Raw genomic sequence first — 129,603 nt, forward strand, 5'->3', positions numbered from 1 at the left:
ATAACAATAATTCTAGACACATACCATAATTATTTTGTTTTATCAAAACTAACAGATAAAGGGACGAAATTAATTGCACCAAGAGACATAATAACCCGACAACAGAAATAAGTGTACCACATAGAAGAAAATAAATCTGCGTCAGTTACAAATCATAATATGAGCTGTGTGTCAGAATATGAGCTATTGCCACTAAGTTAAAAAGTAGACTTTCGCAGACCACGTCATTAGGACAGCTAACTCGTGGTCAATAAGGTCGACTAAATGGATTCGAAGAGATGGGACGTGCGGCCGAGGACTGCGAAAGGTTTGGTGAATGTCTGCGAAATTAAGAAATCTGCAGTCATGAGATTACACCAGCTTGCGCAGGACTCGGAGTGTTGGAATTCATCCTCCATATGACACTGCACGTGAAGAAGAAGAAGAAGATTATGATGATATTTTTTCTATTAGATGTCACTTATAAGAAGGGTATCCAGAATGACCAGTTGGTACATGATATTGAGGGGTAAACAGAGCAAAAACGGGACGATTAAAGATTGACCACATATCAAGAAGTGTGGAAACGTGTGCGTCAGTAAGTCTTCACTCGCCTTCCTGGAAAAGGAGAATTTGTTTTTGAGCTGTTAATTTGGGACATTTCGACTCGTGGCAGATTCGTTTTGCATTTCATTTTTATACGCTCGTGATGGTTTTACTCTTGTTTCCGCTTTCAGCTATATATTTCGCGGTGCAGTAAGCTTACGCATATTTGTTCGTCAGTGCTTGTACGTGTTGTGTTGTCATTCTTTCTTCGTCCCGTGTTTTAGCTGTTTCCCCCTCAGCACTCTCTGTCTAGCCTCGCACGACACCGGATGACTCTTTGTTGTGCAATAATAATAATAATAATAATAATAATAATAATAATTATTATTATTATTATTATTATTATTATTATTATTATTATTATTATTATTATTATTATTATTATTATTATTATTATTATTATTATTATTATTATTATTATTATTATAAGGAGCTGTGAAGCAATGAAACACATTTTTCAGTCTATTGGAGTTTCTTTCCGAGTGCATTTGCACTTATAAGTAAACAACACCTGCCGGGGGCACTACATTCTCTATATTAATTTATTTACTGATGGCGAACTAACATAATTTTAGTAGGTGTTCACGTTAGATACCTTTTGTGATATCACATTTTCTGAAATCTTTGCGACAGCTGCCGCCATCTATGATCAGTAAACAAAACTACGTCAGTCCATTTCAAGATTCGCAATGTTAGTCCATCCAACGAGGATGTGCTGCTCTCTATCGTTACAAGAGGGGAAAAAATCAGATCTTCACAAAGGCGGGATGTTCAAAAACACGTGTCATTGAAAATTGTTTAAAGGATCACCAAATCAGCAAACAACAACACTACATTCCGACCGGGTTGGCAAGAAATCTGGAGCTCACTAAGACTTACCCAAGAAATCTGTTTTACTTAGAGGGCTCATTCGGCCTCGGATTCACCAAAATTCTTCTCAGCTGGACTCACTCGGAGTCCGACTTGCGGTGTGACCTGAGAAACTAGACTCATGGGTACGTTTGCGTTAAACTAGTGTTTCCGATCTTATTATTCAATGCCTTTAACACCAATCGATGCTGTACGATACGACTTTTGATATTTTGCCTTCAAATACGAGTGACCAGTAGTTTCCACGTGTAGAGTAAGGACATTTTCATAAAGAACTTTCCATTCCCGTAAGAATTGGAGGAAGTAGGTGATAGCAATTTCTTCCCTTTTCTTCTAACTTCCACCTCAAATCAATAAATATTAACGTAAATATTGAGGTGGCGCATGAACCATATAGTGCGCTGAGATATGTATAGATAAGCTCTAATATACAAGTAAGCTGACGTAAAGCTGATAGTACTGCATCAGGGAAGAGGCCAACTGACGGAACCTTAAAATGAAACGATAATCACTAGAAATTATTAGTCTGCAAGATAAAGCACACCTTGTTAGGCGCATTTGAACGTTATAAAACAAGTCATATTTTATGTTAACTTTCAATAATTAAATTGTTCATTTAATGTATGCCTTGCGCGAACACTTATAACTGAAATTCCGATCATTAAAATAAAAAAAAATTCGTTTTTGCAGGCACACATAAAATGCGTTGGCCTGTGTAGTGAACCGAAACAAATTAGATCTGATGATTAGTAAAAACACAATAATAACCACAGAAGTATGTCTGACACTAGAAGCACTGACACTAGGTGGTCATGTTAAATATTGTGGCATGATTTTACTCGTTGAGGTTCATTTCAATAATGTGATGAGAAAGTGTGCCAAGTTTGAATAAAAATTCATATAGCAAAACAGGTACGGCTGTTCGCGTACGAAAAAATATCAGAAATATAAGTTTTGAGAAAATCGACAAAAAGTATTTGAAACTGGTGCAGTGCTAACACAAGGTACTCGGGAGGGCTGAAATTCACCATACTTGTAGCCAGTTCCAGCACGGACTTAACTGTTGTGTACTTCTTCGCTAGTGGCAACACTATTTTTTTAGCTTGTTTTGCAGCAACAGTAACATGACCAGGTACTCTCAAGTGACGGTGCTGATCGTTTGTGAGGCACGCTTTTCTGGTGTAGAAGGTCAGGCTCGATACCAATTTGCTTTAAAAATGTGTTCCTGTTGTGTTGTAAAATGTCTTCCGTCAAATGTGTTCCTGTTGCCATTACTGAAATCACGCACATCGTCAGACAAAGCCAATCTGATAGTTTACAGGGAAACATAAGTGTATTTGACCTTGAAAAATGTCATAGCTTTGCCACATAGGCGAAGCAATGAATGCGATAGCAACAAATTGGAACGTCACGCGAAGAACGAAAAGCAGATCAAAACGTGCCCCGCGTCGCTCACGCACAAATGACGCACGAAACGTACTCACAGGTACAGATGAACACAAATAAGCGTCTCAGTTGTCACTTCGCTGTGTTTGAAAAGCGCGCCCTTTTCGCAAACGGAGACTGTGCAGCGAGTGCAGTAGCCTTTTGCGCCCGGTAACTACAACAGAATCGTCCCGGTGAAAGCCCAAGGCGTACGATACTCCCCACCGCAAGATAAGCCTGCTCGCTCGTGCGCTCACGCGGAAATTAATTTACATTAATCACCGCGCGTGCGCTCACGGTGCATTAATAGTTTATTTCTTACGGGAAATTCATTCATGGCAAGAGCTTATCAGCTTACAACTATATATTAATTGGGTAGCAATAACGCCAAAGTGGTAGTTTCCACATCAAAACAATTTTGCTCCAATCTCTCTGTTTGAGCTAAAATGATTAACCATCAACTAAGAAAACAAAAAAATGTGCATTTGTTGATTAGAAATACATAATTATGATGTAATAATGAAAACAGGTGGTATTTGTTCAACTATGAAAACGCTCTCCATCGCTTTTCCGCAGCCTCATTCACGTTGAAGGTGACCTTGCTAACCGATTTGTACGCCTGTGAGCAGCGTGAAAACACTCAGTCGAGCGCGACGCTTGTTTCACATTTTGCTGGCTTTCTTTACAACACAGAAAAACTAAATACATTAGACGTATTATCAGCAAAAAATTTAGTCAGTGGTTTCTGAAGATTACATACAACTCGTGCTTATACTTAAGTCTTCAGCCAGCTGTGTAATTAAAATTATTAAGTAATAGAAAATTAAGAAAATCAAATAAAAATAAGATCATTTTCACACTAGTGGGGCCAAGCCTATAGGAAGTGTGATGCTGGGTGGCCTTTCTTTTTTTCTAATATATGTTTTTCTGTTCCTCTATTCTCTGCACTCCTGCTTTTCTATATATACATTTTTTTCAATTTCGTACTCCTATATTTCTCTACTTTTTGCATCCTCTTTCTGTCCTTCATTCTCTTTCCAATTTTATTCCTGCTCTTTCATTCTATGCTGTACTCACTCCCATCCTCGCTTCTTTCTTCTGTTAAAGTCAAGGCTATCTTGTGCAAGGCTATGTTGTACAAGGCTATGTTCTATTGCACTAAAGTGCCTGTACAGTCAAGTGATTGTGATGCTCCACTTGGGATCGTGGGTACACGGGTTTACATCCTGCCTTGTCAAGAATTTCTGTGTACTCGTTTCTGACCCATCAGAGCTATTCCATTCCACGCCAGACAAATTGGTTCATGTGTTTTGGGAGCGAAGCCTAAGTTAATGACGACGATAAACATAGAGAGGGCACCGGTTTATGATCATGATTGCTTTCTGTTTGCAGATCACAGCTAATGGCTGGCATGCTCCACCAGTAAGTGTAGGCCAGCGCTAATAGTATGCATTGTGTTCCATTAACTTCCGTTGCGTCAATTCCGAAGCACAACGGAAGAGAACGGTCGCTATGAAGAATTATCTGAATGCGAAAAAAAAAGTACTCTTCTGCAGCAGTAGTATACCTGTATCGTCTAGGGCAAGGCTCAGCACCTCCACATTAATCAGAATTGCGTATCACACAACAGTGCGTGTTAAGCCACATGATTTGAGAGCATACTTCCCTGAGAAAACGATTTCACAAACTTATTTAGAGCATAATACGTTTAGAAATCATACAGGTGCACATGCAACAGGTAGGCATTTTATAATGTAAAGGGCCAGTGCAAGTCAGCACTGTAACTTAGCATCACGAATTGAGAGTCCTCAATGTAGGAAATACTGAACATAAAAATGTAGGAAGTGCAGAAAAGACAGAAGCTTTCCACGGCAAAAAAGTGTCAACTTGAGCGGACGCATGCTCGAGCGAAATTCGATCAAGGAAATTGGCAAGTTATTTGACGTGCACAACCCGACCGCTTACTTTTTGCGTACGATGACTGATGTTTATACAGAGCACCAGCTGCATGCCTTTCACACTACGTTTAAGCCAAGTCCTCCTTATGGCTGCCCATGAAATTTCTCACTCTAACGATGTTTCCATTTGCCAGAAGCATTGACTGGAAAGAAAGGTGAATATGGCATTTTGGGTGCACACAGTGTGAAAGAAAAGGTTGAGCACCAAACACAACACAAAGATATCGGCTTGTGAAAGACACTACTTGCTTGTGTCTCCAGTATTATGCAGCGATGTACCTCGATTCATAAAAATTTCGTTGAGACGCATTCTATTCTGAAAAAACAGAGCAACCGCTTTTTCTGCAATCCTGGTGAATTTAAGGACTTCAAATGATGAATAGATGAAATGATGTGCCACTTTTTTTAATGTCAAAAGAAATTGAATACTGTCCGTTGGGAAGCTCTTCAACTTGTACACATAAACAACTTCCATCAAAATCATAACATGTTCATCAACAAGTATTGTTCGTTTATAACATAGCAACAGCGAGGAATCTCTGTTGCTCTTAAAGGTCTGCAAACGGGTAAAGTAAAACAAAAATGGCATGTGTATTGTTTATACAGCCTAGTAGCCAACAAATTTTCAATGTATGCACCACACGAAAATGTACATAACATAAAATGCCTGAGAAACATCTTACTGGCTCTGAGGCTAAGCAGGAAAATCAAAACAGTAACGTCACTCAGTGTGACCAAGATTGCATTTGCAACAACAATTAAGAGGGCTTGGATACCTTTGCACTGTCGCCAGAGGCGTTGTCAATGTGAGTTTTGTACTGTTCTGAGATCGATAAGTCACATGCACACATGTAGAGTTCGAAGTCTTTGGGTGGTGAGCAGGGTGTTCGCCTTCAAAACCAGCAAAATCAAGTCGATGCATCATCACACTCCACTAGCAGAGGGGAGACTGGATAGCATTGTCACCAGCGGTTTTGCGCTGTCCTGCTATCAACTAGTAACATGCACAAGTGTAGAGTGACAAGGCTTCGGGAGGCGAGCCATGCATTTGCCTTCAATATCAGCTACATTAATTCGACACATCAAGCTCTACCAAATTGACTTTGCCTCAATTTCGGGCAAAGTCCGCTGGTGCACGCCAATTCAAGCTCTGTTCGACAGAAATCTGATTCTCAGCCAAGTACAGGGGTGCATTACATATGCATTATAAACCGATTCGGGTAACATTACTGCTACACGATTATAAATAGGTGTCTAAACATATCCGAATATGCTTCTAATAAAGTTTGCCATTCCATTGAATTAGTGCTGGAATTTTATAACTTTCAAGATCCTGTTCGATTAACGGCGGCCCATTCAGATTTTAAGTATGCTTCACCCCACCACACTTATATTTCGGCAAAGCTGCCTTTTAGGCTCTGCTACGGTTGTAAATGTATTGACTCACTTTGAAGTTTCTTCCAACATGTAGATGAAAGGTGTGGAAAAGAGGTGGACTCTGTTATTGGTGTTTGGGCCTGAAATTTGGGCAGGAAGTAAAAAATCGGACATCGAAGCTTTTTGGCATCCAAAGTTTCAGATGTTCTTTTATTATTGACATCTAAGAGACAGATGTAGAACTGTAAACTCGGAGGGAGTACACCCTCGTTCACCACGCAAGTTGGCATTCCACAGAAGTTGGACGAGGAGTCGCTGAGGAAAGTGCCTTTCAAGTGTCAAGTGTAGTTGGCGATACTGATTGCCCAAAGTCATGTACACTCGCGCTCAATGACTTCCAGCATGGGGCCGCATGGCTTCACGAGTCCAAACACTGCGCATAGATTCAACTTGTTTTTATTTGAACTAAATATTATTTCCTTATCTAGAATCATACCAAAGTGAGAAAACCGCTTAAGTAATGAAAATAAGGGCTAGTGGAAGCCACACACAATGTTTGAACTTGAGGCCACACACTGCCGTGTTGAAAGTCATATTGAGCCTTGTACATAAATGCAATACATAGTTCTCGTTGCCTCATTTTTGATAAGAAGACTATAAAACACCACCCCTCCAGGATTTGGTCAACCTAGCCCAAAGAAACTCTTTCATGTTGCTGTGTGGTAAGAAGCAGATTAGGAAGCTCCTCCAATCTTTTTTTCGGCAATTTTGTTTGAAAAAATATTTTTAAAATATTCAAGAAATATTATAGTCAATTTGCACTGGCACTTCAAGTTCGAATTCGTTTCACACCAAAATTTTGAAAATCACAAAGCTCTTATCGTAAAAACTCCTTACATATTTTAGCAAACAAACCAATGATGGCATGGCAATCTGTACCTGTCAGCATTTCCTATAGCAGCATTGAAACATTATGAAAGAACGTCGAAAAAAAGTGAATGCTTTATTTCCGAAAAAAAAAAATGAGGAATCTTGCAATTTCATGTGCAGTAAAGTTCATAACAACCCAAGTACATCGAACCAATGTGCCAGAACTTGCACTGTTTTCCAAAGGAAGAAGAATAAGCTCATAACTTTTCATTTGGTTTAAAATAGCCTCAAGTGACAAGCGCAACTGAAACTACATTGCAGTTAACCTCTGCAACATTAACTAACAGTCCAGTAAGCTGGGCTGTATATCATTGCTTCCAAATATAATGTGGTCATAAAACTGAGTTTAAAAAAAATTCCACTTGCTTCTTACTAAGAGCACACAATAACAATAAATCAACATGTTTTATTTTGCTCCACTGTCTCGAAGTATGACAAGGCTCATAAAAGCATCAAATAATAATTTAATGCAGCACAAGCTTCATGTATGTACAACATTTAAAAACAAAAGCTATACATAGTTTAACTCCGATATCCATGCCAGACAGCGGAGAAGGCAAAGCACATAACATATACTCAAACTTCATTATAACGAAGTCGCATCTTAGAAGCAAATACATAGGTTCGTTATAACCGAAAATTCGTTATAAAAGAATATTCTTAACATTTTATTTATAGCAAGAATGTTTTTCATTTGCTTCGTTATAACTGATATTTCGCTATATCCAGGTTTGTTATATCGATGTTTGAGTTTATGAACATGGTGCTTGGTGAAAGATTCCCCTCTTGCCCCATATGCTACTGACTACAATATGTTGACTTTTTGTCAACGGAAGCTGGTAATTTCGTTGACGAAAATTCCGAAGGTATTCAAGTGCCTATATAAGAAATGCGTATTTTAGTGCCCTGAAACAGTCTTTTTCAAATATATGAGGGGAATATTTCAGATCAAAATAATGCCTTTTAGCACCACCCAAGACGGGATAGTTAAGACAATGTTAATATATGCTGTAGTATTCATTCTTGTCTGTGTAAATGCAACATTGGCAATAAAGGGCCAAAGGCGTCTTGACGAGGATATAGATAACACTTCCAGATAGCAGCGGCATAAAAAATGCAGGAGAAGAACCTCTAATTGATCAGCAAGATGACAAATACAAAGAACATAACGTACAATTTTCATAGCCAGTACTATTAATTTAAATAACGACAGCTAATGGCTAAGTAACGGAGAAACATCAGGAGCCCTTGTCATCCCCGTCACTGCTGTCTCGATTGCGAAATCTCTGGAAGAGATTGTAGGTGACGCCGAGCATCAGGCATCCAATCACAGTTCCCTGCGCACTGACGCGGAGTTGCATCAAGAATAGGGAAGGGTCGAGCTTCTTGCGCCTTCGGAACAAGAAGGCACCGTACGTGCAGACGAAGACACAACCGGTAAGACCTGGACACAGAAAAATAAAACAATCGCAGTCAGCTGCAAAAAATACCTGATACAATCTCTGCCAAACATAAAAAGAAAAGTATTAGAAATGAATAGTGCAAAAAAAAAGTCGTACAAAAAATTTTATATCGCAACAACCATAAACTTGAAGAAACAATGTAAAGACCCGGCAAAGCAAGGCAATAAAGGACAGGCCCTCAATGCCAACTGAAGTTTTTATTGATGAAATCAAGAATAAAAGGAGGACACAAAAGATTAAAAAATGATAAGATCACAGTTTTTAGTCAAATGCGTGGCATGAACTAGCAGATTTCTTTTTCAAACAGATAAAGTGACAGAGCCCTTGCGCATCGATCACCCCTTTTGTGGACCGCAAAAGCCTTGAATACCTCCCGTGCATGCTTTTGACACTAGCATTCCATAGCGTTCATCCGTTTCCAAAAAAAATTGGGTATTTCACAACATGCATGCGACCGAAAATTGTAACCTTATTGTTTTTCATTATTTTGTGTATTGACGTATCCTTAGTTGCATCAATAAACACTTCAGTTGGCAGTCAGTGACCGTCCTTGTGTCACCTTCCTTCACCCAGTCTTTCGGCTGCTTTTTATTCAAGTTGAAAGCCCATCTTTTGCCGCTTCTCCAGTAACAACTGATTAGAAAGTACTGGTTCCAGTGTACTCCCTTATACTTTGTCTCACTCTTCAATCACAGCATCATCTGTGATAATCAAAACGTCTCCTCTTATCTCCTCACCCTGCCTGCACTGTTCATCATGGAAGCATTGCGACAGGAAACGCTATTAGTAACAAGTAACAGCGAGATCTGTCCTCACACACTTGTGTAGGGGTGAGACAATGCTATTTTCGGTACAAGTGTCTAGCACCAGGTCCTAACGCAACAAAACATACTGTGTAGGCTGCGGTAAACACATACAACCTGTGGGATGCTTCTTCGATTTGCAGTGCACGGAGCTAGCATAGACTTTACTACACTCGAGACTGCAATGGCTTTAGCTAGAATCGCGCACTTTTAATATAGAGGCCCTGGAACACTTTTCCCGGCTATGGTGTAATAGTCTCGCTATTACCATACGACTTTCCTAGGCACACATGCTGGAAAGATTCGTAGAATCCCTCAAATAGAAGTCTTGTACTTTAGTACCTTCGTCTCTATATTTTACTCCCTGCAACATCCTTTTATGACATGATAATAAACTGATTGATTGATTGATTGATTGGAATTGCAGAGATTTGTCGCACGCTTCAAGCCCTTTCTCCCTTATATACCAGTGAGCCCTCCGAGGGTGAGCTACGTAGGGAGGGGAGGGATGACAAGAGGGCCACAAGGTGGGTTCCTTCATCAGTGTGCTGATAACCTTGAGCAGCTCCTGGTCTTTTTTTTTTTTACCGCGACCACGTGCACAGGGTAACTATGCAGCCCGAGATGCTCGCTCTTATCAACCGATGGTAGGGGACTTGAGTATATTGGCATATGGCATCATTTGTAGAGAGACAGGAGGGTGCGGGAGGGATGACAAGAGGGCCACAAGGTGGGTTCCTTCATCAGTGTGCTGATGACCTTGAGCAGCTCCTGGTCTTTTTTTTTTTTTTACCGCGACCACGTGCACAGGGTAACTACGCAGCCCTGGATGCTCGCTCATATCAACCGATGGTAGGGGACTTGAGTATATTGGCATATGGCATCATTTGTAGAGAGACAGGAGGGTGCGGGAGGGATGACAAGAGGGCCACAAGGTGGGTTCCTTCATCAGTGTGCTGATGACCTTGAGCAGCTCCTGGTCTTTTTTTTTTTTTACTGCGACCACGTGCACAGGGTAACTACGCAGCCCGGGATGCTCGCTCATATCAACCGATGGTAGGGGACTTGAGTATATTGGCATATGACATCATTTGTAGAGAGACAGGAGGGTGCGGGAGGGATGACAAGAGGGCCACAAGGTGGGTTCCTTCATCAGTGTGCTGATGACCTTGAGCAGCTCCTGGTCTTTTTTTTTTTACTGCGACCACGTGCACAGGGTAACTACGCAGCCCGGGATGCTCGCTCATATCAACCGATGGTAGGGGACTTGAGTATATTGGCATATGGCATCATTTGTAGAGAGACAGGAGGGTGCGGGAGGGATGACAAGAGGGCCACAAGGTGGATTCCTTCATCAGTGTGCTGATGACCTTGAGCAGCTCCTGGTCTTTTTTTTTTTTGACCACGACCACGTGCACAGGGTAACTACGCAGCCCGGTATGCTCGCTCATATCAACCGATGGTAGGGGACTTGAGTATATTGGCATATGGCATCATTTGTAGAGAGACAGGAGGGTGCGGGAGGGATGACAAGAGGGCCACAAGGTGGGTTCCTTCATCAGTGTGCTGATGACCTTGAGCAGCTCCTGGTCTTTTTTTTTTTTTTTACCGCGACCACGTGCACAGGGTAACTACGCAGCCCGGGATGCTCGCTCATATCAACCGATGGTAGGGGACTTGAGTATATTGGCATATGGCATCATTTGTAGAGAGACAGGAGGGTGCAATTTCCAGCAGACTGAAAATTACAGGCCGCCTCCATGACATTTAGCCCGGGTGTTGTTGGGAGACTTTACTAATCAGCAGCGTTTACGGACTATGCTCAGTGTTGCAGGGTCCCTTTAACAAAAAAGGACACTATTGCAGCTTTCAAAATATTACAGCCTCGAAAAAAATTTCCTTTAGAGAAAGGAATGATGCTAGTATTGGTGACGGGTGTGCGAGCAGTTGTCTCCAAATATCCAGGCTCTGGGACTAGTGACGCTGAAAATGTTGTGATAGTGCCAAAGGCATACTATACTTTGAAGCTGCAAACATATGATACTGTGCCTTAAGACACAAGCTAACCAATGACAGAAGAATAGCGTAAGCAAAAGGTGCACAGCGAAGGAACATGCTGAATGGAACATAAAACTTCAAGCCCAATTTATTTAGTAAGTAGGTGTCTATAGAAGTATTTATATTGATCACTAATAAAACTACAAAGCTCACTTCAGGCTAGTTGTCTGATATGTTATGAGTGCAACAAAGCAAATAATGTTTCCCCAAGTTATCATGTATGTCTTTCCGCATGTCTCATTTTCATGCATGTCTTGTGCGGCGACTGGTTTTGGCTATATGCCAGCACGGCAAAACAGGCACAGTAGCCTTGAAAATATTCGAATATGCTTCAAAGTTCCATGCATGCATTCCCATTATAAGCATGGTTTCGTTGACTAGCATCATTGAAGGTCGCAAGTTCAGTCCCTGCCTTCAGCCAGTTATCATTTCGTCCACATTTCTTTCTTCACATTTACATTACAATTACTCCTAACAGCATCTGCTACACTTTACTTGGCATTATTGTCCATCAGTTTTCACTAACAATGTGCCTAACAAAAATAAACCAGCCTTTAAATTTACACTTTCCTTCGATCATATGTTGCAAGTCATCTGTGGGTCAAACAGTTAACACAGCTACAGGCAATGTGTCCATCTGTACATAATCTGTTCTTTGAGCAACCCTTGCGTCTTTCATATTCAGTCACAACAGTAGATCTCTTACTTCTCTACTAAAATACTTCTTCTGCTACTATGACAACCTCATAGGTACCAAAAGTGCTTACTGAGGATGAAAATGCTTTGAGATAAGTTTTGTCACACTACTGAAAGAACTTCTGTAATCAAGGTCACCCAGTTTTCGTTTGCTCAGTACAGTACGACTGTCATTTATTGAATTATTCAATTCAAACAACCATAACAATATAAGTGGAAATGTATGGTGTAAAAAAAGCAATATTTATAAAGTACACTTTTTTCAAGATTCCTACAAGCGACGACCAAACAGCCTCGCACGATTAAAAATGTGTGAGTGGAAACATATGGCAGAGAAAGGGATGTAATCCACAAACGATTACTTTCTGGGTTTTAATTAGCAAGCATGACCGAATTTTTGAGACGTATAATGTAGTGCAGGGGGCTGCGCTTAAATCTTGACTACCTGGTGTTCTGCAAGTGTACCAAAACCCAAATACATGGGTCTATTCCTCCAATAGCTCTACTCCTGCAGGTACAAACAGGAAAAACACCTCATTCCTTGAACCTGGCCACCAGGCTCGGCCAACGCCCTTTCAGTTCTATGCACCTGGCCTGTCATAGCAACGTAGACCACAAAGCTTAAGCTACTATATATGCTAGTTTGGTGTGTTCACAAAATTAACTATTGAAGGTATGCCTATTGTGCCACAACCACCAGAGGCACTTGATGTATCTATGTTTACTGCGTTTTCACACCAAGAGCACCAAAGGCATGGTCCAGCATGCGTGTACTGTCTGAGGTGCGGCTGTAGAAATGGCAGTCACTGCTAGAAAAGCAGCTCAATAACAGCCGTATTCATGAACAGACCTTATCTCATCGCGGTAAGGCTATTTATGAAAAGACGAGAAAAGTATGAGAAAAGTACAAGGTGAGTTTCAGAAACCTCTCTTAGATTAGATGTGTGGGGTTTAATGTCCCAAAACCACCATATGATTATGAGAGACGCCGTAGTGGAGGGCTCCGGAAATTTTGACCACCTGGGGTTCTTCAACGTGCACCCAAATCTGAGTACACAGGCCTACAACATTTCCGCCTCCATCGGAAATGCAGCCGCCGCAGCCGGGATTTGAACCCGCGACCTGCGGGTCAGCAGCCGAGTACCTTAGCCACTAGAACACCGCGGCGGGGCCAGAAACCTCTCTTGTCCTGTCATAAAGGCACCTTATGAAAGGCGTCCTTAACTCGTCAAGTGCAAGGGTAGGTAAATTTTTGCTACAAAATCACTACCTTGGGCAGTATTAATATTAAATTAGTTTTACTGCAAGAAACCAACAACAGTATGCGCAGAAGCAGCCAAACTTAAACAGCAGAAATGTTTGTTCACGCACCAGCCGTTTATGGTGAAATACACATTTTTTGTCTAGCCACTCTTCTGCAAACCCTGTCAACGCAGGTGGGTGGTCAGGTCACTTTTGTTCTTTCAACGTTTTGTATGTTTTTGCTGTGTTCGGTGGTTAATCGTGCTCACTACAGCGTTTGCCGTTTCCTATCACTTTTGTAGAGATTTCATTAGTTTTGTTTGGTAGTTTAAGTAGTTATACATTTTTTGTTTTTTTTTCACGAACTTAGATTTATTGTGGAACAGTGTACTGAAATGAACTTTACCAACGGAGTGGCTACATCCAGACGGATTTTGTGAACAAGTACCAAGACAGACGCCGTGTGCTTTCAGAAAAACCGAAAAACGTGAGCGCAGCTCGCCATAGAATTCAACAGCCAACACACGGTGCAACCATGTACGGCCAACCAAACAACCGGAAAAGTGTTTGCGCCACTTCGGGAAGTCTTACCGGTACGGGAAAAAGTCTTTTTGCAACCATAGCAGCTATCCGCTGGACTCTATAGTCGTGACACGGTCGGCTAAGAGACCTTCACAAGGCCGTCGCTCTGAATTTGAAACGCACTAACTCCATAAAAGCGCGACACGAAGAGCAGCTGCACGAGATGGGACATAATGAACCCGTGACCATGAATATTTTCCTGGAGAAACAGCACAGTGAGCAGATTCTTCATGGCGCTTTTTGAGAGGCAGGGGCGGCACGAAAATTCCTGCTTGTTGTAGGTCTCAAGCAGTTTACGTTGATTGTTGAAGACTTGCTGCAGTGATGTGTATGCACACGCTCTGCCATTCAATATTTCTTCTCTGCGGTCCACATAATGAAATACACAGAGTTGCCGTCCTCCGCCATTGTGTTCAAGGAAGTCTTGAGGTAGGTCTTAGGCTACCTTAACTGAGCCTTACTTAAGTACCAGGGAAATTCTGCGATAAGGACAAGGCATTAAGAATGGACTTATGGTTAAGGTCCACCTTATTCATAAGGATAAGCTTAAGTTAGGTTTGTGAATAGGGGGAACCAGGCATGGATGGTGGAGGGGCCGTCGAGCAGTGGGTCTCAAATGCTACTGCTTGGCAAACATAGTTTACCATGTTCAACAATAGTAACTCTTCGCACCTCTATTGTGAGAATGCTTTTAAACTCTCTGCAAGGAAAAGAAAAAGCAGCAAGAGAGACACAACCCATAACTTCTGTGCACTGGAGGCATGCGTATACAATGGCAGAAACGGAGGAAATCTATTTTTCGACAGCATCTCATCATGCAAAGGGGTACCTTGAATATGAGCAGGCTGACCTTGTGAAGCAGGTCCAAGTGACCCACATGAATAATACTACCAAGGTGCTGAAGGTACTACCAAGGTACAACCAAAGTGCTGCTGCCAAGACCAGCACGTTATGGACAGACATGCAACTTGACATAAAGAGCTTAAGGGTAATAACAGGTGGCACGACACGCACGTGGCAGCAGCCAAAAAATTCAATAAGGCTGACGGACATACTGCAGCATAAAATTCATGCACCGATATAAAAACTGGTTCACAAAATTATTGTTACAGTAAATAACTGACAGCAGCCTCACACATCAGTTTCTTGATTGGGGTTAAGAGCACTTGAAGACTAAGATAAACCACATATCTACACCAAGTCGAACCTACAATGTCATTTCTTCTTGTTAAATACTTTAACGAAACATGTACAGCGTTTGCTTGTCTTCTTTGGTATTTCGTTCCTCTTCGTGCTGTTTCGCAAAGATTCTCTACCATTGTAGAACGTTTTCAGTGATAATGAAGACACAAGGAAACCTCACATTTACTCCATTTAAATTTTCATGTAAAAACTCATGTCACCGTTTAAAAAAGAGAAACACATGGGTGTTTCGTTGACAGTATTACAGTGCCAAAGAACCATCATGATGTATTACATTCTCTACGGGGGTTGTTCCACGACTTTAAATCGTACTTTCCAAATGAGAGCTATAAACATACCAATGACCATGAATGGGGACTCTCTCGCCTTTCGCTTGAATTTCTCGATCCCAGTTTCTTCTTTATATGATGACTCAACCGTGGCCAGTGGTGAAGCCATATTTTTGCTGCTATCAGTCATCAATGCCTAGAGTGAAAAAAATATATGTATATATATATGTGTGTGAGATATCTATATCTGCAGTATGATTGTGAGACACACTGTAGATAGTAATTGTAGTAATTGTTATGGTTTAATGTCCCAAAACCACCGATTATGAGAAATGGCATAGTGAGGGGTCTCAAAAAATTTCGACTATTTGGTGTTCTTTAATGACCTAAATATACACACACAAACTTCAAGCACTTTGACCTCTACCGAAAATGCGGCTACAGCAGCTAAGACACTGAAGACAAGGATGCTATTATATTACCCAACTTCCAAATGCATTCCTAAGCATGCTAGCACAATATAGCTACAAGACAAATAGATATAGAGTTAATCATCACTACTTATCTGGCCCCTCTTCCACGTGACTGCCAACGACTTGCTCGTGGTTTCATCTACAGAGAAAGTATTGCTACAGTTTACAATACTCTTTTTTGTAGTTTGCATTTACCTTACATGTGTTGCATTGTCATTATATCAAGGTTGTAAAGATGCACATTTGTTACCAGTCTATTATAAAAGACCACTTGTATATGAACTTGATATCTCCGTCCATATTATCTGTTGATGTGTAGCCATGAACACCCGCCTTTTCGACATCTGGCAATTGATGCCATACTAAAGATTTCAGAGGATCAAGTGTGCCACTCTACGACAAGTTGGCCACAGTCTACATTGCATACTGATTGATTGATATGTGGGGTTTAACGTCCCAAAACCACCATATGATTATGAGAGACGCCGTAGTGGAGGGCTCCGGAAATTTCGACCACCTGGGGTTCTTTAACGTGCACCCAAATCTGAGCACACGGGCCTAGACCATTTCCACCTCTATCGGAAATGCAGCCGCCGCAGCCGGGATTCGAACCCGCGACCTGCGGGTCAGCAGCCGAGTACCTTAGCCACTAGACCACCGCGGCGGGGCTACATTGCATACTCAAGGTTACAGGTATTGGCTTTCATCACTACTCTGCAGTGCCATCAGCTTGGGCTAACACAGAAAGCATTCAAATAAAAGGTGATGAGTAGCACGAGCGTTATATGATATTAAGTTATCTTGCATGAAAAGTCTGACTCATCTACAGCACATAAGGTGTATCAAGAGCACGACCGGCTTTATAAATTATAAAGCCGGTCGTGATCAAGAGCAACTGTTTGTCATCCTTGCCTACAAGTCTAGTTAAAAGAAAATGTGGCGGTTGAGCACTCCATATTCCCTAGGCTAGATAGGATTGAGCTAGGATAGAGCACATGTTGATATTCCCTAGGCTGTGCCACAAAAAGACCCTGCTGTACTGCAGCTGTTCCATGCATATGCAATATGCACAAACAATGTCTAAAGGCTGCCTTGGCACATAAGATGCTTAAACACCGACATCACGATCATTTTAGTGCGAGCACTCTTTAGCCTAACATCACCGTTACTGTAAAAGCCGTCTCTAAATATATACACAAAACAAGAAGGAGCGTTTGCACGTCAATGCACACCATTTTGTTGACTATTTAGCAAATTCCACAGTGCTTATGAATACAGATAACAGACTGAGATAAAAGGAACCATTTTGCTGTGCTGTCTGTACAACAAAAGAGCAGGCTCGGTGACATCCACGCACAAATGCATTGTTACAGAAAAAGGAATCTGGCAAAAATATCAGATATAGTATCAAGGTCATAGGGTAAAATTTACTTATATTGGAAGAAACGTACTCGTTCATCTTTGGAACACTACATTAACCATTGCCAAATAATAACCGCTCACTGTTAGCAGCCCAAGACCGTGATAGGTTTGAGGTAATCTTGGCAGGAGGTCACAGCAACAAGAAATAAAAACAAATAGTTGAAAAAGCAAAGCCTGCGAAAATTGAGGGACGTTCACGATTCTCGCTGTTCAAATATGTGGTTCAATCTGAAAGCTAGCGACAAAGGTCTGCTGGCACCAAATGCCTTCGCTTCCTGTAGATGCTTTAAAACAACACCACACTGACATGAATGAAGACATTTTAGATCTTGTTTCCTGGATAGAACAACTGACACAAATAAGTGACAAATAGTGTAAAATGATCTCAAATCTACACATGTCGGGCAGTAGCAGCGATACTTTTTCAGCTCTCAGTGAGGTTTCTAAAAAAAAAAACTGTTAGGAGAGAGAGAGAGAAACATTTATTAAGGAATTTAAAAATAGCAATATATTTTGGCTCAGACTTCTAAGAGTTCGAGAAACTAGCGATTTCGTACATTTTTGGGCTCTCATCGGTACTGGGGTTAGCAAGTGGATCTCAACTCGACAAGTTTGCAGCTAGTTATCTGGAACTCGGTGAGGCAATGTAGCGAAATTAGCCTGAAGAGCAACAGCTGTAGAAAGTCATGACTTGATGCCGAGAAGAACAGACGATATGTAAAACCCTCTCAGCTTCACATCTTTTCGATTTGCGACGTTTGCTAGATGTGTTGGAAGCAGCAGGTAATGCGACATCTGTTGCCAGCTAAATAAATGTTACATAGAGTCTCATTCAGCCAACTTACATTAGTGAGCTACAATGGGGAGTGCTTGACCTCTTCCACACTTCCAAGTAAGCTTGTGTAGGAGTCGTCGCGTTTTAAACAAAAAGTAATGGAGTAACTATTAATATTTCATCACTAAGTGCCCAAGTTCCGATACGATCGAGATAACGTTGAAGAATACTGAAGAAATGCAAACGCGTTTCCGGTAGTGCATATCATCTGCACGAGCGGCGCGTGCAGCAAATACTTGCCGGCTTTAGATCCTACGGCGAACGAAGGCGCAGCTGAAACGAATGTAGCACGCGCCACGATCAATTCTTCGCTTGGGTGAACGATTAAAGCATCGCGCAGAAGACGAGAGGCCGCGCGAACAGAGACATTTTGTACGGGTGCATACGTTGCATCATACCTAACAGAAATTTGCAATGGTCGACAGCCGTCAAGGTCGTAGGCAAGTACACTAAACCAACACTTAACGGGAAGCCGTGCCACCCTACAATACCGGCAGGCAACGAAATAGGAAAGCGAAGATGAGGGCCTTTACATGCATTCCTGCAAAACGCCTGTGTTTGGTTAAATGCCGGTACGACCGGGATTACGGCCCATTCATTCATTTTGATTACGCTTTCAAGGTGCAATTGAGGTCGGCGAATCAAGCAGAGAAGCTAGTTCATACCATCTGCGCGAAGCTGGGGATACTGCGGCTTCCAAGGCAAGAGTCTCTCTCGAGGCACAAGTACGGGAACTTACCGACTGGACCACTGAGCGGAAATTCACGTCGCCAAGGCAAGACCTTCGTGTTGCGCGAGAGCGGGGCAAGAGCGATCGCGCCCCGTATGTCACCTGTCCTGACGTCACTTGCAACGTCAGGAAACGTCACTAAAGAAAGCCATAAATGACAGTAATAACCTTAATGTCTAATACTAGAGTGTACTAGAATGGGGGAGTGGGTCCACTGTGGCCGGCGGCAAGCGGTGCGGGTGAAGCAAAAACGGCGGAAAATTTGGTGGCGCTGCAGTAGCCTTCTCCTGAAGTGACGTCAGTTTCGGCGGGAGCGTGCGAGTCGTGCGGCGGTTCGGGCCGCACGACGCGCTGGCGGGGACGCTGAGCGCTCGATGTTGTCGTCTGCTCGACGCGCCGTCGTCTGCTTTAATTCTCGTGATAACAGCTGGTAACTTTAGTCTTGCATCATATTCAATTTGCTGCCGTGAGTCTAAATTTGCACCAAACGCAAACTTACTTATATATCCCAGTTATATTGACATTTTTAAAAGCATCGCAGTTAATGCTCATATTACACTTTCGATGCGTACGTTTTCGCAAAAGCCAAATTCAACTTACGCTCTTGATTGTAAACAATTACCGTGGAAATCACGGTACTTGCGTGCGTGACTACCTATACGAGCAGGGCGTTTCGCAATATAAACATTTAGATTTTGTTGAACTGGCGCGGAAGCACGGTGCGACGCCGTTCACGGCCACGCACGCACGAACGAAGCAACAACGCTGCGAGACTGCGCCAGACGCGCGAGCAGCACGCGAACCGCGCGAACTATCAGACTACCCACCCGTCGCGAACCGCGTGGCAAAGGGGACTTGTAACCATGGCAACCACGGCTAAGTCTTCAGGTGAAGGCGATGGTAGCGCCACCTGGATTTTCCGAAAAAAACGCCTCAGCGTGGAGCCTTCAGTGGACCCACTCCCCCATTCTAGTACACTCTACTAATACTAAGTCACACAAACTGTTACAAACGTTTTAATTTAATTATTTTATGGTGAGCTTGGTTTATATTTTATTATTGTAACGTTGCTTGTTTCAATGCTCGGAGGCTCTAAATAGAAGTCTCAAAGGCTGTGCTTTTATAACCAACAATTGTTCCGCTTTTTTTCTCCAACTTTTTCTTCAAAGAAAGGTTTATAGTTAATATAGAGTCAATATATTAGCTCTATGAAGAAAGCACGTCAAGGCCGCCATGTTTGTGGTATTGTTCAGGTAGCTTTATTTCATGTGTTTATTTTGTCGTCGCCGGTGAAGCGGTTGGCGCGGTGGGTTTTGCGAAGTACACGTGTAATAAGCGTTCTAAGCACTTTTTGTTTCCCCGATCGCTACGCGCACTTCAACTTATAGCTTCGAAATGCAGTACCTCAGTGCTCTCTCCGTACAAGTTCTGGTTCTTTTCACACTTTGCTGTGTAGCGTTTTGTGAGCCGACTGTGCAGGAGCTAAAGTGTCAGGGTGAGTGTTTCCTCGCCGGATGAATGAACTTAATGCTCCCGATCCGTGCTTCGCGCAGCACTGCTGCTTGTTCTCGTGAGACAAAAAGCTAATCCGTTATGCTGTGTAGCGAGCTGCTCATCGTCGACGCTCGTGGAAACTGGCGCGTTTATTTGATTGTAACTCGCGCTAGTTTTTAGTAATGAAGAACTTGTGCTGTTTCTCTTTCAACTTGGCTGACGTTTTTTTTTTTTTCCTGTTGTTCTTTCAGTGTGCAAAGCGTTGGTGACAGAATCGGTTGCAGCTATTTCAAAGGTTGACCCAAAAAAGAAGATACCTGTCGGAAGCTTTAGGCTGCAAGCCGATGGAACTCAGAAGCAAAAAACGGTACGGGCTTTTTGAGCACTTCATGCATGAACGAAGCCGAGCGAGATGCATTTCATCTACATGCTGATCAGGAAGGCGCTTCTTTTCTCGCAAAACTTAGTCGCTAGTCGGGACATTAATCGTCCCTTTTCGTTCCAGGTTTCTGTATCGAAATTCTGTGCTCTTTTTTCGCTGCTTTGCGCAAACGAGCCTTCCGGGAAATAACACTGCGGTCGAAAGTTTTGACTGTGCAGAACCCATTGACGCGACCGGTTTCGTGAAGAACTGTGGTGGAAATAGCACACGCTGTTATGGTGGACGGTTTGTGCTCTTATACGTTTGAGGATTTTCAGAACTGCACCGAGGGGGTGGGGGGGGGGGGGGAGTGGCGTAAACCAGATCAATATTTGGAACTTTGTTTAGATATCCAAATAAGCATCAACTTTGGGCGCTAGAAATGTGCTCTTGATTTAAGGTTGCTTGAAAAATAATAGGTAGATTATAAACCTTTAAAATACACTATGGTGAGGAGTTTCTTGGAATTGGAAATTTATCATGCGAATATTCAGAACAGGAACCTGATCGTGAATATCAGATATTTGTACTGTGGTGTGGCAATGTTATATGTTAATATTATGGTGTTTTAAACTTAATTTTATCGTTTGAGAAACTAAGCTCCATTCACAACTTATTGTTTGGGCAATTAAGTACCAGTACATGAGAAGAAAAAGGAAAGGCAATCATTGACCGTGCCTTGTATAACCGCAAGTGAAAGTTGGTAGAAAAACAATAACAGTCAAATGCACCTTAAGAAGTACGAAGAAGCCCTGTCCTGACAACCAAAAAGTGAGAGCGGATTGCTTCGGCGACGAAAGAAATAGTCCCGCTCATGCACTTGGCAGTGTTCACCAAAGGCACTGACCGTGCAGCTCATGACGTCGGGATGGTGTCTGCACCCATTGGTGCAGACTTGTGCGAATCTCCCTTTGTGGTGGAAATGCCGTGGACTTCTGAAGTTGTATCTGACAATAGCACACACCAACACGTGCACTGAGAAAATTCGATTACCATACATCACATATGTGATCCCATCAGGAGCGCAAAATCTTGCTTTGATAAAAGTTGACTTATTGGTAATCGGTTGTGGGCCTAAAGTGTGGATTGGCTTAAGGATGGTGTTGCCATGTAGAGGGTTGGTCACTCCTCATGTGTTTGTCCACGGGAGCGATGGTGTAATAGCATCTTGAACACTGTATGAGAGACAGACAGCAGAAATGGCCGAGTGCTATCATTTGCTGAATCTGCTTAGCGCAGACATTTAATGCCACCAGCGCCTTTACCACCAGAAGCCTTCTATCACAGCCAATGTACTGCATGTGTAGGACATGTACTGCCGTAACAATTATTCTTAATTTTGTGGTGTTAGTGTGTATTCATTGAGCACTTGAAATTTATGTTTACCTGCTCTTAATTAGATCCACCTTTTAATAAATACATAGTGGGAAAAAGTCTCTCAATGCAGTAAAAAGTTTGCATGCATTGGCTAAACTCATTGCCACACCACATTGAATGCTTCACAAACTTTTTTCATACACACACAATCGACATGTGCAACCAGCACATCCATTCGCGTTACCAGGCTAGTTCTGGGTGCCCGCTGTCTCGTCATGCTTTTTCACAATTACTGAGCAAAGTTAACTGTCACACTACACAAACATCTTTACCTGAGTTGAAAGAATGCAAGCGAATTGTCTGACTTAAAATAAGCAACAGCAAGCAGCAAGTGCTGTTGCTGTCCAGCTACGTGGTGGTCATTTATATTGAAGCTTTAGTAGACTTGTAGGACACCTGGTGTTGTGACTCTGCAACACTTTGCTAAGTGCACTATTCGTTTCAACTCATTTTGATTGGACATAGCATGAGAATCGGCAAACAAATCACAGTCGTCGCCACCAGCCATGCAGCCCTATTCAATCAACGTGCACTGCAGTAAGTTGTGTGATTATTAAATAGTGACAGAATTAAGGTAGCATTGGCGATCAGGCGGGAATTGAAAGAAAGTTGACATTTTTTGTACGACCTCTCGAAACTGCAGCCAAATACTCCATTGTTTGTAACATGAAATAAAGAAACATGGAAAATAAAAAAATTGAGAACAAATTACTCCAGAGATAAGTTATCCTACATATGAAGCGTGGAAGCTTGGGCAAGTTGGCTGCATTCAGTTATATCCTACATAGTTCCTACGTTACTTAATGAATATGTGAAAGCTGGCATAGATTTCTTACACTGCACACAAACTCAATTGCACAATGTACACATGTTTGGTTTTTAATATTTATTTGCAGTTGCTATATTGTTATCAGTGTTGCTATTTTTTTTTGGAATTAGGACTTGATTTCTTTTGTTGCTTTTTTTCATATTGCTGACTGTTTGTCATTGCTGTCATGCTAAAAGGTGGCTGTGGGCCTTTGTCAAGCTGTCTCTTTCGGAGAGCAGCTATTGATGAAAAATAAACATTATTATTATTATTATTATTATTATTATTATTATTATTATTATTATTATTAACCCCCCTGGTATGTGCTCCTTAAGCTGGGAGTCCCTCCCTACTTGTATATTTTCATGTTTTATCCTTAAAAATGCCAGAAAGGTATCAACTTGCACACTAGATTGCCACTCTGGAAAGCCTTCTTATCGTACTCATAGCACATGTAACAACACAGAGAATACATTCTAAGTAGCCTCATGATGTGACGGTGAAGACAGCAGCAGCCAAGGCATCAAATACAAATTGAACTCCTTGTTTAGTGAGTTTCTAGTCGGCAAAGCAAGTGACACTCGCAGCACAGTCATTGGTCCCTGAAAATCTCCCGTGTGCTCAGATTTGGGTGCACGTTAAAGAACCCCAGGTGGTCGAAATTTCCGGAGCCCTCCACTACGGCGTCTCTCATAATCATATGGTGGTTTTGGGACGTTAAACCCCACATATCAATCAAATCCCTGAAAATCTGATCTGCATATCTAACACGTCAGCATTGTACAAGCACTTTGATCGTAACATTCAAATGGGTTCTGACAGTTCTAGCACAACAAGACTAAGCATGTATGAAGCAGTAACATGTGTAACAGTTAGCCGGTGAAACCCATTCACCACAAAGAAATTACCTTGTGCCCATGTCAGCACTTTCGGTAGTACTTTAGCCGTAGCAAAAGCTGTTGCTTAGTTGTCAGAGTGCTATCATTTTAGTGTGTCGGAAAATGACTGAATGCTAAGTGCAGCAGGGTATGATACAATAGTTTAGGGTCATGAGGTGGAGTGGCAAGCCCTGACCAGGCCTCAGAGGCATGAAATGTAAAGTGCATCTCTAATTGTCTTGCCAGTATATCTTGCAAACTCTGCCTGTCACCTCTCACTGTTGCTCATGTTGTGTTCTTCATCCAACGCTTGCACTTTATTCATTCTTGCTTCCGGCATACTGAGATTGCTCAGGGCGTTGTGCTGCTAAACTAGAGGGTGTGGGTTACTGAACTATAGTACACAAATGCTCAAACGATGGTCAAAATAAATCTGGAGTCTTGCTACTGCACATGTTATCAACCTGCGGTTCTGACTCGTAACACCCCCGAGTTTTGATGAAATTTTTTAATTTCAGATTCCTTACGCTGGCTCCGAGGCACACATGCACGATGTCCTCGACGAAGTGTGCAGCCAGATGGACAACTACGCACAGGCGACACACAAGGAGAACGGAGAGCTTATTCTTGTGAACCTCAGTAAGGACGTTGACAAGCTGAGCACTTACCAAGTTGTCCCTGACCCCACTGCTAATGGAAAAATTCGGCAGCTTGTAAGTTTACCCTTCGATTTTAGTTTTGACATAGACAACCTCTGCTGCTCACACATTTGCTAACTCATACGTTTTTACGACCTGTATGCAGATGGTGTCCAGATCATGTGCTTAAAGGACACTAAAGGCAACTATTAAGTCGGCATTAATTGTTGAAACAGCGGTCCAGAAACCTCGTAGTGTTGCTTTTGGGCCAAGGAAGGGCCTATTTTGATATAAAACAGCGTATTAGAGGTTCCCATCGGGTTAGCATACTTAAAATTACTTGCCTCAAGAAGCGGACCGAGCAGATTGACTCGCGTCACTGTTGCCTGCACAACGTTGTCTGGTGTTACTGCGCAAGTAGCAGCAGACCGAAAGCAGCGGGAGCCACAGCAGCAACAACGGTTATTGATCAGTTTCCCACCATTGACTTCGAGATTGCAGACGGTTTTGTATTCAACTTCGCCCTGCTAGATGACACCACCTGTTCAGTGTAACAACACGAAAATTGAATTTTCGAACCACTCGTCTTATTCTCTATAGTAACGTCCGGCGATTCTTTTTTCCATGAATCAAGGATAAACGAACAGGCAGCATTTTATTGCGCTTCTCGATGCTTGGACGGTTCTTTATTTAGCGCAGCTAGATCGATTATTAGGGAATTATTGTAGGCGGTCCATCTGAGGTCATTGGGATCACTTTGAATATGTCCTACTGCGGCGCATGTGTTCTTGTGGATTTACCTTAATTTCTCGGTAAATAGGGCACTGTTGTTGGTAATGTTGTTGTTTTAGATGTCATACATTGAGCTTTCACTCTGACATAAGTTGTTATTTGACTTAATTGACTATTTGACTTTTAACTAAAGTGGGTGCTTGGTGTATGCTGCAGAGAAGCACAACGAGCAAACAATGCTTACTGGACACAGAAGTTGCAAAAAAGCTGCTTAGCTGTCAGTTAGCCAGGAAAAGTGGTCTTTACTTTAAATGTTTCAAGCTTAAGTTTTGGCAACCCACAGTTATTCGTTTTAAAGAGCCAGTCAACAGGCTCCGACTTTGACACCCCTAAAAGAGGCTTGGCAATTTGTACAGGAGACTGCGGCGATCACGTTTTTCGAATATTACAGCGCTGCGCGCCATGCAGGGCCTTCATTTTGAAAAACGATTCCCGCACTCCTTTCCTACGCCTGACCAATCCTCCTTTCGCATGCAGTAACGCAAAGTCGCTGATCGGCGACTTGACGGGGCATGCAGCTTATCGATAGGTCCAAATCAGTCACGATGGCGGGCTACGCCTTCATCTTCCTGTGAGGGAGAAGGGTGGCGAGGCCGCGCGAAAATTTGAAACCAGCTGAAAGTGATGTTCTAACTCTTGTAACTTTATTTATGGCACGTGTTCGCAATATTCTTGGGGCAGCATGTTTACAAAGCAAAATTGGACATATTTCTCTTTATAACAATTTTTGGATTTCACAGTTATTTATGAAACTTTAAATGTTCTATGCATTTAAACAGCAAAATTTCACACTTGCTGTCAAGTCCATGTTCTGTAAACGTTTGTCGCTGGGTGTACACTGTGAAGACAGCCGAAAATTCCAACGAGTGCCAGCGATCTTTTTTTCCTCGATGAAGCCAGTTCAACTGCCCCCAAATGTCATGTGCCTAATGTGTTCATGTGTCTGCATGCATTTGGCATGAAGAGTTCCTCTGAAACACAGTAAATCATCTGGAAGTTATCTCATAGATTGAAAGAAAAAAGAGAGAGAGAGAAGCAAGAAAAGGCTTGTACAGATACAGTTCTTGATTAAAAATAAGGGCTGGTTTTCGGTTTTTGGCTTAAATGTAAGTTTGTGCACAAAAATGTCGCTTGCATCTGCTAGTTGATGTAAGGGGCAGCCTCTTTGAAAGAGAAGTTACTCCAATTCTCAAAATGAACAGCTAATTTGCTTTTATCTCACCTGCCCCCAGCCATAGTTAATAGACTGTGGTAACAGACAGCTTCCTTGACGATGCTTTTCCGTTTTTAATGTATAGTGCTCACGGATCGAAACACGAAAATTTTTCATGGTCATTATAAAAGGACACGTAATGTCGGTGCAAAATGCTAGTGACAGGCTATCCCGTCGAGCTCCTATCAAGCTCTCGCTTCGCCTTTCTTGTCCTGCAGAACTGTTTTATCCAGCCTTACCGAATAGCTCTAGGAAACCAAGACATCTCAATGGACCCCTGATATCAAATTTAGAAACCTGAGATGCTTGCATTAATTGATAGTCCTGCGTGAGGGGCCACTTCTGACCAATGATTAGGGACTAGCATTTCCTAAAGAGAATGATTGAAAGTAAGGGTGTGTGTTAATCTGAATATCCAGGTTCAATCGACATTTTCCATGGTTTAACATAGGCAAAGATCCCCGCATAACGTTGCAGAGGTCAAGCAAGTATTGTCGGGGTCGGAGAACATGAACGGTGTGTGCACAATCTCACGATTGGCACCCGGCAAAGACTATCTCCCGATTAGCTCTCGGCGAAGACTATTGTTCGTTATTAGCTGCTCTCTAGGTGGTTTTGGCTGCTCACGCCTGGAGTGCTTTTCTTTTTTCGAAGGGGCACACACTCAAACCGCCCACATAGTTTCATAATTCAACGCTCGCAGGTCCCCCCCTATTTGAAAACAGCCCGCTCGGCATTGCCGATGCTTGAGAGCACGTACTCTCAGCTTCTGCCTCGTTGGGAGGCGCTAGTCTTGTGGTATTTAGGTGGACATTTCATGCTGATGTAAAATCATTCTGAAGTAATGATGCTAGCATTAATTATATGATGTGTTAGAGCGTTGACGAATCAATTTTGTCATTTTAAGACAAAAAGCTACAAATTACAGTAAAAAAACGTCACTCAAAAAACTTTCGCTGTCAGGGGTCCTTTAAGCTTTGTCAGTTGTCTTGCGAGGTTTTCATCCATCTTGTGTGTAGATAGCTTCTTGGTGCACAACAATTTAGACAAGAAGTGCACAGTAGCAGAAAGAGATGTGAAATGTGTAGTGCCAGCCATAGGCTCAGAGTCAAGTGCCAGAAAGAAGAGGTGGAATGCACTGGATGGGTAGCTTATGACGGTGCTTTATTGAGCAAATTTGTGTTGAAACAATGATGTTAGATCGTTTGGCTACATTAAAAGGGCAGCCACGTTCCAACTTCTGTATTATATCAACGTTTTACTTGCACTGTATTGTACTGAATAAAGAGCTTTATCTAACGCTGAAAAAAACCCATGTTTTCTGTGTTAGGAATGTGGGCGTGCAACATAGTTTGCTGACACCAAAGTGCTATCCTTGTTTAATAATAACGTAACTCATTGAATAGAACACTTTTTCACTAAGGAGTGTCAGCACAAAAATTTTACATATTGTTTTTTCTGTTGCAGTAAGTACCTAACGACCCACTTATTATGGCTTGACAGCTCGTATCCTTGAGGGGGCGATATTGAATTATTGGGGGCGGTCCTGATGAGCCCTGTTACATTTTTAAACATAGCTGGCTGGGTGAGCACACAAAGCGGTGTGCACATTAACACCGCATTGACAACTGTTCTTAGAGAAGACTCTCTGGTCCATCTGAGTGCTCCGAGATGTAGTAATATGTGCGACTCGCCGAAAGTGCGCTGCCAAGGAAAGTATGTTAGCCTTCGTGCTCACATGCCAGTCTGCCTCCTATTTCCATTGAAATGGTTTGTTATGAGAGAGCGCTCACAGCGATCGTGGCAGCCAAGGCAGACTCGTGACACAGGTGGCGATAGGTTGTTTTTACATCTCCCCTGCGGCGTCTCTCATAATCATATGGTGGTTTTGGGACGTTAAACCCCACATATCTATCAGTGGTTGTTTATTCATAAGCCAGAGGCACATTTCACATACAGTCGTGCAACACACTAAAATTTTAAATGCAGTCAAAGCTCATTAAAGCAAAGTTGCATCTTACGAGAAATTGAGTTTGTTATATCCGAAAATTTGTCATAAAAGGTATCTCTTAGTACGTATCTATTCCAAGACTATATTTATTAACTTTGCTATATCCAATATTTTGGTATATCCATGTTTGTTATATTGACATTTGAGTGTATGTTCCTGGCTGTATTTTTTGTTGCTACTTCAAGATGATGCGTATGTTTCCGCACACATCTATTTCACAAGTTATTCCTTCAAAATTAATTGTCAGTACTCCTTTATTAAAGCACAAAAGACATGTATTACGAAGCTTTCCGTGACATTACTTTCCGCCGGGTTTAAGAGAACATAGATATAAGTGTGTGCGAATATCCAAAATTTCGAATATTTTGCAAATACTGCTTGCTATTCTCGCACTGGAATTTCACAATTCGAATTACACTATACACTCAGTAAACAGAAATCTGGGAAATGGAACTGCTGCTTAAAATTGAACAAGTGCTTGTTTCGTTGTTGCATTTTGCACCCCTGGTCATCTTTTGTAAACAGAACTCCTGTTAAACGGAAAATATTTTTTTGGTCCCTTCAGGTTCCATTCAATGAGTGCATACTGCATTTGAACTTTCCGAGGGCAAAAACAGTCGAACGTTCGATTTACAGTGGTCTCTTCAGAATTTCAATAAGCTTCACCCTAATAGAATATTGTAGTGTGGCGAAGCCGCCTTTCAGGCTCTGCTACGGTCGCAAATGTACTATTAAAAAAATATAACGCTGGTTCTAACATGGGTAGGATATATATTGCAGGAGTGGGGACTGAATTAATGCTGTTTTGGTACTGAAATGTGGGCAGGAAGTTGGAAAAGTTGAGGCCAAATGATTTTTAGCATCCAAAATTTTGGATTATCTTATATATTGATGTCTATGTGGCGGATTTGGAATTCCAGACTCGAAGGGAGTGCACACACTTGACTGCCACATAAGTTGAGCAGGAGGTGAAAGAGGTGGACATGCTGAATAAATAGCATCTTTGCCTTTCACTCGCTAAAGTGTTGTCGGCAACACTTTGGCTGCACCAAATCATGTACATACATATGATTCAGCCTCCGCATTACTTTATTCTTGATGAAACAACTGTGAAACGCCACCCTGCCAGTGTTTCATCAATATAGTCAAAAGAAACACTTTCATGTTTCTTTTTCATAAGTATATGCTTAAGAAGCCTCTACCACTTTGAAGCTTGAAAAATATTCTAGAAATATTCGAAAAAATATTAGAAAAATATTTTATTTCATTCACACTCACACTTCAATACTATCCAAATTCGGTTCACAACCAAAATATTGCTATTCACACAGCTCTACATAAAATCTATCTATATTTATTTCTGTGAGGATCCACTTTATTATGATTTACCAATCTGCCCAACAATTCAGTTGAAGGTCTGGTGTTGAATAAGTTCATCTACACAGTAGTTAGTATTGTTGGAAAATGTTCTCTTGGAAATCAAGTGTGAACAGTAATTTTGATTCCTAAAGGCTTGCTCACATTTCTTGTGTCTAAACGTAGTGGCAATTGAGTAGGTGACATGTGGGGATTAGCTAGTGCTCTGCAGGTAATTAATTTGTAGAATAGGGAGCACTGCATGGAATCACCGAATGAGAAATTTACACTCAGTTGGAAATTGTCGGGTGCAGGCGTGCCACACTGCTGGTGCTTATCTCTATGTTTTATTGAAAATAGTCCGTATCTCTATTTTCGTGTACCTTCTTTCCAACATTTTGTTTTTCCGTTTGCAGTGTGAAGATATGATTGGAGAGTACGAAGATGATTACATGCGAGTTTTCTCAAAGCACAAGATAAGGGTGGAGCCCCAAGCCTTTAGGTTGCTTTGTGAAAACAACAAAGGTAAAGAGAGGCCATTGGCATTTTACATTTCGTATGCATACATATTGCCAATAATTATTGTTCTTGAAAATGCAACACCACACTTGTGCTGCATTGTCCTGCCGAACATTCACTGTGTATGATGAACCAACGTTTATGTGACGAAAAGGAGCCTTTTGGAGAGATAGTCAGTTGTTACAAAAGCAGAAGACATTTGGTGTTTGGATGCTGTAATGAAATACATCTTACTTACTGCCAGATTGGTTGGCATGGGACGCTGTTTGGAAAGTGAATAAACATTCGTGTTTTGTTCATGTTTCATACTTAAAGCTGATTGAAAACACACTGTCGGATCTCTTTCTTTCTCGGGTCTACAAAATAACAGAGCTTTGCTGCTGTTTTCAAAGCGAAAGCCTTAAAGGAACACGAAAGGCAAATGTTAAGGAGATCTTTATTGTTGAAATAGTGTTCCAGAAAACCCGTAGCGCTTGTTTTATTCCAAGAGAACGCTTATTTTGAATGAAAGTGCATTTTAGTGGTCGGCACATTGTTATTGAAGTTCATATGTTAGGCCTTGTTGAGGTGACATGCGGGTTCTTTTGCACGGGCCAAAATTGGCGGATGTGCGTGAAGTCATTACATCGAGAAAGTAACTTAGAAAAACTAATTTATTAACATGGAGAAAACGTCCTGCAGCTTTGACACCCTCTTTCTCGGGCCACTGCTGTATGTCTTCTACCTTGACCCCGCTTTTTCTCTTCTCTCTCTTGTCCCGGTGCATTCACCAAAGAAATTGTAGCCTGCAAGCGTAAATGTCCAATGCGCCAGAGCAGCTTCTTGGTCATCCGTCTAGATCGGCTCTGCCATTGTGTCTAGGCACCCGCACTGCGCCATTGCAGAGACGACCAGTCCAGTCGCTTTTCACGGGGTTTCTTAGTGATGCCAAGAACCGCCGCATTCTATCGGTCAGGAAGTCATATTGTCCTCCAACACCAGAACCCCCGTGTTCTGCTGCACCCACCATTGTCTAGGCAAACAGAACGCAACAGCTTGAAAAGGCCTCCTGATGTACCATTTGCCTCGCCAAATCTTGCCTGCCTCTACTGCCTGGTAGCTGATGCTAGGGTTCTTGCTATGGAGGGCACTTTACACAATGTCACATGGGCGTGACATTCTTTTGAACTGTTTGTTTGAGCAACTTTCAAATGCGTGTAAGGCACCCGCAACAGCATGCGATAACGAAGCTACAGTAGAATCTCAGTAAATTGAAATCTGTTAAACGGAAGTGCTGCTTAAATGAAACAAGTGTTGCTCACAAGATTGGTTTCTTTCTCGCATTCTCCACCCCTGGTCATTTCTCAGTAATTGAAACTATTTTAAATGGAACATATTATGTTGGTCCCTTCAAGTTTTATTTAAGGAGTCGACTGTACCACTGAGATGCATCCGTGCAAACGCAGTGCAGCCCTACAAAAATAGAACTTTTGCACAATCCACGCCATTCTCTATTGTAACGTCAAGTTTTTTTCACCATCAATCAAGCAGAAATGCACAAGTAGAAATTTCTTGCATCTTGCAATGCACTGAATGTTCTCATTTTATTACTGGTAATATAATTTGTACTTTGGTCTCTTGACGTCATCGGGCACGTTCAGATAGATCTCACTGGTTGCGAATCTAGTATCCTACATTTACCTTAATCTGTCGATTACTACAGCAGTGATAATGGTAATATTGCTACATAGCTAGCACATCAACGGTGAGACATTCGACAATCTGCGTACAGAAGACGACAGAGGACTGCCCTGTCTGCTGTATGTGCTGTTCCCCATCTTGATCGATCCCTAGAATACACTCACAAATAGTCACGTTTTGCCTCATTTTACGTGACATACTATGATGCAGCTGCTACTTCGTCCTTGTACCCATCATGAAGTTCCGCGAGGGCAGTATCCTCACGGGTCTGACCACGCCACAGGTTAAAAGAACATCGTTTTCACCACCTGCACCTCTCGTGACTTCTATCTACGTATTCCTACTTGCGACTTGAGATTCTACTTGCAACTTGAGATTCTACGTATTCCTACTTGCAACTTGAAGTTCTTTAGACAGGACAACCAATGCACCAACCTGTATGAACGGATTATTTTTTTATTTAAAAAAAAATAATCCGTCCCATCTATAGCACTGGCTATAAGTGGGATGTGACCCTTATTCTTGCCAACGTGCTTTTCAACTTGATGGCCCACCGCGTGTATAGTTTGAGACGCACGAAGCCAACATAACAAGCTGGTACTCTTTCAAAGAAAAGCTCCACAACTTTTTTAGCAACACCGCTGGATGGCAGGTGGCTGCGGAGAATCAACTGGCAACTTGAGCACAGACATCTATCGAATCATATGTCGTGTATATTCACAATGTCATCAACATTGCCGCCTGGTTAATGAGCACACGCTCGAGTCTCGGAAAGTATTGCATGTTCTGAAAGGCAATCGCTGGCAAGGCCTTCAACGTCTATAACAACGTTGCCACCGTCAATGGAGTCATCAAAGAGTGTCGGTGGTTTGAAAAAGCGAAGAGCCGCTGTATAGCTCATACATTCGCACGGCTGCCCAAGACAACTTTGTCATGTGAAGCTGCTCACCAGTCACCCACCTATGACGTCACCAATAGTGTTCGTCAGGAGATTGAAGCTGCCTGTACACTCCTATTGAACTGTTCATTTTCACAACATGCCACTGAGCCATAAGAGCCAACAGTAGCCTTAATTCAAGCTTTGGTCAGGCAACAGTTTGCAAACATTGGTCTTCGATCAGCGTGTCCCCTGACCTTGCCTTGAAGTACAGCCTTACTTCTCAAAAACCCTTGTTGATCCTGTTCTGCATTGCCCTTCTGGAACCATACGGAATGGAGAACCCCCGACGACCAGCCTGTCTGCTTTACCTTTCATCCTGGCACATTTCTCACTATCGCCGTTGGTGTTGGTCATACCCGCCATGCCAGACCTAACCAGCACCTCCCATCAGTAGGTTGCAACCAAACAGCCTTCCTTCGGAATATCATGTTTTCAGTGCTTTTACAGCCTCATGCCATGTAGCTCCATGCAGCCTCATGCCATGGTAATGCCATGTAGCTAGCAGAACTGCGGACCACAGCAGGAGCCTAGATCAAGCCCAGGTTACACACCAGCCCGCTGTCAGATTAGGCGTCGCAGGTTGTGGCAGGGAAGGGCACCAGCAGGCTAGGGTTCTGCTTTGGCCAGGCTCAACGTCGTGACCGAGGACCCGCCTATTTTCAACATGTGGCACATAGGCTTTGTCCCGTCATCTGTGCGGCCGTAAATACTGACCGTTGCAGTTTACGAATGCCCGAACGCCCCATTTCCACGCAACTGGACATGGGGGCCAGCGTGTCAATCATGGCTGGCAAACTTTTCAAAAGGACCTTCCCCGGAGTGGCCGTCGAGGCTTCAGGCGTCATGCTGCATGCAGAGTTATTTGGGATGGCTTTCCCAAGTCTAAGGCCAGGCCCAGGTCAGCGTTCGTTTTGGCTACAGGGAAGCAATCCTTCCTCTGTATTATTTGACCACGGGGTCGTCACCGACGCTGCTCGGGAGGAATTGGATTTGCGCACGGTGTGTTCGGCTGCCAGAAGGCCAGGAAGCAGCCCTATGTGGCGTACAAGACGTCCCGAGCCTCCTAACAGAGTTCCAGTCACTGTTCAAGCCAGGGGTGGGCACATTTGACGGTGAGAATGCTGGCATCCGTGTACCCGAGGGAGTCCGGCCTCAGTTTTTCAAGCCTCGACCGCTGCCGTTCGCACTTAAGGACGGAGTGACCCAGGAGCTGCAACGGTTGCAGCGAGAAGGCATCCTGGTACCAGTCAAGACTGCGGAGTGAGCCGCTCCCATCGTTCCAGTTCCCGAGTGGGACGGTAGTGTCAGAATCTGTTGGAATTTTCAAGGGTACCATCAATCCCGTCGCTACCGCCGAAAAAGTACCTCCTGCCTCTGATTGAACTTCTCTGGTCGGATTTGTCTGGTGGTCAGAAATTCACGAAGCTCGGCCTCAGAGATGCATACCAGCAGTTGGGGCTCCAAGAGGCCTCACAGAAGTACGTCAGGATATCGATAACTATGGGGCTTTTTCAGCATATATGTTTACCATGCGGGGGTGGCCTCGGCACCAGCCATCTTTCAGAGAGATGGACAACCTCTTCAGGGTGGGAAGGGGGGGGGGCATGAGGAACGTGGCAGTGTACTTGGACGATATGCTCGTCACCGATATTGACTACGGAGACTACATGCAGAATCTGCTCAACGTTCTGGCCCGACTTCAGGATGCTGGTCTCAAGCTCAAGCGTGAAAAGTGCATGTTCATGGTTCTGAGTGTAGAATACCTGGGAATACGTCATCTCCCAGGTTGGCCTGACTCTGACTCCCCGCAAAGCTGAGGCTGTTCTGAAGGCGCCGAAGCCCCGAAACAAGAAAGAGCTGCAAAGTTACCTTGGCCTCATCAATTTCTACACGAGGTTCCTGCCGAATCTGTCTGCGCATCTGCAGCCACTGCACATTCTGCTTCAAGATGGCCAGCATTAGGCGTGAAAGAAGTAGCAGGGTGTGGACTTTGAGTATAGTAAACAGCTAATCACCAAGGCACCGGTGCTGGTGGACTTCGATCCAGCCAAGCCTGTTGTCCTTACTGTAGGTGTATGACCAGTTGTGGTGCCGTCCTGGGGCACTGCCCGAGCCTAGAATGCTAGTATTCGCCAAAAATTTTCGTTTTGGCCCACTTTGGTCTGCTGGACAAGTGGTCTCGCCTGCTAGCTCCTCCTCTTTGCTCGTACGATAGCAGGCTGGAACCACATGGCAACGACGTGCTGACCATGTGAGGGCTAACTGCGGGACCGGGCTTGCATCCATGGCAGCACCTGTTGCGGCTAGTGAGCCAACCATTGCGCAAGGAACAGGCGCCTCCAGTTGTGCGCCTGTAGTTGGGCTGCCGGCAAGTTCAGTGCTATCTCTGACAACCACGGTAGAATCTCGGGAGGAATCAAGAGCAGCTCATGCAGCACCTAGTGCTGCTGCACCTAGTCCCTCAACACCTGTACCCAGGCGGAGCAATTGACAACGAAGGGCCCAGACTGCTTTTCTTCTACCTAAACCAACGTTGAACCGGCTGGGACTTGTACTTTTTATTTTGTGTACAATAACGGGGGTGAGGGGTGTAACAAGCTTTGGTGCCCTGCCTAGCCTAGTATCATTACCTCGCCAAGTTCGGCAGGCAACCTTGGTCGTGCTTAAATAATAAACACTGAGAGCGCTGTTCAGCAGTCAGTAGTAGCTGTTACTCCACCACGCGTGTAGGGTTGTCCTTGTTAGAGAGCGGTGCCTCGGCGCTCCCTCTCGTCCACGGTCTTCGCGGCAGATCGTGAAGACAAAGAGGGCTGGCCTGTCTGCTGTGCCTGGTGTCTTCTGTCTTGATCGATCAGTGTAAACACACTCACAAATAGTCTTGTCTCATTTTGTGTATCAATATTGACATTTTAGACGTTCTCAAATATTGTTCCTTGGCACTGACATAAATTTTAGGGGCGAAGAGCCTTATAGCATAGCCCGAATGTCCCCGTCGTAACCACCGTTGACCGCCCCTCCTTAATTCTTGAGCCGGCCATAGAGGGCAGTTGTACTATACGCTAAAAAATGCTAATGGTATGGCACTAGACGGGGTTACTCGTTACTTTAAAGAAGAATCGACGTCACACGTATGGGATTAGAGAGAGGCGATTGCGTGTTTTTCGGCGGCGGCGTACGCCAGGGGGCACTTATAGTACAATAAAAGCGCCGTTCTGGCGCACATGCGCATTAAGAGGCTCGGCAATGGAGAACGGACAAGGCTGCTGAGCAGCGTGTGCGCAGGGCGGCGGCAGTTCGCACTCGAAAAAGGCACCCCGACGTGCGGACGCATGAAGCAGAAGCGCACCATTAGGACTCTGCAGTACGACAACGGGAGGCCGAAGGAGCGAGGCAGGGGCGTGCGGACCCAGCTTCGCCCCACTCCCCATCATTCACTCCGTAGATATGCTGTCATTTTTTAATTAGTCTTTTGTGTCCTTTTACCTGTTTGTCTGTCAAAGTTGCGTTCCTGAAAATATGGCTCAAGAAAAGAGAGAGCCCATACTGCAAGTGTACTGTGGCCATTTTGTCTTTGTGGCATCGCACAAGTAAAAACATGAAGAAGGCACATCAGTGTGCCTACTGTGCATTTGCTTTGTGCACGCAGTCATTGCACTGTTTGCGTGAGCAGTAGTATACAGGGGACATGAAAAAAGGCGAGACGCATGCTCCACACCAGTCCTGCGGTGATAGCCCTTCCGAGCATACATGCTCTAGAAGTAGGGTGGAGAGGAGAGGTGCATTCGCTTCTAGTCAGCGCTGGTCCCAATGTGGCTCCCCTTCTGCTCGTTAGGCAGTGTCCTTGTGCTGTTGTCGAATTTCAAAAGCTCAATTTTCCACTGCTATAGGCCCAACTTAGATTTTGCCTCCTTTTTGGAAAGTTCGAAGCACTCTTTGTAATGTTGTTTTCAGCCGGTACCGTCTGCTTCTCATACTGAAATATAATTAGAGTATTCATTTTTAGACCAACTGTTCATTGCAGATTATTATGAAATGATTGAACAGCTGTGTACTTATGAAAACTGCCATCATACTCCGTACTTTTGCAGCTGTGGCGAGCACGTTGTCAGGTGCCCGCATTGGAAATCGAAATTTTTTTTTCGACTGTACTTTCATACATTAGCCTTTCAGTAGTGTATACTACACCTGTGTCATGGGTAGCAGCATTTTTCTTTCGTGTTTTACTTCGGTGCCTGAAGAATGTCACTATTGTTTTCAGAGCAATTGAAATTCTGCTGCATCTAAAGTTGTTTGGGAAGTTGTGCAAAAATATAGAACTTGAGCTCCCTAAACTATTTCATCATCAAAAATGTTGTGCGTTGATGTTAAACCAGACTAATCAGCATAAGCTCCACGCTCCTCATTAGTTTATCATCAAAGGGGCTTTGGAAACTTCTTCAAGTAATCATCGTTTATTGCTTCACAAATAAATGGCCACAAAAGATTTCTGAATGCGAAAAGTTCAACTGGAGTTATACTGATTTGTCACATGCTTTAAGTGCTTTTCTTCCTTCTTTCCTTCAACATGTATGATTCAAGCTACTTGGTGGAATGGCCAAGGGGCAAGATGCTGTCAGCATGCATCATCACCCTTTAGCCCATCTTTTTTTCAACATGTTTGCTCACTTTCGTGAACATGCTTGTGTATAGAGTGTAGTTCTAGCTTTACAAAGTGCGGTGCAGGTACACCGTAGCCACGGTTCCTATGCAGCATGCAAATGCGCAAATCAATCGGTGGCCATGACCCTCAGATTTAGGTAGTTGGGCCACTTACAAAAGTTGCTGTGAGATGATGGAAAGATTTCAAGCTGTCTTTGAAACACAACTTAATTGTAAGTTCTTCGCTGCTATCAGTACTATAATTTTTGGCTCGCATGTTCACGGTAGTCTTCGCTACGGATCTGCACAATTTTCTCACCATGTTGATAAAGTGCCGCAGGGCCTTTTCAAAGACACGAGCTGTGCTTTGTAGCACCTGACTGTTTTGTTTTTTTTTTCATTTTTCAGAAATCTGTGGGGAAAAGGCGAAGGAAGAGCTGTAGATACCATCCTATGCTTCACTGTCACTACCGTGTGTGCAGGTCCACGTGATGGTAGAACTTTTTAAAAACTTTAAGAACTGTTCTTTTTTTTTTTGCCAATAGGCACAGCCAAGTCTGCAGTGCTGACGTTGCATTCCTATTTATTCGGCACCATGTGCCAGCATTCATTATTTTCTCTCATATTATGTTACGATGATTTCGAGGCAGCCTTATGTAATTCCTAATGATTAAACCATGCAGTCCTGCTGAGGGCCAGAAAACCAAGATGGAAAAACACTTCAAAATTTTTTTTCAATAGTTGTAGTCACTGAATTAGAATTTGTGCATACTACATGCAATACTACATGCATACTAATGTGCGATAGTTTTAAAGCGTATGTTTGCTCAAATATATGTTACTGGTCTATGCAATAAAAAATACACTTGTGAAAAAAAAATGAATTTACTTAGTGCTTGTTTACATGCTTTGATTGAATAAAATAAAAGTTCCCGGGTTTATGTACTTGGTAGCAGAACTTCACTTTTTGTTGACTGCAGATGTTACAAGTGTTCAGAACTTGTAATTATCAATTCAATGGTCTTTGCTGCTTGGCTCGCATAACATAATATTTGAAGTGCCCAAATAAATGGAATGGTGTAGCTTAACTGTAGTTTTAGTGCACTGAAAAAAAGAAACTAAAACAGTCATTTAAGCTAATATGTCCAAGCATTACTGGACTCTAAATCATAGTAGATTCAAGAGACTTTCGTGCATCGATCAAACAAGAAAAAAGAGTTATTTACACTATGTAGTTGCTCAAGATATAGCTACAGATAGCTAAGCTGATATGAAATCCAGTGTTTATAAATATAAAAACGATTGAACGTGCCACGGGTTTTCAGCACCACTTTTCAAGTTGGATGCCAGCGGCACCACAAACAAATCTTCGACATATGTCTGTAGATGCATCCTATGCATAAGCATATCAGCCAGGGGGGGGGAGGGGCAAGGGGGGCTCAAGCCTCCCACTGAGAAAAGTTGGGGGGCTGAGCCCCACCACTCTGACAGCTAGTGGTCACAGTCGGGTCCACGCTGCAGAAAACAACCAAAGCGAAATTTTTCTTCATTGCTAGTAATCACTCAATTATATTGTTAGGAGAAAAAAAGTATTACAAGGCAAAGGTACATTGTAGTGATAATTTTTCAACGTTTCAGCAGTGACGATTTTCCTTGGAGGCTTTTTGCGACGCTTTCCATACTGTATAGTAGCACTGCAGAGCAGGCTAGCGCTGGACAGGTGCCCTATTAATTACATCACTTCTTCATGTTTTTATACTACTGTAACTCGCCGATGCAGTTATAGATGGGAACGAACATACTCTTTACAGACTGGTCAAAGCATTTGTTGCTTCATCAAAAAGAATTATCATCACCGCTGCTGTGAGCACACGTCTGCAACTAATCTTTCTAAATATTTTAATGTTACCGTACTGGAAGTGCCAAGAAAAGTTTCCACTTTAACATTGATATGTCTGGTCAGCCTTGCTTATGGCAACTCTGAGTGATGGAGGCAGCTTGCAAAGTGGCGACGAATAAAGCAGTGGACTAGAGCTCAGTGAGAAGCTAAAATAAGTAGATATAAGTGCTCAAAATACCTTTGGTTCCTGAAGGAGTGCTTTGCATTTGAAAACTGAATTCTTTGTGAGCTGTTTAAGTCATAAAAATTTCATTCAATGTTAAAATATTTACTGTTGAGGAGGCTGCCATCAACATAATTGTAGTCATGTGGAAAGTTGTGAGGGAAAGTGTAAAAAGTGTTGCGTGTAATATTGTCACAATGCAGAAACACCAGCAGTTAAATACAGGAAACCCACTTTAATTGTACCAGAACACTGGCAAACTGATCGGAAGAGAACCTCCTCTTTTTTCTCCTGCTGCTCGTGTTCTTCGTTGTTCTCTTGGTGCTGCATATTCAATGTGGCAATATGATTTCATGCATCATACATAACAAACATATACGTGTTGTCCAAGTGCATGCTGGTTAGAACTGACTGCCCTTTTTTTGTGCTGTTGAACAAGTACTGTGTGTATGAAAATGAAAAATGACATGAAAGTGTGAGCGCGTCGAAGATGTCTGTCTCCTAATATATATATATATATATATATATATATATATATATATATATATATACTGGCTGACAAGTGTGGTAGGCTATTTAGCCCCATCATTGCAGAAGACAGACGGAAAAGGGCCCACACACATGAGTGTGGTAGGGTTCCTCCCTGTCTTCTTGCGCTCTTTTCCTTTACAATGCTTAAAACCAGCTAGTCCACAAACAAGCATTAGCTCCGGGTGAACTTCTTCGCAAAGCCTCATAATAAAGTGCACTGCACGGATTTAGTAGAATATAAATATTGTTGCCCTTTGCACAAACCCTTTCAACTTGCAATTTCATCTGCTACTATACTGCAGCGCTCTGAACTGTGCTTAGTGAAAAACAACTATGATATGCCTGCCAATCTACCTCCTATTAGGGACGACAGCACATCACTACCATTCGTCGCTGTCAAAAATGCTGATGCATGTGGAAACCAATGTCTAGAGCTTTGACTGCTTATTTCACCACGCTTGACACACCGTTTGTTTAGCTGGAAAAGTCCTTCCTAGTACTGCAGTGAGGCAGCATATGAGCGCAGCGTCATGGTTTTATTTCATATTTTGTGGGCTCTCCCAAAAAGCCTTTGAAAAATTGGCTCACAGGATTCAAGATATGAGTAGGTATTATATTCAACGAAGATCACATAAGCTCCATGCTTGGTAAACAAAAACATGTAAGAATGTTTTCACAACTAGCATTGCAGTATGCTAAGAAAGGGAAAAAAAGGCAACCACCTGTATGTATGTAGCATGAAACCACAAGAAAATCCGCACGAATTTCTCCGAAAGAAAAGCTGCTTAGTTGCCCAAAAATTTGTCCTGGTCTGGTGTTTGAACCCGGGACAAACGCCTTTCCAGTTAGGTCGCTCTGCCAATTGAGCTACGTAATAGGGAAGCTAGCGATTGGTAGTGTGAGGGCGAATGCATCGACAAGTCGAAGCACATAGACACAAGTATTGCAAATGAGGCGGTGGAAGGGTTAAGGAAAAGGTGGTTGTCTTCTTTTCCTTTCTTAACTCTTCCACCACCTCGCGGGTTTCCACAGAACTAATTTGCTTATTATGTTGTTTCACTGAAAAAGAAATTGTGATGGGGGATAGGTCAGCTTTTGCCATGCTTTTCAAGATAACACACCACCTTCAAGAGCAGAGATTGTGGCTAAATTTCTTGTTCATGTGAGAAAAGTGGCTTGTCAGGGATAATAGGACCTCTCAACGTAGAATGACCAGTAGACAATGTTGAAAAACCCAAACATGATGGGAAACATGTATCGGGCCACCCTTTCAAAAGCTTGAGACATTTTGACACTGCGGTGCAATTCCAGCTTGTGATCCTTGTCCATGGTCAGCAGGAACGGGTCTGTGCGGCGTCCATAAATCAGCCTCTGTAAGAATGAGCCATTGTGAATGAGACTTTGGCGTCAATTGTCGCTTTTGGGTTATAGTATCAAAACTTCATTTCCATGTTACTCAATTCAATTTGTGTGATGTGGTCTACATGTTAATCGCAGCAAACCTTTCCAGATTTGTTATGTGGTCTGATAATGGCTGTGTTGTCAATCGGCAAACAAAGACTGAATAGACACTCTATCGTACTTTTTTTTTTGCATGATCCAAGCATTTCAAGAAGGTTCACATAGGTGTCCTGTGATAGCGGTATCCATAAGGTGGCGACACGCCCAGCCCAGGTGGTCGAAGTTTCTAAAGCCCTCCACTACGGCATCTCTCATAATCATATAGTGGTTTTGGGACGTTAAACTCCACATATCAATCATAAATTTGCGATTTGGCGTGGGATTCCCCATACATGGTGTTTAGGTATATGCTTAAAACTTCAGCTTCTGCAAATATTAAATTGAGATCATAGGTGTTAGTTGTCAGGGTGGAGATGCGCTGCTAAACGTCAACGTGGCTTGGTCCACATCAAGCAAGGCTGCATGGGGGAAACTACACAAGGGTTAACGCACTATAAGCAATCAACTGCGTCTGTGAAAACGTTTCACTTTAGTCTTATGCAGATTCCTATGATAGAGGTACCAGCCATGTCTCTTTTTTTTATTATTATCTATCTTTCTATCTCTTCCTGTTTCTTTTACCTCATTGCTGTATCGCTTTCTTTTATTTCTTCCTCTCTCTTTGTCTTCCGTGCTCTTTCTTTCTCTCTATCGTTTCCTTATTCTATCCCATTATTTCTTCTTATTTTCTCTTTCTGTCTTGCTCTGTTTGTTTTTTCTCATTTTTTGGTGTGCTTTGTTCCTCAATTTTTCTACGTCTTCTTTTGTCTCTGTACTTTTTATCTATTCGCTTTATTTTTCTGTATATTTCTCTTTCTCTCTATACACGTGCTTTTGATCCCCTTCGCCGAGCAGCTTTTTCGTTAACGCTTCATGGTGCGCATGGTAGTGGTGCTCGCCCAATCTCTGTTATTCATATACAATTGAGGAGTTTTGCACATTGGAGCACAAGCTACCCACAGCTTTGCTGTTAATTTTTTTAATTGTGAGCCATTCCACTTTGCAACCAAAGAACCTGTTTAGCTCACAGCACAGAAATGACCTTGTGGAGGCCAGTTTGGTATGTAAGTCATTGCTGTGAATGACCAGGCTGTTAGCGTTCAATATGTCTAAATTTTAGGGGCGAAGCTCCTTGAGCTGTGGGTTGTGCGTCCACGATGTATGTAGTAGTAGTAGTCGTCATCGTAACAGTAGGTAGCCACCTCTTGTTTAGTCTTTGGAATGTCTGCTGGATGGCGGTAACTTGTGTACAATCAATACATGGTGAAAATATGCGACACGGCGGTACTTGGAGTGTTCACTAGATGGACAGACGCATGGACGGACATTCTTTATTGTGAGGTAAGGAAAAACAATCCTCGAGCCGCACCATAAGCATATACTGACGGACGGAAGCACTCACGGACGGATGGACACATGAATGTATGCACAGACGGACGCTTAACCTTACTCATCAATCACTCCGTAAATATGCTGTGATTTTTTTGCCTGCTCCCTAGAGAGAACCAGGGGTTTTTGGCACGAAAACGTCGATGTGTCCACCATGTCCACTTCGGCGTAGTGCGTGATGGGGCCAAGCAGGATTAAAAGATTCTTGGATGACGCTCTTGACCACTTCGACGCACCGAACCCGCCAGCACGTTTCCAGTGTAATGAGAAATAAAGTGGACGAAATGTTTAGTACCAGGACCATTAAACAAACTTGACAGGTATCAACTTACGTATTAAAGTGTTGGGATGTTTGGAAAATGATGCAAGAATTGTATACCAACTTTCTAGGTTCGTCAGGCGGGCAGCCACATTAAACCTGATTCAAGGGCTGAAGAGATTAGAGATCGTGAATGGACTCCGAAATGTGCATTCAAAAGTGGAGCTCTGGGGACAGCATTCGCTGCGACGGAACGCATTTTGTTCATCTCATTTGTGTTCCTAGTTGCCAAAGCTTCGTGACGTTAAAACTACGTTGCGGGAGAATTACCTGAAACATGAGGCACCCAGCTCGCCGACCTCCAGCCTGTCAGTCGAGGCCGAAGTGGACAGTTCACAAGGTGGACACATCGAGAATCGCGCCCCAGCTTTGCTTTAAAAGGAAAGCGAAGTTTCTTGTCTCATCCATGTAATCCCTCGTTGAATGCGTAAGAAATGACCTACAAGGACTGCAGGAATGCTCTTGCTACAGCACAGAGATGCCTCAGAGGGAGCGAAAGGCGTGTAGAACGAACTTTGCGTTCTCAGCCTAGCTGAGGGATGTCAAGTTGCGCCTTGTATTACAATTGATCGAAAAAAAAAAACCCACGATTCTGGCTTTTGCCTTTCAGTTGACTTAAAGGTATTAGCTACATTGTGACTCTGCACTGAGACACTGCTGTATGTTGCGGCGTTCGTCTAACGCTTCTGCTAAACACATTAATTTGTTCCCAGTGTTATTTCTATAAGTAAGATTTTCAGTATCCAGCAGTTTGGTTATTGGTTACTTTAGAAAAATATTGCTGACGAGGTTATTTCAGGACACTCAACTAAGTGCATGACGCTTTTATTTTTGCAATATTGAGTGAATTATATAATGCTTCTGAGATGATTTTCTTGATGAGATTTGCAAAGAATCTAAATATTTCTAACTCTACATAAAAGCGGAATCATTATTCAGGTGCCTGAATGTAAATGCAACCTTCTCTATAAATTGTACTCAAGGTATGCAATTAGCGGCTCCAAAGTGCTCTAATATGCAAAATTACATGTTCTGAAAGTTCTCCAAACCAAAGTCTTCGGGAGCATCACTGCTTTCGTTATTCTCCTTTCTTCCCATCCGAGTGAGCGTTCAACAACGCTCGTCATCTTCAACCCCTCCGTCCGAGCCTTTCTCTCGCCATTATCGGTGAAGCGCAGCCCTTTCCGCCGAGCCTCACCCTCGCTCCTCAGGTCACGTGACGGCGGCCGCTACTGCTATAGAATGGTAACACTGGGCGTAGATAGTTACGCGGTAAAATGTCGACCTTGCCGCCAATGACATTAGTTCTTCAGAAGACCGTTTTGGAGACGTGCTACCCAACAGACGCCCTCAATGGCGACTGCTGGAAAACGAACGTGACATTTGTAAACGTTATTGACGTCGTTGTCACTTCGCGCCTCATTTATCCGATGCAGGTGAAGTTGATTTCACGGAGTTGTGATTCATAGGTGAGCTCCAGTAAGCCGATGTGTTCTTTATGTGATCGTGCGTAGATCGGCTAATTAATGAGTATAACGAATGGACCCGTCCAGCAAGAAGTGTTGCAGCTTTTACTAGTTTGGCACTTATTTCGAAAAACACGTTAAAAAACGGCGACGTGTTTTTTCACGCATTTTCAGCGCAAAGCCAGCTGCACGCGTAACTCAAACGTGTTCAGTACTTTTCTTTGTATTGTCATCCTGAGCGATAAACCGCCGCAGAGCGTTATCGGCTTGCGCTGGATGATATCTGAATCAATCTTGCTCGTTTCGTGGCCGGCGTAACTATAGCGACGATTGACCGAGCCAAGTGAATTCAAGACCGACTGCTTAACACACGGCGATGACGCTGCCCCTTGGTTCAACGTTTTCTAGATAAGGCACGATGTGCGCAGGCTAACTCGCGACACGAAGCATGCCGCGAAATTCCGGCAACCTAACCGGCGCTGTTGAAAGCAGCATTGTAGCGCTGTTCACGCATGGGTGGCTTGGAAAATGCCTCAGCCGTGTGCACGGCGCCGAGCCGCGTCTGGTGTGCTCCAAGTGAAGAGTGTCGAAATATTGCAACTTGCGCGCGTACAAGATAGGTGGCTCAGCTCAGGGGTAAAGAAGAGCGTCACTGCGTGCAGAAGTGTGCTACGATGGTGCAAGTGACACTAGTGCATTCCACAAGATGAGCCACCACAAAAATGACATCGCAAGCCTTCATCGCTTCGTACTCCGCATGCTTCAAAAAAACGTAGTGCGCGTGGAAGAACTCGGTGCTTGTTCGCTTCTTCTGGAGCAGCAACCATGCACGATGTGTGTACAAGGGTGACATCTACGTTTGAGAGTCCCGGTGTCTTGAGTGTTATTCTTTCGGAAGAAGGAACTGATGCACGAGATGAGTCAACGCACTATCATGCACGACGAAGTTCAAGGATATGCTAAGCCCGAGCATGCAGGTCATGCGGTGAGCATCTTTTTCTGGATCGTTATTATTCGCATTAAAACACAACGTCTTATCTAAACGCCAGGCTCATTTCCGCTGCTTCTGTCTCAATAGCTTTACGCATGTGGTTCTTGCCGATCGAAGTAGTGTATATATTTTGAACGAATTGAAACGCGACCATTTAGGGCTTGTTAATGCACGTATATTTTCGCTTGGACCGTATTCACTGCCTACCATATCTCTGCAATTTTGACTCGAATATTTACATTAGAGCAGACATTAACTTTGGGGTCGACATTGGTAGCGACGTGCCCTGGTTATCTCAAGGTAAATGGCGTAAGAGTTTTCATAATGAAGTGTTGATGTCATGTTTCAATAGGTGAATACTGTAGAACATATTTTATTTGCAGTTTATGTTTAGGTCAGTCAAAACAGGGGATTACTCGAAATGTTTTTTTCATATACTATGGTGGCGAGCCACCATGATTATGGAGTACGCATGTTTATGTTTGGTTAGGGCATGTTTCCATTTCGAAATATGTTTTCCATGTTGTGCAAAGAATAAAATACACGCACGTGTGGACGCAAACACAGAGAGCTTTTGAGAGCGAGGTTGAGTCCATGGAGCTCGCTATTCAGAGCCGTTGTGCCACGTTCGTTCTCATAATGCCTTTCTCGTCTTCGCTTTCAAGCCAACATCATCCGGTCATGAAGGCGACACTTCTTAACTTGTCTATTTTCATTTCGTTTACTCTGATTGAGCAGCCTGCGTTCGCATTTTGCTTCTACGTCCGACACATTGCCGCAGTCGCACAGGAGAATGAATGAGGTCACTCCATGGTATATTCGCATTTATCGTGGCTTTCTGCTATTGTATTCGAAGCTATGACTGGTATGGCCTGACCAGAGGAGACCAGACGGGACCTCTGTTTTACAGTGTGGGCAGTTCGGCTCATTTAGATATTGAATTGTTCTTTGATTACGCGCTTTGTCAAACCTTTTCAGGTTTCTCCCGCGATTTCAACTAATGGGGCATACTATTCAATTTAATAATTTCTCGGAAAAATTTATGCCCCCAAATATGATGAAGATAGACGTCGTAGTTCATGGTTACAAAAATTTCGTTCTTTACGTTCTCCTAAATCTTACCGAAGGGACCTCAATAACAATTTTAATTTATCAAAATGCGGTCCTCGCGGCCGGGATTTCATGCCGCGACCTTCTTTCCGGTGAGTGGTCAAGTACTGCATGCCATTAGAACACTGGGTCGAGGAAATATTGTGGTTCGCTCCATCGCCGCATTAGCGTATGCCAGTCTCTTGCGTAAGAAACGTTTAGTACTTTCACATGAACGAGTCATAAACGATTATTAAGCAGCTGGCTAGGGCACAAGCTATCTTGGCGGCTTGGGCTTGCTGGAAACTCAAGGCAGCATACTTGCTGTGCTAGGACAGCTCAGTGGAAGCATTTCCATAAATAAATAAAGCGTCGTACTTATCACAGTTCATTGTGCATACCTGATAGATGTCGACGACCCAGTGGTCCACGCGTCGCACGCAGAGCGGCCTGAGGCGCACCCGTACGAGGTAGTGTGTGCAGGTGGCCACGCTAAGCAAGGCGAAGACAAACATGATGCAGGTGGCGTACCACACGTCGATGGCCTTCACGTACGCCACCCGCGGTATGGTGGTGCGAACGCTGCTCGCCAGAGACACGAGCGTCAGCATCGTCACCGCTCCCAGGGCCACTCGGGCTTGAGGTATCTCCACCTGTGCGTTAGGGCACATTGTATGAAGGTGCATCACGGCATTACGAATTACGCCACCCAGAGGTGGGTGTCCGGTCCCGTTCGAAGACAGTTGGAAGTTTTCGATATAAGGGCTCGGAAGCGCACAGTTTCTTACGGAAACTCTTAAAGGAAACCGCGGCGTTGTGATCGTTTAGTTGTCATATAAATCATGGTTAGTACATGCATTCTTCAAGGAATTGCGCTTCAGGATTTTCGCTATTCTACAAAATCAAAACAAAAACAGAAAAAAACGCGTAGGGCTTTACCCAGTTGGGTGCACAAATTGAAATATTCGTGCAATATTGAGTGCTTTGAAGACGGTCATTAAACTAACCGCTTATTTAGCCTGACCCGCCAAGTTATGGTGTGGGTAATGCAAAAACGTGCAAATGCAAAGACAGTACTTTGCGCCAGGAGCCTTGTTTCAGTTTTTTTTTCCTATAAAGGCTGCTGCTATCGCCTGGCGTAGTGAAGTAGTACGAGGGTGATTCTGGATTTTCTCAACCCACATGCAATCATTATAAACTGCAGTTCAAATGTTTTGATCTGGGCCAAAACTTGCAGCTTGCAACATATTAATGCCAGTTATTCTGACGGTGCATGTCAATGTTTTGCGTCATAAGAGTAACAAGTCTGAGCGCTTTGTACTTTATGTGTTTAGCTTCACGATCACCTTGTGCACAAATCACGGGGCTGTTGACAATATGGTAATATAGGCGTGACACTTCCGCAGGATGTGCAATCAAACCAGCTTCAGAAATAGTGACATAGAGCCCTGCTCATGGAAGCGCTTGTTCACGCGGAAGGTTTCTTTCTCACTCACCTTTAGCCAGAGGCAAATCCACGACGCGCAAACAATCAGACTGCTGGGAAGGTACACGTAAATGAGGTGGTATCCACGCAGACGTCGTAGCACAAACGTGTACTGGAGAACCGTGAAGTTCCCTGAAAGTTGCAGAGGCTTTAATTTGCTGTAATTCGGCGATATATTATGCACGAATGCGCGTTGCGAAAGTCATCATCTCGAACGCTGGTGCAACGTTTTGGAATCGTTGCATGCTCAGCGCGACACGAAGGGTGAAAAGGCAAAAAATAATTGAAGCTGACCCTAATCATGAATTCCCTGAAAATTGTTTGAAAGTATCCTCTTTTAAGTTTTGCCGCGCTGCAGCGTCCTCCTCTCCCGGCTTGCGCTTCGCGGGCCGTGTTGCTTTCTTCCGCACATTTAGCTCGCGTACATTCGTCGCGTGATTGATCACCTTGCTTCAGGCTCTTCCCGGTCACAAACGTCATGCGCTTTATCATCGTGACATAGCATTTTTGATATTGTTACGCCAATTGAATGACGCGGCACTTGCACCGTAGACAATTCACGAGGTACATTTACAACCGCGGTCGTTCAGCTGACCGGTTCAGCTCGGAGAGCGAGTAGCGGGAGGTGTTCGTTCTCTTCGTCGCCCCGCCGCGGTGGTCTAGTAGCTCGGCTGCTGACCCGCAGGTCACGGGATGTAATACCGGCTGCGGCGGCTGCATTTCCGATGGAGGCGGACATGCCGTAGGTCCGTGTGCTCCGATTTGGGTGCACGTTAATGAACACCAGGTGGTCGAAATTTCCGGGGCCCTACACTACGGCGTCTCTTATAATCATATGGTGGTTTTGGGACGCTGATGCTGATGCTGATGACCTCTGATGGATGGCGCTTACCCACAAAGGGGGATGGGCCAAGAACCGGGCGGCAGGATACTTAAATGAAACTAAACTGAAAATGAAGCCAATCTGAAAAAGAAGCTTAAAATAATACTACCAAAAAACAAAAATGTGTGCTGAGCAAGCGGTCAAACCATCTTTTGTTTTTGAAAGACATAACTACGAATTATAAACTAAAGATCTGAAAAGGTAGTGGTTCACTAGCATGGTAATCTTTTAGTTGCGTTGATGTAATCAAACACAGCGGAGCATACATCCCTGTGGCAGTAACCAAATGAAGTTCCGCCAAATGATAAAATTACTGGTAAATTTACTTGTATTCCTAGCTTTTGTAATGGGGCTACTAAAAATCTTTTTCTCTGATAAGAATAACGATGACAGAATAAAAAGAAATGTTCAATTGTTTCAATTTCGTTGCACCAAATGCATAATGGTGACGCCTTGAGCTGAGCTTTATTAAGGTAATAATTTAGTTGTGGAACTGCACAGCGCAATCTGGTATAAGTGACCTCTAACTGGCGAGATACACACCACTGTTTATTCCAGCAATAGCTCAAATGCTCGAAATCTTTGAATTTATCCAAATTACCTTTTCCCCATTGCAGGCAAGCATTTCGGAACCTTAGCGCGGTTACGTAAGCCGTATCTGGCAAAACTGGGATGGTGGGCCCACCCAGGGATACTGCTGCTAAAGAGTCCGCCATTTCGTTCAAATATAATCCGCGGTGGCCTGGTACCCATAGCAAATGCAGTTTTTTTACGTTTTTCGGTACTAAATGCCGAAACGTATTCGTGAGCTCTGAATTTACAGCCGCAGAAAGTGCATTACAAACTGATAATGAATCTGTAATGATAACTGCTAATGATTCGCTTGAGGGTAATTTGCGTAGGGCAAGAACAATGGCCAATAATTCTGCCATGAATACCGGGGTATAATCTGGGAGTCGAATCGAAAAGGACCAGTCCAAAGAAGGAGAGAAGATGCCAACCCCAGCCTTTTCTTTTGACACAGATGCATCAGTCGCTATGATATTGCTTATCTCTAGGTGGGCTAGATAATCTGCTAACTGGTCATTTAAATACCTATATGCCAATTGTTTCGCGTTATGCGGAAATATATCATCGAATTGTATGCTAAGCATTGACTTTAGGTTGTGTATTAAACCAATATGTCTAATTTTTACATTCAGTTGGTTTAGTAGCGCTTGTGCAAATACTATTTGCGGGGTGTGTAGTCGCGACCAATGGGTTTCGAAAAATAAAGTCGGTTCTTGAATGAAAGCGTAAAATGAGAGTCTTTGGTGCGAACTGTATATCTTTAAGAATGCTTGCACAGTAAGAATTTTAAACCTATTTAGCAGAGAAGGTAGGCGAGCTTCCATATACAACACGTTATTTGCAACAAACTTTGGTAGACCCAGACACAAACGCAACGCTTCTCTTTCCAGCAGTATTAGGGGTCTCATTTTATAGGCTGGGACGCTAAACCCCACAAATCATCCTCGTTCTCTTCGTCGGGCACACACGCGCATGGTTCAGGAGGCTGGTATTATACATGCAGCAATACGAATGTGGGGGAGACTCGGGCTACGGGGCCGGCGGCGGATCAAACAGCACGGCAGCCGTTTGATAGAGGATACTAAGGACGCTCGGCCTGTAGGGAGAGGAGGCTCAGCCTGTTGGATAAAAGCGCCGGAGAGGAAAAGAGTTTCATTACTTTCTACATGAAGGGGGCTTACGTAATCCATGACTTAGGTGCCTAGTATAGCTGCCTTCGTGCTTTGGCGTTCGGTTGCCCGGCTGTATTGTTTGGTGTTAACTTTGATATGTCGTCGCCCTGCCGAAGCGAATCTGAGGCCACGCAGAAAGGTGTGGTTGCGATATGCGCCGCTAGATGCCGCAATAATCCCAGCTCCCATAGGGAGCCTACATGAACGGCCGTTTTTAGGGTGATGTCAGCCTTTGACCCACTACATGCCGCCAACGCACCGCCGCCCGCCAAAACACAATGTTGCCAGACAGCAACGCCGCGCTGTCGCCCCATCTTGGTGCCCGCACTGCGCCTACGCCCGGTTGCGTTTAGTTCTCAATAATACGGCGTCGAACGTTGCGGTACCGTGTTAAACGCTGCCGGTGAAGCCTTACCCTATCGGAAAAAAACGAATGGTGGGCATGGTGGAAACCACCACCCACCATTATAGTGGATTAATGTAGTGGGTGAATGGTGGGAAACGCCCACCATGGCGCGTGGTGGGCATGGTGGGTGCTGCAGCGCCGTCAACACTTGAGCGCGAAATGACGTCAGAATCACCGTGACGAGCTGCCACAAAAAATAAAAAACAATTCTATAAAAACGACATAAAAAACACCCGTCCCGTAAAAAAACAAAAACAAGGTGCCACAGAGGATCAAACCTGCACCTGCGGATTCTAAGTCGAAGACGCTAACCACTGCGCCACACCAACAAGACGTTGAGTGTGTGTTAAATACTTAGTTGCCATACAAACTTAAGGTTCAACTTAAGCTATGTTTGTCGTGTACACAACATAGACAAGATCTACACCTGCTACTAAAAATTGCACATTTATTAAACACAAGCAACTGCGGCCTGTAACGATTGCCACTATGTTAATGGCACTAGTGCTATTTTTTTTTTACAATTCACAACTTCAAGAAAAAAAAACCAAGTGGACTGGGGAGTAGCAACAGTTTACCGGCGGGGTCTGCCAAGTTTAATATCCGTTTCGCGCTCGTTCTAAAGGGCGACATCTGCTCACGCTTTATGACGCTTCTAGGCTCATTCCATAGATACGCCCGCCTAACTTATTTGATTGAGTATTGGGATGCTTTTCGCGCAATGTAGAGGGCGGTCGCGCCAGCGCAATGCTGTAGCTCTTTCGCTAAAGCAACAACTACATAACGGCTTGGCCAAAACAAATGCAGTGTGCCGGAAACATTACGCTATCATATTGGTTCACCAAGCACACGAATTACCACGTCTGAGTTCTCGTACAAAAGCTAGAGAAGTGCCGGCGAGTGCGACCGGCGGCTGTCGGTGAGAAGACACTTAATTACGTTCTCTGGGAGTGCTTTAATTGCGTCGCATCGATGTTTGTTGCTTCTTGAGCGGACACCATACACAATGAAAAATGCTTCATTTAGGGTAATTGATGCCATATGGCTGCGCTGTATTGTCATACTTAATCGTCGTAATCGTGTATTCTGAAACCCGGAAGCACGGATAACACAATTGTACGGGCTCGGTCAGAAGGCCTAACCTTTGGTGGAAATCATGGTGGTAGAACATGTAGTGTACAGATCCCAGCTTGGTACACTATATAAATTGCCCACCATTTTAAGTTCACCCATCATCTGCTTACTGCTTCTTAGCATTATCGCGATCTGGGCAGAGCTTCTCAGCTCGGTACACCATGTGGCCCACCATAAAAAGCAGCACCCATCATCTGCTTAGTGCTTCCCAGCATTATCGCAATGGTGGGAAGAGTTTCACAGCTTGGTACACCATGTAGCCCACCATATTAAGCACCACCCACCATATGCTTAGGGCTTCCCAGCATTATCGCAATGGTGGGCAGAGTGTCCCATTATTGCCCACTATCTAGCTTCTGCTTTCCACCATCATTTCCACTTTACCCATCATCTGTACACCATACCACCCAGTATGTCCCGGCATAACCACCATATTTTCCACTACGTCCCACCATAGCCATCATATTTTCCACCATGCCCACTAATATTTCCACCATGCCCACTATTATTTCCACTACGCCCACCATGTTTTCCAGTATCCACCATGGCAATTTTTCCGATAGGGTTAGAATGCCTGGATGCTGCGTACCGCTCTGCACTAACCACAACAGAAAGGGGGTGCGAATGTTCCGCTTCCCAGCGAGCCGTGGCCGACGACAACTATGGCTGGCCCAAGTGAAGCGAGACGGCTGGGAGCCCACCAGTGCGTCTCGTATTTGCTCTGTGAGTACTGCGTGTTTCGTTCACTGTTTTTTCCTGCGGCACACGTATATGTGTTTCGCGGTGTTCGCGAATGAGTAGATAACCGAAGTTGTCGTTGCTGCGTCCACGCATTGCGAGTAGGAAGCCCACAAACGGGACGCGTCCGCGCGTTCGTACGGAGACGCGCTCGCTAGTCTGAGCTGTTGCCACGCTTGCGTTCGTGTCAGCGTAACCTCAGCATTATGTCGCAAGTGTTTGTGTGTGGGCTGCGAATTTTTTCGTGCGCTCACTTTGAGAACTGGGTCGCTTACACGACCCTGAGAACCGCCGCTGTCAAAAGCCCAGGTGTTGTGTATTGTTACAAGGGCTTGGAACCGACGCCGTACGTAGGTATACATGCTCGGTCGCCTCCCTACAATAATGCTGAATAGTCCAGCTGAATTAAATTCTAGCTGTTTGTCGCAAATGCATCTGCAGTCAGATGCCAGATGAGTGGTCGACACGATGTTGACGTGCCGATAGAACGTTGTAGGTCGGCTCCTTTTTGTTGCGCCGTACTTCGCGTAGCTGGAGGAAGCGGCGGCTGCTCCAAAATGGCGGCACACAGAAAACTATGCTGAATTTGGTGGAAGCTGGCAACAGCGTGCCCCGTTGCCCTCTAGTTTTGGCTGAGTTTCTTGAAGGCACTTATTAAGATGTCTCCTCCCTAAAAACGGCCGTTCATGTAGGCTCCCTAAGCTCCCAGCAATAAAACCATCTGTTGCTACAATAAACCAATTCAATTAGTTTGATCAGTTATCCTGACAGTTCTTTGGTCCATATCTTAACTAACGCTCCACTATCTATGTATTCAATATAGTTTAACCTGAACCAGAACAACATATAATGAACCGGTTTTGTTTCAACAACCCCCCTCCCTCTTTTTTTTTAAAAGAAAGCTGGAGGTGCTTGAAAGAAACACAACACTGATACTTGGTGCTATAGTTTTACTGAAGAGTAAGAGAAAAGTGGTCTAACCTGTTGGCAGCTGTTGGATGAATGTGGTGTTGTAGCTGTCGACAAGCATGAACTCGGAGAGAGTGAGTGGGTGCGTGAGTGTCGCCGGGTTGTCCTCCTTCCAAATCAGGGCGATCTCGTTCTCTGTGTACGCGTCTGCGTTTGCAAAGAGAAATGGCCTCAAAGGGCCACCAAAGTGAACGAAACGATTGGCTTAGATTGATAAGTTGTACTCTTAGAGCTCTAATATCGCTAATTTTGCTACCAAAAATTTATAATGGGAGACAAAATGATCAGAGTTTCATTTTTTAATATTCGCGCTGAAATGCCGCGCGTGACGTCACGAACTTGAATGTGTAGCTTTCGTATTTTGGCGGCAATGTTTACGAAATTACGCGGAACTTTGTGTGTTAAGCCTATGTCTAATTCTTGCAACAGTGTTCCTCACTTTTATTGACTAAGAGCTACGTAGGGCCTAGCATCACCACCATCGTCATAATCATCACCATCATCGTCACTCAGCCGGGCTACGCCCACTACAGAGCAAAAGCCTCTCCCATGTTCCGCCAATCGACCCGGGTATGTGCTTTCTGTTGCCACGTTATGCCCGTAAACTTCTTGATCCCATTTACACAACTAATTGTCTGTCTCCCCCTAGGGGGTTTGCCTTCTCTCAGAACCTAGTCAGCTACCAGCGGTGGTCCTGCCTACGTGTTACACTCCCGGCCCATATTCATTTCTTTTTCTCTGTTTCAACTATGATATACTTATTCCCAGTGGCGTAACTAGATAGGACGGCGCCCAGGGCAAATATATTTCCGCGCCCCTCATTATCCCCCCCCCCCCCCATTAAAAGCGCTAATGTAGGCTTCCGCGATTGCCTACTGGCGCGCGGCGGGCCATTTCGGAGGCCAAGGGCCACCAGTTCTGATTTCGATGAGCTACGCCCGCGTTTTTGTATAGTATTTTTCTTTTTTTATTCAAACTTCCGGAAGTCCCTTACCCGTCATTGTTCTCTTCCAGTCCACACTGCAAAAAGCTTGACGGCACGGGCGCTTCCCAGGCCCAAGTTTCTCGTACCTAAGCTTTCGCGCTATTTGTGCATCCCAAGGAATGCAGGGTGAGTACAAAACAAAGCAACCAGCTAGACACCGCGCCCTCGGGTCTGGTATGGGGGTTAAACTGGTCGGAGTGTTCTGCCGTTTCGCTCCGTTCGCTGTTCCATTGATGGAGGTCATCCTTGTGCGGCCGCATTCTTTCAGGGAAGTTCTTGGTTTCTCCAACGTACGAAGCGGGGCAGTCGGCACATGCTGTCGGGTACACTACGCTCTGCGCTTTTTTCGCAGGTGCGTGTTCTTTGGGCCAAAGGATGAACCTGCCCATGGCGGTGGATGGCATGTGGGAAACGTTGACCCCCGCCCTTCTATTGCTTTGCTGGCGCCCGCGATGCAGGGAATCAACAAACGTCGCCGTCGTGTCACGCTTTCTCCGTCTTTCCTCCAGAGAACTCTGCGAATAAACGCCTTTGTTTAGCCTTTGGTGCCGAGGTCACGGATTATATTCGCCCTTCCTTCCGCCGCTGCGTGGACGATTAGTCGTTGGACGATCGGCTATTTCGTTGGAGTTTTCTGTTCTTACTCAAAAAAGGTGCATTCGAACTTTTTTATTTTATTTTGTTTACGTACGTGGTTGGTTTCAGGGAAGCTTTCAGTAAGTGGTTTGGGAGGCTGGTGGGGTTCGCTGAAACTCATCTAACCCAGTGCTGCGGAGCACAAAACAAAGCTTAGCCGAGGGTCATGGGAAGGCACGGAGGTAGCGCAGCAAAATGAAAATAGAGGATCCTTTTCCCGATGCAAAAGCCATTGCGGCAACCCTTTCCTTCACCACCATCCCCACTTCCAGTCGTACATTACAACCTCGCCCCTCCCCCCTTCCAGGCGGTTTTACGGAAAAAAACATTGACAACCTTTCCAGGGGGCGCCAACCCGAGGACTCGGCTTGGCGCCCCCTCCCTAGTGGCGCCCGGGGCACTTGTACCCCCTTGCCCCCCCCTAGTTACGCCACTGCTTATTCCCCGTTTGTTTCTTGCCACACTCTGCTCTCTTCCTGTCTGTTTACCTATCGCTTTCTTTTCCATTGCTCGCTGCGTGGTGTTCAATTTAAGCCGAAACCTCTTTGCAAACCTTCTGCTTCTTATGTAAGTACCGGCAAGATGCAGCTGTTCTATAACTTGCTTTTGAGGGATAGTGGTTAACTGCCATTCATCATTTCAGAAGGCTTCCCATATGTGCTCCACCCCATCCCTATTCTTTGTTGTTATTTCACCCACGTGGTTCGGCTATGGTGGTTGCTACCTGTCCAAGTAGGTGTATTCCTTTAATATTGCACTGTCTCGTAATCTACCGCAATGCGTTGTTCTCTGCCGAGTCAGTGTGGTGTCAGAGCACGTCAACGATCGCCAGACCATCTAAATTTCTTTAGCATTTTCTGCGGCGTGTCTCATAGTCAGATCGTCGGTTTCTCATGTTATACCAATAAGTGAATGAATGAATGAGTAATGTTAGAAGAGTCAGAGAGAGATAAATTAGGGAAAAGATGAAAGATAACCAGATTTGAACCATCTGGTTTGCTTAACTATACTAGGGGCAGGGGGAAGTGTAAAGGAAAATGGATGATGAGCGAGGTGCAGCCATACAAAAACAAACAAACAAGCGAACAAAATAGAGGAGTGAATGTTCTAGAACCTTACTAATAGGACACTGCCACGTCACAAACAGAAAATTATAGGTGGTATAGCAGCCTTTTAAGCAGTCTATAGGGCAGTATTTTAACAACGCCTTTTGAACACGCACTCGAGGACCTTCATTGTTCGCGAAAAATTTCGTCTGTCAGAATAATCCTGCGGCAGCTCATTTCGCACCGTGAGCAAGACGTCTTTGTTAAAGCTAGTTAATTTACTCGTACGATTACATATGCTCAGTAAATAAAAGAAAGAAAAAACGCACTCACATGGTCGCATAATGATGTGACATTTCTGCGTGTCGAAGGGGTAAAGCTGGAAGTCCAATGTGCACGACAGTCGAAGGTCCAGCCTAGGGGGAACACAGAAAGCATGATGAGGTGGGACAACACCCACGTATATGTTTCGGTTACAAAAATAACGTCAAGAAATTTAGCGATAAGATGGCAAAGAAAAAAAAAGGCTGTTAAAAAGTAGCGTACACAACGTTGCTCCGTCCAAAATTAAAATACGCATTTGCCATCTAGAAGCCCTGCCGAACCATGCTGTGTGATTGTTTTTTTATAATTATTTCCACTACAGTCGCGTGACCTCGTTAAAGAAAGCTGAGTTCGAGAATTCGCACTTCGCCGAAAAATTTCTAGTCTATCACCGTTCCATAAACTGTATCATCATTATTCTCTCTACGATGAATTCTTTCAGTCACCGCTAGCTATCTGTCCCCATGGTAGTGATCATACTTATAAAGTAAAACGTACAAACTGCCAGTCTTCACATTATGCTCATTCATTTTTGCCATGCACAACTGCCGCGTGGGACACATTAGAATCGCACATCGCCATGGAACACAATCTTGGTAAAGTACAGAATCTTCTTTATGCTCAACTTACCACATAATTATAGTATGTTAATTTTGCTTTTTATTGTCATCTGAGGTTACTTTCTGATAAATGGGGTTGCTGTTTCATGATGTTTGTGTTTGGAAATGATTACTGTACATTGCTTCTCTTCATTTACTTTCAGAATTTTTTTTCGCAAGGTTTGAATTGCTTAACAAAGCGGTGTCTGTCCCCCATGTAAAAGGGTCGTCATGAGGGCTTTTGGTGGTTTTTCTAAAAAAAAAGGAGTCGTGCCCATAACCACTCTATCGCAAAACACGTGCCGGCCATGCTATCCACTGCGTTTCGATCACCTAATCGGGTGGCCTTACGAATACGCCTTTTACATCTTTCACTTTCTTCTCACAGTGCTCCTATTTGGCGGGGTCGCCTTCTGCAAGCAAAAAGAAGTAACGCATCATGACCATGGCCTGTGTGACTGGCTCCTATAACACGTGGTGGCTACACATTGGGCGCAATTTCGTAAACATCCTAACCCACAGTGAGGTGGTGACCTCCTAAGCATGTGCGTGGGTCATGCTTAGGAGGTCATACCACGGTTCGTGCTTCCCCGATGTATGCAGTAGCAGCAGGTAGTCACTTCCTGGTTAGTCCTCGGAATGAACGCTGGATGGTGGTACTTGTATATGATGAATATATAAGAAGATGCGAGATGGTGGTACTTGGAGTGTTCACAGGATCAATGGACAGACAGACATACAGACGGGCGTATGAACCGACAGACATACATACAGACAATTTAATTATACTGCATGTGTGTTCGTGCGTGTGTGCGAGTATATATTGTGGGGCCTCGCTGTGGTGAGCGCCACGCTCTTGGAGTGAACGGACACAGTAGACGCGGTCGGAACTAACCAAAACAACAGACACATTCCGTTAACTACTTTTATAACGACGATATGGTCAGCCGGATTAATATACATCAATTGTGATCTACACGCTAACATTGCCTTACACAATATTACGCAACACTCAAAAACATAACAAACAAAAGAACACACACAAGGCGGCTTCGCCAACGCTTGACTCGCCACGGCCCTCACTGCGCAACCCGCGGTATTGCGCACCGGGGATCCACCGCTAGAGACAACCGTTCGCGCCAACAGCCACCTGTCAAAGAGAACCGCTTCTCTCTCCTCTGCCACAAACAAGGCTTACTGCCAGGCGTCACCGCTGACGTTACCGTTCTAACAACCATGATGATGATGGTGGTGGTGGTGATAAATGGTCGCGAGTACAACGCCACCTAGCACTCGATAGTCGTAAACCCGAAATGCGGCCTATGTGCGAAATGCGTGCGCCGCGAGGCACAAACAACTTTACACGGGTGATAGCACTCCCGCAACATAGATGGATTCAATATTGCAAGCTTTGTGCCCCACGAAGACTTCCAGTCGCGAATTTGGAATTGCTGGCCGCGCATCGCAAGAAAGAGGGAAAAGAAAGAGTGCGAGGAGGACGCCAGCGCCAGCGGCATGATTGCTCACGCGATATTGGTTCCTCTCTGTAGGTCACGTGCACGCCTGTAGGTGACGTGCTGGTGACGCATGCACGCGCCCGCGATGGAATGTGCGGAGTTTTTCTGGCTGTTTCATCGTACGGAAGCACCCACAACTTGTCGCAACACTTTCTCTACCTTTCCCTTCTGCCTTTCTGTGTCCCTCTTTCCCTCTCCGTGTAGGAGCTGAGCTGAACAGTGCTACCCGCAGAGTTGCAAAGGAGAGGCTGTTTTTTTGTTTTGTTTTCTTCAATGAACGCCCTTCGCCATACGCGAACTTAATACGGGAACTTTGATTCATGCATACTAAAGTTCGATTGATTGATTGATTTGTGCTGTTTAACGTCCCAAAACCACCATTTCATTATGAGAGACGCCGTAGTGGAGTGTTCCGGAAATTTTGACCACCTGGGGTTCTTCAACGTGCACCCAAATCTGAGCACACGGGCCTACAACATTTCCGCCTCCATCGGAAATGCAGCCGCCACAGCCGGGATTCGATCCCGCGACATGCGGGTCAGCAGCCCAGTACCTTAACCACTAGACCACCGTGGCGGGGCACTAAAGTTCAAAATTACTATCTAACGTTCGGTAACGTGCATCGCGCTTCTGTCCCATACCAGGCCACTAGCAACTACCCTTGTAGAAACGCGATTCCATCATGGCAGCCACCTAGACGCTCACGTCTGAATTAGACGCGAGCACATCAAACGTGAAGCGCGTTTCGGTCAACGACGCGGTACCGAATGACATGGCAGCCACGCGCAAATTTACGTGCGAAATAGACGCCAGTTCGGCAGGCCCATCTGACGTGAAGTGTCTCCGCGTCGACCTTTGCACAAACGGTGATGCGCACGAGTGGCTCGCCAGCTACAGCAAGGCAACTAATACGACGTGGATCGTGGATAAGGAAATCAGAAATCCAAAGAGGTAAGTTTGCAAAGTTCTCATGTTGTCTGTTTCTTGTACAAGTGGCTAGTAGATTGGTTTGAAACGCATGTGGGCTTATTTACTTACCGGACAGATATGCTGCATGCTCGCACATTGTATCGAAAGGCAAGACGCTGTGTTTTACATTGAAATCTACCATAGTAGTGTACACAACTTCGCGAAAGTTGCTTTTTTTCATCAGCCGAAGGATTGCGGCTGATTGTTCTGGAGAAACATACCTGTATTCTTCAAGGCCGCCACTGCTGCTGTTTGATAGGATAGTTATGTGCTGAGCTGTGAAGCATTGATCTGACGAGTTCGTTTCCAGCACTTTTATAAGTTGCTGCCATGTTTCATACGGCAAGGAATTCAAAGTTAATGTATGAATTATCACGAGGACTCTGGTAAACACTAAAAAGTCCCGCACGCCGTACAAGTGTCTCGTTCCTTTTGTGTTTACCTTTGTAATATGAGAGCTTTATGCCTGCAAGCCTTGCATTTGTGTTCAAGATGCTCGTTCCAAACACGGCGTGTAGCCAGCTTCAGGTTGTTGTCTTATGTGCGTAATAGCATCCATAGATGTCACATTGGTGCTTAGACACAGAGACAAGTCAGAACACTGCTACGTTTCAAACCAGCCTATTAGCCACTTGTAAAGCAAACATACAACAGGCAAACTTTGCAAACTTACCTCTTTGAATTTCTGTTTTCTCTATCGATGATACACATCGTATTAGTTGCCTTGCTGCCGTCTGTGCTGAAGGCGTCGCGGAGGCACTGCGTTGGCAGTCGCAACCTCATCGCTTTTTGAAACAATCATCGTATCGCCATCCTATCAAAACCCACTCGCTCGCGCCCTCGCCGCACGGTAGCGACCCATTCACCGAAGGAGGCGAGGGTGCTACCGCACGATGGAACAGCCGTAAACACTTCTCTGTACAGCAACCGCGTCACTTTCACGTCACCTCCAGAGGCGAACCAATAGCGCGTAAGAAATCCTGCCGCTGGCGCTGGCGACCTCCTCGCACTCTTTCTTTTCTCTCTTTCGTGCGATGCGGAGCCAGCAATGCCAAATACGCCTTCCGGTCACCTCATTTACCAGCTCGCAACGTCAAAACTGAAAGAACGTTTTCACGTTTCTTTAGGGGTAAGGAAAGTCTATTATTAGTTTTTAGATAAAAAGAGCGTGCGTAGTGTCAGAGCAATCACTTGTAGTTTTTTTGTATAAGTTCAAAAACATTTATTTGAATATATTTTTCCAAATGTTGGAAGGAAAGTGTAGAAAATCAGCGGACTGTTTTCTGACGCTCTTCTTCCCACACATCGATGACACCGTACGTCAGCAAACAGTGAAATACGTGGTAGCAGATTTCTGTGTATCGGGACGGCTCAGTGCTCTCCCATAGTTGAGTACGAAGTACTCGAAATCGTTAAACATTTTAGGGGCGAAACTTCTTATGGCGGCTCTTGTTCATCCCTCGTAGCCGTTGTAGTATGTAACAAGTATAACATTTTGACCTCCAAAGTGGTGCCGGTGAGAGATTTTTTCTGTGCGTTGTTAAAAAAAATGCAGCATATCCACAGAGTGAATGATGGAGAGTGGGGCGAAGAATTCGTCCGTCCATTCGTTCTTGCTTCCGTTCGTCCATGCGTCCGTCAGTGTGACCATCCATGCATCGATCAGCCCGTCCGTGCGTGCGTCTGTTCGTGCGTCCGTCCCTGCGTTCGTCCATGCAGCCGCCCCTGCGTCCATTCATGCGTCCATCCATGCATCTGTCTATGTGTCCGTTCGTCCATCTATTCAACACTTCAAGTACCACCATCTCGCATCTTTTCATCATATATTCCCCATATAGAAGCACCGCCATCCAGCGGACATTCCAAGGACTAAACGAGAGGTGGCACATGCACACTTTCTTACGGCTTGCGCTTCGGGTCCACTTTCCACCTTTAACCACCTCGAGTTCATGGTATATACTACTTCACTGTATTCATGGCACTGTGGCCGAACGCTCGCTAAACCTTTCGAAAACCAAGGAGGTTACGCCCAGCGAGTATGACGTAGCAAACTTTTTCAGTGAGATAGTACTCAATGTACATGCCAATGGCTGCTAATGGGAAATGAGAGGCGGAACATTCGGCTTTTACTTTCTTACGGCTTGCGCTTCGTATCTACTTCCCATTTTTAACCACCTCGAGTTCATTCGTGGTATATACAAGTTCATTGTATTCATGGCACTGCGGCTCAACACTCGCTAAAGCTTTCTAAAGCTAAGGAGGTTACACCCAGCGAGTATAATGTAGCAACCCTTTCTTGTCAGATAGTGCTCAATGTACATGCCAATGGCTGCTAATGGTGATCGCAGCCTGCGCCTTAACTAAAAGCCGAATGCTCCTGTCTCTCGTTCCCCATTAGCAGCCATTGACATGTACATTGCGCATCATTTTTTATTGTTCAACACCGCACAGAAGAAGTCTCTCACCGGCATCACCTTGGAGGTCAAAATGTTATACTTGTTACAGTCTACGAGGGACGAACGGGTGCCTCTATATGGAGCTTCGCCCCTAAAAAAAAAAAAAGCAGCTTTCGATATCGCGTCATCGTAGGTGAATGCAATATGAGATCCTTCCACCTTTTTTTTTTGTTAGGAGAGAACAGTAGAGGTTGTGATGTAAGCTTGCGTGATCTCACCGTACGCTGTAGAGAATGTGGCCATCGGGGAATATCCGAACGAGGCTGGTGGGCACGGTGATCTCTTGCACCCGGGCCGCCTTCACGTTGACAAATATGAGATCGGGCTTCCACAGCTGGCCGGCGATGTCTCCACCGTTGATAACGAACGTTTCGTTAACGCCGTGACGAAGCAGGCTCAGCCTTGGATCAAGCCATCTCTCGCGCAGGTACAGATTCACGGGGTAGTCCTGTGACATGCGCACACGGCGAAACAGCCTCGACGATATACAGGCAGCTAGGATAGAACGCTTTGCTAAAGCGAGCAGCTTTGAAGCATTATCGGTGTAGCCGGACTTTCACAGCGTCTGCATAGAGTTTATGACGAAAGAACGTGGACTCGTTCAAATAATTGCGGGGTGCATTCGGTGCTAGACGCCAACACTGTTTAAAAAACCTCCCTCTAAAATGGTCACACCATTTGGCTTTGTTATAAAAATTAACTTGTTATATTTACTTACTTACTTAGCATTTATTTGTTTATAAAGTACTGCAGGCCCATTCAGGACCCAAGCAGGCGTGGATACAAACATTGGTAATAATACTAAATGTCATGCAATGATACAATGTGTCATGCTTGACACATCGACAACAATGAATGCTTAAACGCCAACCATGGTTACAGCTGCATTTCGCTCATACCGAAATGCAGCTTCCGTGAACAGTGAGCGGAAATGAAACTGAAACAGCCGAGTTTAGCAGCGCGACAACTTACGTGCAACAGCTGCTTACGGAAGTGATGCAGTATGGGTGAAAAAGAGAAATAACTCATTTTCAGTGACGAATAGAGCAGCGATATATCCAGAGTCAGTAATTTTTTGTGGTATTGAAACAGGGGCTCAAGTATGTGTACCACCATGGTACGCATACTGGAAACCTCTGTAAGGGTAATTAGCTGCAATCACTTCGCTATATCGAATAACTATATCGTTATAAACTATTTCGTTACATCGAGGTTTGTTTGTAGTTCGCTGAAGCACATATGTGTCATTTCAAGCGATACGTTTCAGCTATCTTAGCGACAATGTCAATTGTATTCGATACAAAGATGTACTGATTTATTCCACTGAAAATACTAAATCGCTAAAATATTTTGGAGATGTTTTCGGTCCCATGGGAACCCTCCGCATTTCCGAAATGTCGTCCGAGTGTTGGTTTCCAGAAAAGTTATTATGAGAGTGCTGTTTTTCTTGTCAATACCACATTTGGTTTGCATGTTAAAAAAGGGCGTTTGTGTAAGGCGCGCGAAGATGAATAATATTACCGCAACTTTTATGCTATATTCACCTCCAGAAAGTTCGCCACAGCGTTCTATGTTTCATAATTCGCTATGTATGACTGGCTTAGTAATGAATACTTATTACACGAAAGATATATATTGCGTTAAATATGCTTTCAGACCTCTGAATTTTCTCATATTTACAATAAACATGAGAAACTTGAGAAAATCATTATTTTTCGTCACATTGAGACGTAACTTTGTGTTCTATAAAAATAAAAATCACTTTAGAAGTTCCCAATTGACGCTAACAGGGAACTTGAATGAAGAGGCTGCCATATTAGAAATATCGAAAGATTGCTGTCGACGGTAAACTTGAAAAAATAGTTTGCTTCCTTAAAATAAAAAAAAATAACGTGTGCTCAAACAACTACAGTAAGTGTCGCTTGAAAATGGTGGCATAATGGTGACATGCGAGTTTAATACTTGGATGTCGGGCGTCTTATAGCTTGACGTTTTAATAATTAACTCAGTGGTTACAACATTATTCTGATAGTAAACGGATCACGTCGTGTTACGCAATACGTACCTTGAGGAGCTCTACCTACCATGTTGGAATTGTCGAGGGGGCCGAAACTGTTCACCCAGATCTCAACCTCCACCATCGTTGGCTCGTCTGTAACCCAAGCGATGCGTTTTAATATCCCCTTCAGTCACGGTGTACACAAATGTACACGCGAACTTCGATGGCTTGTCACACACTGTGTGCTTCTTCAAATCGCTTGAAACTAGGTGTGCACATTACTGCAGGCATCCTTAGTGGATAAATATTAATCATTTAATTTCATTTTGCTGCATATTACTGGAGATGATTACTTTGCTGGATACACTGCCATGTAGGACGATTGTTCGACGGGCCGCGTTCCAGGACCTACGTCAAAAGTTTTTCTTTGCTGCGTTCGCATTCAGTACAACCAAAAAAGAAACTCTGCATGCATTTCGGGTGAAATAGTTGATTATTTTTATGCAAATACTGAACCTGATTGTTGGAAGAGAAGTAAGATAATTAGTTACACACTAATGAGCTTTTAATACTGAAACTCGTACAACACAACACATTGCTTCATATTTTTTCTTGGAATGTAATGCTCAGTGCTTTGAAATTATGCGACGCGAATTTCGCGCGTTTCTGACAATCCAGCTGAATTCGTGACAATTTCGAAGAACTGTAACTGCACGTGCAATATACTCAGGAAGCTTCCTGTAAAGGCGGCTGCTGCTACGGGCAAGTGAATTTAGTAATGGAACTGAATCCATACGTATTATGGGCTCACTTATGATGAGTTGTAGATTAGCAGATATTCAGCAGGCTGAAAACGTTTCGCACAACGCTTAAAACGTCCAGAGCCCTGGCCACATTCGCATGCAACTGTCTAAGTCGGATTGAGTAGGCTCGTGAACCAGGCGTGACTTTTCTCGTTTCCCCGTTGATGATATTAGTGGCTGAAGAAAAGCGAGAACTGAAGCGATTTTGGTGAAGCTGCTCGTGAGTGTTGAATCGATTCGCTCCACCGGGTAACGCTGTAGTCATAGTGTATGTAAATTATAGACACTGTCGAGTATTTCTCAGTCGTCTCGACTTCTGACTCGCGAAGCTTACGTCAAGTTCATGTAAAAGAATCTATATGCATCAAATAATCAGATCATGGCACCAGCTATAGTTTAAAACAATATGAATGAAGTGCATGAACATTGTTACAGTTGTTAACTATGAGGTCAGGCTGATAGATGCAAAGAATTGTGTAGTGATTCATGCATATTGAAAAATTACGGGAAAATTGTGCTTCAGTGGATGCGTGGGAAGGCATAGTTTTGGAAAACCTTATACTTGGGGAATTAGCTAAAAGCAAACCTGCATAAAACAGTGATGTCCAAATGCGTGTGTGGCCAAGTTTAAACAGTTGCCCCGCTGTGGTGGTCTAGTGGCTAAGGGCTGCTGACCCGCAGGTCGCAGGATTGAATCCCGGCTACAGCGGCTGCATTTTCGACGGAGGCGAAAATGCTGTAGGCCCGTGTGCTCAGATTTGGGTGCATGGTAAAGAACCCCAGGTGGCCGAAATTTCCGGAACCCTCCACTACGGCGTCTCTGATAATCATATGGTGGTTTTGAGACGCTAAACCCCACATATCAATCAATGTTTAAACAGTCCAGTAAGATCTGCCTAAAGAAAATTCTAAGCACTTCGTAAAGCAGAAAGATTTCCCTAGCCAAAGCACACATACCGGTTCCGTACGTCGGCCACAGTCGTTTATCGTAGTCGGCCAGCATGTCGTCAATAAAACTCATGTTCTTGCTTGGAACTTGCTCTGGTATCAATAAAATCTCTGCAATAACATTGCTGAAAAGAAAATCGTGAGTGACACGACCCGAATTTCTTGCGTTTCGCGTGGGCACTGCTAGGGCAGTAAAGGCTAACCATCGCCTTCTTTCTATGCTTGCTTCGTAGTTAGTTAACAACGGGAATTTCTGCCAGTAACTTTATGGGGTTCATTACTGGAGGCATCCTCTCTTTCAAAAATAAGTTACGAATCTTTACACACAACGTCACTATGTCGCTCAGCGTACTAACACTCCTGTTTAGTTTGGTTACGTTAGTACATATATTACGGTCTTTCATCATGAAAAAAAAAGGACGATTATTCGCTTACTCTCCAAGGCCTGCGTTGGATGGTCTTGGGGCTGCTAATGCAAGCAATGTTGCCAGTAGATTGCTTGCAACTCTGCTTCGGTGTTCCATGACTTCTATAGGTAGACTTCGGTGCGTGGCTTAAAGTCACCTTTTGTCACCACTTCATTCTCTAATGCACTGCGGCAACTCTCTCCTTGTCTCTCTATACGTATACGGTTCTGGAATGTTATAAATAAAAAAACAACAACTGCAAACAAGAGCTGCCTCGCTGTGGCAAGGTTGTCAGTGAATGCGCTCGCACAAACGACGGAAGAAGGCGTCGACATCAGTCGTTATAAGTGTTTCAAGGATGTCAGAGAGGCGACTCGGGCGAGTGTCTATGTTTGTTTGTTTCTGTACGTATTGGAGGCAGAAAAATGGGTGGGCAGATGAGCTCAAGAGCTTCGCACGAATAAAGCCGCTGCAGAAAACACAGGGCCTTCTTAACTGGTGAAAAGCGGGAGAGGTCGCTGACCTGCAGTTGGGCTCATCGCGATGCGAGGTAGAAGAATGCTAATATTTTAACTTTCAAGGACGCTTCCTTAGCTACAGCGGTGGTCTTCAAATGGGCGGTATGTCCAGTTGGTGATTTCACCCGGACACACAACTGCAATCATACGCCAGTGATGTCATCCGACAATGTTCTACCTTTAACAATAAGTTGATGCATGTCTGGAGAAGTAAGGAAATACTGCTGTAGCTATGCCTTATACAAAACTTCTCATGGTATTGTCACCACATGGTAAGTGGTGACCATTCACCATAATCATATCAAGTCAAATCAACTAATAATCATGATCAAATATTCACTATATGATTATGAGGGAAACAATAATGAAGTGAGTACTGGCTATTGTTTACCACCTGAGGTTTTTTTACATTTACCTGTGTATAGTGTGACTTGCCGATCAGAAGGTCAAGGGTTTGAATACCGTCCGCGGCGGCCGCGTTTTCGATGAAGGCAAAAATGCTAAGTCCCATGTTACTTATTTTAGGCGCGTGTTCAAAAACTGCAGTTGGAAGGAATTTTCAGAGGCCTTCACTAGGGCAGGGCAAGGGCGTAGGCAGAATTTTTTTTTTGGGGGGGGGGGAGACACCTATTTGATTTCAGGGAGGGGTACCTCCTTCAAATGGTCATATTTAGATGATTTCAGGTGGGATATGGACGTGGCAGACCTGCTGTTGACTACGCCACTGTGTCACGGACATAAAAATGTTTACTGATCATTTATGGTACAGCAGCGAAGAAGCAAAGAAACGAATTTCGAGCATTAGGGTTGGGCTTCAAGGCCAGTAAAAATACTTCGAAGGCTTTGAGTTTGCATAGTTCTGACACAGACACTGTACCAGTGCTTGTTTGTAGTGAGACGGTATTTTAGATTTTTTTTGCTGGCTTACACGTTGTGCTGACCTCCAGGGGCCTTTACCAACACGCTATATGCGCACGCACCGGTAATCACCTTCGAGTCTAGAATAGAAATTTAGTGAAGGTTGATGGCAGTGATTTATTACGAAGTTTTATCAGAAAATGTGGGGAAATCTTTAAAGGCTCTTATACAGTGCCCATTAGAGGAAGCACATTGGACAGACTACAGAGCGGAGCTGTTTGTGTCAACCAGGTGTGCTGGGAGACCGATTTTGGTGTCAAGGCATCGCAAAGGTTGTCAGGTGCAGCCATGTTTTGATTGGCTTGCTGTGGAGAGGTTAAATTTACGATTACCTCGGCTACTCCATCTTTAGAAGTTCTACAGCGAAAGGTGAAAAAAAGGGAAAAATTATCCTGACAATATAATGTCTTGTGATGAACAGCTATACAGGACGTCCCAACTATCAAACAACACGATTAAAAAAAAGAAGGAACAGCGTTATCCGAAGCAAATCTAGTGCATATCGATAGCAGTACACTGAAGTATGCGCTACAAATTACAATTTTTCGTTAATAAATATTAGATAGTCTAATTATATTTGTAACTTAAAGTACTTGCCTACTTATGAAAATGCCAATGAGGGAGATGTGAACAAATTGAAATAACTTGAATAAACATCTGCCTGCGCTACTTTCAACACCCAACAATGTAATAATTGCGTCCAGAAAAAGCCCGCAAAATATGAAAATAACCGCATTGATTTGCACACACACACACACACACACACACACACACACATATATATATATATATATATATATATATATATATATATATATATATATATATATATATATATATATATATATATATATATATATATATATATATATATATATATATATGTGTGTGTGTGTGTGTGTGTGTGTGTGTGTGTGTGTGTGTGTGTTATGCGTTGTCAGAGTTTCAGAGTTAAAAAAAACCGAAATAGGTTGAACACCGACTTATAGCGTGCGAGGGAAACTTATTATGAAAATTTATGTACGAAAATGAAAAGAATGACTCTAGGAAGGTGTGGGACGAGGTTAAGAATATAATGTCAGAGAAAAAAGAGCCACCACCGCTATGTTTTTATACTAATGCAGGTATATTATCTGATAATGACGCAGCGATGGAGGCGGAATTGTCGTAGGCCCGTGTGCTCAGATTTGGGTGCACATTAAAGAACCCCAGGTGGTCAAAATTTCCGGAGTCCTCCACTACGGCGTCTCTCATAATCATATGGTGGTTTTGGGACGTTAAACCCCACAAATAAATCAATGACACAGCGAATAAGATGAATGATTACTTTGTCACCAGTGCAGAATACAAAAACGATAGTAATATAGCTCCCTGTGTTACATTAAAAGAGTGTGGGCTTATAAACTCCGTGTCACTATCCCCAGTGACATCAGAGGAAGTAATATAAGTAATCAACCAGATTAGAAATAACGTAGCCGCTGGCTTTGATGAGATCAAGGCAACTCCGCTAAAATACGTAGCTAATATTATAGCTCCAGTGATTGTTTATAGAATAAATAGAATGTTCGGAACTGGCATTTTCCCAGACAGCCTAAAAATAGCGAGAGTATGCCCAGTTTTCAAGGGTGGTGATAAACGTCAATTCACAAACTACAGGCCAATATCCGTTCTTCCTGTTTTATCTAAGATGTTTGAGAATGCAATAAACGTACGCTTGTACAAATTTTTTGACAAGTATGATGTGATCAGTGAGGCTGAGTATGGTTTTCAAAAAAATAAATCTTGTGAAGCAGCTTCGCCTAATATTAAACATGAACTGATCACAAACATCGAACATAGACTGTACTCACTAGGTTTGTTCATAAACTTTATAAAGGCGTTTAATGCGGTGTGTCATGAAGTACTAACGGCTAAACTTAGCAAGTATGGTGTACGTGGTGTGGTTCGTGAGGTAATAAAAGACTATATAACAAACCGCCATCAATATGTTTGCATAAACAAAAGGGCGCCCACTTAAACATAAGAAGAGGAGTACCACAAGGGTCAATTCTTGGTCCTCTATTGTTCATAATTTATATAAACGACCTGATTGATATTCTATGTTCTCCCAAGTTAATAACGTATGCAAATGACACTAACACATTCTTTAGCGGCACATTCATTCTAAAGCTTGAACACCAGGTTAATAACTACCTAAGAAAGTTGTCCGCGTACCCTAGTTTGAATAAACTGCAACTAAATGTTAGTAAAAGGAAATACATTGTCTTTGCCCCACCTAATAAGCCGCGTAACTATAGTTCAAATGTTTTATGTGAGGGCAAAGAAATAGATCAAGTCACCAGCGAGAAGTTCCTAGGTGTATGGTTTTCTGAAGGCTTGACATGAAACACACATATATAAAAACTAACGGTAGAACTCTGTAAAACCGCTAGATGTTTATATAAGCTCAGCCCAGTCTTACCTAAATGGTTACAAATAGAATTATATTATGCCCTTTTCTACTCTAAAATGACATACGGTATCTTGGCATGGGGTACTACTACACAAACAAACTATCAAAAATTAATAGTTCTTCAAAAAATAGTTTTGCGAGCATTCGAGCAATACCATGGTATTATCAGGGACTTGAAAACCAAACCACTCTTTGAAAAATACGCATTACTAACGGTAACAAAACTGTATCAATTCAAACTTCTGCAGTGAAATAAACAAAACAAGCCACAGTGTCTTCAGAACCCGACTGACAACACTCATTATACCATGCGTCAGCAACGCCGAAAAATCCCAGCAATAAGGACAAGTTATAGCAAGCAACACGTTCAGTATCAAATGCCCACAATGTTAAATCGTTCACACGGTCTCATAGATTTCAATTCCGTACCTTCGAACACCATTATCAAGTCCATCCTAAGGAACCATGATATTGAGTATGCATATTAAAGTTTCTGTACTTGATTTGTTACATCCTATCTGTCAATTTGAGTTATGTGTTGTAGTTTGTTTTCTTATGCTTTATTTTACACTCTGTATTGATGAAGTTTCTTTTCAGATGACGCTTTTGTGATGAAGTGATTTTCTAATGTTTTCCCTGAAATTGTGTAACAAGATCATGCTAAATTTTGTTGTGTTATCGTTTATTTGTTGTGTTATTTATTTATTTCTGTGTGGTATTTGTTGTATTATATATTTTTTTCTGAAAGTATATGCGACAGATTGAGCGGCCTGCGTGCCAAACTGTATTTAGGAGCATAGGCCCCATGTCAAGCTATATAGCCTTTAGCCTCTGCTCCCGATCCTGTAAGAATTTCAGATATATATATATATATATATATATATATATGTGTATGTGTGTGTGTGTGTGTGAATAAATTAAAGCTGCTACCATGCTAATATGACAAGTACATACTTATTGCTGGTTTTCTTCATAAATTTTATAAAGTTATTTCGTGTATTTGTTACTCAAATTTTTTCAATATTTTCATATTTTTCGTTTGTAACAATCTATAATAGACTGTTAGCACAACTAATCTCTTCGTTTACTGAAAAAAAGGCTTCTTAGGCCTCCCCTCCCCTTTTCTTTTTTTTTCCGAAATTCCCCTACCGCACGATTCATGGCCGATCTCCGTGGTGGCTTGAGCCACTCCTCTTGAGCCCATCCAACTATTCATAATAGACTGTCGGACTTTTTTCCTGTGTAAATACCTTAGATACGATGCTAACAGTGTCATGGAAGTGCTGGGTCAGGTATTGCTTTTTTATGTAATACTGTGGGCAGAGCTAGAAATATATAGTCTACATAGTTTGTATATTAGAAATGTGTGAATGTAGACGTTTTATTGCAATGTGAACTTCTGCAAAAACAACTGTACATTACATTGTTACCTTAACTTGTTTCAGTGTGCTTTATGCTTTGCTTTTTTTTCTCTATTTGCTTTCAAGTTCATCATATACAAAAATCAGTGAACTCACAGACTCCAGCGCTTAGAGAACAGTGCCAGCCGCCATGCCTAAAGTTTAAATCGCATTGCACTTACGTTTCTCGCACTGTTACGGTGAATGTCGTATTGCGTTTCATCAGGTGCCTCTTCCTATGACTCATGCTGCTCTCTCGGGACAAATCGTGCTGATGCAGGCGAAATATTGAGCGAGACTTACAATTGGAGAGACACATTTTATTGAGAGGAACATTTCTTTGGAATATGTTCAAAAGAAAGTCTTTCGCCCTTAGAAGTATGCGTAGGCCCGTAGCATGTAGAAGGGCCAGTAGACGATGTTGAAGAAGAGGAAGCAGGCGGGAAAGAGGTAGCGAGCGTGCCTTTCGACCGCCTCGGACCTTTTCACGTTCCTGTGGTGCTCCTGCTTGTTGGCGTGGTTCATCTTCAGCAAGAAGTCGTCCGAAGGCGTTCCGTGCTTGATCACCTGCGAAGTTGCAGATAACGAGCGATTGACAAAAATGTGCGCGCAATGACGTGTTTGCGATGGGAAAGTATCACGCAGTTATCGCATATACTGATTTTTTTTGCCACTTGTGCAGCAGCACAAAAATCAATTTTCAGGGTTTATTATATAACTGCCAAGGACGACTTGAAAAGTGAAGGCCACCAGCTTTTTTTTTTTTCAGTCGGTGTAATGCTTAGGCCCCACCCCTGTCTGAAAGAATTCTGCGTCTAACCTGGTTTTGCATTGTCTTCGTGATAGGCCCACCTTTAACCCCGTGAAAATGTCATGTCATGAGGTCATCCCATGACCTCACGTCTTGTGACTTCATATGATTTTGATGAGGCATGCCGTAATAAAGCGCTCAGGAAAGTTTGACTACCTGAGCCTCTCAATAGAATTCGAGAGATAAAAAAAAAACCTTTAGTATGGTCTGTCACGGTCCTCACTACAGTGATCAGAAGAAGCAGAACTCACTCAATCACTAAATCACTCACTCACTCACTCACTCACTCACTCACTCACTCACTCGCTGTTCTATTTGTTTGTCCATATGTCCACGTTATGTGCTAGGGTCTCCGTTATACGTTGGTGACGCTACCTAGTCGCGCCACATTGAACCCTGTAGGATTATTTAAACCTATAATGACGTTTGAATCTGATGTTATGCATATTCATAAGCTACAGGCGAACAACATGCTGTCATCACAGAAATGACTATACGTGTCCCTGCGAAATGGTACAAAAGAAATGTATCTTCGGTATCGCTACAAGCGTGACGGACTTACGCAGCCGAATTGAGCTTACGTGGCAAACGTCGGCAAAGGCTTGGTCTGCCTTTCTGAGCCATAGCGACCGCAGCTTGAGTCTGGCCATGTAGTTGACCATGGTGGAGATTAAGATGGTGCCGTACACGAACAGTATGCACGCGGTGATCCAGACGTCAGCGGCTTTCAGGTATGACACCCGCGGTACCAGTGCGCGTGCACCGTTGGACACGGTCACGATAGTGAGCAGACACTGGATTGTGAGCACCATACGGGCCTGCGGGATCTCGACCTTGAGCCAAAGCGCGTGCCATGACATGAGCACGGTCAACGTGAGGGGCAGGTACAGGTGGACGAGGTAGAAGCCCGGGTCCCGCTCCAGCAGGAACTCCATCTTGAGGCTGCTGAAGTTGCCTGCGCGTGTTCGATTTCAGTAAAAAAAACGTGGGCGTCTTGCGCTAGGGATGCAAGACTGGGGTAACAGCAGAGGTTATGGACGACGTACATACATTCATGTCCTGTCTCATCCGACTATCTATTCAGTGCTTTTTTGCTGCTTAAAATAAATTTAAAATTATTTTTAGTGTACTTTGAACAAATGTTCGGCCAGTTAAACTACGATGTACTCTAGAACCGGAGAGCTGCAAGCTCTCCTATTGGTTAGAATCAGGGGTGAACAATTTAGAGTACTTGGTACTCTACTATGGGATGCCATAAAGCCGTCCCGTAGGCCTCACACTGTGAACAAGCCTTGTAGTTAAAAGAAATTTATTCTCACGAACAGTGAACATATATTACAATCCAACAGAACATCGCGACAGAGCACAACATTCACAGAGACACCAAAAAATTTTAGAAAAAGATATGTGCACATATGTACACTGAATACAACATACACAGACACGTCGAAAATTGTTACAAAAAGTTATGTTTAAGTATGCACATTTCATGGTAAACGAAGAACAGACAAATGAAACGTAAAGATCTATATGTTAGGTATTTACATGGTATATACAAGGTACTTGTGCGAGTACTAAGCAAACATTAACTTACCGAAACCAAGCAGGCCTGATAACAAGCTTTACACGTCTCTCGTAGACGAACACAAAAGGGCAGAAATCGCGCCGAAGGAATTCCTCCTCACCGAGAAAAAAAAGTTTGTCTGACAAAAGAGGTAGTAGTTCTTTGTACAGTCGCTCCAAAATCGGAAAAAGAGCGCGACGGCGATGACCTGCAGCAACTACCTGACAGCGATTGCTTCAAAGACAGTAGGTACCAGCAACAATGAGAATGCAGGTGATGTGGCCTCGATAACAACGCCAAGAAGAAACAAAGTGATTTACTCCGATGCCACGAAAACATGAGCAACGACACATTGTCTCAAAACATGCTTATTTGTTTCCCGTAGAAAGCAGTTCGGGCATGTTGCTGACTGGACCATTTTCCACCTTTCGAGGTGATTTAAGGGTAGGAAGAACACACCCTCCCAGCCACCACATGAGGTCCCGGAGGTGGCCAGGCAGAAATGATGCCATCAACGTGCTCCAAGACACACGACTAGAGCGGGTGCGGCGTGCCGGAGGAACTAACGGGAGCAACAAAGTGGCTCTCTTGTCAACAATAGTGTTGTCCAACACATTTGCCCCAGGACAAGTCGACTGGATATGACGAAAAAATGGGACAGCTGTTTGATAAAATGAAGGACGTGTTGCTTATTGTGGGGTCCGATTAAGCTACACATAAGGCATACCGAAAATGAGTGCCTATAAAATAATATGCCAGAATTCGCACGGGGGATTCCTCTCCTTGTACGAGGCGCAACAAGAAGCGCAGGGCAAGTAGCTGGCGGCGAATTTATACCGAAGGAAAAGCAAAGCCTTTCTGGAAATGATGTCCCAACGCCACACAAGAAACCAACTCGGTGCCACCGGCCCAAAAGAAGGAACACAAGGCAGACTGAAATGACCTCACAATGCGTAAAGACGGCTGCTCCACGTGAGAAATGTACCAAATGCGACCTTGCGCTTCTTGAGCGCAAGGTTTTCCGCTCAAGAAGCGGGAAGTCGAAATATTGTGCGTTCTCAATTTTTTGTTTTACTTCGTTAAGGGCGTTTGACCCAACGGAGGTACAAACGCCGTAGTGGTTGTATAAAATTCCTAAAATTTGAAGAGACGCAGCCGGCTGAAGAAGAGATGCAGAGCTAAGTCTGGAGTTTGGATAGCCGATGATTAAATACTGGGATTTAGAACACTTTAGCGCGGCACCTGGAATGTAGCAACACTGAAATAATAAACGCAGGCTATCTGAAAGATTATCTTCATCTGAAAGGTACAGGGTTATGTCGTCAGCAAACGTTTTGACTTCTATGGCGCTGCTGCCCGGAAGCGCAAGACCCCGCACACGTAAATCCGCATCTAGAGCATAGAAAATAGCTCAAGGCTGAGGAGAAAGAGAACAGGAGACAATGGACATCCCTTACGGACCCCACATGTAATAGAAAAGGGTGCACTTCCCAACCATCTAGAACTAGTGTGCTTCTTATACCAGAGTAGGTATTTCTAATTATTTCCACAAAAGAACCAGGAAAACCAACGGCTGTGAGCACTTTAAAGATATACGAGTGCTTTAGTCGGTCAAATGCTTTCTCTTAGTCCAAAGACACCACGCGCAAGAAGACCACGCGTAGATCGCGACAGGGTATAGGCGAAGATATCCTTGGTGGTAAAAGACAAGCTGTGTATTTCTCGTCCAGGCATTGATGAAGCCTGGTGATGACCCACCAGGGTGTTCAAGAGAACCCTCAAACGTTGAATGATCACCGTCTCTAATATCTTATAGTCAACGTTAAAAAGCATGATAGGTCTCCAATCTTCATGACTAACATAGGAAGCGTCAGCTTTTGGGATTAGTACAATTCTGCCATCTCGAAAACCTATTGGAAAGGCACCATCCTCGAAACATCGCCGGATAACCGCGGTTAAGGCAGTACCAAGCTCATTGCAAAATGACAAGTAAAACTCAACTGGAAAACCGTCTTACATGATTCTTAAAAGAGATAAGAAGATAAAAGTGAGCCCCGTAACTGTCTGCATCAGAGTGCGACACCTCAACAGTAGCTCATAAGGGATGGGGGTAAGGAGGGATTAAAAGGATAGGATTAAAGGTATAGAGATAGAGAGGGGGAAGGAGAGAGCGTGGCGCAGGGACAGCAACACCCAGAAGACAGGAGAAAATATGAAAGATGGACACTGTCGCAGGAAATCGAGGACGCGGCACCACTCAGCGAGAGCTCTTGTCGGCGGCAGGAGATGGCGTAGGGCGAGCCAGTCAGTTAGAGATGCACTTTCGTTGGAAATCGCGGGGGCACAACCGGTCAGCACGAAATCCAGAGAGTGAGTCCTGGAAAACCGTGTGGCCCAGGGGCCGTCCCCAATTTCATAGTTGGTAGTGCTGTCTTTAGCTCTTCGAGGAATGAAGGGACGTGCAGACAATCATCAGCTTGTTGAGGAATTCGAAGGAAACCTCTAAGCATAGGTGGTATTATATCACAGTTTATACGCATGGCTGAACATGACATTTCTTCGAAATGCGCGAAAAAAATTTGGCAGATCCCACGTACAGTGGGAATCGATGATATGCGAAGCAGCAACGAGAAATATTGATATGTCACTTTCAAATCGGCACAACGTTACGAGATGGAGGTGAATGATGCCTTACATGACTTCCGTGACATGATTATCATGTTTGGAAGTGTCGTTTACCTTCGTCATCTATTAACGTCACGTGATATCGAATTTAGTATATGTGGAGCTAACGAAACGGCCATGAGCACGCTATGAGCGTAGTATGTTGTCATGTTTTTACATGAAACGCGTGTAAGGATTATCATGTTTGCACCAGTCGTATATTTCGTCATTCATTGACGTCAATTGATTGATATGTGGGGTTAAACGTCCCAAAACCACTATATGATTATGAGAGACGCCGTAGTGGAGGGCTCCGGAAATTTAGACCACCCGGGGTTCTTTAACGTGCACCGAAATCTGAGTACACGGGCCTACAACATTTCCGCCTCCATCGGAAATGCAGCCGCCGCAGCCGGGATTCGAACCCGCGCCCTGCGGGTCAGCAGCCGAGTACTTTAGCCACTAGACCACTGCGGTGGGGCTCATTGACGTCAAGTAACACCAAATTTGGTATATGTGGGGCTAGCGAAACGGCCGTGAGCACATCAAGAAGGGCCCAATATACTCCATTGAAGCGTTGACGCGCGCGCACGCTAGGCAAAGCGACGCTACGTTAGAAAAACGCCTGCACTCTATAGTCTGACGCCAGGCGTAACCAGCGTCAGCCGGCACAACTCGACGGCGACCGGCGCGAAAGGCGACATGCTGCATTTAGCGCCTATGCGTTACCCAGACAACACTGCATCTCTCTCTTTTCGTGACTGAGGGACGCCGGACGCCCTGAAACACGCATGCGTCGCTGCAACGCAGCGCGGCGCGTGTCTGATAGTATATGGTAGGACCGGCGCCTGGCATGGCAACGCCGGCGTGAAGCGACGAGATGAACGCCGGCGAGCACGCGCACCGGGTCACGTCGAAATGTATTGGCGCCTTGACTGTGGTATGTAGTCATGTTTTCACATGTCACGCATCTCATGATTATCATGTTTGCAACAGTCACATACCTTCGTCATTCATTGACGTCACGTAATACCACATTTGGCCTATGTAAAGCTAGCGAAACGGCCGCAGGCGCATCATCAGTGTGGCATGTAGTCATAATGTTACATGACACGCATGTCATGATTATCATGTTTGAATGTGTCATTTACCTATGTCATTCATTCGCATCGCGTAATATCGAGTTTGGTACATTTGAAACTAGCGAAACGGCCGCGAGCGCGTCATGAGCGTAGCATGTAGTCATGTTGTTACATGACACGCATCTCATGTTTATCATGTTTGCACCAGTATCATGCCTTCGTCATCCATTCGCGTCCCGTAATACCAAATTTGGTATAAGTGAAGCTAGCGAAACGGCCGCGAATACATCATGAGCGTAGCATGTAGTCATGTTTTTACATGACACGCACCTCATGTTTATCGTGTTTGCACCACTATCATATCTTCGTCATCCCCTCACCATATACTTCACTTATACCAAATTTGGTATAAGTGAAGCTAGCGAAACGTTCGCTAGCGCATCATGAGCGTGGCATGTTGTCATGTTGTCACATGACGCGCATATCATTATTTTCGTGTTAGGGTCTGTCACTTGTGTTCACAATGCAACCATGCCATACGTTACCAGTTTTGCAAAATGCGATGTTAATGAAAGAGTCGCAAGAGCTCTAGGACCATGAAATGTAAATCATTACATTCATGACATAGATTTCATGATTTCGACGTTATCACTAGTCAAATATGTTCTTCATACAGTCTTGGCAAGCCATACCAAGTTGGGTATTGATATCATTATAGAAACGGCCAGGAGAGCTAAAAGTCGTAGGCGGCCAGATAGATAGATAGATAGATAGATAGATAGATAGATAGATAGATAGATAGATAGATAGATAGATAGATAGATAGATAGATAGATAGATAGATAGATAGATAGATAGATAGATACGCTGAAAGTCGCCGAAGTTCGCTAAGGAATGCTTCGCATTTAAAAAGGACATATTGCGATTAGTTGAACCACAAGAGGCTAGTGTATTGTTTTAATCCCATGTGTTAACATCGGGAATAAAATCCCCGCCCATGATTTCAGTGCACAACCACGTATAGGGGGTGGAGCGAAATGCATTATACTATGAAAAGTGAATAAAGTACCCGAGCACCACGCTTTTCTGGCAGATTGTTTATTTAGCAATAGCTAATGTGGCTTGATTAAAAAATTTACATTGCTTATACACAGCAACTGTCGGAGTGCTTTGTTGTCTTACTCATGAGTGAAATTACGCCGATACAGGATTAAAAGTCCCAGAATAACTTGCGCCAATAAATTCGTCTGCGGATCAAAAAGTGCTTCCCTGCTGGTAGAGAGACTGATTGCGGCATTTCGTCGTGCCCAAATAAAAACTGTTCGGTGCACACTGAACCATGCCTGTGTATTCAGGCATGTGGGACGGCTTTAAGCTCTCCCCTGGTAGAGTACCCTGTGCTCTAAATCGTTACCCCCTTTTTCTAACCCCCCCCCCCCGGTGCACACTGAACCATGCCTGTGTATTCAGGCATGTGTCTAACCATGCCTGTGTATTCAGGCGTGTGTCGGTGCACACTGAACCATGCCTGTGTATTCAGGCATGTGGGACGGCTTTAAGCTCTCCCCTAGTAGAGTACCCTGTGCTCTAAATCGTTACCCCCTTTTTCTAACCCCCTCCAACTTTGTGCTCTTTGCGTGTCTTTTTTTTCATTTCCCCCCTTGAGTGATTCCTGACCTGTGAGAATATTGATGTTCTGTGTGTTACATCCTGTCTATGTTCTCTTGTTTGTACACGCCACTGCAGTGATTTTGTTACACCAGACAGTTGTACTCACCTGAAATGTTGTTACCAGTTTGCAATAAACTTCACTAATTTAATGACGTGTCCCACATCGTGCATAGTATGAAGCCCCAGGGATGGCTCTCCCATGGTAGAGTACCGAATACTCTGAGTCGTTAACCCCTTTTTCTAAACACACAACTGAGATGATCATCGTCGTGTGCCAGTCTGACGACTCAATATTGGGACGGCTTTATGCTGTCCCCATAGTAGAGTACTATGCACTCTAATTCGTTAAACACATTTTCTAAACGCATTTAGGTTGGTGTGCGCGAGCGTGTATATACGCGCGTACATGTTGCCTGCGCATCAATTCATGTTTTGATCCCGTGTAACTGAACTCTGTTTATACTTGAACGTAGGAATTATTGAACTCAGTACTAAGTTTTGTCATTGACACTATATGTCACTTTGTCGCTCAGTGTAGATTATATGAGACAACGTTGAGGCCTCTTCTGCTACAACCGCTTGGCTTTTGGCATTGCCTCAGCGCCTGCGCTGTTTCAGCGGCGCATAGAAGCCGTGCTGCAGGGTATACTAGGGGTGAAAGTGTACCTGGACGACATTATTGTAGCAGAAAAAGAGTATGACACAACGATACTGCGGCAAGTGTTCGAACGACTTCGGGCGAACGGCCTAACACTGAACAAGGAGAAGTGCCACTTCCGGGACAAAGAAGTGGTATTTCTAGGGCACCGAATCGATGCAAAAGGCCTCCACCCACTGCAGGACAATTTGGAAGCAGTGCTAGCGGCACCACCACCGACTTCGGTAAGCCAGCTTAAATCATTCTTAGGACTGGTCACATACTATTCCAAATTTCTACCGAACTTGTCGTCCACTTTGGCCCCGTTACACCGACTCTTGTCTAAAGGAGCACTGTGGTGTTGGGGGCCCGCACAGAGAACAGCATTCCAAGAAACCAAGCGCGCCATGAGAAGGGCGAACTTTCTTGTGCATTACGACCCCCAAAGACCCTTGCGGCTTGAGTGTGATGCGTCGGCCGAGGGTATAGGCGCAGTTTTGTCGCACCGCATACAAGGAGTGGATCATCCCATAGCGTTCCGCTCGAGAACTCTAACGTCGGCGGAACGTAATTATTCACAATTGGAAAAGGAGGCACTAGCGCTTGTCTTCGGCGTTGTAAAATTTCGAGATTATTTGTTTGGCAACAAGTTCACTCTGGTGACCGATCACAAGCCTCTGACTGGTTTGCTAAGTCCAGATAAACCCATTCCGCAAATGGCAGCGGCCCGCATTCAACGTTGGGCGCTGCTCTTAGCAGCTTATCAATACGACTTGGAATACAGAAAAGGAGAGCTAAATGGAAATGCCGACGCTCTAAGCCGGTTGCCATTACCAGTTCGCGATAAGGGCTGGGAAAATGAACTAGCCGAATATGTCCTGTATGCGCAGGCTATGGATGATTTTGTTTTGTCTGCGCAGAGTATTTCAGACCACACCAGCAAAGATGACGTACTTCAGCAAGTGAAGACTTGGATCTTGCAAGGCTGGCCAAGGTCACTCACGGTTACTTCATCATAGGAGACGGAGTGCATCCTTGCTTTTAAAAGCCCTCCCCCCCTCCCCCCCCCCCGCCCCCCACCCTCACTCTGCAGACCATGCGACCCACGTGTTCTCCATTCTTACGGAGCTTGTGAAGTGCTGTCTCAACCCTGCGGTGTTTGTGAATGTGGAGTCCAAGGAAGGACACAGGTCTCCTGTGCGTCGTTAAAAGGTACAGTGGGCAAGGAAAGGTTAATAGACTGAGTGCATTTACACATAGGCCGAAGGTGCACGAATTCAGACTTCCGTGGAAAACATTGGAGGCTGCAGTATGCCTCTTATTTGTCAACTGAATACGCTTTGTCTCGCACATTCTTTTGTCACTAGTCGCATCTCGTATGCGACTCCATTCCTGATCTTACAGAAGCATGACAAGTATCCTTTGGAGGTCACTGTCCACAAAGTCGTCAAGCGAGCCCTAGATCTCCTGATCACTACTTTCAATGCGAAACTTCTTGCCTTATTAGGTACCGGGAGCTCTGGGAGGCTAAAATCAATGCACTCGCAAGGTGTAAACCACGACTCCTATATCACCTACATATTGGGCATGAGTTTCTCACAGAGGAGCGGGTACAAGTGCCTGAACATTGGAAATTTGCGATCGATGTTCGCCCTCTCCCAAACATTATATCACGGTAGTCCCACGCTGGCCGTCGAGAGGCGCGGACTCTTGCTTCCCGGCGCTAATACGGCTTTAAAGAAGTATATTTTACACAGACATCGTCAGCCCTTACCACCAGGATTTGTATATGGCCGTCGTAGTCCGGCAGGTTGATGGTCTATGCTTCCACGCACCCAGTGCTACCCATTCTGAAGAGGTGGTCATATCTCCAGCTATATCACATGACAGTTCTAAGAATATAATATTGAACTCCAAAGGCGCCTGCCGAAATTTTCAACCGGGATGGATGTCACCTCTAGCTGCCAAAACTCTTAAATTTTGTCTGCAGTTAGGTTCCCCTCTTCCCTCTTACTAATCTGGACTCATGGCCATCAGGGCCCGGCAAGGAATGAGGCGGCGCACGGTGCTGCCCGTGCTCTCATTTCCCGAGCATCTGCTCGTGATAAAAAAAAAATGTTCCTCTCCTTACCTTTAAAGAGATAATTACCAATTATCGGGACTCTCACCACTGCCTTCCTGCACCCTGCAAAGGACTCACGAAAGCGGACGAGATAATTTTTTCCCGCCTGTCACAAATATGCTACTGTGCCCGGCAGTGCTTAAGCATCCTGACTCTTCCTTTTACGGCATCTGCCAGTACTGGGTGGAGGTGGCTGACGCCTACCGCATAGGTATTGGCATGCCCGCGCAATGAATCTTTATCGCCGAACCCCAATTCAACCAGAGAGGACTGGTAGGCGGCCCTGCTCGGCTACCACGACCTTCCGGCCCAACAAGCCATGCCCCAACGTCCCAGGACACAGGCCACGACCAATGGGGTCCCTGTACAAGGACTCCACCTTGTAGTGGAAGAAAGCTATAGGTCCTGGTTTCACTTGCAACCTCTTTATTTCAATAAATGTTTGCCGCCACGACCCCCATTCGATACAAATAGCTTCGCCCACTAATCATGATTCACTTCAACAAGTTTATTAAAGAAGTTTATTCCACATCGACAATATTTGTTTTCAAAAAAGTGTGTACAGAAAGATTGGTGTGATTAGCTGAGGAAAGACCTAGATTGGTAGTACTCAAGGAGCCTCAAAGTTATAAACGGTTGGGGGGGGGGTGCCATACAAAATGAGAACGGGATAGCATATACGTAATTAATTGGTTACAGTATGCATCTTTGGTGAAAAGAAGTTGAACAGTGCGCAAATTATTTCAAGAGCAAAAATGCGCATATTTTTAACAGACAAAAAGGTAAAGGCAACACTAAAGAAGTAATCAGAAATTACAATACAAAACAAAACAGCAATATAACCTGTACCAAGCAAAATGAATTTACTGGGATGAAGACAGTTCTTGCTAAAGGTATTCCATTACCTGGTTTCTGAATGCGTTTTTCGTGGTTTATGATTTAATGATATAAGAAAATGAGTGATACAGCTTGATTCCCACAAACGTGGCGGTGAACTTGACGTAGTTCGTGTGAATATTAGGCAGAAGATGATTACCCAGCTCAGAAAACCTAGTAACGTTATTATTTACAAGGTTATCTATGATAATGCCATAAATATGTGCAATATCACTGAAAGACCTATACATCACAATGGGTAACTTCAGCTGAAAGAGTTGATGAAGATGATAAATATTTAGGTAAAGTGGCGTAGCATTGGTTAAGAAATGGCTGTATGTCATGAGACGAAGCGCTTGATTTTGCATGCTTGAGATAGGTGAAATATGTGTGGCCCCTGGATGATATGCAATAAAATAGATGGCTGTCAATACGTGCGTTTTAAAGGAACTAGATAATATGTGGCAGAAAATATATTCGTGTTTTGATTATGGCGCGTATTTCGAAGGTTATCTTGTGAATGAGTGATTGCGCATGAAAATTGAACTTCATATGCGAGTCGAGGACTAGCCCAATGTATTGGTAAACGATAATTAGATAGCTAGAAAAGCAGGGGACCAAGGATCGATCTCTAAGGAAAGCACTGATTTACTTTCTTAGCAGCTGAAAATTTACCGTAAATATGAACAACTTGAGTACGATTAGATAAATAGCTCGAAATAAATTGAATGGGTGGACTAGTTACGTCATACGATTCAAGTTTATGTGTAATAATGTTGTGAATAATACTGTCAAACGCTTTTGTTCAATCTATAAATACACCAGCACCCATGAAGCCTTCGTTAATGGCCTTCTTTATTTTATCAGCGATGGTTAGAAGCGCAAGCTCAGTAGTATAACCAGGCCGAAAGCCATGCTGTTTATATGGTAATATATTAAACTTCGTTAGATAGGATACTAACCATGTATGTGCAGATGCGTGAAATGTTTTCCCTGTTCTTGTTCTTTTTTGTGTAACAGTTCTTTTCTCAGATTTTTCTCCTCCCCTAAGCCCCTTTTCCGTCACAGGGTAGCCAGCTGGTCTGAGATTGGTTGGTTGGTTCTACCCAAAAGGAATGGAAGTGGCTGATCTTACTGTTTTTTCATTCTCTTCTTCTTTGTTCTCCTCTTTGCTTAAGGGAACTCGCTACATGTCACTCACCCGTTCTATGGAACCTTGTGAAGTTATGAATCTGGAAATTGATGACGTCAAATTCTGGAGCGTCGTTGGAGAACTCCAGCACTACTGGGTTTGTCTCGCGCCAAGAAATTGCCACCTTTTCGTCCGTGTGAGAATCTGCGTAGGCACAGGAGAAAATAAAGAGGAAATGAGGAAGCACTGTGCAAGGCCATATTCTCGTCATTAGTCATTTGGCGACATGTGAGGCGTTGCGAAGCAGAATATACTATTCAGAAATTGTTACATCACAAACTCTCAGTAATTATATGTTACTGTACCGCATATTTTACTCCAATACAATTATGCCTGCCTCGGAGCTCTCACAACAGGGTTTTTGTTGGATATTTTATTGCCATGATGTTTATATTCACACATAGCGCTCAAAGTGTGGCTGATAGAAGTTTGAGGCCACGTGTGCTCAGATTTGAGTGCACGTTGAAGAAACCAAGGTGGTCGGAATTTCCGAAGCCCTTCACAGTGGCGTCTCTCGTAATCGTATGGGTGTTTTGGCACATCAAACCCCAACAATTGTTACTTATATTATTAGAAGATGCTGCTAGTTTTAAAAGCAAGAAAGCTAGGATCAATGGGTCGGGGGCACTATTGGTCTGTCCAGTTGATTTTCTTACCATCATTTCTGTGATTACGAAATTATATAGTCATACAGCTGAAAAAGGAACACAAGATGGCTACTTTGAAGACAATAATAATGATAATAACGATTGATCAGGAAAAAAATGTTAGATGACAGCTGATCATCACATGAGAGTAATAGAATGCAGTTTTATATAGTTAGCAGTGATGAAAATAAGATAAGACAGCCAGATTAGCTAAAAGGTCGCTTTGACGCGGCAAGGATAGTGACATCGTCTCCAAATTGTCAAACATAACTGAACGCTTTGGGAGTAATTGCAAATAGCTGCGTAGTTGATTCCATCGAAACAAATAGTGAAAATTTTCTGGTAAAAAGAATGTGCAAGAAGAGTCCTAAGATGGAGTGACATGAGCAATGCATTCTTTGTAAGTATCATAAACAGTGTTGTCAGAATGTGCTCTCTACGAGCAGAAACTTTCAAAATGTATGTAAAATATTTTCTGTTGGTATTTTAGTAAATAAAGCAACTTACATGGGCGGAAGACGATATCGCAGATTTGCCTGTCCAGCGGGAATAGCTGGAAGTCCATTAGGCACGACAGCCGAAGGGTAATTCTGCAGAGCAAATAGACGGCCTACGTAAGTTTTTTTTCTTCAAATACGATAGTCTTTTTTTGGATCAGTGTGGCCAACTTAGCTTTTTCTTCGTTAGATTTAGCTTTTTGTGTTATGTAGTTTAACTGCAAAATTTTGGCCTACCTGCTAATGGGAATTTCTAGCTCGATTATTTGAAAATTCGATACGGGTTGTGTTTGGGCGGCTTTTGCAGTTTCTGTTGCATGTTCTTAAATTTTATTTTGGCTAAACAGTTCAGCAGCTCGCTAAATCGCTGCATGTTGCTCTTGTATTCCATTGGTAATGAGGGTCGGGGACAAAAGTCATGGGGAAAATAGGACGAATTAAACAAAGCTCCACTGAAAAGTTCAGATGGCATAGGTTTAGGGATGGCTTATTCAGATAATGGATGGCTGAGCTGGGGTTAGATTGCATGAGGGCAGCGTGTCGTGCGTTCAGTTGCGAAATTGTTGCAAAGCATGCCAACTTAGTCTGCCATGTCGCAACGAAAAAAAAACTTGTTTCTGCGAATGAATGTTTCTCTGCGAAGAGAAAAACTGATCCCACATTTTCCGTTAAGAACTAGGGCATCAGTGCTGCAGTAGGTGCAATAGTTTCGTTTGTCCCCGCCAAGGAGATTTTAAAAAAGAAATAGCTGGAGTGTAAATTCTCGCCCACGAGTGAAGCCGTGCCTACCGTAAGATGGTGGCTGTGGCAGCCATCTTACTAAGGGCATGAGCTGTTGGCATTCGGTGAGTGTGTGTGTGTGTAGGAAAACTTGTTAAAGATTTAGAGTACGATGTACTCTACTATTAGGGAGCAGAAAACCGTCCCGTGGGGGTTAAGGTACAACGTTGTGTGTTTAGGAAAAGTGGGTAACGATTTAGAGTACTAGTTACTCTGCTATGGGAGAGCATAAGCCGTCCCATGGGCCCAATTGATGAAGCTACGCTGAGAAGAGCAGGGTGCTGTGCAAGTGTGTGTAGAAAAAGTGGTTAACAATTTAGAGCACTTGGCACTCTACTATGTGAGAGCATAAAGCAGCCCCATGGGTAAGAACACAAAGAAGTTTTTAGTAAAGCTTTTGTGTTTAGAAAGAGTAGGTAACAATTTAGAGTATCAGGTACTCTACTATGGGAGAGTTCAAAGCCGTTCCAGCATAACACCGGAAGCTTCGAATACCGACTGTGTCCGTGCAATGGAGAATTCGCATCACGGACTTCCTATCCAATGAAGCCGAGTAGTATGGCATCATTAGCATAAGTGAAGCTCAAAAGCCACCGTGGTGACTCAGGTCAGATTAAACAGCAAATACTCATATCCTTTCGAGGTTATAGGCGAACTTAAGACAGGATAATTTGGATGCAGTTGCTTAATTTTTTTCATATTCTTTATGCTGTCGCCTCCTAGTGCAAAGTAATTTTTGTTCCATTCTTCCCTTGACAGTTTTAAATTAGGCTAAAAGCGAGATGTTCTTGCTAACACATCAGTCAGTCTCCTTCCTTCCTACGTTCAATCACATGGTGTGGTTTCTGGAATTCATGAGGGAGTGCGGCGTCAGTTACACTGTCGGCGTCAAGCCAAGAGCCAAGACAACTTCATTAGTTATTTCGATGAAAGCGAAACATGCTTGAGGGCCGTGTACTTAGATTTAGGTGCATATTAAAGTACTACAACGGGTCGAAATTTCCTGAGCTCTCAACTACGACTTCTTTCATAACGATATGGTGATTATGGGACGTTGAAACACCAAGATTATTACTAACTTAATTAGTTGACTACCTATTCTAAGGTAATTTAATAGACAAAATCCTTTCCTTTTGTTGCCGTTTGCGTGCGTTTACTGGAAAGGTACAAAATATGACTTTACGTTTTCCTGGTACGTGACACTGATTAAAGCAAGCGCATACCTTATGCTGAACAGGATGACGCCATCTGGCAAGATCTGGAGCAGCTGGTTCGGAACGGTGATGTCGTGGGTTGTGGCGTCTTTGGCGTTCACGAAAAATATGTCCGGCTTCCATATGCTCCCGATGAGGCTGCCCTCGTTTGTGATGAAGGAATAATTGACACCATGTTCGTAGAGTGACATACGCTCGTCAGTCCAAGACTCTTGCAGATCCAAGTCTATGCGGAAATCCTGTTGTAAAGAAGGTGCAAGTCAGGACGTGTTCACTTCACGAAGGATGTGCCTGAACATAAATATTCACCATAACCTACGCGTATTCTTGAAGGAGTTTTGTAAAGGACGTACTAGAGTTTGAATTTACCGGCTGAATATTTTCTTCTTGCGTCCCTACCTTCCAACTTCAAAGACATTTTCAAGAAATTATGGCTGCCGTTCACCGATGGCGTCGGTAGGAGTGGTGATGATATTGCTGCAGGCGGGGTTAGCTTGGCCTAAATAGTCGGCAATATTTTCACCCGGGCATCTCCTTAAAGAATTCTGTTATCGCTTGGTAACGAAGCCAGTTTCTCTCAGAGAGGTAATTAGGTTTCGCTGCACAGTAAGGTAATGTCATGAAATGAATATTGAGCAGGGCTGCAGTGGGGGTATTTGGTGTTTATACATTTCAAAGAGTGCGCTAAATGAACGCAGACAGTGGAAAAACGAAAAAAAATACTAGGGATTTTGGCGCGCAACGTTGTGTGTCCCCCCCTTTTTTTTACTGTGCAGTGTCTGCGTTCAGTCAGCGGACCTTTAATGATAAATTGTTGTGTAATTTTTCTTGATTACAAGTCTGCAATGGTAGGCATATCAAAACATTGCGTGTCTTGCCATGGTGTATCATTTAATTTCCCTATACCATTTAAAATTTCATACTGTATATTGGTATTAGTTTGCATAAAAAGACACCAGGTCTGCGCTGAAAGCGCAGCACAGACACAAAAGGAGCGACATTTCAGAGTCTTCTCTAAACATCCATTGGGTAAGTGCTGCAAGCACACTTGCTGGGTACCCACTACGGCATTAATAATCATAATTTCTGGGTAGTAGCTTGCTGGAGAAATAGGCGGTGTACATAGCTGTGCCATAGCACTTCTTGCTTTCAGATAGCGAGAACCAATCTCGAAGGTTGTGCATGATCTGGAGGCATGCGGTGGGGTTTATTTTTTTGTAATAATCGTTGGTGCCTCTGTGCGTCTTGTGTTCCGTCGAGATGTTCTGTTGGATTGTAATTGATATTCACTGTTCCTGAGAATAAATTACTCTAAACTAACCTACCCATCAGTTGATTGAAGGACGATATAGGTGGTAAAGCCCTTTCTCACAATTCTCGCATGTTAAATAAGGCAGCAGTTCCGAAGTGTATGTGCCCTTATTACTGGAATGTTATAAAACGTTTGTTTTCCGTAAATAGTGCAAATAACCTTTATCTAAACAGGAAATACGTCATAGACGCCATGTTTTCACCCTACTATGACTACGACAAACCATGTCTTTCTCATTCAGGGGACCCAACTCGTAAATGACGAGGTTGACGGACACGTTCGTTGGTTGCCCTGCGAGTGAATTAGAAGGAATCATGAAGTCGCATTCTTCTATGATCAAACAGGTATACTTATTGCCACGCACTCACAGTACCGCAAATGTATACCTGTTCCGTACGTTGGCCACGCCCTTTTGTCGTACCGTTCCAAGACATTGTCGAGAACGTCAATCTTCCGAGATAATTCTAGGCTTGCGTTACGCACGCCTAGCCCAAACATGTCACTGTAAAGAAGACGAGGATCTTTTTAAATTAATTTAATAATTGTAACTTGTCGCTATGTTTAAGTACACTACTGGGCCAACGGCTTCCCTGAAAGTGTTTAAAAATACAAATGTGTAGATTTTTACCTTAATCCTTTGAAATCTTTTCGGAATGACCTTCCTTTAGTAGTCATCAACTATAGTAATGAAAGTATTTTATAAAGCACTACTGATTAGTCGCTAGATATTTTTTGGCACATATCCTATTACAAGGACACTCGGAGAGCATTTAATTCACGCAAAAAAAACACTTTTCTTTCAGTGGTTCTTATGAGCGTATAGCTAGTTATGATTTTTTATTGATATAATATATAAGGAGATGTTGGCGCACAATTATGGCGCCGTCTACTTCTTAGCTCTTGAGTGAAACTTGAACACGTATCTTGAAGTAAAACATACAAAGCAGTGCATGGAAAACAAAACACTCGGGCACAGGTATGCAAAGACACACTTATACGCACATATCACAACATAATGATAAGAAAATGTTCGAAAGTCGACGAATGAAGTCTCTGATAATGCCCCTCGTTAATACTCGGTCCAACCAGCACAAAACAGCAGAGCACACGTTGGTTCTTATGAAGATGTATTCGCTCGTGTGTACATAATAGTCGACATGTCATTCACTTCACTACACACACATGATGGGTGTCACATAACAGTGCACAAAATAAGTTCATGTGTTATACAAATGAAAGCTCTTTATTTCTTAGTACTTGTCAGCAATTCCGCTGTCTTGTAAAAAACATGTTAATGCTTTTGAAACGTGTGACTGTAAAACTCTTGATGGCCATGGGCCCAGAAGTTTCTTCATGGTAAATGGTCTGTGGTTTAATGCCAACAGTTCCGATTGGAGACGGCGTTTCGGCGTGTCATGATGTGGACAGTCTATGAGAATGTGACATTTACACCTGATCTAAAATATTCACAACTAACTTATCAATGAGTTTATGGAAGAACGATGTAAGAGGCAAATATCTTTCTCACAAAGCTTGCACGTTAAAATACAGCAGCAGTGTTTCCTACATACACTGCGTAGCATATTTTCACGAGATATAGTAATTAACTACACGACCAGAAACTGGCGAATATAACGCCCTATATGATTAGTCTAATATGATAGAAAAGCATAAGTTACCTGTGACTATGACATCCAGAAAAATTGGTGAAGGCCAGGACACATATTAGAAATAGAGTCCTAACTTGCGGACGCGTGCAGATGGGCATGATCGTCTAGTTGTCTAACAAAACACAGACTACGCGCGATCTAACGTCTGGCTACCTTCAGCGTCTAACATTGGCCCGATTCGATTGTTTTATATAGTGTCAAGGACCTGAGCATCACATCCTGCTCATTCGCTCATAGCGGAGTTGAGGTAAAGAAAGCAGCGCTATTCTAACAATAGGCAAAGCTGTCGGGCATCTTTCGGTAACGCTACAGAGATCACAGTAAAAAAAAAAACTATCCTCTGCGAAGCACTATTAGAGCGCTTAAACGACACTTGATAGAATGAAATTAGTTTAATTTTATTTATTCTACCCCCAATAAACAAAGCTCTATTGGGGTGAGTGGGACATATTAGGCAACAAACAAAAGCAAAAAAATCTGATGAATAACAATCACAATACTTATGAAGATACAGAGTGGGCTGATACAAATTGATTCAAGTTCACATTGATGCGCGTTATGTTTGACTTACTTCAGTGTACGTTTCATGGCTCTTGATTCATTTCAATGCGCATCGATCCGCCCATGGGGGAATAGGACTCGCGTAATTTCGTAAACAACTCTGTCATTAGACTGATAACTACAAGGCAGCGTTGTATTTGCAGTGGTGCGTCTTTTCATACCATAAGTATTGCATTAACAAAGACCGGTTGCAGTCAAATGCACGAAGGGTCACGTGACCGGAATGTAGACATCACGTGTGATGTCACACCTCGGCCAAAACTTGAACGAAAAGAAGATACTCTGATTGGCGTTGCACAAATATAGTTGTAATGACAGCGTCGGTGGTGTCCGTACCACTGATTATGATAGTTTGAAACGTTTATTAATGAAAAAAATCTACAAAAATGAAATTAAAAAAGTAGGAGGGGCAGATTTCAACGGTGGTTTCCCCATTTCAGGGCTTCAGAGGCTGCCGCTGCTCACCCGGTTAAGTTTTGGAAAGGACTGCCTCCCAGGGCCTCTCCTGCACCGTAAGTATCGTAGGCAACTGTGCATCCATACATTTGCTCAGACGTTCCCATGGGACATGCTGCCACGTCAGTCTCGACTCACACCACGGACTTTGGTTTACATATGCATTGGCGTTTACGTGATGCCACCTTTCCAAGTCTGGACAGGTGTTCGCATGAATTTGTCTGAGGCGGTGAGATTCATCGACTATGAGTAATTTGTGTGGTGGGCCATACCGCTGTCTTGTCTTACGTTGATGATATTGCGTGGAGTGTGAGGTTCGTATTAGTTTTCGCCGTCGTTCTTCTCTCGGTTGCTGAAATGACGGGCGAAAGTGCACGCCAGCTTACTACCCGAGATACCCTCGTGGTCGGGGCGCTAGATTATGGCACGGTACTGTGTCAGATCGCCATCAAGTGTGCTCGTGGCAACATTCGGCAGTCCGCCACGTTGAACCATTTTACAGGCCTGGTGGCGCCAATAACCTACGCATTTCTGCTCCGCGGCTTTCACTATTTTACCAGCGTTATGTCGTGGTTCTCACCACTGCCAAAACCAGAGTTCGACATTGGCGTGCCCTTCTAGTAACACGGCAGGAGTGTGACCTTATTAGAAGGGCACGAGTGTGGCATTATACGTCAGCTGTAGCGTCACACTTGTGATGTTATACTGACAAGATGTGACTCTCCCGCATGTGACGACGATCGGAAGTTCCACTGAGCGTATACAAAAAGGGGCTCCGCTGCTTTAATTTAGGAATTATTCTAGTGAATTACGAATTATCATAATTTAGCATGGCGAATGCAAAACTTTGTATAAGCGCTTATGACCTCTGCACATGCCTTGTACGCTATCTTTTTGCGGATTCCCATTATAGCAACGGCGATTGCGGGTGACCGCGACTAACGCAAAGCTTAGCGTATATGCTTTTATATAGAGATTATGTAGATTAGGACGTATTACTAAACTTTAACGAAGTGCATGCGCTTCTTCAGAAAACATTGTTTTATAGTATAGCAGCGTTAATAATAATCGCTGCTGATTTTTACTTGCCAAAAACACGATATGATTATGACGCATAGTGTGGTTGAGGAAGCCACATTAATCCTGACCATCTGGGATTCATTACCGCACCATCTGCAAGATGGTGCGATGCTGTGTGTCGAATGGTAGCGGCAATCACGACTATGGGCCGAAGATATGAGTGTTCTTGTTTCTTAAGGGTGACCAAAAAGTAGCGTATAGAGAATTTGCGAATAGTACCATGGGCACCTCCATTTAGTGCTTGAGAAAAAACGCCAGGCCTTCGCGGAAGGCGCAACACAGTCACAGCGAAAGCTAGAATAGTGGCCTTTCGGAGCTTTTTGTAAAAACTAATTGGGTGATTGCGGCAGGCACACTTGCTTAATACCCACTACGGCGTTAATAATAAAATTTTTGTGTAGTTGGCTGGCATTCGCTATTTTAGTAGTAGGTTTGCATTCGCTATGTTTGTTGTTTCGTCATTCTACTGAGAAACATGGTATCCGCTAAACACTTGCAACGAACTTTGTGCCAATTGTTCATGCGGTTTATAGCTGGCGATGATGAGAAAATATGCCTTAAGTGGGTATGCGCCACAGTTTAGAGCTGAACAAAAACAAACTTTTGTAATCGATTGCGGCTTTGGACGACCCACTCGTTACGCTATTCGCTTTGTGCGACGACTGGTTGTTCTTTCCCTGTTTTAAAACGCTTTATAAGTCGTAATAATTCCATTTCTGTTCCGAAATAAAGCCTGGCTAAGGCAAGTTTGCCAACCAATCTCAAGCCGCGGTGTTGCTCAGTGGTAGAATACTGGCTTGGCACCTAGCGGACCCGGGTACGAGCCCCACTGTGTCATTGGTGCTAGGTTTCTTTTCTAATTTCGCGTGATGTGGTTACGGACACCAGCAGCGGCGGCGGCGGACAACTGCGCATGTCCCAAGTTTTGATATTTTTACGTCTTTCTCTGTAAAACAGCTTTCGCTGTAAAAGGAAGAAGTGCTGGTTTGATGCTCTGCGCATCGGTTTTGTGCAGAGTATTTTCTTGCTGGTGTTCCAACCTCTGAATTGTGGTATTCTAAATTCGCGCTAGTCTCACCTAATATGTTTTTTGAAATACATACCGATTTAACGTCAGCCTAATTTAGATGCCTATATACAACTACGGTAGGTGCTTTCTTAAATGGTTTTCAAGTGTGGGAGCTCCACTTGAAGGCAGAATATTTGATAACGACTACCAAATATACCAATGCAAGAACCAGCAAATCAGTGAAAGCTCCTAGGGTGGCTACATGGCTTACGCAGTGGCGACAGTGGTTCCCGATGCGCCATGTTATATGAGCGACTACGCACCCAGCGCTAGAGGGGCCAGATCAATAGAGGATATGCCTCTTCTTGTGTATCTCACAGGAACAATTTTGTGAAACGGAAGATTTGGATGTCTGTTGCAATGGTCATCACCCTGACGTTGTGCTGAATAACATACTTGTGGCAGCAGCGAGCCCTCTTCTCAGTAAATACGTCTTTATGAAGAACAATGTTCAGAAGAGAGCGATATATATCGCTAACTGAGCAAAGAAAATTGCATAGTCTTTGCAATGAGTAAGAACTGTTTTTGCCTGCGCATATTCTAGATAGTTTGTATATTTGGGTGCGTGCATGCGTGTGTGTTTTTTTTGGTGTGGCGTTTAAATAAAGAATAAAGAATGAATAAAATTTAACCTATTCATTTTGACCCTTTGTTGGCTGATAAAACTTTGATCACGCGTTCCTAGCTTACGATATTTTGTGACTCTTTCGTGATATAATAAAATGCTCACAAATCAATATCCAAACATTTCAAAGCGTGATACATTTCTTAAAGCAGCACGTTTCCACATGCAAAAGGCAGCGATGGAGGTAGAAATGTTGTAGGCTCGTATGCTCAGATTTGTGTGCACGTTAAAGAACCCCAGGTGGTCGAAATTTCCGAAGACCTCCACTCGGCGTTTTCCATAATCATATGAAGGTTTCGCGACGTTAAACCCCCCATGGTGGGACCCCCACCAAGACTATCTTATAAATAAAATAGGAAAACTTCAGAACCAAGCGGCAAGGTTTGTTTTAAATAATCATAGCCCCTACGCCAGCGTTTCACAAATGAAGGCCACTTTGGAATGGGATCTGCTACGTGTACGTAGACAGAAACTACGGCTTAAACTGTTGCACCAGATATATTACTCTAACACAGGAATCAATCACCATAGCTACCGTGTTCAACCCTCCTACACATCCACTCGCTGTGACAATAGCAAAAAGATATATACCTTCAAATGCAGATCCAATATTTTTTTCCACTCATTCTTTCCAAAAACAATAAGAGAGTGGAACAGCTTAAGTGACGACTTGGTTAATATAACAAATATTATTTATTTTTTTCTATGCTGTGAAATTCTTCTTGCATTATGTATGGTCTGTGTGTATGAAAAGTTTTTTGTGATGCATTATTATGTTCTGATAAATCTGGCGGTGGTTCTTTCTTATTTTTATTTTTATGTATTTTGCTACGAATTCCTTTGTACTGACTGTTTTTTTTTTGTTCCTCCCCTACGTAATGCCTATATGGCGATGTAGGTATTCTGTAAATAAATAAATAAATAAATAAATAAATAAATAAATAAATAAATAAATAAACATTATTCAATGCAAAAGGCTGAGTAAAGTTGTAACGCATGTAAAGCTTGCTGCGAAGGCTTTATCTTTTAAAGAGAGACGATAATGGCACTGGATTCACACATCCTCCCGTATGCGTGATCGCTCGGTTAAAAGGAGTGTCGTCACGGAGGCAGTCAGCAGCCCCGAAAATAATTTTTTTTAGGTGGCATTGCTTGAACCCACCGGCTGGTGCATTCTCCAGTGGCACGACAACGTGCTAATGTAATTTAGACGATGATCGTTCCTTTACAGGTAATCGGAGCACGTAAGCCTATTTTGAGTACACTTTGTTTCAAGAAGAGCACGATTCGAGATAGTTTTACGTAGAAGTTCAGTGCAGATAAACCCCAACTTTTTCCGATATCCCACTAATATAGGCTAAAGTATAGCGTTGCTGACTTCTCGTGTGGAATGTGTGTTGCAAATTTGTGAAAAATTCACGTGGTTTACAACGTTAATTTTAAATAAATAACAAAAGCCCCTATAACTGCTGCCACGCCCATGCATAAAAAAGAAGCATCAGAAGGGTGCACGAAAAATATTTATTTCATCTTCAAAACCTTAGTAAGTATGCATGCGGCTGTAGATGCCGCCTATTTACGATGTTGGTCAAATTTTTCGTTCACACTGTTTGCTGTTAATATTTAAAAAGAACAGTGGGTCTCAGTACATTTAGTGCTACGTGCAGATATTAAATTTGGTGTCATTCTACGGAATGCAACAGTATCGCAAAGTGCAAGTAAATATGATTAGTATTATCGCAATTGAAAGCATGTTTTCCAATAACTCACTTCAAATATTTGGATCTAATCAATAAGAATGCTACTAAGTTAGCCACCCGGAGCGCTTGACGAAATGACGTCGTTATAATGCCCCTACGTGGCGCTGATGTAGAAATTCTCGTATCGTTGGTCTGTGTAATACAGCCAGTATACCAGGTTCAAGAACGCGAAACACAGGGGAAACATGTAACGACTGGCTCTGTCGATGGCCTCGGCTCTCTTCTGGTTTCGATGGAGTTCGAGCTTGCTCTGGGAGTCCAGTTTGAGCAGGAAGTCGTCTGTCGGGTAGCCGTGGCGGACGTACTGCGTGTTTGGAAATAAGAAGATCAGACAGATAGAGGTATCATCTGCGATTCGTACTGACACCCGCGTTATTGTTTTACGATCAGATGCCTGAAGTTTAGCGAAGACAGTTATAAAGCACAGGTACTACCCCATAAAGAACAATAGTGGTTCGCCGAATTCTCAGAGGCATTTTTCTCTCGGTGTCGGGCAAGGACCAGAATGCAAGCTTGTGCTAGCTCCCACAAATGTAACAGCTTGAAGTAGAGTCGCGATTCTGGCCTGACACACATATCGCATAACGTGCAAAATAATTGAGAGAGAGACAATAATATTATGTGACCCTAATACAATACAGGAAAAAAAATGCGCTATAAAAGTAAGGACAGAACAAAAAAGAAACACTTATACAGGTTGAGCGCTAAGTGCGCTCGACCTGTTTAAGTGTTGCTTCTTTGCGGTGTCTTTTCTTTTTAGTGCAATTTTTTTCCTGTATAGAATGAACCAACTAGCCCCTCAATACGTCCTGACGCTAATACGTCTCGTCGATAGGTGTCTGGTATAGTGACACGTGTATATTCTGACAAATATACGTGTAGCTGGCTCTACAACTCTTTTTTCTTTGTATATAGGAAACACTGTTTTCCGCTGAGATGAGAAAAGTTTAAATGAATGTCCAAGATGCTTATTGCGTCTTCGTTGGTGACGAGACTATTGTCGAAAATTTAGATATCGGTCAGGTTGTTCAAACGCATCAATGAAGAATGTGTCCATTAGCAAAATTTTATCTATTTCAAAGTATCCAAGAACATTCTTTCCTACAGGGCCCACAACAGAGTAAATGCATGCCTGCTTGGTCGCTCTTGGAGAAGTCAGAGGCCGTCATCTAACAACAAAGCTGCTCATTAGGCCACTATAAAATGGTATATAAGCGCGCACTACGCGCCACTTAGCCTGGGACCTCAGTAGCGTGACGTCTGTGCTGTCTTTAATAAACCGCTGAGTTCTTTGTTGGCTACCTCAACTGCTACGCTGCCTTTACTCGCCGACCTCCACTGGGAAGCACAAAACCCCGAGCAATGCGCTCAACACGATGAACGCGTACGGCTCCGCACGGTGTACTCACATGCAAAAGATTGGCGATGCCGAAGTCCACCCTTCGCATGATGCGAGGCCTGAGCTTCATGCGTATCATGTAGTGGACGAGAGTGGTCTCTGCGAGCTCAGCAAAGATGAATATGATGCACAGGGTCGCCCAGACGTCGATGGCCTTCACGTACGAGACACGAGGAGCGACCGTGCGAACCGATGACATGATAGAGAGTACGGTCAGCAGTGTCGTGCAGCCGATGGCCACACGAATTTGCGGCAGCACCATGGTGATGTAGAAGGGCACCCACGAGATGAACACGGCCAGGCAAGTGGTGAAGTAGCTCTGTATCAAGTGGAACTCAATTCGGCGGTGCAGTAGGAACGTCACGTTCAAAGTGCTGAAGGTACCTGCGCCAAGGAGAGTTTCTTTATTGAAGCGAATAGCCATAGATGTCGCGTAAAACGCAAAAATTAATCGTTGGTGACGTCGGCGTTGACACCAGAAATGGAAAGAAATCAGCATCACGTGTTGTCGTCTCCGCATGACATCATCATGGCGTCACAGATTGTTAAAATAGTGACGCCATCCACACGTCGCTGTAACATTGCTTGATGATATTTTCACATGACATCGTCACTTAGTCACAGGTGGACTGATGCCGGAGGCAACGCACAACTACGTGCGGTGCAGGAAGTTTGCAGTGCCGACCATCATGGAGGCAATACAAAACAATTGAGCTAGCTGCGGAAAGGTTTCGAAGGGGAGTTCGGGGATATAATGCACCGATAAAGAAGAGAAAAAAGGAGGCTTACGTAATGCATAAGAGAAGAGTCTGACGCAAATGCATGAGACCTTGTTGTGACAATGACTCTGTGGACACATAAAAGAAATATTCACCATAGCCTTTAAAAATGGCAGATTTCAGTGTATTAGCTGCCAGAACGACCATTTTACTGTAAATCAGTTGACTTCGCCTTAATTTTAGCCTCCCAGGGTTACGTAAGGTGTCTATAAAATCAAGTATGGAGATATTTCTCATACTTAATCCTGATAGAAGTACTGCTACCACGACCAGAAATTAAATCCCAGTACTTGACTTGGGAAGTATGGCACCTCAGTGTCGTAACTTCTATGGTATGTCACCAACACCTATATTTTGCTTATGTAAACACGCTTACGCACGCTAGGTGTTCTTTGACATCATCAGGCGCCACAGTTTCACAGTGGAGGCATTATGGTGGAGGTCTGCTTAGTGCCGTAGATAGAAAACTATCATCCTTATGTACCGTCACGCAATCAAATACCGCGAAAACACCTTGTACAGATGACTGAAAAACGAAGCTGCTACGTGTGACATCTAATCTGCATTTGACACAAAGAAAAAGAGATAAAGAGGACACAGATAAAAAAAGATAAAGAAATAGCGCAATCGTATTCATGTATGGTATCGTATAGTATAATATATTACAGGACGTTGTGAGCAAAGTACTGATGAGAGGGTAAAAGAATGGCCTACCCGGCAACAGATAGGTACCCACTAGCTCTGCTGCAACTCGGTCTTCTGGGACTTCGTTCAAGCTGCAGTAATTTTTTATATCTGTTTGCAGTCTACTCTGTGGTCTTACTTTCAAATGCGCCTTGAAATATTGAACGAATTGCCAAATGAATGCATTTTTCTTACCTGGGTTTCTTCATCGTGTTCCGATGTCTTTTATTCAGAACAGAATTGTTGTAGTGCATGCGCTGCTCTGCCCACTCTAGCATGCCGTATTCACCCGAATGTAACGCGTTTTATTTTCAAGATTTTTGCTACCCAAATTCGACCCTCGCATTACAATTGAATACCGAGATAAACTTTACTTCCTGGACACTATGAAATGTCGACCCTCGCGTTCCAAACGTGGTCGCGTTACCATCGAGTAAATACGTACTTACCTATTTGTCGCCGCTCAACAAACTGTCCTGTGTAGAAGCCAACCAGGTCGAATTCCTCCATTTGTATGTCAAACTCCATCGAAACGGGTTTGTCACGTGCCCAAGAAATTCTTGTTTGATCGTTTCTTTGTGCATCTGTGAATGAACGAATCAGCGTGTTATATTGTTATGGTCGGCTAGTAAACGTTTATTAACATCTGGGGTTTACCATATGACTACGATTCGCGTCGCAGTGTAGGAGCTTTGGAAATTTCGATCATCTGTTTTTCTACTTAGATAAAAAAAATAATGAAGTAGTTGTCACTGTTGCTTGGTGATGGATACTCGAGCTTTTCCGCTTGTTTGATAGCAAAAAGAGTTCAAGAACAAAAATAATGCATATACACATATATTTATAATTTTAATAGGTTCAGACAACCATTGAAACAGAGCTCACATAGAGGCGTGGTGCACACTTTCAATATTGTTCGTTGAATATGCATCAGAAATGTTGGTGTTAAAAAAAAAAAACTCGCTGCAGCACTTTTATTGTTTTGCGCATTATCCCAGTCTGCCATGGTGGACATCTGGCGACCATATTCTGTTACTTAACGTGCTCTGAGATTACACTGTAGCACAAAGTGTGGTATGTATACCATCTCGGCTCTATCAGGCTACTAAGAATTTGCACAGCCTCGTTTATGTGTGAAAATGTTCGCGTCTCTCAGATTCTGCTCTATTTAGATCTGTACTCACAAGGTCTAATGACGACGAAGCACTTTTGTCTGTCCAGAGGAAATAGATGAAAATACATATGGCAGGAAAGCTTGAGGCGCACCCTGGTATAATAAAAAGAAAAAAAGGAAGGAAGCTGCGTTATAATTATTTTCAAGATTAATCCCCAAATCAGCGAAAACATGTATTTATGCTTGTGGAAGCTTGGTATTACGTGCTATTATTTCGATTAATTTATAATGCATTTTGTGGAATGAAATAGTTGGAACAACTGTATTCACAATACATGTAGATAATGGTGATTGTTTAACGCGCCATATAAACAAGTTGCACCTGCGCCGTGAAGAGCCTATATAATACGTACACAAGCCTAGCTCCTATGCTATCCTTCAACGAGAAACATGGTAACCACTATTGCTACGCTATAATTGATAGGTTGAGGAGATCGTTTCGCTACTGAAAAAAAATACTTGAGCCTTGAAGTTGTAAGAAGGCAAAAATATAAAAGTTATTGTTGTGCACAAGCGTGACACTAATTTTTTTATAGAAGGTACGTCTTTAAGTGACTGCATATAAAAAATTCTCTAGAAAATGTGTTTCCGAAATATAGGGTAAACTTCTGAAACACTCAGTAATATTAAGCGAAACGACTACGTAAAGTTTCCTGAAAAAGTTGAATCCAGAAAAGGGACCTACTCCACCCCATTATTCGTATTCTGGTCACTTTTATCACGTGGTTTGAATCCTACTTCAATATCTGCCTTGAGTTGACTTATTCCTTTACCACTTCCAGTACCTCGCTATCTCACGCAAAATGTTGTTCTTTTCCAAGATTGTTGAGCATCGCGTCATTTTCCTGCCTATTAATTTTCAGTCCTACTATTACGTTCAGGTGTACCATTCACAAGATCACTTTGCTAGAACGAAAGCGCCATGTTCTCATTTGTTTTTGTAGTGACATGAAAGAGACATCATTACAACTAAAACCTTTCTTCCCATTGTCGTGCACTTCACGCACATTCTAGACAGAGAAGCATTAGCTAGGGAAGTGCTAAGGGGCACCACAAGTGCCGCAAAAAGTATCTAAACATGTCCGTTGATCTATGACCACCTTAAAGGTAATATTTATATCTGCGGTTTTACGCCCTAAAGCTACGATCTGAGTGGGAAAGACGCCGTATTGGAGGGCTCTGAAAATTTCGACCATCTGAAGTTCTTTGACGTGCACTGACATTCGCACAGCGCACGAGGCTCTACCATTTCGTCTCCAACGAAGGGCGACCGCCACGGCCAGGATACAACTCGCGACCTATGGTTGAGCAACCGAGCACCACAGCCACTGTTCCACCGAGGCGGATACGAAACCACTTTTTTACACCCCCGAGTGGCCAGTAATCACCGCCCAACCACTCACTCACGTCTACAGCCTTCATATAAAAACCACGAGTGTTAGACGTGCGCGTCTCTCGGTCTCAGTGCGTTGGGAAACTTCAGTTGCCACGCACTCACCTCACCCCGTAGAGAACGTAGCCGTCAGGAGTTATCTGGACTAACTCGTTCGGCGCCGTGACGTCGTGGACGGTGGCGCGCTTGGCGTTGACGAAGTACAGGTCGGGCTTCCAGATGAGCGCCGTGATGGCCTCGCCACTCAGCATGACCGTTTCGTTGATGCCGAACCGGAGCAAGCTCAGCCGAGGGTCGTACCACGACTGTTGTAGGTACGCGTCCAAGTCGTAGTCCTGAGTGAGGGGTGTTTTTCAATGCATAACTTGGTTTACAAGCAGTGAAGATTCGATTTTTGTGGAAAGCACGTGAACGTGTATATATATATATATATATATATATATATATATATATATATATATATATATATATATATATATATATATATATATATATATATATATATATATATATATATATATATATATACGTGGTTGTTACGCGCTGCAGTTGTTCGAACAAGCGCAGTGAAGAGAAAGAAAACCACACGATATGTGTGAGCAGACAGACAGACGAAGAAGGTTGACCGTAGGTCATGCGATGGTGCCATGTTTTTTATGTTTGGTTTTGACCTCGAGTCATTTCGTCGTTATATTATGCATAATGCGCATATAAATTCGTCTTGTTGCACATATACTCATTAAATACCACTAGTCAATAGTGAAGAGCATACATATTTCTCAACGAAGAACTCGGCATTAGAACTTCACAAAGTTTGCGAATGGCTTGTCGACTAAAGTAAAGGTGCAGAATCTAGAAGTGTCAAAATTATTACGGAATACTCCTGCTAACTACAGCAACATGATTACCTAGGGGCATTCATGGTTTTTTCGCTTTCCTGAGTAGTCATGGGACAATTTATGGTTTTCCATAGTAGAGTACCAAGTACTCAAACTCGTTAATCCCTTTTTCTGAACACATCTGAACATGCATCCGTGGTGACGCTCCCATAGTTGAGTCAGAAGTACTTGAAATTATTAAGCACCTCTTCTAAACAAACTTTCGGCCTTACACAGTGTTAGGGAGAGCGCTAAGCTCTCTCTAACACTGTGTAAGGCCGAAAGTAGAGTACATAGTAAGAGGGCAAAGGTCTCTCTCGTGATCCTCTAATCGACCCAGTCTTGGGCTTTCTACTGCCACGTTATAACTGCGGACTTTTTAATTTCATCGGTTCACCTAACTTTCTGTCTCCCGTTTGTGGGTTTGACTTTTCTGGGAATCCAGAAGAGTACATAGTGCTTTAGATCGTCAACCGCTCTTTCTTAGCAACCACCTATATAAAGAAGAAGGGAAGTAAAAATATGTTCATCTCTCAGGGCATTCTATTCCATGTGCAAACTTTAATAAATAAATAAATAAATAAATAAATAAATAAATAAATAAATAAATAAATAAATAATTAAAACATACATGCGCATTTACGCATGATGGATTCATAAAGCTGTTAAACTCTATCTCACGTACACTTGACAAGTCATTATACACGAACACCTGCTAAATGAAATGAATTGCTTGACTACAGCGCTAAAAAATATTTAAGCCACCTCAAGGTGTCATAGTTAAACGTGCTACATGACAGCGCTTATAGCTTAAAAGGCTTTCAACTAGCGTTTTTTCTCTGAGTTCACGGAGCTTTCTGATGTGTATCATTCGATTCTCAAACAGTAGGTTCAGACGCCATGAGCCCAGCTTGAAATGGGCAAGGACAAGCTTTAGTAGTGAAATGAGTTATTGCGAGAAGATACTTTTGTCACCCTTTTATGGCAGTTAAAATTCATGTTTGGAGCAATTTTTCGTACAGGATAACAGTGACGTAAAATGTGGTTGATTGATTGATTGATTGATTGATTGATAAGTAGGGTTTGACGCCCCGAAACAGCCACATGATTACGAGAGATGCGGTAGTGGAGCGCTCCGGAAATCGCAACCACGTGGGGTTCTTTAATGGGCATCCAAATCTGAGCACTGACGTAAGAGATGTACGCGCTGGAAAATGTTTTATTTGACGTTGCTGACTTTAGTGTGTGAACCATGCACGATGGTTGCTGCCGGGGAAGCAATGCAGTCAGTGAGGAAGATGCCGCATTAGGAATTAGTGCAGTGACGCTGTGGATAACGGAAAAGGATTTTTTTAGCCACTAATATATAAACAGATGTGTAATCTTAGAGATCATGGCCTAATATAAGCGTTTGTTTGTTCTTGTGCGTTATATGTAGTTTTTTTAGGGAACGCATTGAGGAGGAGTGAAAAGAGGGAAAGAGATTGAAATCGCCTCTTTAAAGAGATGAAACTTACCATACTCGCTGAATTGAGAGGGCCCATGTCATATACATCCAGGAACACGGTCACTTCCGTTGGCAGAGCTAGGAAAAACAATTTAAAATGTATGCTTAAACATCGGAAGCGCTCGAGCGCAGAATGCCTACATAAAAAAAAAGGCTGATCCCACGTACTGTGGGTATCGATGATATGCAAAGCACGAGTGAGGAAGGTTGATATGTCACTTTAAAGTGAGCGCAACGTTACTATGCGGACATAATTTATGCCTTATATGACTTCCATTTAATGATTATGATATTTTGAGATGTCATTTACTTTCGTTGTCTGTTCAGGTCACGGGATAGCAAGTTTAGTATCACGTGACGTAATATGTAGAGCTAGCGAAACAGCCATAAGCACGCTATCAGTGTGGCATGTAGTCATGTTTGACATGTCACGCATATCATGATTATCATGCTCAGTCGTGTCACTTACCTTCGTATATATTCACGTCACGTGATACCAAATTTGGTTTATGCGGAATTGGGAAAAGGCTGCGAGCATACGAGCATAGCATGTTGTCATGTTTTACATGACACGCATGTCATGGTTATCATGTCTGGACGTGTCATTTACCTGCGTCATCAATTCATGTCACGTAATACTAAACTTGGCATATATGAAGCTATCAAAACTACCACGAGCGCACCATGAGCGTGGTGCGTAGTCATCTTTAGTCATAACATAAAAATCATGACATGCATGTCATTATTTCCACGTTGGTGTCTGTCACTTATGTTTGCCATGCGGTCATGTTTATAACATACCAGTTTAGCAACAAGTCATGTGAACTAACCGACCGCGAAAGATGGAAGACAATGAAATTTAAATCACGACATTCATGACATACATGTCATAATTTTCATATTATGCCTAGTCAATTATGCTCATCATACAGCCATGTTATGCCATACCACGTTTGGTATGGATACCGTTATTGAAACGGCGAAGAGAGCTAAAAGTCCTAGGCGGCTAGATAGATACGATCAAAATCGCCGGTTCACTAAGAAATGCTTCGCATTTAAAGGAACTCATGACACGCAACAAGAGAGAAAGAAAATGTGATTAGACCAGGAGATTTTATATTTAAAAGTTTCCTTTTGTTTATTTGCGTCACAGATGAGCGTTTCGCCAGTTTATATACGATGTATTCTTCGGCTTTTCCATGTACTCACGCGTTCCAAAAGTGGGCCACGCGCGGCGATCGTAGTGCTGGAGTATTTCGTCCAAAAACGGGAGCTCTGGAAAGTCTCCTGTCACCATGCGACTTTCGTGCGGCCTTTCATGGTCGTTCTGTGGTTCCAGCCAGTGTACGTGATCTTGTGGAAACCTGCCAAAATGCAGAAGTGTCATGCCACCACAAGAAAGCGGTGATTTTTTTTTTTGCGAATACCATGAACGCATTTTGTATGCTTCAGCAAGTGATCCTGATCACGCTTTGTCAGCTTGATCACATGACTTGTACAAATTCTACTAGAAAATTGCTGCTGAAACAAAACATCGGAACCGGTATTTATATGAAATATTTCAATAGAATTTTACAGTGGTGAAGCTGCATATGGCTGACCTCTTTGCCTATAACACGTCCCTGTTGGTATACATATACCACTAGTGCCGTGAAAGGAGCAGTGCATTAGCTTTCATGCATCAGTTCTTCTACCGCAGCCTGGAGAACATCAGTGTATTTGGACAGTCTTTTTGCTGGAAAATCACACTTGAAGCAATAACTTGGCAAGACATCTGGCTCAGGGGCGTAGGCAGAAATTGTTTTCGGGGTCTGGGAACGTGCCCGACTACGCTACTGTTCGAGTTCTTTCTTGGAAATCGGAGACGGATGTGCTTATACATGTAATTAGATCCGGGTCCCTGCGTTGACGTGCTCGTCGGTAGCAAGTGTGGAGAGGGCGCGCTCTGAAAGAGTGTCCGAGGAGCAGTACGCGATAGCAGACGCGGCAGTGCCGCCGTCAGCTCAGCCGGTCATCCGCCTGCATAGCAGACAAGAGTCTCGTGTTTCCTGTTAGGTATGTGGTGGTTAGTGGGCGCTCAGACACAGGCAAGTTCAACCAAACGTAAACATTTATGAAAAACACGATTTGAGCACAGATACACTAACTTTCAATACGTGGCCAAACTGTACGACATGGTTACGTTCCTGTTGTGTTCTGGGGTTTCGGTTTCGATTTGACATGTGAGGATGCCAGGGGGCGCCGCTCTGGCATCCGGGAATTCAAGCCGACTGTAAAATAAAACGAGTGTGTGTTAGGTAGCCGTGGAGTGCGGTTGTGTGCTTTTCTTTCGGCGCTACGCGCCAACCCGCGTGTTCGGGCTGGTCGATGTCCCCGCCGGCCGCGTACGTCTCCGTCGGCCGTCTTCTTCTTCTTCTGCTTCGTCGGGACCAGCCAGCCCCCAACACAGCAATGGCGACGAGGACATGTAAGAACCCGTTTCGTTCTCCGTGTTCTTTTTCTTGCTTCTAATGGACCTACCCGGCTAACCCTAGACGCTCTTTATTCCCTGCAAGGTGGCTACTGCGTGCTGCGTCGCTTCATTTCTTCATTCAGCTACGCCGCCTCTGCCTTCATCTTCAAATAGTGTACTGGCGTCATTTTCTTCTCGTTTGCACCTCTTCATTCTTATTGCTTGAAATGGCGTCTCCCATTCCACCTCCCCTATTTCTTCATTCGCCCGGAGACCCGCCACTTCCGTGGGCGGACTGGAAGTTGGTGTTTCAAGCCTACGCAGACGCGGTCGGGGAGGAGGCCAGCAAGCCCGAGCGTCGCAAGGCCCTGCTGCTCAACGCGTTGGGCCCTGCCGGGTTAAAGCTCTTCTATACCTTGGAAGCCACCAACGCGTCGCCGACGCCAGCGTCGGGCGATGCCTTCAAGGATGCTGTTGCTCTTTTCGATGAGCATTTCAAAGATGTTTCGTGCGATTATCTCGCACGCGTGACATTCCAAGAAAGGCGACAATTGCCTGGTGAGCCAGTCGCCGAGTTCATTACTTCTCTTCGAACGCTCGCCGCGTCGTGCGGCTTCGGCGCGCTCGAGGACGATATGATCCGCCATCAGCTTTTCATCGGTGTAGCCTCGCAAAACGTCCGCTGCCGCATGCTTCAAAAGGGCTCCTCGATTTCATTATCCGAAGCCCTCTCGATTGCGCGAGAGGACGAGCTTATTCGCTCCCAGTTGGAGCAATTCGCTCTGCATTCAGTGCAGCAACTTTCTGCTGCCGGGGGCCAAGGCGGCGGCTCTTCGTTTCACGAGACGCGTCAACATGGCGGCCCTTCACCTTCGTCTCGGCGCGGCGGCCAACATGGACGCCAGCCTGCACAGTCCTTCCACGGCGACCTCTCTGCGTCGCGGGGGCGAGGAAGCCGACAATATGGCGACCCCATTCCGCCAAATTCGGGTTTTCAAGAACAGCACCGAGCTTCTAATTCGCGTTCGCAATTTTCTTCTCCAAGCGCAACCACGCATTGCTTTCGTTGTGGATCGGCTCGGCATTTAGCCAATTTTGCGCAGTGTCCCGCGAGAAACCGCACTTGTCTTGCGTGCGGAAAAATCGGACATTTTCAGTCCGTATGCAATTCCCGTCCAGCAAATCTTCCGGAACCAGTTTCTTCGTCCGCTCCTTCGAGCACTGCACAAACCAATACGGTCACTGTTTTAAATGTGGATGGCCTCCACACTACGCCCGAGCCCAGCATCATAGTTTCAGTGGGCCATGTGCCCTTGTCATTTCTCGTGGACACTGGTGCCTCAGTCTCTTTAATCAGTGCCGCTGACTTTCATAGTCATTTTTCCAACATTCGGCTTTTGCCTTCACACGTCGTTCTACAAACATATTCCAAGGAAACGATTGATAATTTAGGTCAATTTACAGCTCAGGTCTCCTATTGCAGTCGCACTGCTTCCATTACTTTTTATGTAACAGCCAATGGCAGCTCACTTTTGGGACGTGATGCCATCAGGGCTTTGTCCATCAACATCGTCGGTGCGTCTATGACGTGTGCTCAAGTCGACGTCCCAGATGATCTTCCGGCCAACGCGCCTTCTGAATTCCACCACCTGTTCACCCGTGAACTGGGTTGTGTGCGTGGTTTTGTGCATAAAGTGATGCGTCGACCAGGTGTGTGCCCTGTGCGTGCCAAGCTGCGCCGCATTCCTCTTCTTCTCCGTGAGCAAGTCTCTGCGGAACTGTCTCGCCTTCAAGCCAGCGGAATCATCGAGCCTGTCTCTGCTTCCGACTGAGTTTCTCCACTGGTCATCGTCAAGAAAAAAGATGGATCCCTTCGACTATGCGTCGACTTACGAGAACCGAACAAGGCAATCGTCGTAGACGGGTTTCCACTTCCTCACATTGAAGAACTGCTTCATCAGCTCTCCGGAGCGGTATGTTTCTCCAAGCTGGACCTCGCGTCCGCTTATCACCAAGTGGAACTTTCTGAGTGCAGTAGAGACTTAACCACATTTGTATCGCACGAAGGCTTATTTCGGTTTCGCCGCGTGTGTTTCGGGCTTGCATCTGCCCCTGCAGTGTTTCAGAGAATGATGTCAATTATTCTTAAGGGTTGTAATGGCGCCCTTTGTTACTTGGATGATATTTTGGTGTGGGGACGTACTCGCGAAGAGCACGATGCTAACTTGCATACTGTTCCCAACCGCATCAGTGAATGTGGTATGAAACTTAATAACAAGTGCATTTTTTCTGTGAATGAGTTACAATTTCTAGGACATAATGTCAGTTCCCGCGGCTTAACACCTGTTGAATCTAAAGTTCAGGCCATTGTCAATGCCCCACGGCCTACTGATGTTAAAACCTTGCAATCGTTTTTAGGTCTTGTTGGTTATTATGCCAAGTTTGTTCCTCACTATGCTGATGTTGTTGAACCACTGCGTACCCTACTTCGTCAAGCACAGCCTTTTAACTGGTCAGCTGAAGCTGAGCAGAGCTTCATTCAAGTTAAATCAATACTGGCCTCAAAGCCAGCTATTAGTATTTTCAATGAGAAGCTTCCCATCGTCATCACGACGGATGCGTCCGATGTTGGACTGGGAGCAGTGTTTCAACAACTTAGAGATGATCAGCTGATCACTATTGCTTTTGCATCTCGCACATTGACCCCTGCTGAACGCAGATATTCAGTAGGAGAGCGTGAAGCTCTCGCTTGTCTTTTTGCCTGTGAGAAATGGCATGTTTACTTGTGGGGCCGGCACTTCACATTACGTACAGATCACCAAGCACTAGTTGCTCTTCTTTCTGCAGGATCCGAAGGCCGCCGCCCCATTCGCATTTCCCGTTGGTGTGCCAAACTCATGTATTATAATTTCAGTGTTCAATATTGTAAAGGTTCAAATAACGTGGTTGCTGATGCACTGTCGCGCCTTCCTCTTCAGATACCGGTTACTGAAGAGCGGGATGAGGAAGTTGTTTCATTAGTTACGTCCTGCATTACTAAAGCTGAGCTTCAGGCAGCTACAGCTGCAGATTCCACTTTGTCTCAAGTTCTCAAATATTTACGTGAAGGATGGCCTTCCAAAGGTGCTCTTGCTTCTGAATTCTTGCCTTACTTCGCAGTCCGACAGGAACTGTCTTGTGTCGAGGACTTGCTTTTCCGCGATGAACGCGTGATTCCCCCTGCTTCTTTCCGTAACAAGCTAATACAGCTTGCCCATGAGGCCCATCCTGGCATTGTCCGCACCAAACAGAATCTCAGAGACAGGTACTGGTGGCCAGCCTTAGATAAGCAGGTTGAGCATGCAGTTTACAACTGCCATATATGTCAGGCAGCTGACAAGTCTGCTAAACCTGCATTTTCTCTGTTGCAGCCAGTCGAGTGGCCTGATCGGCCTTGGCAGAAACTCGGCATGGACATCATCGGTCCCTTGCATAATGTTCCGCAGAATGCCCGGTTCATTGTTTCTCTCATCGACTACCATTCCAAATGGCCAGAAATTTGTTTCACACATACGGTTACTTCTGATGTCATTATTGAGTTTCTGTCTTCAATCTTTAGCCGGGAAGGTTTTCCTGATGCCATAGTTACGGACAATGGCCCACAGTTTCAGTCCCAACATTTCGAGGCTTTTCTTTCACAACGAGGAATTCAGCACTTGAGGTCATCAGTTTTCCATCCCTAATCAAATGGGCAAATCGAGCGCTTTAATCGCGTTCTGAAGGAACATATCCAGATCGCCCAATTAGAGCACCGTCCCCTCAAGCAAGTCTTGACGGAATGTTTAGCTTCGTACAGGTTCACACCACAAGGCACCACTGGAGTGTCTCTTGCTCAACTTCTCCACGGTAGGCAACCGCGAGTTGCTGTCGACATAGTCTCTTTGCCTCGTAACATACCAGTGTCTTCTTCTGATCAAATCCGCACCAGGATTTTTTCTCGTCAACAAGCAATGAAAAAGTATGTCGACACCCGTCGAGGTGCAAAGCAGTTCCAAGTTCGCACTGGCGATTTAGTCAAGGTTCGTGTGCCAGGCAAGCAACCCAAGTATCGCGGTCCTTACAAAGTCTTGGGTCAGGTTAGCCCCACTTCTTTTCGCTTAAGTGATGGTAACATCTGGAATTCTTCGCGCCTTGTTATTTTTCATACGGATTCGCCTTCAACACCTAAAAGTCTTCCTCATCACGTTCCGTCCACGCCTTTCAACTACGCATCAGATTATTACTTGTGGCCTCCATGTACAGGCATTTCTTCAAGGGGGGAGGAGTTACCAGTCGGTGTCGCTGGTTCAAGTACACCAAGTCATACTGTTCACTTCGAACCTTCAAATACGGCTGATACCGTTGAACCGGACTCCGGTCCACAATATTCTCCCAAAGGCGAATTGGGAGAATATTCAGAGCCTTCTCATTCAGAGCCTTCACAATCTTCCACTGCTCTTGATGTGTCACATCAGAGCAGAAGTGACCAAGGTGCAGAGACACCCGATTCGACACCCAAAAGGGCCCGCCCTAAGCGGAAGCGGCAGAAGCCGCGTCGGTTCGAAGACTACGTGACGTAGAACTCTTGTTCCGAACAGTTGTGTACATTTTTTGTTTGTCAGTGCATTTTCAGGACTTGTGTGTGAGTTCGGTGTGCCGTGTTTTGAATTTCATATGTTCTAACGTTCATACCTTGTATATACTTTTGTATCGATTATGTATAAATATAAACAGTGTATAGGTGTGCTTTTTTCGAGGAGGGGATGGTTGTTGTGTTCTGGGGTTTCGGTTTCGATTTGACATGTGAGGATGCCAGGGGGCGCCGCTCTGGCATCCGGGAATTCAAGGCGACTGTAAAATAAAACGAGTGTGTGTTAGGTAGCCGTGGAGTGCGGTTGTGTGCTTTTCTTTCGGCGCTACGCGCCAACCCGCGTGTTCGGACTGGTCGATGTCCCCGCCGGCCGCGTACGTCTCCGTCGGCTGTCTTCTTCTTCTTCTGCTTCGTCGGGACCAGCCAGCCCCCAACACAGCAGTTCCCTCTGATCCTCAGTCCTTACAGTCACGTAGCATACGCGTATCTATACATGCCCTGACTTATTCGAGGACTATCGTTCGTAGACGACACTCAAGGCGCCGATGACCGCGTAGTCGACGCACGCTTGAAGCAGGAGAGAGAAAGGCGCGCTGACTCTTCCGGCTCTGGAACGCTTCGAAGCACGATGACTCCGCGTAGAGCCGAGACCACGCCGCAGTCGGTTGTGCCGGATCGCGAACCTACACGTGGCTCCAAGACCACGCCCTGAGCATGTGGTTGTACCGGACCCCAGCAGACTCGGCACCGTGGACAGACTCCGTAGATGGTTGGTCTCGGACACCATCTGGCCCACGATCAGCAGCCCGTCCTGGCCCTATTGCACGTTCACCATAGAAAGGCGCCGCAAGGCTCAGTCTGGAAACCATCTGTTCACCACAGAAAACGTCAGATTCGTCCCGGCTGGTCCAATGGCCCAAACGTGGCAGCGCACGCTCTTCAAGTAGACGTTCCAACGCTGACGCGCCTGACGCTCGCCTTTCGCGCGCACACTTCGTCGTCTTCGCTTGTGTCACTACTTTCGGTTCGCACTTTCAGTTTCGGTTTTCTTTGAGGTCTCTTACTACGGGCACAAATTTTATTTGATTCTGGACTTGGGCATGCTAGCGAAGCTAGCCCCCTAAAAAGACTGGGGGTGAAAAGAAAACAAATCAAAGTGACAAGGACTCTTTTACGTTACAAAGACAATAATATTTGACATGCTTATTCATTTTTGAGGCCAAGGTTCTGCCTGAAAATTGACCAGTTCTTTCATATGGAGACTTCGTTGGTTTCCTAATCACGGCACATGGAGCGGAGCGAACGCGAAGCGCAGCCTCACGTTCCATGAACCACCTCCTATACTTTGCCTTCAAAGCACAAGTATAAGGACGTTACGCATTGATAAACTCTTGAGGCGTCTCTCTTCTGTAAACTTCTTTTCTTGATTTCATTATTGCCTCTATCATCGCTACCTACTACAAGTCGCATAAGTGTAATTTCAACTTATTTACGTGACTGTAGCAGAAATATCTTTACGTTCAGCTTCTTCTTATGATAAGGCATTAAGGTAGTAACTCACTTTTTTGGTGATGTCGCCCAAGCCCGGTAGGTGCATTGTAGTAAAAGAAGCTTGCAAAGTAGACCAATGGTACTCCAAGCCAGCATCTGTAGAAGGACAACTGTATTGTTCGCCGAGTCCTTTGGGATACTGCTGGCGTGAATTGCTTCAACGCGAGAGTGACTGACAAAAAAAAAGACATTGATGGAGGCCTCCGGCTTTTGTGATTGTGCCCTTGGAGGCCCGCTGCATGTAGTGAATAAAATAAACTGTGCTTGCTGGCAGCAGTGTAGCATGGCGTGGCACTGATTTGTGTCTGTGCTCGAGATGCTTGTACCAATGGATCAAAACAATACGCGAAACCACCGTCGATGCGTGTATGTCGAGGTACACACCTGCGCACCTCTACTTTCAACTGCAAAATAATCTACATATTTGTGTTTAGGATGCTGCAATTGAAAACTTTTATTTTACATAATACAATGCTCACTTTGGCCTTGTGATTCGATTCGTGAGCTGTTCCCGGTTGTGAATGTCGAATTTCGGACACTTCACATGGGGGTATATAAGGAAGGAGGTGAAGGTACGTTTCGAATCAGTGATCTCCAGAATAACCGTGGTTTTCATTATAGAAATGCAAAATTTCATTGTGTGATTGCGGTTATAGTACATGATATAATTCTTAATTGTGGTCCTGCCACCAGACCTAGGGACACTGTAGAGCGTGATTGACGCAAAAACTTGGCAACAAACTCAGACATAAATCCTGTCCTCCTCCACAGAGTGTATAGACTTACAGTCGCCACACTGATAGCTTGTTGATATAAAGTTTTGATCATTATTTATTAGACAAGAACTATGTGTGGGAGAGAGAGAAAAAGAAAATGCTGAGAGGTTAACCATGTTGTCACTGGTGGGCTACCCTTCATGGGCGAGGGGAAATTTTAATAAAAATATAGAATAAAGTAATAAAGAGAGCACAAATGGCACGCGGAACCACATATCAACGAGTGATTAGAAAAAAGTACTCTCCCATATTAGAGTACTTGGTACTCTACTATATGAGAGCATATAGCCGTCCCTTGGACTTCATAATTTTCGCAACGTACAGAGGGTGCCTTTAGTTCTCCGCACGCACTCAGCCAGTTACAACCGGCAAGTGATTGAGACCAGTTCCTCCACGGTTATATAAAACTAATGGTAGTCGAATCCTTCAAGTCACTTCAGTCGAAAAGTTATTATGCAGGTGCCGGTGCTGAAACTGCTCAGGAGATAAGCGTATACGCTAGAGTTACATGGCTCTCTCGGGGACAGGACCTTAAGTCGACAGTTTGTACAACACGACTAGAAAGAGAGAGATAAACAAAGAGAAGAAGGAAATGCAGGCAGTTCGTGTTAACTCGCGCACAGTAAAGCCCGAGTGCGTCGCCGCTCGCACTCCCTGTCAACCGACACATCTAGCTTCCAGATGCTCAGCTTCATACTCGGGAGTACGCACTTTATTAGGATGCCCCATGAACGTCTTGACACGATAGGGCGCAGCCAGGCTATCCACTGTAGAGCGAAATTTGTGTGTAATGACTTCGTTGCTGGGTGAGGCTTTGATACTGCACATTCGTGGCTTGACCAGGTGCATGGGGCCTTATTTGATCAATAGATGACGCGATGCATGCTTCCTCTTTCTATTTTTTTCTTTGTTTGTGATCTGTCTTTGTTTTTCTTCGTGCATTTGTCTGTCTTGGTTTCGCTAATCTTTTCTGTGCTAGGCTTCACTCTTTGTCCTCCCCTTTCCTTCCTCCTCACTATTAACGTTTCTCCTGCACATGTACACTTTCTTCTCGCATCCCCGTGTTAGCTGAGTGGCTGGGACGCTCAACTTCACATCGTTGGCACACATGCTCGAGTTTAAATTCTATCTCGTGAAGAATATTCTTACGTGGTGGAATGACACAAAACGGGCGTATCATTTACAATATTCACAGTCCACAGTAGTGCGCCCAAAATAAACCAAGATGGCGAGAGCAGGCACACCTAGTCCTTCACTTCTTCGTCCTCTAAGTGAGCGGCACATACCAATATTTTTTCGGCAATGATTCTAATTTTAGGGCCTAAGCTCCCTATGGGCTGTTCGTCCCTTCGGCGTACCCAACACACATATTCTCGGTTGGACGGACGGACGGACAGACAGACAGACAGATAGACAGACAGACAGACAGACAGAAATGAAATGTGTGAAATGTGTCCGCACTTGTGAATTCATGCGTATATGTGGTTTTAAATGTCCTATGTCATTATGATTTGGTGGAGGACGTAGCGGTGTTGTTGTTTATGATGCTTTTAGTCGACAGGCTTGGTCACAAAATTATCCACCTCCGTATGCTTTTTTTTTCTAAAATATTCCTTCATGATTCTATCAATGCAGTCTATTGCAGAAAGGAGGAGGAGATGCACTGCGTTTCCCTTTGCACTATGTGCGAATTTTCCCTGAACTTTCGACTCAGTTTCTCTTTTCAGCACAGACGCCCTAGCGGGTCCTGACTATGCTCGATTACGGGTCTATGCTGTTAAAAAGGGAGCGAAAAAATGCATGAGAAAAAGGCAGTCTTCAGGATGGGGCTAACTGCTGCCTTAAATAAGGGCCGCTTAGATGTTTGTGAGTAGACGTGAATATAGGCCATAGTTATTCAATCATATGATTGCATAACTCTGAATAACGCCTTTGGTTTACCATGTTGCGTTTCGGAAGAGCTGCGTGTTAGAGACACAACAATGGTAATCACATTACATCGATGAATACAGAGCATATCGACTTATTACTACTTGCCCGATTAACACTTTTCGGCTTCCAACGTTATTCGTATAGGTTCACGCACACAAGTAAACCTTTCCATGCCTATCTGAACGAACTGGATACGAAAGAACTTTAGGGTGAAAATTTGTCGAGTTCGCACGCGTGCTTGCCGAAAGGCTCAGCAAAAGTATTTGAAGCACTGTACTGGTGCAACTTTGAGCAATAGAGACAAAACAATCGCAGTATCGGCTCGTTCTTTACAACGCCAGAACGGTTATTGTTCATATGTCTCGGGAAAAAAGTCTTAGCCGGTTTTAAAGGTACTCCAACACGGATTGCAGCAAACTAACTGTTGCACAATGAAACGCTCTTACCAAAAATATATGTTGTGAAGCAACAAAAGAATTTTTCGAAGGAATTAAAATGTGAGAAATGTGTAATTTTATGTTGCAAGCTGGTAAACAGCGCAATAAAAACACTATATGAGCAAAATTATTCTAAACAAAGAAATTGAAGAATAAGCATTTTGAAAATAAATGACGCAGAAACAGTATAAAATATAATAAATGTTGTTCAAAATATTTCTATTCTCACAGATAAAAAAAACCGTAACGATGTTCTTAAACGTTTCACGCTGCTCCATAGTCAGGGCCAAGATGTGCTGTGCTGGCCTTCCACTCCTCCACACTTTATACATGCGGCGGATGTTCGCGAATACTTTTCTTTTGTAAAATAAATTTTCTTTGACTCCTAGCAACAACTCTCTATAGATTAGCGGGCATAAATGTCTGGCAATTATTACTGCTAAACATGGTCAGACTGCAAAGCTTACGCTTTATTCGATATTTGAATAGCAAAGGTTCTTTTGACTACAGAACTTTGATATTACTGTAGCATAACCACGAGGGAACGTGCTTCTGTCAAGTTTGCCAGCCAAGTGCAGTTTCCCAAGAACACGTGCACCGTGGTTCGCCCAAAGGTCTGTGAATATCAATATGTTGCCAAAACGGGCAAATTCAAATTTATTCTGAAAGTTGAGTGCCTGTAGTACCCACTAGGAAGTACTGGTTCCACGAGAAACAAATTCAAAATGCTAAAATCGATGATCGAGAGCATCGATCACCGATGATCAATTTGAATAGGCGTGGTAGCGAAAGTGCCAAGTAGTCAATGTTAGGAAAAAAAATTACACTTTCTTCCGCTAAAAGGAACCATGTGTGGATGCGAAGCGGCAGCGTTGACCGTGGCGCTCGTCACGGCGGTGCGCAGGAGAGAAACCTGGGGAGGATCAAAGCACGCAGTGATGGACCGCTGTTTTCTACTGGAACATGTCAATTGCTGCTAATAAGCAGTGGGAGAGAGATCTCGATGAAATAAAGGGACCTGCTGTCCACTTCTATTGTTAACGCGCCCGCAGTGAAATTTTTTGTTCAACAATGCACAGGGTATATCTCCCACTGGCACTACATTGTACGTCAAGATTCATTGCTTATAGATTCGAGGTGCCCAGTGAACAGTTCTGCAAGTCGAGCAGTTAGTTGATTTTTTCAATCAATAAACTAGCTAAGACGCTGCCTGCGCCGGTGTTGCGATGCGAGGGAGGGGTTGAGCGCAGGAGAGGAGGGAAGGAGAGCGCATGATAGAGTTTCCTAAATATTACACTAAGGGGAACTCTGGCGCTACTGTCTGTGGGAGCTGCAACGCACGGTGCTTCAGCGAGCATGGGAATGATGGGTAGTACACGGATTTGTCTGTGTTCGTACTTCTGGCTCCGTGTATGTTCGTGTGGCTTGGAAGTGTTTTCTCACGAAAACAAAAATCAGCAAATGTACTGCGGTTGCGCTTCACCACTTAATTATCTTAGACTTACCACTCGAAATTGGGTCACGAAGTTCTAAAGGGTTCGTTCTTTCCTTCGAAACAAAACCAGAACACTGCAATGAATGACGCCACAAGCACGATTCGCCGCCCGCAAGTACGAAGACTAGGCAACTCCGTTTACTACCCAACTCCATTTACTACCTGTTTCCCATGGCCACTGAACGATTGCAGTGCCAGAGTGTCTAGATAACTTTACGAAACTCTATGGCGCGCATGCGCTCTGGCTGTAAATCCCGTGGGGAGAGATGCCAAGAAGAAAGAGAGGGGGGAGTGAGCGCAGCAGACGATGCCTGCATCGGCGTTGCGAGGCGAGAGGAGGGGCCTTGTCATGGTGGTCTAGTGGCTAAAGCAGGCCATTGGCATGTTGCGAGCTTTGCGGCCACAGCGTGAGGAGTCGCCACCGTCGAAACGACGACAGCGCACCTGGCCGCGTAAGTAAACGAAACCGAACGAAGCCTTTTTTCGACAATTTTATTTGTAAGACTTCGGAAAGGTAAGCATAAAAAATTGTTCCTCATTTAATTTCAGGCATTCAGAAGCATGCAAAGTGCGAAAGCGTAGAAAATTGGAACATGACGCACTTTAGTTGGCAGTTCGGACCAGGAAACCAACTGTTTCGCCGCACTGCTCGTGAAAGGCACGCAACTTTGTTGATACCAATTACAGAAAGTTTACCGAGTACTGTCAACGAGTTGTTGCGAAATCTTGAGCTACCCAAGTGCAGGGACGTAAGCGGTATGCCTTTACTTACTACAGCGAAGGTTTCGTGCAGTGCGATGGATATATCAGCCAGCGCTGGACAGCTCCTGTGCTCCGGGCATCTGCGTGGGGGCTATGCGTAGTACATATACCTTCTTTGCACATGAACGCTGGTGCATGCAAATTTTTCACTGCTGTACGTGCTAAAATGTTACTTACGTGGCCTTTATTTTGTGTAAACATCGATCGATTGACTTCCAATAAAACGATTCATTGTTGCAAGCTTGTGTGACCAGCGTTGTCATTTCGCTCGGCCTGTATGCGGCATCACAACTTACTAAAGTAAGTATGCAAGATACTTATGAGCTTATGTTGCACAGTTTACTGCCATGTACTATGTGGAAACGATAGAAATTGAGAAAGGGGGCTGCTACAACGAGCGAGGGTCAGCCATGACGCAAAAGCAGACGACGACGATGTCGTCTGCTATGCGGAAGGCCAGCCGCCATATCGAAGCACCCTGGTGCTTTTGAATCCTATTTAATTTTATACGCAATTATAAATTATACAAACAATATCCTTAGTTATATATGGTTCAAAAATATATTATTTGTAGAAGGTAACGAAACTTTTTTCACTTATTAGCAAAATAGTCATTTTGCAATCTTCTTACGATTCCCTACAAAACCGTCGCTTCCAAATTGCTGTCCCCATTGGCTCTATGAACATGTCACTCCACTGGCTAAGGTACTCGGCTGTTGACCCGCAGGTCACGGGATCGAATCCCGGCTGCGGCAGCTGCATTTTCGATGGAGGCGGAAATGGTGTAGGCCCATGTACTAAGATTTGGATGCACGTTAAGAACCCCAGATGGTCTAAATTTGAGGAGCCGTCCACTACGGTGTCTCTCATAATCATATGGTGGTTTTGGGACGTTAAACCCCACAAATCAATCAGGCGAGGGGAGGGGGAGGGTTACATATGTACAATGGCAGTGTACACGCCGCGGAGAGAGATGCCAAGAGGAAAAAAAATGGCGGATCTCACGTACAGAGGGAATCGATGATATCCGAAGCCCGAATGAGAAATGTTGATATGTCACTTTAAAATCAGAACAGCGTTACGAGGTGGAGGCAAATGATGCCGTACATGACTTACGTGTCATGATTATTATGTTTGAATTTGTCGTTTACCTCCGTCATCCATTCACGTCACGTGATACCAAGTTTAGTATATGCGGAGCTAGCAAAACGGCCGCGAGCACGCTATGAGCGTGGTATCTTGTCAAGTTCTTACATGACACGTGTGTCGGGATTATCATGTTTGCACCAGTCATGCATTTAGGCAGTCATTGACGTCACGTAACACCAAATTTGGTATGTGAAGAGCTAGCAAAACTGCCGCGAGCGCATTAAGAAGGGCCCAATTTACTCCAGTGTAGCGCTGACTTGCCCTCACGCTGGGCACAGCGACGCTACGTTAGCAAAACGCGACCACTCTATAGTAACGCCAGGCGTGACCAGCATCCGTCGGCGCGACCCGACGGCAACCGGCGCGAAATGCGACATGCTGCATTTCGTGCCGATGCGTTACGCAGATAACACTGCGTCTCCCTCTTTTCGTGATGGAGGGATGCCGGACGTGCTGAAGCGCGCAGGCGTCAAAGCAACACAGCACGGCGCGTGCCTGCGAAAATATGGCAGGACCGGACCGGCGCCTGGCGTGGCGACGCCGGCGAACACGCGCACCGTATCACGTCGAAATGTATTGCTGTCTGGACTGTGGCATGTAGTCATGCTCTCACATGACATGCATCTCATGATTATCATGTTTGCACCAGTCACATATATTCGTCATCCATTGGCGTCACGTATTTCCGAGCTTGGTACATGCGAAGCTAGCGAAACAGCCGTGAGCGCATCATGAGCATAGCATGCTGTCGTGTTGTTACATGACACGCATCTCATAATTATCATGTTTGCACCAGTCACACCTTCGTCATCCACAACATGTACCGTAATACCAAATTTGATATATGTGATGCTAGAGCATCACATATGTGAGGCCGTGAGTGCATCATGAGCGTGCAACGTAGTCATGTTGTTACATGACACGCGTGTCATGATTTTCACGTTAGGGTCTGCTCCTTGTGTTCGCCATGCAATCATGTCATACCATACCAGTTTTGCAACATGCCACGTGGACGAAACCACCGCAAGAGCTGCAGGTCCATCAAATGTAAATCATGACATTCATGACAAACATTTCATGATTTTCATGTTATGACTAGTCAAATACGTTTTCGATACAGTCATGTTATGTCATACCAAGTTTGGAATCCATACCATTATTGAAACGGCCAGGAGAGCTAAAAGTCGTAGGTGGCTTCATAGATAGATGGATGGATAGATAGATAAATAAATAAATAGATAGAAAGATAGATAGATAGAGAGATAGGTAGATAGATAGATAGATAGATAGATAGATAGATAGATAGATAGATAGATAGATAGATAGATAGATAGATAGATAGATACGCTCAAAATGGCTGAAGTTCGCTGAGGAATGCTTCGCATTTAAAAAGCGGGGGAGCGAGCGTAGTTTAGCAGGCGATGCCTGCGTCGACGTTGCGATGCTAGAGAGGGGGAGGCAACGTTTAGGATGAGAGAGAGGTGGCACGCATACGCAATAGGGGTGTAAACGCCGCCGGAAGGGACGCCTAGGAAGAGAGAGCGGAAGCGAACTTGGAGAAGAGAGATGGGGGAGGGGACGCGTAATGCGCCATAATGGTGGTCACGCCACACACCGGATAGTGCTCGACCTTAAAGGGCTTCGCATCTAAAATGCTGACAGAAGGCCTGCCAACTCCGTCACGGAAGGACGCCAGGATGACCCTGAAAATCCACTAATTGAGGAATACGCAAAAATATTGACACCTGGAGTGCTTGGTCTTGTGACTCCTTATAATATAACAAGAGCTACTTCTTGTGCGATAATGTGGTATGAAAGAAGAGGATTCGCTTACTGGTTTGCACCCACCAATACATCATCATCATCATAATCAGCCTGACTACGTCCACTGCAGAACAAAGGCATCTCCCATGTTACGGCAGTCAACTCGGTCCTGTGCTTGCTGCTGCCAATTTATATCCGCAAACTTCTTAAGCTCATCTGCCCACCTTACCTTCTGTCTCCCCCTAGCCCGTTTGCCTTCTCTAGGAATCCAGTTATATACCCTTAGCACCAGCGGTTATCCCTTCTACGTGCTACATGCTGGGCGCATGTCCATTTCCTCTTCTTGATTTCAACTATGATGTCCTTAACCATGGTTTGTTCCCTAATGCATTGTGCTCTCTTGTCATTTAACGCTACACCTATCATTTTCTTTTCCATTGCTCGCTGCGTCGTCCTCAAATTAAGCTGAACCCTGTTTGTAAGTCTCCTGCTTTCTCCTCCGTAGCTAAATACCGGCAAGATGCAGCTGTTATATACCTTCCTCTTGAGGGATAGTGGCAATCTACCTGTCATTATTTGAGAGTGCTTGCCTAATGTGCTGCACCCTACGCTTATTAAAGACGATAGTCTTTCTTGGGGACCTTCAACGCAAAAATTTTGGTCTGTCAGTCTGTACATTGGTCTGTTTGTCCACTCTCAACAGCATTGGGTATTTGAAACGGCCGACCCCATCCGCTGCGCCCACCTATGCTGCTCAAAGTTCAGCGTTCATACATGTGCAATTGTCGACTAAAAAGTAAATATTGCGCGTGTCTGGGGCACCATAACAACACGTATATATTCTGCATGTGCGCCTTTTACTAGAAAAGGCATGCATAAGTAATTTTAGGGACCGTAGCGTTTACCACGCTGCGCTGACCGTCCAACGCTGGCACGGAAAGGCGAGTGTTTCCAACGCTTTGCTAAAACGGGATAGTGGCCTTGCGTACCCGTGGCCTTGCGTTCTACAGCTTATCACCTCTGAGGCAGGCGTGCACTCCCGTCTCAGAGGCACCCGCTTTGTTTTTGAAAAAATCTGCGAGACGGCGCTCATGTCTCACGTGCGATGTGACTTGATGCGCTCGTTCGCCTCCGCTGCACGCTCGAGTCACTGTAACGCAGCGCCTACAGAATACCATTCACCGATTTTCTTGCGCAGAACATCAAATAAATGTTTTGTTCACTCTCTCCACACGCAAGACTATCGTCTTTCGACGGCATTTGCAGAATAAATGCAGATACGAAGCCATTTTTTTAGTTACTTTATACTCGTGGTTCGGCTCCGCGGTTATTACCTGTTCTAAGTAGACATAGTCTTTTACTACTTCAAGTGCATTATTACCTATCTCGAAATGCTGCTCTCTTCCGAGGTTGTTGTACATTAGTTTCTTTTTCTGCATATTAACTTTAAGACCTACCTTTATGCTCTCCTTGTCTAACTCGGTAATCATGAGTTGCAATTTGTCCCCTGAGTTACTCAGCAATACAATGTCTTCGGTGAAGGGCAGGTTACTAAGGTACTATCCATAAACTCTTATCCTTAACTGTTCCCATTCTGGGCCTCTGAAAGCTTCCGTAGGCACGTGGTAAATCGCATTGATGAGATTGTGTCCCCCTGCCTTACACCCTTCGTGATTGGTATTCTGTTGCTTTCTTTATGAAGCATTATGGTAGCAGTTGATCCCCTGTAGATTTCCAGTATGTTATTATATGCTTTGTTGACGCCCTGATTCTACAGTGTCTGCATGACTGTTGATATTTCTACTGAATCCAACGCCTTCTCGTAATCTATGAAGGCTATGTATAGTGGTTGGCTATATTCTGAGCATTTTTTATTACCTGATTGATACTATGAATGTGGTCGATTGTTGAGTAGCGTCTCGAAATCCTGCTTGTTCCTTTGGTTGATTGAATTCCAATGTTGTCTTAATTCTGTTAGCAATTACCTTTGTAAATAGCTTGTATGCTATGGAGAGCAAGCTGATCGGCCTGTAATTCTTCAAGTCTTTGTCATCCCCTTTCTTAAGTATTATGTTCACCAATACATATTCATGCGCAAAGACCAAAGCCTAGTTTCAAGATTTTAGGGGCCAAGCCCCTTGTTTAGAAAAAGTTTATTTACAGCATGTACAGAACACAAAGGCTTCATACCATTCCAGTAACAGGGCACATACACTTCTGCACATCTATATTTCACGACTAACATCACTACGTTACAGTGAAGACATTTGCTCTAATATACATGATTATGTTGGCATACATGTACACAAAAATTCAATGTGATATAACGATACAAGGGTATAACGATACAATAGATCCAAATGAAACACAATTTGTAACAAATGAAATCATATACAACAACTCAACGGGCGCTGCTTAGCACCAAGTCGGTCGAAAAATGAGTTGTATCCTTTCGTGTTCCACTTTGACGAAAGGGCACGACCAATGCCGCAGAAACTCTTGCTCCCCGAGGAAGAAAAGCTCTTCGGAGAGGAACGCGAGGATCTCTCGTCTCAATCTCCCCAGCATCGGCCACAAGGCACGCCGGCGGCAATTGGCAGCTACGGCCTCACATCGGTTTCTCCAAAGGCTGAACAGCCCCGCAACTATTAAGAGAGCGGAGAAGCGGCTACGCGGAAATCGGCCGTTGGACACGAAAGTTCGCACACCCTGTCCCCGAAAACCAGCATTACCCGCACGCCAAAAAAGGCGGGAAACCACACATTCAAATGTCGCATGTCGATTGGTCTCTACCATGGCGCAGTTGGGGCAAGTGGAAGTGCGAACCACCTGCCATCGCTGCAACCGATCTCGCGTGGGGAGCAAGCCCCAGCCCAACCTCCAGACAAAGTCTCTGAGATGCCCTGGCAACACTGCGGCAGTTATTGGTTTCCAAGCACGGTTCAATACAGATTGACGATGCTGGGGCACCAAGGGCCGTAGAAGGGCGGCCATTGTGTCCACAACTTTAGAATCGGCCACCTCTATCTCTGGGCACGTAGCTTCCAAACGTCGGTGAAATGCCAGAAGGGCTCGATACAAAGATGGTAATTCAGTTGATTGGGGACCTTTGTTTATTTGGCTATCCGGCAAGAAGACACGTAGTGATGGCCCCAGATGGTAACGAGCCAGTGTCTGAGCGGGCACGTCATCATTGCTTAGTATCCGCAATAGAGTGCGGAGGCACAATGTAGAAGCCGTGACGGAAACGTCGGGGAATGCAAAACCGCCTTGATCTCGCGGTTGAGCTAACGCTGGACGCGATAACAATTCTGTGCCACCAGACCAAAAAAATGAACTGATGCAGCTTTGCACTTTCCTGCAGACGTGGAGCGGTGGTTTAACAGAATGGCAAAGGTACCAAAATTTTCCTAGGTACACCGTTTGTGTTAAGTATCGGCGTTCCAAGAGGGGGAATTCGAAGTACCTGGCTGCTTTGATATCATTTAGAAGAGTTTGTACAACGGATGACCAGATGCTATCCTGTATACCAAATACAGTGAAAGTAACTCCGAGTATTGAAATCTCAGGAGACCACTGTAAAAGCGACGTGATGTTGATACGACCGCTGGGGTTGCCAATGAAAAAATACTGACTTTTAGAAAAGTTTAACCTTGCACCGGAGATAATACCGAAATCATGGAATGTATCAAGAGCATGCTGCAGCGACTGTTCATTATGTACATATAGAGTGATATCATCTGCATATGCAGCGACTTTTACTTGAGTGTTACCGGGTAGAGGTAAGCCACGAATCTGCGGGTGATGTTCAACGGCCCTTAAGAAGGGCTCTATTGCAAGGATAAATAACACTGGGGAGAGGGGACACCCTTGACGGACCCCACGCGTGACTCTAAATGCGTGACTCTCACGGGAATCTAAGTAAAGGGTACTTTCTAAATTAGTGTACATCGCGTTGATAAGGTCAATGAACTTATCCGGGAATCCATATGCATGTAAAACATTTAGTATGTAGCCATGTTCTATGAAATCGAAAGCTTTCTCTTGATCTAGTGAAACCAACAGTCCTTGCGCACATCGGCTAATGGTGTATTGAATGATGTCACGCGTTAACCACGTATGGGTGTGTATTTCTCTGCCCGGAACAGAACAGACCTGGTGGGGAGCGGTTAATGTTGCAAGAAATGGACTGATTCGGCGGACCAAAATGTTAGCCAAGAGCTTGTAAACTACATTGAGCAGGGTAATAGGGCGCCAACCTTCTGGTCGCGTGGACATTGGGTCTTTCTTGGGAACTAGTGTTATACGGCCTTTGTGGAAAGAAGTTGGAAGTGTAATATCTTGGAAACACTTGCGAATGACGCGTGACATAGTTGGACCAACGATAGGCCAGAACTGTACATAAAACTCTGCAGGAAGTCCGTCAGGCCCTGGGGCCGATCCCTTTTTCATTGCGTCTAATGCGCCTTTGATTTCGTCGTCGGATGGCGGTGATAGGAGGACGTCATTTGACATGTTGGAATCATGAGGTAAATCTGCTAGTAGAGGATGCGAAGAAACGGATCCTGGGTAACAGACATTAGTACCAGATTTAGCTATTGACTCAAAGTGTTGGGTGAATTCCTGAAAGTCGCGCGTACCCGCAGAAGCTGGGGTGATAGAGTTCAGCGAGTGGGCAGGCGAGCCTGGTGGACGAAGCAGAGCTCTGCGTGCATACCTTAGCACCTCAGGGTGCGCACAGGGTGCACGTCTACAGCGCCAAGCTGCAGCCGATAGTGAAAAAGCGCGCATAATACGCTGGTACCGTTCAACGAGCTCCTCTTGCCATGCCCGCATTACAGTGGAAGGACTGGGATCTCGATTGGCAATGCGTATCTTCTGGATTAACAATGACGCATCTTTCGATATACGGGTGCAAAGTCCTCTGTCCGACGCACTGCAATGATGCCGCCACTGTTCTTTGAGGCGATCCCAATCAGCTACATCGGCCCCAATAAGCGATGCGCGTAACGCTCGGGATAATTTCTCCGTAGCCTGAGAGTCCTGGAGGACGCGGCAATCGAGACGCCATAGTCTGTGAACCGTTGGCGTCCCCGCTGGCAGGCGGAGAGATAACATAACCGGCCGATGGTCGCTAATGTACACCGGTGTCGGTGGCAATGACATTACCCCGGTGTCGTGAGGTAGGTAATGAGACTGGGGGATGCATACACGCGATCGATTCGGCTGCTCGACGCTGCTCGACGCCAAGTATAGGCATAATTACTGCCATGCACAATTTGATGAATGTCACTCAATGCCAATTGCTGCACTAGACGTTCGAGTTCTCTGGCATTCCAGTTTGACCGGCCGCGACCCGGACCTCGAACATCTGCGTGTGAGTCTAAGACACAATTGAAATCCCCTAAAAGTACCACATGTCGGGAATTTAAAAGGAACGCATCAAGAGATTGGAAGAACGCGTTTGAGTTCTCGCGTGCCGCTGGGGCATACACGGCAACAAATCTTATTCTTAACGAAAAAAGGTGCAGTCGAACGCCAGCACGCGTCCGAAGGCATCGAAGGAAACATGATGGTCACGTAAAAGACCTCGGTTAAAAATAACGACTCCGACGCCAGTCGAATGCGTGCTGGCGTACGAAAAGAAACAATCAAAATTGAACGCGCGCTTGAAAGCGAGTACATCAGAAAGCTTGAAAAAATTTGTTTCTTGCACGAACAGTAAATCACAGTGCACTGAACGTGCAAAAGCCAATACCTCAGCCTGTTTTTGTGGATTTCGGAAACCTTGAACGTTAAAAGTAATAACTTTTAGAGTAAGAGCCATGGGGAAAATGAAAACATACTATCGGATCACGCAAATGCAGGGGTACCTTTATCAGGTGCGGGAGCCAATGCCCCGCAAGTGGCTGAGTCATTTTTTCCGGCCAGGCGATCCACCGGAGGCTCGGGGCTTCCGGGATCGCGTCGAAGTCCGCAGGGGACTTCTGTCTCTGGTGGGGGCTTCTAAGTCACGAGTAGTGATCCGGGGGCGTTTGGTGTCCGGGTGTTTGAGCGAGCATGGTACAAAGACGTCTCCACTGTCCTGGCTTATGTCACTGGGGCTGGTGTCTTCGTCAATTTGTAGGGGCGCCTCACTCGCGGTGCTGTTGGAGTCCTCGTAGATGCAGGCGTCGTCGTCTTGAGATGTAGACTCCTCGATGACACCTGAACTTGTTGTCGACAGAGCAGCAACGCGAGGAGCCTCAGATGCAATATTCCCATCCGAGACGCCGTCCTCACGAGGCGCTTCGTCTGACGAGGGCTTGGCCTGCGATTCCTCAGAAATGGCCACGGGACGCGGGGAACTTAAGTTTTCAGTACCTGGAGGGATTACCAGGCCCGGAATCGTTGGGAACGCAGTGGGCGTCTGGTGCAGCGCCGCGATTGGCACACCCTGGTCGTGGTCGGCCACCACGGCTCGCGCCGACGAATCGTCGCACTTGTTCTTAGATGGCGTTCCAGGTTGAAGTGGAGGGAAATCCTTGGATGCCGCCTCAGAATACGATGGCCTGATGGTGCAGGCCACGGTGGCATGCGGGTCCCCACAACCATGACACGGCAGCGAGCAGCCTTTCCCGTCGTGGCCATAAACGCCGCACCTTCCACAAAACGGAGCTGTGCAGTTCATGCGGAAGTGCCCACTGTCTCCACATCGACGACACACTCGCTGGATGCCTTTATAGTCACAGGTCACTCGATGGCCCGCGACCTTGAGGTAGTTGGGCACCGGTGACGAAGCCTTCATTTCCATGCGGACGTATCGCGTCCCAGTGGTCACGGTTGGGCGCGATCCCATGAGTCCCCTGGTGATGTGCAGCACCTTCCCGTAGGGAGAGAGTGCTTGTGCGAGGACTTTGCTGGGTACGCGGCACGGCAGGAACAGGACGGTCACTTGGGTCACTTGGGGTCCCAGGGGTACGATGGCGACGCGCTCTCCTCGGATGATAAGGTGCGACGCGTCTACGATTTGGGCCAGTGCGGCCTCAATGTTGACGGTAACTTGGTAGTTCCGGCCTCCAAAGTGCTGAACGCAGTACACTTCTTCGATTCCTACTATTGAAGACGTCGCGTCAACGACGTCTTCGGGACTAGTCCCCTAGGGGACGACTACGTCGAAGGCTAGCGCCTTCTTCGGGGGCTGGCTTGCCATGACGGGCGTCCGCCAGCCCAGAGACGCCGTGATACGCTAACAACGACGTGAGACGCTAAGACGCTTATGGCGTGGCTTGGGCGTCCCTCGTATGTAACCACCAGTGGCACATACCCGAAATACGTATAACACTTGACCTCCAAGGTGGTGCCAGTGAGAGATTTCTTCTGTGCGTTGTTTAACAATAAAAAATAGTGCTCAATGTACATGCCAATGGCTGCTAATGGGGAATGAAAGACATGAGCATTCGGCTTTTAGTCAACGCGCACGCTGCGATCCCCATTAGCAGCCATTGGCATGTACATTGAGCACTATCGGACAAGAAAGGGATGCTACATTATACTCGCTAGGTGTAACCTCCTTAGCTTTAGAAAGGTTTAGCGAGCGTTGAGCCGCAGTGCCATGAATACAATGAACTTGTATATACCATGAATGAACTCAAGGTGGTTAAAAATGAGAAGTAGATACGAAGCGCAAGCCGTAAGAAAGTAAAAGCCGAATTCTCCTGTCTCTCATTTCTCATTAGCAGCCATTGGCATGTAAATTGAGCCCTATCTGACAGGGAAAGGTTGCTACGTTATACTCACTGGGCGTAACCTCCTTGGTTTTCGAAAGGTTTAGCGAGCGTTTGGTAGCAGTGCCATGAATACAGCGAACTAGAATATACCATGAACTCGAGGTGGTTAAAGGTGGGAAGTGGACCCAAAGCGCAGGCCGTAAGGAAGTGTGCGTGTGCCACCTCTCCTTTAGTCCTTGGAATGTCCGCTGGATGGCGGTGCTTCTATATGGGGAATATATGATAAAAATATGCGAGATGGTGGGACTTGGAGTGTTGAATAGATGAACGAACGGACACACAAACAGATGCATGGATGGACGCATGAACGGACGCAGGGGCGGATGCATGAAAGAACACAGGGACGGGCGCACAAACAGACGCATGGACGGTCACACAGACGGACGCATGGACGGACGAATGCTTCGCCCCACTCTCCATCATTAACTCCGTGG

The 129,603-nt window shown here is 44.3% G+C and overlaps 5 protein-coding genes across 6 annotated transcripts; 1 reads left to right on the top strand and 4 right to left on the bottom strand.

Moving 5' to 3' along the window:
• Positions 1-6,395: 6,395 nt before the first annotated feature.
• On the bottom strand, positions 6,396-19,097 carry LOC142761619 (HIG1 domain family member 1A, mitochondrial-like). Of its 2 annotated transcripts, none has more exons than XM_075893510.1 (3): positions 18,931-19,097; positions 15,531-15,657; positions 6,396-8,589 (listed from the first exon to the last, which is right to left on the bottom strand). In XM_075893510.1, exons 2-3 carry the CDS (start codon positions 15,649-15,651, stop codon positions 8,384-8,386), a joined length of 327 nt encoding a protein of 108 aa, XP_075749625.1. In that variant the 5' UTR covers positions 15,652-15,657; positions 18,931-19,097; the 3' UTR covers positions 6,396-8,383. The 2 variants fall into 2 exon arrangements, with proteins under 2 accessions (XP_075749625.1, XP_075749624.1); XM_075893509.1 differs by having other exon boundaries at positions 18,857-19,093.
• Positions 19,098-20,196: 1,099 nt separating this feature from the next.
• Positions 20,197-38,267, top strand: LOC142814574 (protein canopy homolog 2-like). The gene is made up of 5 exons (XM_075893512.1): positions 20,197-20,416; positions 20,667-20,782; positions 24,418-24,612; positions 30,326-30,434; positions 38,095-38,267. The coding sequence occupies exons 1-5, from the start codon at positions 20,317-20,319 to the stop codon at positions 38,127-38,129; spliced, it is 555 nt and encodes a 184-aa protein (XP_075749627.1). The 5' UTR covers positions 20,197-20,316; the 3' UTR covers positions 38,130-38,267.
• A 3,192-nt stretch (positions 38,268-41,459) lies between these two features.
• Positions 41,460-57,509, bottom strand: LOC119172828 (glycine receptor subunit alpha-2). Its single transcript, XM_075893157.1, has 5 exons — positions 57,393-57,509; positions 54,405-54,539; positions 48,531-48,652; positions 47,436-47,687; positions 41,460-41,651 (listed from the first exon to the last, which is right to left on the bottom strand). Exons 1-5 carry the CDS (start codon positions 57,400-57,402, stop codon positions 41,460-41,462), a joined length of 711 nt encoding a protein of 236 aa, XP_075749272.1. The 5' UTR covers positions 57,403-57,509.
• Positions 57,510-72,741: 15,232 nt separating this feature from the next.
• Positions 72,742-94,516, bottom strand: LOC119172829 (glycine receptor subunit alpha-2-like). Its single transcript, XM_075893158.1, has 7 exons — positions 94,486-94,516; positions 89,662-89,729; positions 88,136-88,365; positions 86,143-86,225; positions 84,998-85,132; positions 73,762-74,135; positions 72,742-72,936 (listed from the first exon to the last, which is right to left on the bottom strand). The coding sequence occupies exons 1-7, from the start codon at positions 94,514-94,516 to the stop codon at positions 72,742-72,744; spliced, it is 1,116 nt and encodes a 371-aa protein (XP_075749273.1).
• A 1,885-nt stretch (positions 94,517-96,401) lies between these two features.
• On the bottom strand, positions 96,402-112,403 carry LOC119172830 (glycine receptor subunit alpha-2). The gene is made up of 8 exons (XM_075893159.1): positions 112,222-112,403; positions 105,683-105,837; positions 104,484-104,551; positions 102,194-102,423; positions 100,706-100,788; positions 99,971-100,105; positions 98,069-98,442; positions 96,402-96,963 (listed from the first exon to the last, which is right to left on the bottom strand). The coding sequence occupies exons 1-8, from the start codon at positions 112,401-112,403 to the stop codon at positions 96,754-96,756; spliced, it is 1,437 nt and encodes a 478-aa protein (XP_075749274.1). The 3' UTR covers positions 96,402-96,753.
• Positions 112,404-129,603: the final 17,200 nt, after the last annotated feature.

Source organism: Rhipicephalus microplus, chromosome 4 (assembly GCF_043290135.1).
Source record: "Rhipicephalus microplus isolate Deutch F79 chromosome 4, USDA_Rmic, whole genome shotgun sequence".
Lineage (NCBI taxonomy): Eukaryota > Metazoa > Arthropoda > Arachnida > Ixodida > Ixodidae > Rhipicephalus > Rhipicephalus microplus.

Excerpts from the sequence above, each read along its gene's own strand:
- LOC119172829 (XM_075893158.1), bottom strand. The coding sequence starts at position 94,516 with ATGGCGCATCGGGAACCACTGTCGCCACTGC. Across the intron at positions 89,730-94,485 it reads GGAACCACTGTCGCCACTGC|GGCAACCAACGAACGTGTCC; the intron begins GTAAGCCATGTA and ends ATTCACTCGCAG. Across the intron at positions 72,937-73,761 it reads CCTTTGCCGACGTTTGCCAC|GTGATCAAGCACGGAACGCC; the intron begins GTAAGCTCAATT and ends GCAACTTCGCAG.
- LOC119172830 (XM_075893159.1), bottom strand. The coding sequence starts at position 112,403 with ATGGTTTCCAGACTGAGCCTTGCGGCGCCTTTCTATGGTGAACGTGCA. Across the intron at positions 100,106-100,705 it reads CTTCGTCGTCATTAGACCTT|ATGCACAAAGAAACGATCAA; the intron begins GTGAGTACAGAT and ends GTTCATTCACAG. Across the intron at positions 98,443-99,970 it reads TGTTGAGCGGCGACAAATAG|GTACCTTCAGCACTTTGAAC; the intron begins GTAAGTACGTAT and ends TCCTTGGCGCAG.
- LOC142761619 (XM_075893509.1), bottom strand. Across the intron at positions 8,590-15,530 it reads GTCCCCATTCATGGTCATTG|GTCTTACCGGTTGTGTCTTC; the intron begins GTATGTTTATAG and ends TTCTGTGTCCAG.
- LOC142814574 (XM_075893512.1), top strand. The coding sequence starts at position 20,317 with ATGCAGTACCTCAGTGCTCTCTCCGTACAAGTTCTGGTTCTTTTCACA. Across the intron at positions 20,783-24,417 it reads GAACTCAGAAGCAAAAAACG|ATTCCTTACGCTGGCTCCGA; the intron begins GTACGGGCTTTT and ends TTTTAATTTCAG. Across the intron at positions 30,435-38,094 it reads GCTTTGTGAAAACAACAAAG|AAATCTGTGGGGAAAAGGCG; the intron begins GTAAAGAGAGGC and ends TTCATTTTTCAG.
- LOC119172828 (XM_075893157.1), bottom strand. Across the intron at positions 48,653-54,404 it reads CATCCAACAGCTGCCAACAG|GGAACTTCACGGTTCTCCAG; the intron begins GTTAGACCACTT and ends TGCAACTTTCAG. Across the intron at positions 41,652-47,435 it reads GGGTCGTCGACATCTATCAG|AGGCTGATTTATGGACGCCG; the intron begins GTATGCACAATG and ends TCATTCTTACAG.